The 121,193-nt window shown below is 38.7% G+C and overlaps 4 protein-coding genes across 7 annotated transcripts; 3 read left to right on the plus strand and 1 right to left on the minus strand.

Moving 5' to 3' along the window:
- The first annotated feature begins 5,837 nt into the window (after window positions 1-5,837).
- On the plus strand, window positions 5,838-9,545 carry LOC128521217 (tripartite motif-containing protein 16-like). The gene is made up of 6 exons (XM_053495541.1): window positions 5,838-6,203; window positions 6,282-6,377; window positions 6,510-6,752; window positions 8,485-8,644; window positions 8,739-8,798; window positions 9,004-9,545. Exons 1-6 carry the CDS (start codon window positions 5,871-5,873, stop codon window positions 9,543-9,545), a joined length of 1,434 nt encoding a protein of 477 aa, XP_053351516.1. The 5' UTR covers window positions 5,838-5,870.
- A 4,555-nt stretch (window positions 9,546-14,100) lies between these two features.
- Window positions 14,101-16,654, plus strand: LOC128528187 (tripartite motif-containing protein 16). The gene is made up of 6 exons (XM_053500946.1): window positions 14,101-14,557; window positions 14,632-14,727; window positions 14,820-15,062; window positions 15,670-15,832; window positions 15,922-15,981; window positions 16,072-16,654. Exons 1-6 carry the CDS (start codon window positions 14,207-14,209, stop codon window positions 16,623-16,625), a joined length of 1,467 nt encoding a protein of 488 aa, XP_053356921.1. The 5' UTR covers window positions 14,101-14,206; the 3' UTR covers window positions 16,626-16,654.
- A 1,820-nt stretch (window positions 16,655-18,474) lies between these two features.
- c1h22orf39 (chromosome 1 C22orf39 homolog) lies at window positions 18,475-21,930 on the minus strand. The gene is given in 4 exon segments (XM_053501011.1): window positions 18,475-18,948; window positions 19,067-19,234; window positions 21,830-21,898; window positions 21,901-21,930. Coding segments are annotated over 4 exon segments (399 nt in total). The 3' UTR covers window positions 18,475-18,816.
- Window positions 21,931-34,444: 12,514 nt separating this feature from the next.
- carmil3 (capping protein regulator and myosin 1 linker 3) lies at window positions 34,445-98,434 on the plus strand. Of its 4 annotated transcripts, none has more exons than XM_053503675.1 (39): window positions 34,445-34,679; window positions 36,628-36,722; window positions 53,127-53,177; window positions 53,262-53,321; window positions 53,482-53,603; window positions 55,025-55,119; window positions 55,397-55,467; window positions 55,575-55,648; window positions 65,994-66,069; window positions 68,661-68,749; window positions 68,946-69,040; window positions 69,483-69,569; window positions 71,245-71,354; window positions 71,578-71,655; window positions 71,852-71,928; window positions 73,996-74,100; window positions 75,826-75,895; window positions 76,823-76,904; window positions 78,027-78,123; window positions 78,817-78,871; window positions 79,181-79,353; window positions 81,690-81,758; window positions 82,084-82,177; window positions 84,773-84,871; window positions 86,641-86,760; window positions 86,843-86,956; window positions 87,144-87,319; window positions 87,428-87,515; window positions 88,541-88,651; window positions 88,943-89,009; window positions 89,330-89,517; window positions 92,242-92,321; window positions 92,426-92,584; window positions 93,844-94,030; window positions 94,219-94,447; window positions 94,668-94,771; window positions 94,936-95,032; window positions 96,716-96,853; window positions 97,019-98,434. In XM_053503675.1, exons 1-39 carry the CDS (start codon window positions 34,514-34,516, stop codon window positions 97,057-97,059), a joined length of 4,089 nt encoding a protein of 1,362 aa, XP_053359650.1. In that variant the 5' UTR covers window positions 34,445-34,513; the 3' UTR covers window positions 97,060-98,434. The 4 variants fall into 4 exon arrangements, with proteins under 4 accessions (XP_053359650.1, XP_053359659.1, XP_053359665.1 ...); XM_053503684.1 differs by having other exon boundaries at window positions 94,671-94,771; XM_053503690.1 differs by lacking the exon at window positions 97,019-98,434 and having other exon boundaries at window positions 94,940-95,032; window positions 96,716-96,852.
- The last annotated feature ends 22,759 nt before the right edge of the window (window positions 98,435-121,193 follow it).

Raw genomic sequence — 121,193 nt, forward strand, 5'->3', positions numbered from 1 at the left:
ACCTGTTTCAATCAAGAAATCACTTAAATAGGAGCTACCTGACACAGAGAAGTAGACCAAAAACACCTCAAAAGCTAGACATCATGCCAAGATCCAAAGAAATTCAGGAACAAATGAGAACTAAAGTAATTGAGATCTATCAGTCTGGTAAAGGTTATAAAGCCATTTCTAAAGCTTTGGGACTCCAGCGAACCACAGTGAGAGCCATTATCCACAAATGGCAAAAACATGGAACAGTGGTGAACCTTCCCAGGAGTGGCCGGCCGACCAAAATTACCCCAAGAGCGCAGAGACAACTCATCCGAGAGGCCACAAAAGACCCCAGGACAACATCTAAAGAACTGCAGGCCTCACTTGCCCCAATTAAGGTCAGTGTTCACGACTCCACCATAAGAAAGAGACTGGGCAAAAACGGCCTGCATGGCAGATTTCCAAGGCGCTAACCACTTTTAAGCGAAAAGAACATTAAGGCTCGTCTCAATTTTGCTACAAAACATCTCAATGATTGCCAAGACTTTTGGGAAAATACCTTGTGGACCGACGAGACAAAAGTTGAACTTTTTGGAAGGTGCGTGTCCCGTTACATCTGGTGTAAAAATAATACAGCATTTCAGAAAAAGAACATCATACCAACAGTAAAATATGGTGGTGGTAGTGTGATGGTCTGGGGTTGTTTTGTTGCTTCAGGACCTGGAAAACTTGCTGTGATACAGTAGATGGAACCACAAATTCTACTGTCTACCAAAAAATCCTGAAGGAGAATGTCCGGCCATCTGTTCGTCAACTCAAGCTGAAGCGATCTTGGGTGCTGCAGCAGGACAATGACCCAAAACACACCAGCAAATCCACGAAGACAAAACGAAGACTTTGGAGTGGCCTAGTCAAAGTCCTGACCTGAATCCTATTGAGATGTTGTGGCATGACCTTAAAAAGGCGGTTCATGCTAGAAAACCCTCAAATAAAGCTGAATTACAACAATTCTGCAAAGATGAGTGGGCCAAAATTCCTCCAGAGCACTGTAAAAGACTCGTTGCAAGTTATCGCAAACGCTTGATTGCAGTTATTGCTGCTATATATATATATATATATATATATACTCAGCAAAAAAAGCGTCGTGTTGCTGCTCAGTTTGTCGCCAAGCTGCTGACCCAGGAGCAGAAGGAACATAGCATCAAAGTCTTCCAAGAACTCGCTTGAGAGAACAAGAACTCTGCCATGTCCTTCATGTCAAGCATTATTACCAAAGATGACCCTGGATTTATGGGTACAAACCTGAGACATAGCAACGATCTGCACAGTGGAAGAGCCTGTCGTCTCACAACCGAAAAAGGTCAGGCAGGTCCGCAGCTAGACGATGTGCATGCTCATCATTTTTTTGTCAACCATGACTGTTACAACCACAAAATTAAAGCCTCCGGGAAAAGTATGCTGCTATAATGATGTTATTTTTTTTGAACATGTTAAGCTAACTCTATTCATTGCAAATGTTAGCACAGTTATTTCCCCAGCCCAACTGATTTAATGCTCAGATTTAATTGGGCAAGAGTTTTTTTTTATTTTTTTTATTAATGTTTTAAGATGCATCAGCCTACATTTAACACATATCTCTTGGTTGTTGTACAGAAAGTGATCACACACTACTTAATTGTTGTATTATTAGTAAAATAATGCATGCTTGAAAGTCATAAAAGCAGAATAAGTGTGGCTCTGCTGCAAGCAATCGTATCATCGTCGTCCCTTGTGATGAGTCACAGCTCTGCCTGGTTAACACAAACTATATTAATAGAGTGAAGGGGAGAAAGACACAGCTAAATACATTTTTTACAGGTGACATTCACATTATACAGTAGGCTTGGGGCACTTCCACATTATTAAGGAAAGAATTATCATCGAGAATCATATGCTTGAGAGTGTGCAAGAAAGAACGAAATTATTTGTACATGTGGGGCGAACAACCTGACCTAACACAAGGTTGGTATACTGCTGTCTGGCAGTTGTCTATTCTGCCAATACCAACCCTTTTGTGATGCCCTGGGGCACAACATCAGGAGAAAGCATCCATCACTGTAGATGACTAGAGCTGAAAAACAAACATGGTGGCTGGTAAATGTGCACAAGCAGCACTTTAAAGGACCGCACAGTGAGTTTTGGTAATATGAATTTTTCAAACTAATTTGTTTTTGCTTCGTCTATATTTATTGTAATGTAATGAACAATGCTTGGGGGGGAAAGCATGAATGTGTGGGATAAAGTAATATCATAAGTATTTTATAATACGACATAGTCAGTAATTATTATATTAAGGCTATGAATTAATATTTAAAAACTACACACTATACAGAAGTTGTATTTGGGGCAGGAACAGGTTGAAATGTCTTATATATTTTTTTTTTTAAGAATTTGCTTAAGGTGAGACGCCTAATAGCCTATGCATTTTACAACACCTGTCATTCCAATATGTCCTCTGGCCTCACTCGAAGATTGAAATAAAGTCTAATGTTATCAGTCATACCCATGCGTTTGTTCCTGTGGCCACAATGGGATAAATCAGGCATCTGAAAATATGATCAAATTTGTTATTTCTTTGTCAGCTCAAACCAGATCTAAAAAAAACTAAACCTTATTAAAATACAAATATGCAATGGTGTCACCCTAATGGCTCCAAGAGAAAGACGAAATACTTTGTAAATGCCTTTGGCAGTCCGTTAACAATCATTCACAGTCAGAAATTTGCAAACACACACTGTATATCTTATACACTAAGGTTAGGCAAGAAACAATCTTAAATCAGAGTCAAGGTAAAGAGTCCAATGTGTGTTATAATAGAAAATGTGCTTCAGGACTGAAGGAGTGTTGACATTCTTCCGTCAGAACAAATAATGCTAAAGAGAGGTGCTTGTATAATCGGAGTTTGCTGGGAGACAGGAGGAACATTGCCCCCCCAAGTGGCTTAAATATTTCACGACACTTAAATCTCCGTACTTTAGGTCAAATTAAAACATTTCTTGTACATGTAATAGGGGTGAAATTACTGTGTTAACAGTTCCAATAAGCATGGATTGCTTAATATGATAAAAAAAAAAAAAAAATTGGGTCTTTAAAGCTGCATCCTTTTTTCCTTTCCTGAGCCTTTGCTGCTGTTTTTATACCACTAATGGTTGTGGTTAAGTGTTCTTCTGTGTAGTAGTAGTAGTAGTACCACTTTTGGATGCTATTCAGAACGGCAGTGGCCCTAGAATCTGTTCAGCATTTCTGCCATTTCTGTGTCTGTAACTTTTTATAACATTTTGACTTTTGTTTAATAGTGTCACATAAGCTGAGCGCTTAACAATGAATTTATTACAAAACCAAACAGCTGTTTTTTTTAAATAAAACAAAAACAGCACAAATCTGTGTCTAAAACTCCTGATTTTAAGCAATGACTCCAAATATTGACTGTTTATTTTATTATTCTTTATTTCTCTTTATTGGTCTTTATAGAAGTTTCTTTTATGTAGAAATGTTTTAAAAGGCATCTTTTGCTTATGCCATATTTTTGTATGTGTCCAAGACTTTTGCACAGTACTATAAGTAAAACAGTTGTTGTTGAGCTTGCTGGAGAATATGAGTTCTTCTGGTAACTTTGTCACACTCGCTCCTTTCTAATTTTATGAAAATCCCAGAAGCATACATAAGGTTTTTGTTTCCATCTGAAAACTGGTCTGTCTTGTACTATTTTTTTTTTTTTACAGCCATGCATATATTCTCCTGTAATGTTATTAATTTATTCATTTTTAAATTATATATGGAAATACTGAATGTAATTTGTATTTCATTAATAAATAAATAAATTAATAAATGTATTTATAAATAAATAAAAATAAATGTATTTCAGTAATAAATAAATTAATAAATAAAAGATGAAACTAATGAATGAAATAGACTCATAACATGCAAAGCAAGATAGTTCAAGCCGTAATTTGTCATTATTGATATGATTATGGCTTACAGCTTATTAAAACCCCAAATCCACCATCTCAGAAAATTTGAATATTACATGCCATCAATAAAACAAGGATTGTACATAGAACATATCGGACCTCTGAAAAGTATAAGTATGCATATGTACTCAGTACTTGGTTTGGGCCCCTTTTGCAGCAATTAGTGCCTCAATGCAGCGTGGCATGGAAGCTATCAGCCTGTGGCATTGCTGATGTGTTATAGAAGACCAGGATGCTTCAACAGCAGCCTTCAGCTCTTCTGCATTGTTGGTCTCATGTCTCTCATGTTTCTCTTGGCAATGCCCCATAGATTCTCTTTAGGGTTCAGGTCAGACGAGTTTGCTGGCCAATCAAGTACAGTAAACCCACGGTCATTGAACCAAGTGCCAAGTCCTACTGGAAAATGTCAGCATCCCCATAAAGTTAATCTGCGGAAGGAAGCATGAAGTGCTCCAAAATCTCCTGGTAGACGGCTGCGTTGACCCTGGACTTACAGTGGACCAACACCAGCAGATGACATGGCTCCCCAAATCAACACAGACTGTGGAAATAAATATATACAGTATGAGAGACTATATAATTAAAGAATTTCTCTCGGGATAAATAAAGTTTCTCTTATCTTATCTTTTATATACATATATAAATCTGGTCAGCAGGGGGAACCATTGAGTGTTCTAACATTTTCTAGTAGATGGCTGTTCTGATCTCGGACCTGATAAAACACAGGTGAACAACACCAGCAGGTGACATGGCTCCCCAAACCACCACTGACTCTGCAAACTTTAAACTCTACCTTAAGCAGCTTGGATTCTGTGCCTCTCCTCTTGTGCTTCAGACTTTAGGACCTTGAATTCCAAATAAATGCAAAATTTACCTTCATCTGAAAATATTTGCAATAGCCCAGTTCTTTTTCTCCTTAGCCCAGGTAAGACGCCTCTGACGTTGTCTCTGGTTCAACGGTGGCTTGACACAAGGAATGCGACAGTTTCAGCCCATGTCCTGGATACGTGTGTGCGTGGTGGCTCTTGAAGAACTGACTCCAGTTGCAGTCCTTGTGAATCTCTCTTTTTGAAATTTTGAATGGCCTTTGATTCACTATCCATTTAAGGCTGCTGGACAACTGTCAAATCAGCAGTCTTTCCCAAGATTGTGTAGCCTACTGAACCAGAGTGTAACACCATGAGTCTTCCATAATCATCAAAATGAAAGGAAATAAACAGTTAGAATGTATCAGTCTGTGTAAATCTATATAATATATGAATTTCACTTTAAGAATTAAACTACTGAAATAAATCAACTTTTTGATTATATTCGATTGCAATTTATTTACATTAACCTGTATATATTTACAAGCCTACTTCAATGGTCACTATTCCTGAGGATTTTTTAAATTGTTTGCTTGTGTTTGTTTTTAAGTAGTTAAGGTGTTGGACTGCTGAATAAATGATCCCTGAATCCCATTTTTGGGCACCTGAGCAAGGTCCTCCAGCCTCAACTGCTCGGGTACAATCAAGCAACAAGCTGGCAACCTTACCCTGTAAATGCTGTAACAATGGATATTTCTAACCCTTCATGCCTTGTTGGACCCTTACACTTACAAGGAAATTAAAAACCTAACAATACAATATAAACCAACAGATATTTCACTTTTAAGAAATTAACCTTTTGCCCCATTTTGCAGCCATATGGGTAAAACAAAAGTTCTGAAATAGTCAAGTACATGGATGAAGACTAAATTAGAACAGGGTGTACGTGTGGTTAAATAAATAACACTCCACTGAGTCAGAGTGTAAAATCCAGGCCTCAGTCCAAATCCACACCCACACCGGGCAAGCCACAATAGGAGAAGCGAAATTAGCCAGGCTGGCATTAGCAATTTCTTCTACCAAAATGGATAAAAAGACCACAGATCTCAACAACACTGAGAATTCAGATGTGGAGTGTGATGTGTCCACAAGAAGAAAGCGTAAAGCAGAGCAGTCTTGTCTGGAGCACATGACTTCGTTCAACCATAATGAGCTGCATAACATCCTGCATGTGAGGGAGGAACGCAAGCTGGTACGAGATGTGGGACGCTTCAAAGACGGCATCTGTCCTGCGCATAACAAATCCATGGAGATTTTCTGCCGCAAAGATCAGCAGTGCATATGTAACCTGTGCCTTACGAATAAACACAAAAATCATGATGTCGTCTTAATTGAGAAAGAAGTACCTGAGAAGAAGGTATTTGTTTTCTTCCACTATGACATGTTATTATGGATAATTTTTTTTTACATTATATTTTTCTTCCTCGCTTTTTAGATTAAACTAGGGAAAATGCAAAGACAGACAACCAAGATGATTCTGACCAGAGTGAAAAAGGAACAAGATTTAAAACAAGCTACGTATTCATTCAAGGTGAATTTATCTATACATATTATATATACATTAGCTTTGTTTTTGTTTTTTATAAGTGACTGATCTTTTTTATGTGGAAAGGTACTGTATACCGTATTTATTATTTTATAATTTTAATTTTTTCTTTTTAAGGCATCAGCACTACAAGCAGTGGGACAGAATGATAAGGGTTTTACAGAGCTGACTCACTTCATTAAGATGAAACAGTGCGCACTGAATGAGCTGATCTTGGCTCAGGCGGAGACTGCCATGAGGCAAGTTAAAGCACTTTTAGAGAGACTGGAACATGAGGTCACTGATCTGAAAAGCAGGGATGCTGAACTACGGCAACTGGAGCAGCTCTCGAAAGCAGATAATGGCATCTGTTTTCTACAAGTAAGGACACTTTAGAATGCAAATATTTTGAAAAGGTAGACTATGAAGCCAGGAAGGAACTGCATTAAAATGCGAGCCAACCATACTGTTAAATCAAAAGCTCTGATGAAACAAAGGTTATTAGGCAGATAGCACTGAATGTAGAAAGTCTCCATCCACTTAAACACAAGTGAGTCACTGAGTAAGTGAGGTAAAGAGATAGGAAGTGAATAATCGAGTTCCATGGAGGGGTAAATGGATGTATGAGTGAATATATGAATAGTATTTGTTGCATGGTGATGGGTTAGTGGTTAGCAAGTAGCCCCGTACCTCCACGGTAGAGGGTTAAATTCTAGGATTGAGTTGTTTGTGTGGAGTTTGTATGTTCTACCCCATGCTTGGTGGATTTCCTCCAGATACTCCGGTTTCCTCCGGCAGTCCAAAGACATGCAGATTAGGCTAATTGATGTTGGATGGTGTACCCCATCTTGTGCCCAGAGTTCCCTGGAATAGGATCCAGGCACCAACAACCCTGTACAGGACAAGCCATATATTGTAGAGAGTGTCTGGATGGATGGGTGGATGGTGTTATTTCCATGGATGGATGGATAAATGGGTACTGTTGTTATCCCAAGGATGGACATTGTTTGTTGCATGGATTAGTGGTGTCACATTCAACATGGATGGATACAGTAGTTATAGTAGAAACTGTTATTCTTCAACTGTTAAAGAATACTGTTGAAGAAACTGTCTTTCCATAAATGGATGAATACTGTTTGTTGCATGTACTGTATGTATATGTGTATGTATATGTGTATGTATGTTTGTTTGGATAGATGGATGGATGGATGGATGGATGGATTTTTTCACATGGACTGATGGATTATGTTTAATTTATGGATTGCTAGATGGATGGATAATATTTCTATCCCTTAAATGATGAATGAATGGATTAACTGTTGCCATTCCAGAGAGGGGTCGATATTGTTCATTCCATGAATCGATGAATGGGTGCTGTTTGTTGCATGCATGGATGGATGGTTGCATGGATCTATGGATGAATGAATGAATATGGTGATTCCATAGACAGTTGAATAAAATAATATTGGATGGATGGATGGATGGATGGATGGATGGATCTTGTTCATTCCATGGATGAATGGCTGGATTAATGGTTTGATGGATGCCATTGTGATTAAACAAACAGATTAATGATGTGCTAAGGGCAGTAAAACTTAACAAAAAAACTTGTTAAAGTAAATCTAAGGCCTAGTTTTATCCATAAATTCTAAACTTATATTTAATCATATGATATTAGAATGTCACTTTTTTACATCATAATAAAATAAATACATATTACATAAATTATGTACAGCAAGTGAACAAAACTCCAGGATCAAAATATATGCTGCATAAAAAAAATCTTGGTATCAGTCATTACTTTTTTATGTGGGTCAGTTTATGATCATGGGAGCATGTTGCAGTATATGTTTCTAATTTTTTAATTGAATCTGCATAAATTCATTTCATTTAATATAAAGAAACGAGGGGGACTCAAAACTTTTGCACACTACTGCATATATGTTTTGTACTGCATATTCTATACATTGTATTCTAACTTATTATACTGCATTCATAACAGTTTAGATTCACATTCTCTAGAGTTTTAAACCTTAAGAAGATGTACAGTAAGTTGACATATGCCAGTTAATAATCCTTTTCAAGAGTCTATCTAAAACAATTTTTTTTTCAGAGTCCTTCCTCTTTACCCCACCTCACAAATTTCACCCAGATCCCAGCTTTATCAGTCCATCCATCCTGTCCATTCCAGCTTGCCAGAGATGCTGTCTCAAATCTAATCAAACAACTGCACGTAATCTGCCAGTGGCGATTCATGACAATCTCTGAAAGAGGTACTGTATTTTCTAAAAAAAAAAAATTCTACTTTGAATTTCGTATTTCATACTGAAACATGCATATTTCTTACTTCGACTTATTTTTTAATAGTAAAAAATACTGGGATTGTATCCGCACCACTACCACAGACATACCAGGAGCTCTTAAAATGTGAGTACTTACCTTTTGTTCTGTGTAAGTAGAGTTGGCTCTTCCCTATTCTCATCATTACTAGTTAAGTCATTAGGAGTAACTTAAGTTCTGTTGTTAAAAATGCTATATATATATATATATATATATATATATAAATTATTACTCCAGCATACCATACTACTTTACAAACAACTAAATTTTCCTTCAAATTCTTCCACAACAGATGCAATCAGACTTACTCTGGACACAAATACGGTGCATGACAACCTCCAGCTGAGTAACCTGGGCAAGGAACTGACTGCGGTTCAAATGTCCGAACGCTATCCCGTCCATCCTGACAGATTTGAAAGACGGCACCAGGTCTTATGCAGAGAAGGTCTGCGCGGGTCACCACGTTACTGGGAGGTGGAGTGCGGTACAAAAGGTTCATGGGTTACTATTGCAGTCTCATACAAAGCAATAAAGAGGAAAGGGAAAAATGCCCCACTTTTTGGTAGATGCAAAAGCTCATGGGCCTTGCGCAACTACGGAGGCATATACCAATTCTGGCATGACAATAAGTACCAGAAATCCTACACTGACAAATCTTTGAATTGTTCAAGGATAGGAATTTACCTGGATCATGGAGCAGGGATTTTGGCATTTTACAACGTCTCAGGTGACTTAAGCCTCATATGCAAGTTCCAGACAATATTTACAGAGCCTGTATATGCTGGTTTTGGACTGGTAGGGATTGGATCTCATATCCGCCTTTGTGATTTATAAGATTTGAAAGATGACCCACTGTATCAAGGAGCCTGCCCTTACACCTGTCGTAGTTCCGATTTACATGTTACTTTTTACAAAACATATTATTATTATTGTGACTCCATCTTCCATTTCCTGTTTTCTTTACTTGTATCCACCGGGTTTCTGGCTGAGGAAGGGGCACTGATTGCTTTGCATTTCACATGTAGTAAAGCATCTAACTGATCATAGAAGAGACTGAATTCTTGTAACCAATAATAATGCAGAAGGCGTGATTTATCAGAAAAGACAGGAAGCCTACTGTATCTAACCTCAAAGATGGAGAAAAATACTTATTTTTCTTTTAGAATTTTTTTTTTTTTTTACAGATTAACCACTTCACAATAGGCAGAACTACTCTGAGCATGTAAAAAAAAAGTTTAAAATCTGATAAACTTTGTAAACTGTGTAAATTCACATTTTATTGAATCACATGTCTAAACACCAAGGTTTGAATCTCTATTTGGAATAATCAGGTTGGAAGAATATGAAATTGTTCATGTAAACATACTGTAGCTATGGTGTCAAATGGGCTATTGAGAAGTAAAGATCAGTTGAAAATAAACTTTGAAGTCCATTTTAATGTTCCATCTTAAAATATTGTCAAGGTTTTCTAAGGATAAATGTTATTAATTGCAGTGATGGCCGCCATTAGTTATTCTAATAAATGACAATGTTTAATACATAACCTTCCAACATACTGCACATTCATTTGTTACATATTGAGCATATCTCAAAGATCTAATTTAGTTTGTGAAGTCGTGCCATGAAGTTTTTATAACAGAAAATTGCTGCTTTCCTCATAAGAGATTATCATGGGAATATGAAGGGGAAAGAAAAATCCTGATAAAAAAATAATGCATAAGAATAAAGGCTGTATGTTACCTCCATTCTAAGTTGTATTGGTTTTAAACCCTTTCCCTGCTGTCTGTTCAATAAAAAAACACTATAGTGGCATTTTGTTGTGATGGAAATAAAATAAACCCTAAGCAGATTTATACATTACTTCCTTCAGATGCATAATCATTGATTTCATAATATACATAATAAAATTCATTTATATTTTTTTATTAATTATGCTGATTAATAACTCAAAAGGTTGTATTAATTAATAAACAGTTTGGATAAGGTGGAAAAGAATGACTGATGATTTAACAAGGTTCACATTGCAGCATGATTTACACCCAGTTTACACCAACATTTGAAAATTATTATTATTATTATCATTATTATTATTATTACATCCATGAACACTATGGACAATTACACGCTCACCTTCCCTCATATCTACACTACATTTTGTACATCTACATCCTGGACCATTGCACAAAGACACTTTAATAACTTTGCACACCTACCTTCACAACTACACTACATGTTTACGTTTACATCCTGGACCAGTGCACAAAGACACTTTAATAACCTCTGCACAAAGACACTTTCTTCTATGCATATTTGCACACCAGTACAGTATATTTCAATTTGTACAGTATATTTCTATTTTAATGCACATCATATTTCTATGTACAGTATATTTCTATTTTTATGCATATCATATTTCTATTTTTATTTTTAGTTCCATTTTTTTCTAGCACATTTCTATTTTTATTTTTTAGTTCCATTTTTTTCTAGCACATTTCTATTTTTATTTTTAGTTCTATTTTTTCCTAGTTTAATTTAATTTTTTTTATTTAATTTTTTATCGTATTCTTTTATTTATATTTATTTCTTATTTGTAAACTTTAATACTCTTTTAGGGTCAATAGCAGTCGTATAATACATTTCACTACATTTCGTACTGTGTATGTTTGTGTATGTGACAAATAAAATTTGAATTTGAATTTGAAATTATTATTATTATTATAAAGATTATAATAGATTATAATAAAGACCTAGATTTCTTTTTATTTGCAATGCTTATTACTTCTTCTGCTAGCTGTAGGGTGGCAGGACAGAGTATAGATTTGAGGTGACATCCCACATGCTACAGTGGGTTACTCAGTATACACCCACTGGCCAATTTAATAGGAACACCTCTGCCAACATTCTGTAAATATTTTCATATATTCATATTTTATCAAGTGTTATTGAACCCGAAATACTTATTTTTGAAGAATTTGTTGAATTTACATTTATGTAGGACTTAACTATAATTATTGATTCATACAGTAGACAGACCAGGATATTCCTGTACACTATCTTATTCATTGTTAATGTCAAGATTTCTGTCTTATAACAGAATTGTATAAATGCCAATCAAGACACAACGTGCACACTTTAATATCCCTATTATTATGTTCAGCTGAACATGATTAGTGTACACAATGATACGGAATGACTATAAATGGTGAAACATTGTTTATCATGTCTTTTGAGACTGAGACAGGTCTATTAAAAAAAAAAAAGTCACATGATAGGCAAAGATGAACAATCACATGATATTATGGTGCACAATGTGGTGGCCAGTTCATGTGTGAAAATGATTCATCCTGCTCCGAGATCCGCTTTTTCACAGTCAGAATCCTGGAATACTGTACCAGTCAAAAGTTTGGACACACCTTCTAAGTCTATGTTTTTGGTTAGTGATTTCTTTTCTACATTCTAGAACAATACTGGAGATTTCAAAACTATTAAATAAAACATATGGAATAAGGTAATTAATTACCCTGACAACAAGAACAGTTGATTCTGGAACAGTTCTTGCAAGAACAGTATTGTGTCGAGTGCATTTGCAAAACCCATCAAGCCCCATGATGAAACTGGCTCTAATGAAGACCTTCCCTGGAAAGCAAGACCAAAACCTGAAAAGTTCATTTAAAGTCAAATTAACAAACAGCATCTGGGATTAGAGCCGTTATGAAGGCTTACATCTTACTATCTTACTGTTCAAAGGGAATTATTGTGTAGTATTGTTTTACAGTGTATAAAGAAATAAAAATCTAGGAAGATCATGAAATTAGAAGGTGTGTCCAAACTTTTAATTGGTACTGTGTATGTCTGTGCCATCAGGGAAGGAAAACTCCATAGATAATGTGATAATCTGGTCTTTCAGTACATTTAGGTCGTCAGCTGACTTAAGTTTTTGTTCACATAACGTTACTAAACCTAGACCAGATCTACTGAAGCAACCATAGATCATAACCCTGCCTCCAAAGGCTTGTACTGTACAGTGGCCATGCATAGCTTCATGCGTTTCCCTTCTTACCCTGACGCACCTGTTGCTCTGGAATAGGGTCAATCTCGACTTACCTACCACATGACCTTTGTCCTTTTCTCCAAAGTTTAATTATTACACTCCCTAGCAAACTAAAGCCCTTACAATTGTTTTTTTTTTCTTATGGCCACACATCTGTTTTAGTCCCGATCCTGTAACTTCTTATACAGTATGATGCAACATCACCAAGTGGTTAAATGATCTCTGATCATAGTTATCCTGATAAATTTCTGACCAATGTTTTTTCTGATTATAATCGACTCTTCAGTGGAATGGCAATTTTTCATTTCAACATTATAAACAGACCTATAATGAATGTACAGTACGTGTTTTTTTCACATAATTTCTGTTTAACTTTCCATACAATTTCTCTCATTTGATATTTTTTACGTTATTATTTTAAAACTATTCTGTCAGGGGCATTTGAGTCAAACTGGGACTTATGATTGTTTAGAATAAAATCAGAATCAGAAAGAGTTTTATTGCCAAGTACACTTGCACGTACAAGGAATTTGTTTTAGGGACAGAGCTTCCAGAACAAAAAACAAATGACAAGACAAAACAGCACGACAAAAAAAAATAAAAAAAGGTTGACATCAAATGGAGTAGGGTGTGAGATACTTTTAAATAAGTTACATAAATATCTGAAATCTGTGGTATTATACAGTATATGGCATTGTGGTACTGTACACAATATTGCACATATAATGCTGACCTCCCAGGAACTCCTTTAATACAATTAAAACATGTGGAAGTGTTCTGGAGCGAGGTCAGGATTGTAAGCGGGCTCCCAGCTGAGTTCCTGTAATGTTCAAGTGGTGTTGGACAGATGGGTTTCTTCCGCAAGTTGGTAACAAGTTATTAATGGATTTTCAAGAATCAGTTGTTAAATATTCACAGAAATGACTGCAATGTGCCCCAAGCAACCTCTGCTAGGATCGTCATTCATGACCTTCTTTAAAACATTTGCACCAAATTTTTTAATGCTACTAAGAGTCTCATCAGCGTACTGTGCTGGAAATGTCATCCGCTTTTACACCCAGATGGCCTGAGTTGAACGTCACTTATATTTTCTCTTTCTTTTTCTACAGCATGATTGCTTTGACATCTAAAACACAATCTTTATTATACAATAGTATGACTCTGTAATGACCACAAACTGCATCGCGGCCTAAGCTTAACCTTTTTCATACACGTTGGAATTGGTGCATTTACAGATGATGATCATGTGTCATGTGCAGAATATTTTGCTCACATTGCGGTTAAGTGAAGTGAGTCAGAGTCTTAACCTTCCAAATCCACGCCCTCCTCTACAAACAACACACGAGAGCTTCTTCTTGGTGGTGCCTCAGGCATACTTCTGGTGAAACGAAACTACCCAGTGCCAGCCTGGTTTGGGTGCCCGTGTTCATTTCTTTCGAGCAGTATGGATGAAGAAACAGACACGTCTCCAGATCTCAGCTCGGTTGCTCCGTCCGCTGTAGTGTGTGATGTGTGCACAGGAAGGAAGCGTAAAGCAGAGCAGTCCTGTTTGCAGTGTTTGGCTTCCTACTGCGAGGATCATTTGGACACGCACAACATTCTGTACGCAAACGCGAAGAGGCACAAGATGGTCGTGGCTACGGGGAGACTGGAAGACTGCGTCTGTCCTGAGCACGACAAACTCATGGAGGTTTTCTGTCGCACAGATCAGCAGTGCATATGTCACTTGTGCATTACGAGTAAACATAGAGCTCATGACGTTGTCTCGATTGAATATGAGGTGGCAGATGTAAAAGTAGGATTTTTTTTTATCGAATTATACTGTGCTTTCAACTTGCAAGGGTTTGATTTTGCTTGTCTGTTTCGCAGTCTAAGCTCGGGGCCACGAAGAAGGAGATTACTGGCAGGATTGAAACCAGACAGAGAGAAATGCAAGAATTACAACAAGCAATCGATTCTTTCATGGTTTACAACATTCCTCCATTAATTTATAAAGCAGTAGCATTTTCAACCATAGTCTTAAACATACAGAATTCTGCATCCATTTTTTTTTAAAGGCTTCATCAAAGCAAGCAGTGGAGGAGAATGACAAAAGCTTTACAGAGCTCATCGACTACATTGAGAAGAGACAGCGTGAAGCCAAGGAGATGATCTCGGCTCGGAAGGAAGACGCCGTCAGGACGGCTGAGGAACTTTTGGAGAGGCTGCCATCAGAGATCAAAGATCTGAAGAAGCGAGAGTTCGAGCTACAGCACCTGGAGCATCTCTCGGAATTAGAGAACGGTGTCCATTTCCTAAAGGTAGGCCGTTGCTTATTGATGTTCAGACATTGAGGGGTGTTCAAGTCAAAGTGAAGAGTCGCAGTAAAACAGTTGAAATTCTGAAAACCTTTTAAAGAAGGCCGTACATCCACGAATGACGATCCCGGTCAAGGTGGCTCAGAGCCCACTGCAGTCGTTCCTGTGGACATTCAGCCCTAAAATATGCTATACAGTACAGTACTTAGCATATTTTGAAAATTAAAAATTGATGCATAATTTATCGCCAACTTGTGGAAAAGATGCATCTCACAATCATTCTGCAATCATTCACAATCGCCACTCGCACATTACAAGACCTCAGCTAGGAGTTCCTGGGAGGCCAGCATTTCAGACTTTCTACCTTATTGGTACCCGAGCGCTAGTAAAACGTTGGGATACATGCATTAGTGTAACATGAGATTATATAAGGAAATAAAGGGAGTTTTTTACTCTCGTGTTATTCTGCACAATCAAAGTCCCAGTTTGACTTGAACACCCCTGAATAAACCACAAAATGGCCCACTAGATTAGCGCATAAGATGTTTAAAACCCTTGGCTGTTTGTCTCTTCACTGTTTGAATATGTTCTGATTTTATCTCGTCTACAGGGGATTTTGTCCACTCCGCCCCTTTCTTCATCCTCATCTTCCTCCCCTGTGCTCTTCGTCCATCCATACATCTCGTTCACGCTCGCCACTGAAGCTGTCTCGGACCTTCTAAGGGAGATTAAAGATCTTTGCACTTTGCACTTCACTAACATCTCTAAACATGGTTAGCAAGACTACACTGAAAATAAAAGAAACATATATAAAGTGTATCCGTAACTTTCTCAAGCTTATCAGAGAAAATCTTTTTTGCAGTGAAGATGGCAGATATTCTGAAATCACCCGTTTTGAAACTTCGGGAAGTTTTCCTGCAGAGTGAGTTTTGTGTTCCATTTCGGTTCTAATGCTTATGATACTGTCCTTCATCTGTTTCTTTCACCTTGTCCTTCATGCTTTACAATCTAGATGCCTCCAAGCTCACGCTGAACCCTGACACAGCACACACCTCCATCCGTTTGTCCAAAGAAAACGGGCAGTTGACTACCATGCATGAAGCACAGGATTACCCCGAGCATCGGGCCAGATTCGACAGCAGAGCGCAAATCCTTTGCAACGAGCGCCTTCAGGGTGCCCCAAAGTATTGGGAAGTGGAGATCGGAGGCCCCAACTGGGTGTGTCTCGCTGTGTCCTACATCGGAATCACCAGGAAAGGAAAACGAGGTTGTCTCTTTGGAAGAAATCCTTGTTCCTGGTGTTTACGCTGTTATCCCTTTTCCTATGAATTCTGGCACAATAATAAGAGCATATCCGTTAAATATGACAAGCGTTGCTCAAGGATCGGGGTGTACCTGGATCACGGATTAGGTATTCTAGAGTTTTACAACGTCTCAGATGATATGAGTCTCATCTATAAGGCGCAAACCAAGTTCACAGAGCCTGTGTATGCTGGGTTTGGACTGGCAGGGAAGGGCACTCATATTAAGCTCTGTGATTTGGAAGAAGATAAGGTCATGTGTTAGGGGAAAAAAGGATGAAGAAAATGGAACAGATGTTGGTGCAATGTCATCTGATAAGCAAACAGCAGAGGTCAGAGCAGACTTTAAATTTAAAACCATCTCTCTCTCTCTCTCTCTCTTTTTTTAAGCATAACTCATGAGAAGACAAAAATACAACTAACAATAAGCAGAAATGTGTTACAATTACCTTTTATGTTTTTTGTATAGCATATTTTATATTGTAGAACATCATTTCGAAGGTTTTCATCTTCTTTATCCTTTCTATATTTTTATTCTAATTTTTTTTTATAACAAGAAACTCTTACAATAAGAACACAAAAGGATAAAAGGTTGTTTAGAGCGCATTTTTCTCCATAGTGGTGATAAGCTTTGTCTTTTTCATCTTCAAAACGGACAAAAATAAGGCCGGCACGGTAACTTTAAAAGCTGCGGTAGTTTAAGAAATAACAGGAACTGGTTAAAGATTTCGTTCTACTGCCATCTCAGGGAGTTTTTACGCCTTCGGCTTTCTCATGAGGGACAATCTGATCATTTTGATTCATACACATTTTTCACATTTCCATAATTTTCTTTTGATTGTGAAAAGCTGCTTTGCGACAATGACAATTGTTAAATAAAATAAATACAAATAAAATTGTATTAAATTGGAACTAAATTGTCCTGTCTGGTATTTCACAAGGTTGCTTAAGATATTAAAGCATCCTCAGACCGGTCATGTGTGGGGTCGCTTCTCAGCCAAGGGAGTTGTGTCACTCACAGTTTTGCCTAAGAACACAGCCCTGAATAAACGTTACAAAAACATTCTCAGAGAGCAACTTTTCCGAACCATCCAAGAACAGTTTGGTGATGAACAATGTCTTTTCCAGCATGATGAAGCAGCTTGCCATAAGAACAAAGTGATAACCCAAGGAACAAAACATCAAAATCTTGGGTCCATGGACAGGAAACTCTCCAGACCTTAATCCCATTGAGAACTTGTGGTCAATCCTCAAGAAACAGGTGGATAAACAAAAACACACAAATTTTGACAAATTAGTCAGGATGTGACCCAGAAGTTGACGGACAACATGCCAGGGTGAATTACAGAGGTCTTGAAAAAGGGGGGTCAACACTGCAAATATTGGCTCTTAATGTAATTCTCAATAAAAGCATGTCACTAATGAAATGCTTGGAATAGTTCGATATACCATAGGAACATCTGAAAAAAAGGCCTAAAAACACTGAAGTTGTCGACTTTGTGAAAATGTGTAGCCAGAATATGGCACACCTGGAGCAGATAGGGTTAGAAGCTTGCATGAGAAGCTTGGTAATGGTGGGGGTTTAAACTTTGGACCTTCCAAACAGTAGTCCAATGCCAACCACCTTTTTATTGTTCTAAAATAAAATAGGACTCTAATCAAATAACACAACATTAAATTAAAAACTAAAATCCATCACTAATTTATTTAGTGTTGCGACCACATGTGCTTCAAAATACATCTCTAGGAACATCATAAAACAAGATTTGACCCAAATTTCTACTTGCACAGGAACTCTGTTTGGAGTTATTGCCACATACCTATTATAGTTCTGAACTCAATTTCCATGTTTGCGCCTTTAACGGAGTTCATGGGAGGCCAGCGTGATGATACCTTGATGAAATCCTAGCACTAGTGGATAGCCCAGAGAAAAGTGCATTGGTGTAGCAGGGGATTATATAGAGAAATAATAAGAGGTTTAACTTTCAAAACTGTCTTTTGTTATTTTGTTTTTATCAAAAGTCTTAGTTTGACTTGAGCGGCCCTAGTGCAAATAAGCTAAAATTTATTTACCCAACTGCTTTGATCAGTATGAATCAAAATGTATTGATGTCTCTTTTAAATAAAGGTCTTTATTTGAACCAAATGGCACACACTTCACAGTTTCAGGTTACAAACTAACAATACTAATCAACCTCAAGTGTTTAAACCATTCATATAAAACTACATCTTGAAGCATCTGTGACAGTAATTATACAGAAGCCATGACCATCATACAAGTGATGATTTTGAAAAAATTCCACATAAAAACAATAAAGCATACATATGGGTCGACAGGGCAGTTCTTGGATGTTCGAAGGCTACCCAGAGTACTGATGGAAGATGGAAGAAACTGAATAAATAAAAAGACAAGCAAAAAGGACAAATATTTGATATGATAACACTTTACAGTCCCTTTACGAATCTTTTATTTTGTCCTCGTTCAGGGGTAAATGCCAGTCAGATGGTGGTTTTTGTCTCATCTCCCAGTATGGAGAGAACTTCTTCTGTTCAGACACTCGATTTCTCTCACTTTCCTGAAGATTCTCCTGAACCAAAGAAAGAAAGAAAGAAAGAAAGAAAGAAAGAAAGAAAGAAAGAACAGCATTAAAAAGCCTTGGTATGACTGCATCATAATCGTGTAATGATTTTGGAACAGACGTTAACCTTGGCGTGTAGACTGCGAGTCCTCTCCCACTCTCTGCACGCTTCGTGGTCATCTTTCCACTGCTGGCAGACGGGTGACGTCCCGTACGTATAGTAGTGATGGAAACGGTTGCTTAAACTCTTGCAGTGTTTAAATTCGTCCAGGTAGACATCACAAACCCGTGGTGGCTGAGATTTGGGGGGGAAAACAAACAAAAAAAAACAGCAGAGATTAGCAGTGGTGAAGCGGTAGACAGGAAGACGAACTGCTTCTTTACTGCATAAATGTCGGAGTTGTTGTTTCTCAGTCTAGCGAGTGTGAGAATGTGCAAACAAAGAACACTGCTGCTTGATGTTTATCTTCACTGTGGTTTGCATGAAACCAACAGATGGGGGTGTAAACTTATCTACAAACCTGAAACCCACCCAGGTGCTTGCTAGAATGTAGCTTGTTGTTGCTGTGATATTCTAGTTGGTTGCTAGGTTGTGGTTATGATATTCCAGTCGATTCCTAGGTTGTTGCTTAAATATTCCAGTTAGTTTTTAGGGTGTTACTCAGTAGTTACTATACTGTTCTAGTCTACGTTGCTAGGCTGTTGCCAAGACATTCTAGTTGGTTGCTAAGGTGTGGATATTTCATTCAGTTGCTAAAGTGTTATGATATCCATACAATGTTGCTTAGTGGTTGCTATAATATTCCAGTTGGCTAGTTTAGGGTGTTGCTAAATGGTTGCTATTATGGTGCAGTTGGTAGGGTTGTTAGGTTGTTCCTATAATATTCCAGTTGGTTGCTATGATATTCCAGTTGGTTGCTAGTGCCGGGACTATGATATTCCAGTTGCTTGCTAGGGTGGTCCTATAATATTCCAGTTGGTTGCTAGGGCCGGGACTATGATATTCCAGTTGGTTGCTAGGGTGTTCCTATAATATTCCAGTTGGTTGCTAGGGTCGGGACTATGATATTTCAGTTGGTTGCTAGGGTGTTCCTATGATATTCCAGTTGGTTGCTAGGGCCGGGACTATGATATTCCAGTTGGTTGCTAGGGTGTTCCTATAATATTCCAGTTGGTTGCTAGGGTCGGGACTATGATATTCCAGTTGGTTGCTAGTGTCGGGACTATGATATTCCAGTTGGCTGCTAGGGCCGGGACTATGATATTCTAGTTGGTTGCTAGGGCCGGGACTATTATATTTCAGGTAGATGCTATGGCGTGACTATGATATTCCAGTTGGTTGCTAGGGTCGGGACTATGATATTTCAGTTGGTTGCTAGGGTGTTCCTATGATATTCCAGTTGGTTGCTAGGGCCAGGACTATTATATTTCAGTCAGATGCTAGTATGTTGTATATGTTAGAGCTATGGCGGGACTATGATATTCCAGTTGGTTGCTAGGGTCGGGACTATGATATTCCAGTTGGTTGCTAGTGTCGGGACTATGATATTCCAGTTGGCTGCTAGGGCCGGGACTATGATATTCTAGTTGGTTGCTAGGGTGTTCCTTTAATATTCCAGTTGGTTGCTAGGGCCGGGACTATTATATTTCAGGTAGATGCTAGTATGTTGTATATGTTGGATGCTATGGCGTGACTCTGATATTCCAGTTGGTTGCTAGGGCCGGGACTATTATATTTCAGGTAGATGCTAGTATGTTGTATATGTTGGATGCTATGGCGTGACTCTGATATTCCAGTTGGTTGCTAGGGTGTTCCTATAATATTCCAGTTGGTTGCTAGGGTGTTCCTTTAATATTCCAGCTGGTTGCTAGGGCCGGGACTATGATATTCCAGTTGGTTGCTAGGGTGTTCCTATAATATTCCAGTTGGTTGCTAGGGTCGGGACTATGATATTTCAGTTGGTTGCTAGGGTGTTCCTATGATATTCCAGTTGGTTGCTAGGGCCGGGACTATTATATTTCAGGTAGATGCTAGTATGTTGAATATGTTGGATGCTATGGCGTGACTCTGATATTCCAGTTGGTTGCTAGGGTGTTCCTTTAATATTCCAGCTGGTTGCTAGGGCCGGGACTATGATATTCTAGTTGGTTGCTAGGGTGTTCCTTTAATATTCCAGTTGGTTGCTAGGGCCGGGACTAGTATATTTCAGTTAGATGCTAATATGTTGTGCTTTGTAGTTTCTATGACATTTTAGTTGGTTGTTATGTGGTTGCTACGACATGCTAACTGGTTTGCTATGTATTTTCTGACATGGTTGCTAATCTAATTGCTAATGTAGTGCTCCTAATGTAGTGACATTCTAGTTGCTATGTAGTTCTATGACATCCAATGTGGTTACGGTATAGTTGCTATGACATAAGGAATGGTTACCGTGTAGTCGCTTTAAATTCCCAATTGGTTGCTAATGTCATTGCTAATGTAGTACTGCTATGTAGTTGCTAGGTTATTGCAGTTTCCGGGTTGTTGTTATGTAGCTGCTATGACGACCCACGTGACTGCCATGACATTGCAGATGTAAGATATTTTACCACGAATTATAACAATAAAGCTAATACAAGCTCACTACTTCTAATACTACACCTGAAGTGACTCGAGTGTTTTGTACTTTTTACCTCGCGCTAAGTTTCATCAGTACTTTAAACGCGGTTTAACTTTAGCGCGTGTCCGTGCGAAGGACGCAGAAGCGTGCAAAAGTCAACTAGGTGCACGTGAGCGACAGCTTCAAGCAGATATGGCAAGCAGTATGAGCAATTATGTTACACACAAAAATACACCAAAATCATTAAATACTTAATTAAATTAAAAGGAAAATAAAAGGAAAAAACATACTCGCCAGGGTAACTCTGTTTCTCCCATTTCGCTCACTTCCTCTTGGGCCGAATTTAGTTTTGCGGGACTCTGTACTGCCACCTAGGGTCTACCTCCGTCATTACAACTATAACTACTGTTGGAGTACAGCACAGTATTACTGTATTTAGGGGTAAAAAACAAAACAAGAGTAAGGTCAACACAGAGACATCATTCAAGCATTCTAACTGACAATGTGCCATGACACCAATCATTACCAATGAACACATTTACAGAACAGAATTAGTGGTTTGCACTGTGGCCTCGCACCTCCAGGGTCCAGGTTACTGTTCATTCCTGCCTTATGTCTGTGTGCATGTGCTTGGTGGGTTTCCTCCCACAGTTATAAGACATACAGATTAGGCTAAATGGTGTTTCCAAATTGCCCGTAGTGTGTGTGTGTGTGTGTGTGTGTGTGTGTGTGTGTGTGTGTGCGCGCATGCACTGTAATGGACTGTGGTCAGGGTGTACCCCGCCTCGTGCCATAACAGGCACTCTGGGATAGGTTCCATGCCCCTCATGCCCCTGTACACAGGATGTAGATGATGAATGAGAGTGAGTAAATATATGTACAAGACAAGACAATAGATCTAATTCTACTTTAAAATCAAAGCAAAAAAGCACAGAACTACATGTGAGTGCAAGATAGTCTGAAACAGAGAGAGAGAGAGAGAGAGAGAGAGAGAGAGAGAGATATTCACGATTATGAATACAGTAATAACATTAGGAGAAACAGATCCTTCCAGTTGCATTCCACGCATTGCATCATTTTTGAAAAATGTGTTAAACTTTTCAACCAGCAGTGCAAGTCTTTCTAAAAATAACTCTGAGTAGGAGCCTGTGTATTAAAAAAAAGTAAATAAATTCATCTATTATCTGTGTGTAGGGTCACAAGGGGGCCCTGGCGCATAACAAAAACTAACAAAGCAGGATGGAAATTGCTGAACTGAGAAGACAAAATATGGTTAAGGGTTTAATAGCTTCTTTACGGAATACGCAAGCATGATCATTCAATCCGAATCAGTTGCTCAAAAGGTTCAATGCTGAAGATTTTGGAAAATAACAGAGTATCTATATGAAACCTTTGAATATTGATTGATATTTTAATAATAAGTGTCTCATTGAATCTAATAATCAAAAGATTGGAAAGAGAAATCATGAATGAGTATAATCTTTGATTAAAAAGCTGTGGATTATTTCAATTCAGATTTTAAAGCAAAGCTATGACGCCTATTACAATCACAGCTGTTGGAATTGACTTGCGATCCTTATCACAGTATATTGCTGTATTATATCACATGACATGTAGAACAAACCATTTTTCATTTTGCAAACTGTAATAAATCTTCATGAATAAATTGTGTGATATTTCTAAAAGTGATGAGCCTGTTAGCGTTTCTAGTTTTTTTTTTGGGGGGGGGGGGCGAGGGGGGGTGCACGATTTATTACCTTGTGAACTTTAAGACAACCTACTGTAATAAACACGTTTTGTTTAACCGGTACGGCTGAGACGACATAAAGGAAGATTACTGACCGGATTAAAACCAGAAAGAGAGAAACGCAACAAGCAGTCAGGGCTTTCTAGATTATTAAATTTATTTATTATTAAGTGGGAGCATTTCCTAAATCATATATTTTACCATATATTTCAAGAAAAGATTTCATCAAGGCAGGCAGTGAAGGAGGGTGAGAAGAGCTTTTACAGAGCTAATCCACTCCATTGAGACAAGAGTGTGTGCAGTGAAGGAGCTGATCTGGGCTCAAGAGGAAGCTGCCATGGAGAAGGCGAGGGGAGATAAGAGAGCGGCTCTCTTGAGAAGATAAAGGTGTCCATTTTATAAAAAATCAGGCTACAAAGAATAAAAACATAAACGGTAAATATACAGTTATACAAAGTACAGAAATAAATGTGTAATAATAATTGCTAGAATTAAGCACAAAACTGACCTAATAAGCTGTGTCTAAGGATAAAGGTGCGATGGACAGGGAATGGCTGTAGCTCATTTCTGGAAAACTTAGGCTAATTTTACCTTCACCTTGGAATGTGTTTAAACAGATCATGCTTAACAGGCACTCTCTTTTGACCAAGCCATACAGAGGAATTGAGTCTGTTCCCATTCCTTGCTTAAGTAGAAATATGGCAGTAAAAGATATAGCATTTTAAAAAAAGTCTAATAGCAAAGTTGCTTTTTTGAATTTGTTATTTGAACTGCATTGATCAGGTGAACTGAATAACATTGATCACAACTATACTGTAGACTGGTGACAGGATCATGGACATACAAGGCTCACTCATGCCCAGGAACACCAAAGGTCAGCCCATCCATTCTAATCCCACAAAAAGGCAAATGCAGCACGGATCACTGAAAAAAGTTAAATCTGGCTACAATATAAAGGCACTGAAACTCCCAGTACACCTCGGTTCGCCACACATGGTGTCCAGCAGGAAAAGAGCCCAGGCCCAGGCCTCCAAAGGCCACCATGCAACCCACAGCACTCAAAGAACCCGCTGCTAGCACACTCCCAGAGGTCCTCTACAGGAGACACATCACAGGGGTCAAGAGCCACCTCAGTGGGACAAGAGGAACCCAAAACCTGAATGTTATGGCTGCTCAGTTTCCAAGGTTCCTCCAGGACCATGGTGCTGCATAAAGCAATACAGACATACCCAAGACTGCACATATCTAAAATTATAGTAAAAGAACCCTAAGGCTACATAAAGTACATGAGCGCAGACATACACACGTCTACACATATCTGAAATACTAAAAGATCCCTAAGGCTATATAAAGTGCATGAGCACAGACCTACACAAGTCTAAAATTATACTAAATGAAGCCCAAGGCTACACAAAGTGCGTGAGTGCACATGTGTGCAAACATTGCAAGACAACAAGCACAGTTGAGGACAGTGCAGCACCATCCAGTACAAAAGGTCTAACGTTGAGTAAAACTACAGAAAAGATCTTGCAATATAATAAGAATAAAAGTCCTGAATGTAATGTAAACACGACTTTCTGCCTAAAGGCAGATCAAGTGTTTTAGCAGTCAGTTCAAGAAGCATTAAATGGAACGGTGTCCAGTTTAGGGTATGTGTACAGTATGTGTGTCAGTCTAGTCCCTGGATAATGAGAAGTCGGATGTTACACAGTCTGCTTGTACGAGCCAGAATGCTTCGGGATCTTTTTGCAGAAAGCAGAAGTGTGTGTTTGTGTGTGAGTGTGTGAGTGTGTGAGAGAGAAAGAGAATGAGAGAGGGAGGGGTGTGTGTGATCATCCACAATGCTGGTGGCTTTGCAGATGCTTCATTATGGTATAAATGTCTATAATAGAGAGAAGAGAGACCCCATCAAGCTTCTCACATGTCCTCTCTTATTCGACATTGGGTCTTGCCAAGTAGCTTCTCAGGATCCTCTCTATACGCCTTTTGCAGACACGTGACTATCGTAATATCAGTGGATATCAGAAGCAATGTTATCCCACATTGGGCTACTATGCGTTTTCATTGATAATTTTGTTTAAGGTGTATTATAACAGAAAGATTATCTGATGATTACCTATCAGATTACCTGATGCCTGTTCACACAGATAAACGAGTAGCCTAGCAACTGCTCCTTCTGTCTTACTGATTATTTCGCATGCAGTATGTTGAGGTGGACTTACTAAAACGAGAAAATGGATGAAAAAAGTAATAATATGATATTAATTTGCAAAAGTTTTATTTGTTATCATTAGGTTATTATTTCGGACAGTAAACAAATATGTGATAGATTTGGTGGCGTTTGCTAGCGATAGCATTAACTCATTCAGTACGTCTGTCGCAAGTGAGATGATGCTACAGAATATCCTGTGCTTTATGCTTCATAAAATAATGCATAAAGCAGGAAACGCTTACTAATACTGATAATTTAAGCTTTCTAATTAATAGCTAACTAAATGAGTTGGATGCTAAATAGAGTTAAATGAAGAAAAAAAAAACCCAGTGCGCTATGTGGTGTACAATCACTTGTTTCACCCACCAAGTAGTTGATCTTGATCAGAGGGTAACATGGACGGTAGCATGACATGATATTATGAGATATGCTTTAGTGCTTCTGTGACTGGTTGTAAATGTGGCTTTTGGTACCGGCATCCTGAAAGTATCCTACCTTTTGCTGGGCAGGATAATGGAGGACAAATGCTTTGATGTGCAAAAGATCTATAGTTCATCTGGAGAACATGGTGAAGATGGGAGGTAGAATATTTCTCTTCATAATACTTTTAAATATATTATTGTTTATGGATCCAGACTCTTGGGACACCTTTTAGATTCAGGGCTATTTATGATTTCCATGCTGCCAACACCATGTTTCAGGATGAGCATAGTGGCATTCTTTGGGTGTCTTTCTTGGTGGCACCAAACCTATCACATGGTTGTGAGTGGTTTTTTATTTGTCTAGGCCCCTACACCGTATAGGGCTAAGCAGATGTGAAGGATTCACGAAAGATTGTTAATAATCCTGCAGTTTCCTATGGGCCCCATGGGGTTTATCATACCGTATGTTGGCTCTCGAAATGTCCTGCGCCTAATAGCAAGGCATTAATAACAAGAAATTTAGTCATCAGAACAGAACCCAAGTGAATGATTCAGCAAATATTTCCCCGCAGAGAGCGTGAACAGCTTGTTAACACGCACGAGGTAAACAGTCGAGTGAAGAGATGACGATGAGACTTTTGAATGTTGTGAATGAGTTTTACCTCAGGTGACACTGCCACAGAGACTGTCAAAGGTGCTGATAATTACACTGAGAACTCATTTCCATTTTTACAATTTGGAAGCGATGTATTTTCTCACAAATAGGTTAGGTTATGAACGTACTGTAGAAGTAAGAACAGCATATTTCAGTGGAACTGGAGTGAAACCCCTGGGAGAGATTTTTTTTCATAGACACTTTACTTGTGATTGGTGACCATCGGTGAAATGTAAAATGATTTCCCGTAAAGCTGCTTTGCAATAAATAAACAGTATATTAAAAAAATATATGAGCGCTATGTAAATAATAATAATTTCAATTAATTAAATAATTTAATTTTATTGAATTAAAAGAAAAAGATTTAAAAAACCAGCAGATACTGCGAACAGCCAAAATCACTTCATCAAAATCTTAAACTCTTAATCGCAAATACTTTCAACATCTTAAACACACAAAATTGTACTAGTATATACTTTTTACTGCACATTCTATAGATGAATTTCCATATATGCAGGTATGATTAAAAAATGTTGACCAAAAAACAAGGAGATTGCAAATATAAATCTCATAACAATGCAATCTTATTAATCTTACGACGTTATTGTCATTATACAAAGTACAACAAAATGGAACAAAATAGACAAAATACAACAAAATAGGAGTGCAAATTCTAATTCTAAAATAATGCAGTTAAAAGGATTATACAGTAAGCTTATCTATTTATTGCAAAACAGTAGACAGGGAAAAACCTTTATAGCATTTGGCGGATGCCCTTATCCAGAGCGACTTACGTACATTTTTATCTCATTATACTGTACATCTGAGCACTTTAGGCTTAAGGGCCTTGCTTAGGGACCTAAAAGTGCAACTTAGTGGTTTTGTTGTTTAAACCTGAAAAACCTTCCAAACCAATGGAGACCTGGGACCCTCCAAGTCCAATGCCTTAAACACTGAGCTACCCAGCCCATGGGAATGTGTCATTATAATGTGATATATAATGCTTTTAACAATGATCACTGCCACAATACAGCTTTACAGAATAAAAAATAAATAAATAAATAAATAGAGTAATAGAGATTGGTACACAGTTTGGCATCAGGGAGGAAAAAGTTCAAAGATGTGATAACCTGGTTATTCACCATATTCAGGTCATCAGCTGACTGCGGTTTATTGCACTTGATGTTGATGAGTCTAAACCTGAGCAACTGAAACAACCCCAGATCATAACCCTGCCTCCAGAGGTTTGTACAATCGCATATAATGCAGAGGTGGGGAGAGTACAAAAATTGTACTCAAGTAAGATTAGCTGTACTTTAAAAAAATATTACTCAAGTAAAAGTAAAAAAAGGATTCAGTGAAAAGATACCCAAATACTGAGTAACTGTTTCATCGTAATTATTTATAAATTAATAGCAAATTAAGGAACAAGTCTCAGCAGATAGAAAATAACATTAGAACATGTACAAGAGTCTCACTTTACCATAAACTGTGTCCAATAGAACAAATTTAAAAAACGTATATTTTGAGCCTCTAGCTTATTTGCTAATTATATATGTTAACATTGCAACATTAAATAAAACAGCTAAACTAACCGCGTCATGTTTCCTTTACTGTCTACCACGGCTGGGAATACAAGGTGCTGTGAGCTTTTCAGTTTTATTCCTCATAAATGCATTATTATTGTTCAAATAGGCCTCCCTTGAAACCAGCATGGATGGGAGAGACCGCACGGGAATACCAGGTCACTACATGCACACACACACACACACACACACACACACACACACACACACACACTTATATCAAATTGTTAACACTCACACACTTACACAGAAGCACACACAAGTAAACACATCCACACGTCATACACACACACACACACACACATTTATTTCTCTCACGGCCATTCCAGTCTGTGAGCACACAATCTCATCTGATCTTGGAAAGTTAAGCAGACTCGGGCCTGGCTAGTAGTTCAATTCAATTCAATGAATATTTTATTTATTTATATAATGCTTTTAACAATTGTCCCTGTCGCAAAGCAGCTTTACACAATCAAAAGAATTATGGAAGTTTGTATGAAATGTGAATGTGTGTGAATCAAAATGATAAGATTGTCCCTGATGAGCAAGCCGAGGGCGACAAGGCAAGGAAAAACTCCCTGAGATGGTAATAGGAAGAAACATTGAGAGGGACCAGACTCAACAAGTGTGTCTCTTTAGGATGCGTCTGGGGACGGTTTCACTCCATGAAGACGGTTCTGGCCTTGACTGGTGTTGACAGCTGTTTCTCTGAGGACTTGACTTGACTGCAGTTGCTTGATAGTTCAGGACTGGAATTTCCTACGAGTCCACCAGAGCCTCCAATAACTACCTGGACTCCATATTAACATCAATTAACATCAACTGTTATAGCTGAACTGGCTGCCACCTAACACACTGTATGAATGCAGATCAAATCCATTTTACCCAGATGTGGATGGGTTCCCTGTTGAGTCTGGTTCCTCTCAAGGTTTCTTCCTATTACCATCTCAGGGAGTTTGTCCTTGCCACTGTCGCCCTCGGCTTGCTCATCAGGGACGATCTGATCATTTGGTTTTATGGTCAGAATTTTAAACAGAACCCATTCTATATATATATATATATATAGTTACTGTTCAAAGAGGCCTCCCTTTAATTTGGTTTTGTAGTGTTTAGTGTCAGGATGTTAACTGATCCCTATGCTGATAGTTTCAGGACCTGTAGACTGATTCACCTCCTTCTGTGATGAGTCCTAGTACTGTGGTATCTTGAGCAATTTTAATGATGGTGTTGGAGGGATGAGTCAGAATGCATTCATACTGTAGGTCTATTTGGCATAAAGTAGCAGACTCAGTTCACAGCCTTGAGGAGAGCATGAGGGAAGAGCGGAGTTGTGAGCCCAGCCTAACAGCTTTGTGGGAAAGTCCTTTATCCAGTCTCTCAAAGCACTTTATGATCTCTGCCGTGCCACCAGTCGGTAGTCACTTAAACTGACAATGGCTGTCTTTAAGCTACAGGGACAATGGGGGCTGACTTCAAGCAGGGCGGGAGAATAGTATGGTGCAGGGAAAGGTTTCAGAAAGCTGATCCGCAATTGCTTTGACTACTAACCTCAGGCCTCCACTCAGACCGGCAGCCTTTCTAGGGTTTACTGATTTAAACACTCCTCTTACACTCCTCGCTGACAGAGTCAGTGTGTCAGTGATGGATGCAGGCTGAGGCAGCGTATCCATGGTGGATTTATTAACCTCAAAGCAGGCGAAGAAACACTTCAACTCCTCTGCAAGTTGAGCACTGGTACCAACAGTCAGGTAGCTGTTGCTTTTGTAGTTAGTGATGCGATGTATACCAGTTCACACCTGCTGAAAGGTGTTGTCATGCTCAATAGTCCTCCTTAGGTCGGATCTGGCTGAACTGTACCGGGCCTGATCCCCTGATCAGGACTGGACTTAGGAAAGAGTTATGTTACTTGAATGAGTTCCAGTTTGTTTGTGCAAAGCAGTCCTGTAACTGAGAAAGTGTACCCACAGGCCAGGTTTTTGTAACTGGTTTTATTTTCTTCCTTAGACATACATATGCTGGATGCCCAGATGTGGGAACGGTGCATCTTTAATATTGTAGTAAACACGATCAAGTGTGTTACTCCTCCTTATTGAGCATTTCACGTGTTTTACAAAATCCCCAACACTGATAATGACTCCATCTGGATGAGCTTTTTGTGTTTTCTTCGTTTGATGAAATGTGAATAGCTAATGTGAATAATTACCGATGTTAGCTCTCTGATATAATCTCTCTGCATAAAACTGAAATAAATTCAATGACTGTCTGTGATTTTACATCAAGTGCACCTTTCAGTAAGCACATGATTGCAAATGTGAGCACTGCATGAACAGTTTTGGTGTTTTTTTTTTTCCCTTTACAACAGTAGGGGGCAGAATAGATTTAGCACAGTCCAAGAAAGGAAAAGAAAAACATACCAGCAATAGATAAGAATTTGTTAACTGACATTATGAAACCCTATCATGACATATTATGTACTGTACATATTATCTATAAAAATAATTCTACTGGATAGCTCAGAAAATGTTCTCATATGTTATGAGTTATATACAAATAATTTACAGGTTATTATATGTTCGATGCTTCATGTAATAATATTGTTGTTACTGTAACTTTTTTTTATTATTAAAGAATTTAGATTTTCATTCCATAATGTATTGTTCCACCCCATACATACAGTATGTACATGACTGCAAAATGCTGATGCTTGTCCCCCTTCATTTTCTACATTTGCTGCACATCCTTGTTCTCACCACCTTAGCGCTTTTTTTTCTTAATGCCTTCCTCTGGGAAAAGCTCTTTGTAGGCATAACGTCTGTGCAACACAGCCACAAAGGACTTTGTCACAATAACACACATTCACATTTTCAATAACTGCCACCAGAGACCATGGAGGGCAGACGTAAAGGATGGCACTTGATACACAAACACTTTAACGCTGCCTACGGGTATAAAGAGAGCATGATGATAATAATAATCATTTAAAAATAATAATAATATATACTGCTTAAAAGGAGAAAAGTATGCATAAAAAGGAATAAGAATAGAGAGTTAAGAAATCAAGGATTAAATGGTAAGGGTACATAATAAGAAGATATAGTATGCAGGGGATGACGTGACCTTTAACCAGAGCACATGCATCACATGTAGTAGTCAGTATACAGTAAGTAGTCTAATGGACATGAGCAGTTGACTAGCATTGTCAGTCCGACGTGACACAATGCTCCTGGGAAGATGATGCAATTAAATAAAGGTTGCTCAATTACAGTCCAGACTACCTTCAAAAAAAGGAACAAGCTATTATTAAAACCTACTGAGTGTCATTAACTTTTCAGCTTCAATCAGTGTGCTCGAGAAAATGGTGTTAAAGTATTATAATTATGTTACCAAACCAAAGTGGACATGATATAAAAAAATTAAATGGTTGTGTTTATTAATTCTACAAAAAAGTGGGCATGACATTTTTATTACCAGACACATGTTGTTCATATGTAGAGTAACTCTTCCTCTATAAGCTGCTACTCAAAATAGCCTCCATCAAAACGCTGCATTTGCACCATCGTTGACCCCAACTCTCGAATCCTCTTTTTAAAAAATCTGCTTTCTCACATTTGACCTTCTCCAACTGCGTGGTCTGTCTTCTATGCTGCTTTGCATCCATGCACATTGCTCTTGTCGCTGGTGTCGTGTCTGTAAACGTTCCGTAGCGCAGTGAGAGACCATCAACCGCGACAATTTCACATCCCTTTCCAGCACTCATACTTAGTTATACTACGAATATCTTCTGACCAACAGCACCCCAGTCATAGAATAAAACCCAATATTAGGACCACAAACAAAACCAGAAACTCTGGGGAAGTAAATTAGAACGTCAACGATGTTCATGAATACTGTGGGGACCCACAAAACCAAGTTTAACCTATTTAAAGCAACCGTGGATTTAGATTCCTTTGGACTTTAAGCTTGCTGACAAATCATAAAAAAAAGTCAGCATATTACAATATTTCAAAATTCATAATTGGTTGTCTGGATGTGTGTCAGCCTTCTAAATGTTGACGTGCCTAAAGTTGTGTGTATAAAATGCTAACGCAGCAACTCCAGCTGAGGCTAAATGTATGTATTTATATATAAACCTACCAATTCCTTCTTAGGAATCTTCTGTTGGACAATTTTGGTTCCTTTGTGTCTCCTATAGTGTTAAATCATCTGTACCTTCTATTTATGTGTAGCATTCTTGCCGAAACACCATTCATCTAGTGATAGCTTTACTATGGACTAGTCAAATTGCAAAGGATAGTTTAGCTTTAGCTTTAACTATGTAGCAACAGGACATGATATCCAGTAATATCTCACGTTGTATAAACACCTGACTGTGGTTTCCATACAGTAAAGTTTTTTTTTTTTAATATCACACAAAGTAAAAACAAAATGCAGTTTTTAAATGACACTTTAATTCATTAAGGGAAAACACTGTCCAAACCTGCCTGGATTTGGAATTTACTCAGGTTATTCTTATTGCTAACCCTTATTGCAATAATGATGCACAAACTTTTTTTAAAAAGCAGCATTTTTATTTTGCACAGTTAAAGTTTATCCCTGATTATGTCAATGCATGAACTATGAGCCAGTTTCATTGCAACAAGACTTTAAAACCTTTTTTTTTTTTTTTTAATGTTGTGACTAATTTAGATTTATCTTCCTGGCTAGTTGTCAAAAAAGTTGTGCATGAAAAAAGATGAAACTATTTAACTTTAAGTATAAACATTTACAGAGGAAATAGTACAAAAAAATTCACCAAACTAAAATACACCAAAGAGGACTAAAAGCATTAGAACTCATTTTATCGATTTGACTCTTTCGAATAAATCAATGGCTCAGATTCAGATTCATTTGATTCGATCAGTCAGGAAATATATAATACTAAACTTTTGCTTTGGTTGTGGGTGGAACGGTCGCATAGTGACTGTAGTCTTGCACCTCCAGGGTCAAGGGTCAATGTGTGCATGGAGTTTGCATGTTCTGTCTGTGCTTTGTGGGTTTTCTCAGGGTACTCGTTTTTTTTCTACAATCCAAAGACATGCAGATTAGGCTAATAGGCGTTCCCAAATGGCCAGTAGTGTGTGTGTGTGTGTGTGTGTGTGTGTGTGTGTGTGTGTGTGTGTGTGGCCCTGGAACGGATTGGCACCCAGTCCAGGGTGTAGGCCTCAGCAACCTTGTATACAGAATAAAGCAGTATAGAAGATAAGTGAGTGAGGAAAATTTTATGGTTTAAAATGGATTAAGGGCCAGACTAGAATTTCAAAACTTTGGCCTTGCACCTCCAGGAATCCCGCCTCGGGTCTGTGTGCATGGAGTTCCTGTTTCTGTGGATTGCATATTCTCCCTGTGCTTGGTGGGTTTCTTCTGAGTGATTCGGTTTCCCCTCACATTCCAAAGGCTACAGTAACTGGCATTCCCAAATTGCCCGTAATGTGTGAAAGAGTGTGTGAGTGTGTGCATGATGAGATTGGCACCTCATCCAGCGTGTACCCCACCTCTAGCCCCCTCTATTTGTATTGGCTCCAGGCCCCTGACACCCTGTATATGATGAGTATTTGAGTGAGTGTGAGTTTTCTTTGTCTCTGCTGTGGTATCATTTAAGAGTTTCTTTAATGTGCATGGTTTACCCAGGATCTTAGATACAGTGTGCATTAAAATGAGTCACACTTTTTAAAAAAGCTTCGAAAGAAAAAAAAACATTTAAATAAAAGGTACAGTTAGAAAGTAATGCATGCGAAAGATATGGAAATGTCATTGATTTATACAATTTTCTGGGATTCTCCAGGGGTCGCCTTGTGCCCTAAGTCTATTGATATAGGCTCCAGGGCTCTGGCAACCCTGTATACAGTATAAGGCGGTGTAGACGTTGAGTGAGTGAGTGTGAGCTCTTTTTGTCTTTGGTGTCGTATCAATTAGGGGTACAAACTTTAATGTTTATTTAATGTGCATGCTTTATGCATAATTTTGAATACAGTTTGCAATAAAAGGAGTTTTCTATTAATTGTTGAAAAGCTTCAAAAGAAAACGACATGCACCTTTTAAGATCAAAGGCACAGTTAGAAAGTTACAAGATATGATCTGGTCAGGTCCAGATAATAACAGGATGTTTGTACCCCTTTCCCCCTCCCCTGAGAGTGCATGCATGCATGCATGTATGATGTTTCTGCCTCCTGCCCTGAGTGGGTAAATGAAACGAATCTAAACAGGCACCGATTCGATTCGCATCTAAAGGAGTCGACTCGGTAAAGTGAGTCGTGGGCAATGCCTGTACCCTTCTTCGTCTGCGCATCCGCTTCCTCTGCCTTTGATATGATATATGATCACAGGCAGCGGACGCTCTGACTCGCAGCTGTCGGTTCTCGCCGCACGTTCGCGCAAGGACGAGGAGACGCGCGCGGGACCTCCGGCGCAGCACGCGCGCAACATGGCCGCGAAAGACGGCGCACCGGCGAGCTTCCTGAGCGTGAGCCGCGAGATGACAGGTAATTATTTACCGCACGCGCGCAGGCAGGGCAGGCAGGCAGGCAGGCGCGCACGCACGCTCGCTCGCTCGCGCCGGACGCGCTGAAAAATTCATGATGCGCTCCTTTTGATCTTGTCGCCATGGCGGCGCCGGGGCAGTGATTTCCGAGTCGCGCTCGTGCTTCTGGAACTTTGGCAGCTTTTATGGACCAAGTAGTTTATTCCGGCGGACGAACTGAGCACCGCGTTATGCTGCGCGCTGCACTTGTGGATTAAACTGCACTGCACTGCATTAAAATGGGCATTAAACTCTGCAATCCACTTATGCATTTAAAATGTGCAGTGAATTTGCCTTGCACCTGTGCATTAACATGTGCATCGCACCTGTGCGTTAAAATGTAAATTGTGTAACTGTGCAATCCACTTATGCATCAAAATGTACAAAATGAGATCAAATGCATCACACCGATGAAGGTCTTGCTATCTACAGTAACATGACCAAATATCCTAAATTAAAATTTTATATTTGGCAGACACCCTTATACATCCAGAGCAAATTCCATTTTTATCTCATTATACATCTGAGCAGTTGAGGGTTAAGGGCTCCTGCTCAAGGGGCAACTTGCTAGTCGTGGGGTTTGATTCAATGCATTAACCACTGAGCTACCCAAATTAGCAATGATAATGTCTTATTATGAATGTGAAGTGAATGTGCCAGCCTTTCTTGTGTGTGTGTGTGTGTAAGCGTGGTGGATGGGCGAGATGGCGCACTCCTTTGAAGTGTCTGGAATTGGAGTGTGTGTGTGTGTGTACATCTAATGTCTGAGGAAGCAGGTCATCCTCTGATAGCTTTAGGGTGTGCGCTTCCCATACACAAGTGCATCGCGTGCAAGCCCACAGTATGACTCAGACACACACACACACTCTTTAAAGAGCGAACACATCTTTGGCACATGGAGTGTGTGGTGGCAGTGTGGAGACCTCTCCAGTTTTAATCACTCAGACAGGCTTACTGTGATAATTAATCTGCACCAACAACCCTGTTATCACGCTGCACCATGATCTTAACGCGTTATCTCTCTCTCTCTCTCTCTTTTTCTCTTGTATCTGTTTATGTTTCACGTGACACTGTGCCATTCAGACATCTCGAGAAAGCGCTTTGTTATTGTCAGTGGATCTTAAATCTTTTTTTTTCAGGAACAGAGGCAGGGTACGAGACAGAGGAATCAAGCTTGGACAGTGTCTCATTGGGTTATTCAAACCAAGGTGGGGGGGGGGGGTAGTTTAGTGCACTTAAGGTGGTTTGGGGAGGTGGGAGGAAACCTGAGAACGCCGAGGAAACCCACACACTCAGAGAGAGAGAGAGATGTGCAACTCATTGGAGACAGTAACCAGAGCTCAAGGGAATTTGAAACTCTTCCTGAATCAGTCTCTCTGTCTCTCTCTCTGTACACACACGGGGGTCCAGGCCTCGATGTCCTAACTGTCCACGACGGCATCAAGCGTTAATTAGTGATTCAGTTTTAAAGTTGATTATGAATAAAGGATCTGTTTATCTGTTTGTCCTGGTTATCCCCTCATCCGTCTGATCCGTCTACGCATCACTGACTCCGAAGACGAGCGCTCGGTGTATTAAATGTGACATGAATTCAACAAACGCTGTTTTTTTTACTTCCTCCCTTCCCCTGCCTCAACTTTTTAAAGATATATTTGCAGCCTGATCTCAAGCGGTGTGTGTGTGTGTGTGTGTGTGTGTGTGTGAATCATCCTACTGCAGTTAGGTCTTTATTTCAGAGGAGTAATAGAGCCTGCACGTGGTGTGTGAAGTGTGTGGGAGTGTGTCTCTGTGGATGGAATTCAGCGCGTAGCACAAAAAAAAAAAAGAATATTCTGAAAGAGACATGGAGCGGTTCTTAAGCATGGTTTCTTTTTTCCAGCCTTTTAACGCGAGGCTTCTCTCGTTCACAGAATGCATCAAAAGAGTGATTGACAAGCCGTCCGTCAAGTTCGCGCAAGCCGTCAAAGTGGAAGGCAAGAACGGGAAATCAGAAGACAGGGTGCTGGTAGGTTGTCATATTGATTACGGTGTTTAATCAATGTCTTAATTTGTATTATGTGACTGTGATGCAGCCTGCTTTACTATGATGGGAGTTTAATCTGTTAATGTTAAATTGTCTAAATTATGGCAAATGTAAGAAATGAAACAACTCTGAGTCGTGTCAGCGTCACTCTTTACAACCGTGCCGAGCAGGAAAGCATCTCAGAATGTATCACGTGCCAAGATGTTCTTCCAACCATTTCCCTCTGCCCTACACCTTTCTCTCTATTACTCATTCTTTTCATCACCGATCACGTCAAAGGCGTCTTCTGTCTTCCTCTCCACACTTTGCACTTCTTCTTCCTTGTTCTCTGTTTTCTTTTACCGATTCAGGTTTGCGTTCTTAGTAATTATATGTTTTTGCTGTTTAATGCGAAGTGAAATATTGGCCTGGTGCTTTTCTTTAGCACACACACACACACACACACACACACACACCGACATTGGCGTTCCACCCTGTCCGCCACCCTTTCTCCTCGTCCCCGAGGGGAAATCTTTGTGAAAGACACACATGTTATTGAGGCATCAAAACAGCGCCTCAGGACACACACTCATGCCTTTACCTTCCACTGACATAATTATTAATATAGAAAAAAATCGAACCCTAACCTCAGTTGGTCAAAACAATCAAATATTCCTACCCCGGACACTCCAGTGCCAGCACTCGGGATGCTGCCAGGAAGGAAGTGCATGAGGACAGAGGATTTTTAGCCAACTGGCACACCTCTGAGAATAGTAGAGAGGAAAAAGGAAACCGAGAAGAGACAGATATATTGCATGAACCGATTGGGGGAATTAGAGGTGATGATTGCTGAATTGTCTCCTTCCCCCTGTCGATTATTTATCGCGTCCCGTCTTTTCCTCTTTTCCTCCGGTGTCTCATCCCACACATCGTTCAACATCGTATAACAGCTCAATTAGAGGCTGGGATTGCTGTGGCGAGTGGTGTGACAGCCCAAATGTGCTAGCATTTCCTCTGCTTCGTTGCACAGAGATTGCTGTGAAAAAAATGATTTCAGCCAAGGTCAAGTTCAGCCTTAACAATAAACCCAGTCAGGTTTTATGTTCCCCTTGTGCCACTGGGGGCCTCAAGGAGTGTGCTGTGGAGTCTGGCATGGGGACATGGACAATGGATGGCTGTAGGTTGCAATGTGGGACTTCCGTGGATCTTGAGGTCTTGATTGGAAGGGAGCTGGCGAGTTAGGAGGCCAGTGGATTGCACAGCATTTGGCTTGTCTGTGGGATCGGACCGGACGGGCCTGGGTGAGCCTTGGGTGCCCATGATCCTTTCACCTGTTTCTCGGTATATAGTTGGTGATCAAAGTCGTCTAGGTGACCTAACAGTGGTCATAATATTGTTGCTGATCTGTATATACTGTTAGTTAATGTAGTTATCATGGTATAGATGTTTATTCTAGCAGAAAACTATACAATATAGAGCTAATTGTATTGGGTAAAAACACCTAATGGTTAGGAATATTGACATCTTAGAATTTCTTTTTTTCTTTACCATGGTTTATTCTCATTTTGCACCCTAGGCTCTTCTTTTGCATAAGTATTCTCCTCCTGGAACCTTTTCACATTTTGTAGTGTTACAACTTGAAGGTTTCTTAGTGCTGAAGAGAGTTGGAGGGTTTACAGGACAATAATAGCACGGAGACTCCATAGCACATTATGGGTAAAGTTTTCCAAAAGGTCTGGTTTTGTGAGAATAAAAACATCTGACAACTTCTGACCTTTGTTGAAAAGTTTGGCAAACTACCGATCACCTTGAGAGCAACAGTGAAGCATGGTGGTGGTAGTATCACGTTGGAAACTATAAAACTTGTTAGTGTTAAGACGAAGAAGAAGAATGAAGCCTTGAAGTGTGAAATAGACTTACTGTAAGACTTGAGAACGACCGTAAGCATACAGTCAAAGCTCCAGTGGAGTGTTTCAAACTAAAAATTGGGATTTATTGGAATTTCCCAGTCAAAGCACAGACCTCAAATGCAATTTATAATGCTTGGTCAGACTATTCATGTTATTGTTTCGCAGTGACAGTTAGACCAATGGGCAAAAAAAATAAAAAAATAAAAAAATCAGGATTCAGATCTTCAAAGCTAAACATATCCCAAAAGGCTTGCAACACCCATAGGTGGTTCTGACCCAGGAGTGAATACTTATACAACCAACCAATGTCTGCTTTTCTTCTTTATAGTAAACAAAATATTTTGCACATATCATGCAAATGAAATGCTTAAAAAAAATTTAATTACTATTTTTTAAAAACTTTGTTTTAGCACTACCCAGGTCAGCGGGGTGATACTTGTGCACTGAAGTTGAATAGGAGCTAAAGATTTATTAGCACAGTTATCATACTGCACAGTATGTTAAACTATTTCGGATTAGCACTGATTGAGAAGCTGGGTTGTTTGGGCATTCGAAGAAAGCACCAGTTCCAAACGTTTTACTTGAATGTAACGGTAGATTTTAGGATTTGATCAGGATTGGAATGGAAGCAGCGGCCCGGGGGTGGAAATTGAATTCTGCTCGTGACAGATCTGATGCAGCAGCTGTGACCCCCGGAGTGAATAGGAGACAGAAAGAGAAAGAGCGAAAGCATGGGAGCAGAAAGGTTATGGGGACACAGTGGGATGTGACGTGTCCCTCTCGGCTCTGTGTCACCTCGATGTCCCGTCAGCATCCTCATCCCAGAGGCTCGGTGGCATCTGTGAACAGTCTGATTTTGAGTTTTTATTTTTAAAATTTTTTTTCCTTCTGCGTCCTGTCTTAGCCGTTTTCTTTTACTCGGTTCAGGTCATTTGGATTCAGGTCATTGTGGTTTAAGTCAAAATGACAAGGCAGATCTAATCTCCTTATGTGGACATTAAATCTGTTAGCCTTATTAGAGTAACATTATGCTGTAATAAAGCATGCGCTCCGTGACCAGAACAAACAAACCCAGTGAAGTTTAATGTGCCACTAAATACAGTACAGAATTAATATCAGACAAGCTGGACAATGGATACCAAATTCACATGATCTTTAATATTGTGAAACTGTATAAGATAACACAAGCCCAACTCTTTTCTGATTTTTTTTTTTTTTTTTGGCGTTTGTACTTGGCACAGGTCTCGGACTTGGGCATTGATCCTGATTAATATGTTGTTGTCTTGACCACGTTTCTGCAAAAATAATATTTGAGTTGATTTTTCTTTTTGCTTGCATAAAGTTTGACAAAAACTTTTTTTTTCTTCTTGAGTAATAATTGGTGCAATGCACAATGCTGAATCTAATGGCTGAAGTAAAGGCTTGGCCTTAAAAATGATTTGATCATGAATCATCATCGGTTTTGTCTTTGCGCCACTTTATCATCGTGAGTGTTGGTTTATATCGATATTATTTTGATCAGAATAAGGGTAACGTCTCGCACGCATGCCCACAAACACAAAAAGCAGAAATATATACTACCACCGGGTCAGAGACGCCCATGCACAGCTCTAATTGGGATATAACTTACTCTATTAGTTAATTAAACCTGACGCATTGATTCTAGCTGTTACACTGAGACTCAGATCGAAAGCTACAGAGAATTAGACTAGAACTATGTTAAGATTGAGCAATAAAAGATCCTTTAGTTAAATGTAAAATCTATTTAATTTCAAACTGAATTTTTTTTTTTTTGCATTTATCTTATGTTGATAAAAATAATGATGCAAAGTAACTCGAGGTACACCTTGGATGGGGCACCGGTACATTGCAGGGTGCTATTTTTTTTTTTTATTCTAAATTATGATGTTCATATTCATAAGCTTATTCACTTACAGGTTGTTAATTCATTCTTATATTTATTCATTATTATTTTTATTACAAGAGACTTGAAACTCTTGTGTAGACAGCACGCAATCTTTTATTGAATTTTTTATTGTGCCACAAATGTTTTGGTTGAAAAACAAAAAGAGAATCATGTGAGAGAATCGTGATCTCATTTCCCGTGGAGAAAAACCGTGATTCAGATTTTTGCAAGAATCGTGCGGCCCTAATGCAAAGCGGTTCTGCTCACTGGGAAGTGTTCGATCTGATGCAAATGTGACGAGAGTATGAACGTGAATATGACGAGAAATAAGTCTTTTCTTCAACTTTCTCCAAGGTTACATTAGGATTTTCAGATATATCCCGCAGTCTGCATTATCTCTTCCAAGAATTCTCGTCTATGATTGGTTAGATGCTTTACTGCGGATGAAATGTGAGCCAATAGGCGCTCCATCTTCTGCCAGAGACCCAGTGGGTTAAATTCCGAATTAAAGACTAAAAGTGACACTAGTAACTACTGTAGTAGTAAGTTGTTCTCACTCAGGTAACTGATCAGGAAAAGAAGCAAAATCTATTTCCTGAAGACTTGTTAAGTCACCTAAGTTGATTAGGGCGTCCACTTCCTCCGTCAGACCGTTCCGATTGAGAAGATGCAATTTTTTTTTAACACAGATCATGTCAAAATAAATAATAATGATAATAAAAATAAATAACCTGGAGGATGATATGTAAGGCAACAAAAATATCTGGTTCAGGAGCCAGGGTTGACACGAAGATGAAAAGTTAATAAGGTAGTATCGTAAAATTCTGCCTAGTACCAGAATATTTATGCCCAATGCCTGAATTGCCTCTGGCAAGAGGATAAGATCTGCCTGTAGAAAGGTAATTGCCCCCATATCTATAACATGCATCCAAAGGCACATCGACCACAAAATCGATGTCTCGGAATTCCGACCACGTTGAAAACTTGTGGTCTGATTTAAAGATGGAGTGAAAGAATATGAAGCTGCTTGAAATACTGTGCAGGGAGTACTGGACCAAGATCCAGTGACCCAGACCAAGTGTCTCCAACCACCATTCATCCTCAGTTAACTCTTCATCCTGGTCAGGGTTACAGTGGATCTATGTGACAGCCTTATTTCAAAATAAATTCAGTTCATTATCTTTTTTTGAAATCTTTGCAAATTTATTAAAAAAATTAAAGAATGATATAAAAAAAATCACATGTACAGACGTATTCACAGCCACTGCCTTCGAGCTCAGGTTTATCCAGGATCCACTGATCATACTTGAGATGTTTCTACAACTAGATTGGGGTCCACTTGTGGTAAATTCAGTTGATTGGACATGATTTGGAAAGACACACTTGTCTATAATGTCCCACAGTTAACAGTACAAGTCAGCACAAGCCAAGCCATCAAGTCCAAGGAATTATTTGTAGATCTCTCAGACAGGATTGTATCAATGTACAGATCTGGGGAAGTGTACAGAAAAATGTCTGCAGCATTGAACCCCAGATGAGCACAGTGGCCTCCATCCATAAGAATTTTTTCTTATGGATGAAAGTTTCTTATGGATGAAAAGTCTTTTTTTTTTATTATGATGCTACAAGATGGTTGTTCTTCTGGAAGGTTCTCCTCTCTCTACAGACAAACACTGGATCTCTTTCAAAGTGGCCATCAGGTTCTTGGTCACCTCCCTGACTAAGGTCACTCAGTGACCCCCTGATCACTTAGTTTGGCCAGGCGGCTTGCTCTAGGAAGAGCCCTAGTGATTCCAAACCTTTTCCATTTATAGATGATGAAGGCCACTGTGCTCATCTAGATCTTCAGTGCCGCAGACATTTTTCTGTACCCTTCCCCCGATCTGTGCTTCGATACGATCCTGTCTGAGATGTCTAAAGACAATTAAAAACATAAACTCCAGTAGCTCCAAGGTTTACTATCCATATGGGATTAGGTATGTTCTTCAGTTTCTTACAACATCTAACAAAAGTGGCAAGATCAATTTGTTGTCCTAAGATAACGATCCTAAGTGCTTACTGAAGGCGATTAAACAAATTGAACTATATTTTACGGCCAAATGTTTGTGGACGTCTGATCATCCCGCCACCTTCACTCCCCCAGGTAGACGTTCCTCTAGGTTTGTAGTATTGCTGTGGGAATTTGCCCAGTTGCCCCGGAGCATCGACACTAAAAAAGGCCTGAATGTCTGGTGAGGAGTCGTTGTTCCAATATATCTCAAGCGTGTTCAGTGGAGTTGAGGTCAGGGTTCTGTCACGGATACTTAAGTTCTTCCACCTTCATCAGCCCCGGTGAATCATGTTTTCATGGACTTTGCTTTGTTCACTTTGGCATTCAGGTCTCATCATTGTCTTTGTTTTCAGGTGGTTCTGTACTAAATTGCAAGCTGAATTGAGACAGGTCGATGGAAACCTTGGTGCTATTTGGAAGGCCAGCTTGGCTGAGGTCCAAACAGAGATAACAAGAGAACAAGGAAAGAGATTTCTGTTCTGCCCAGGTCGCGCCGTCTCATGTGAAGGTCTCTTTTTTGGCATCATTTGAATTCTTTCTTTGAAGTGTAGACAGCTAATGAACTCGTGTCTCACCCTGCTCCGCACTTGCCCCTTCTGTCCAAAGCTGCCCCGTGCTTCCTCTCACTCATTATTTCTTTCTGTCTGTCTCTGAATCTTCCTTTGAAGTCAGCAGTTCGTCATGGTGCAGTGATTTACAGGTCAATACTGAAAGCTCTTTGCCCATGATACGGGGCATTAAGCCCTATCACCGGAGTCATCTATTGCTCTCTCTCTCTCTCTCTCTCTCTCTCTCTCTCTCTCTTCATTTTCGATGGATTCAGTGAGTGAACCCTTTTGGGATCTTGTCTAAAAGAAAGAATTAACAAACTGCATGCTGCTTAGTTCTAAGCAAGTACAAGTACCATTAATATCAGGAAATTCAGGCGAGAAAAAATCCCCTAACACAAGATGAGGAAGAAACTTTGAGAGGAACCAGTCTTTTTTTAGGTGATACCTGATAGCGGAATTAAAAATCATTTTAATTTTACAGATATGTCGGTGTAGTGGTTAGCACTTTTCGCCTTGTGCCTCCAGGGTCCTGGTTCGATTCCCGGCCAGGCTCGATGCCCGTTTCTGTGTGCATGTTTGCATGTTCTCCCCGTGCTTGGTGGGTTTCCTCTGGGTGTTCCGGTTTCCTCCCACAGTCCAAAGATATGCAGGTTAGGCTAATTGGCGTTCCCAAATTGCCCGTAGTGTGTATGTCCTGTGATGGATTGGCACCCTGTCCAGGGTGTACCCTGCCTTGTGCCCTAAGCCTCCTGGGATGGACTCCAGGTCCCCGCGACCCTGAATACAGAATAAAGCGGTATAGAAGATGGGTGAGAGTGAGTGAGATACGTAAATCAGTACCAAGTGTGTGGACAGAATAAGGGATGAGAACAGGAAAGGCTTAAATCTTAGGGTTAAATTTATAGTATCCATATTCAGTAAGTTATAAGCCTAAACAGGTGGTTTTATATATATATATATATGCATACAATTGTGCTTATTTCATGAACTTTGTTCACATTTTCAAGCGTAAAGTAAGAACAGTGCCAGAATTAATCTGATCAATCTTCTGTTTGTTATGTAACTATGATATAATGAGAAGTTCAATTAGAGAAATGTAACTATCTTCAAAATATCCTTATGATGTCCTTCACATCACATGACAGCAACTTGAGGCATTTTGGCATGTAGACCTGGTCAGGACGATCTGCTGAAGTTTAAACCGAGTATCAGAATGGAGAAGTGACTTTGAACATGGCATGGTTGTTGGTGCCAGACGTGCTGGTCTGAGTACTTCCCAAATTGCTGAGCTTCTGCGATTTTCATGTACGACCATCTCTAGGGTTTACAGAGAATTCTGTAAAAAAGTAAAGAGAAAATATCCAGCGAGCGCTAGTTCTCTGGGTGAATGATGCCAGAGGTCAGAGGAGAATGACCAGACTGGGTCGAGCTAATGGAGAGGAAGCAGTAACTCAAATAACATCCTGTTACAACTGAAGTATGCCGAAGGGCATCTTTGAACGCACAACATGTCAAGAAGATAAAGTACATGCTACAGTAGCGTGAGACCACACCGGGTGCCGCTCCTCCAAGCTAAAAACAGGAAACTGAGGCTGCAATTCGCATGAACTCAACAAATTTGAATTTTTGACAATAGAAAGTTGGAAAAATGTTGCTTGGTGTGACGAGTCTTGATTTCTGATGCAAAATTCAGACGGTGGGTTTAGGGCTGGGCGATATGGCTGAAAACTGTATCACGATATCAGTGTTTCATATCGGTCGATATCGATAATTATTGACCTTCCTCTGATCATAGTCCTCTCAGTTATTAAGACAGAAATGTCAATAAGCATGGAAAACTCAAATAATTAAAATGTAACCATAAGTCTAAAGTCACAATAAACACTTAACAATTATCTCAGAACATTTACGTTAGAAAAGCATAAGAAATGCTTAATAAAGTGTAAAAAATAAGTGCATTGACAACGCAGGAAATTAAAGAATGGACATGCATCGACTCGTTTGTCTTTCTCATCACTGCATGGGCATGAATTAACGGACTGTTGCGCTGCTGCGAGAAACGACAAAATAAAGCGGAGAAGCTAACACCGCGTTTTAGCAACACACGACCCAAAATCACATAAGATCCAGCGAAGCCATCTTGTCTCCTTTTTATACTTCCCGAATCGCGACCGTACTACTTTAGGGTCCTAGTGCCGGTCGCGGGGTGAGTGCGCATGACAGCAACCAAACTAGCTCCGCAACCTCTGTTTTCTTCCGACAGAATAAAAATTATCGAACGTTTTATCGAACACATTTTTTAATTGATATCGATCACGTGTCAATCGCGATACTTATCGTTATTGTTTTATCGCCCAGCCCTAGTGCAAACAACATTAAGCATTGATCCATCCTGTTCCGGCTGGTGTTTGTGTATTTGCGTTGGGCAGATTTGGCACATTTTTGGCACACATTAATACCAATTGAGCATGGTTTAAAAGCCACAGCCTACTTGATTTAGGGATAGCATGACATGTCACATATGATAAAATCATCACAAACTGGTTTTATTGAATCCGACAATGAAGTCAGATTCAGATCTCAATCCAGTAAAAAAAAAACGTTGGGATCAGACAGTGGAGGAAAGAGAGTGTGTGAGATCAGACAGGGAGTGGAGGAGAGAGAGTGTGTGAGATCAGACAGTGGAGGAGAGAGAGTGGGTAAGATCAGACAACGGAGGAGAGAGAGTGTGTGATTTCAGACAGTGGAGGAGAGAGAGTGTGTGAGATCAGACAGTTGAGGTGAGCGAGTGTGTGAGATCAGACAGTTGAGGTGAGCGAGTGTGTGAGATCAGACAATGGAGGAGAGAGAGTGTGTGAGATCAGACAATGGAGGAGAAAGAGTGTGTAAGATCAGACAATGAAGGAGAGAGAGTGTGTGAGATAGACAATTTAGGAGAGAGAGTGTGTGAGATCAGACAGGGAGTAGGGGAGAAAGTGTGTGAGATCAGACAGTTGAGGTGAGCGAGTGTGTGAGATCAGACAATGGAGGAGAGAGAGTGTGTGAGATCAGACAATGGAGGAGAAAGAGTGTGTAAGATCAGACAATGAAGGAGAGAGAGTGTGTGAGATCAGACAGGGAGTAGGATAGAGAGTGTGTGAGATCAGACTGGGAGTGGAGGAGAGAGAGTGTGTGAGATCAGACAATGAAGGAGAGAGAGTGTGTGAGATCAGACAGGGAGTAGGGGAGAAAGTGTGTGAGATCAGACTGGGAGTGGAGGAGAGAGAGTGGGTGAGATCAGACAGTGGAGGAGGGAGAGTGGGTGAGATCAGACAGGGAGTAGGGGAGAGAGAGTGGGTGAGATCAGACAGGGAGTGGAGGAGAAAGTGTGTGAGATCAGACAGTGGAGGAGAGTGTGTGAGATCAGACAATGGAGGAGAGAGAGTGTGTGAGATCAGACAGTGGAGGAAAGAGTGTGTGAGATCAGACAGTTGAGGAGAGCGAGTGTGTGAGATCAGACAATATAGGAGAGAGAGTGTGTGAGATCAGACAATGGAGGAGAGAGAGTGTGTGAGATCAGACAATGGAGGAGAGAGAGTGTGTGAGATCAGACAATGGAGGAGAGAGAGTGTGTGAGATCAGACAATGGAGGAGAGAGAGTGTGTGAGATCAGACAATGGAGGAGAGAGAGTGTGTGAGATCAGACAGTTGAGGAGAGAGAGTGTGTGAGATCAGACAATATAGGAGAGAGAGTGTGTGAGATCAGACAATGGAGGAGAGAGAGTGTGTGAGATCAAACAATGGAGGAGAGAGAGTGTGTGAGATCAGACAATGGAGGAGTGTGTGATATCAGACAATGGAGGAGAGAGAGTGTGTGAGATCAGACAGTGGAGGAGTGTGTGAGATCAGACAATGGAGGAGAGAGAGTGTGTGAGATCAGACAGTGGAGGGGAGAGTGTGTGAGATCAGACAGTTGAGGAGAGCGAGTGTGTGAAATCATACAATGGAGGAGAGAGAGTGTGTGAGATCAGACAGTGGAGGAAAGAGTGTGTGAGATCAGACAGTTGAGGAGAGCGAGTGTGTGAGATCAGACAATATAGGAGAGAGAGTGTGTGAGATCAGACAATGGAGGAGAGAGAGTGTGTGAGATCAGACAATATAGGAGAGAGAGTGTGTGCAATGGAGGAAAGAGAGTGTGTAAGATCAAAAAATGGAGGAGAGAGAGTGTGTGAGATCAAACAATGGAGGAGAGAGAGTGTGTGAGATCAGACAGTTGAGGAGAGAGAGTGTGTGAGATCAGACAATGTAGGAGAGAGAGTGTGTGAGATCAAACAATGGAGGAGAGAGAGTGTGTGAGATCAAACAATGGAGGAGAGAGAGTGTGTGAGATCAGACAATGGAGGAGAGAGTGTGTGAGATCAGACAGTTGAGGAGAGTGTGTGAGATCAGACAATGAAGGAGAGAGAGTGTGTGAGATCAGACAATAGAGCTGAGAGAGTGTGTGAGATCAAACAATGGAAGAGAGAGAGTGTGTGAGATCAGACAGTTGAGGAGAGAGAGTGTGTGAGATCAGACAATGAAGGAAAGAGTGTGTGAGATCAGACAATGGAGGAGAGAGATTTGCATCACGGATGTGAAGACGAGAAATCCGCTGCAATCGCATGATGCAATCATGTCAATATGGACCAAAACCTCCAGCACAGTGTTGAATCTAGGCCACAGGCAGTTTAAAAGGTGAACCTAATGAACTGGCCTAATGCAAATTCACTCGATTCGAATTCTAAATTCTAATTCATTCAATTAGAAAATTATGACATTTTGTCCTGCACACGTTTCTAACCGCAGTTGCATCAGTTTCGCCCTTGTTTTGTGCCGCGGTGTAAAGATCTGCTATACATCACTGCAAGCACAACATGGGACATTAATAATGAATGTATCTGTTCAGATTTTCTCAGGCAGCTTTCTTTTATCTCTTTGAATCTTGTCCTTTTTTTTTTCTTTTCTTTTCATAGCCCTGTCAAAGTCTTGAAAATTTCAATAACAGGTTTGAGGTTTTTGAAGTGTTTTAGCGTGCTCCCTGACACGATGCGTCTGGCTTAAGCGGCGAGTCTAACACACTCGATTTTACATCCTACAGTCATGCTACAGCAAGCAGCTAAAAAGACGGAAGAAGTAAAAGAAAGAGAAGGAGGAGGATGAAGATTTTATTAACAGGAGTCCTCGTGTCTCCACGATACGGCTTCTGTTCCTGCCAGGGAGCCATTACTTAATCGCTAGATGGAGGACCTAAGGAGCTGGATATGACAGGGAAGAACACAAAATGGCAGGATGAAATGAATGAGACAGAGATAAAGGGGGAAGAGAGAAGGGATAGGTTAGAGAAGAGAGGAGGCGATGGATGGATGGATGGTTGAAAATAAATTCATATTGCATTGATTTTGCGTGATGAGGTGATTAAAAAAAAAAAAAAAATTATGGCATCTGCGAACTCATAGCACTTTTTCTTTTTTTTCTTTTTTTTCCAAAAAAGCCTTTGTGTGATCGGACAGAGCAGGAACTCGGGAGTTATTGCCACATCTAAGCCATTTCCACATGGTTAGGGCCATTAAAGGAGTTCCTGGGAGGCCAGGGTTTCAGCTGACAATCTGATCATGGCTTTGACATACTGAGAAAACGTTCTACCTTAATGGTCGCCAAGTGCGAATGAAACCCTGGGATAAGTGCACTAGAGTAGCTGACATGTTATATAGAGAAATAAAGGGGGTTTACATACAGTAGGTTTTGGGGTCTGATTTAACACTTGCATCATAACGGTACATTTGTGGCAGACGTGGCCTCATTTTAACTGATGTTCTGCGCTTATTGAGCGTTATGAGCTTTCTGCTTCAAAGACTACAGAAACCCACTTGCAGGTGACTCAGTGGCTTAGCGGTTAGCACTGCTGCCTCACATCTTCGAAGGTGGCGCTTTGACTCTCGTCTCCGCTCTGCGCGCGTGTGTGTGTGTGTGTGTTTGCATGTTGTGCTTGGTGGGTTTCTTCCTCCAATTTAAAGACTTGCTAGTCTAGTTTGGTCAGTGTTTACAAAATGGCTGTAGTGTGTGATGTAATAAAGGATACAGATGAAGAATGGAGTTAAAGTAGTGTTGTTTATCTACTGAAAGCAACTTTTTAGTTCGTTTCAATAAGTAAATTTTACTTAATAGCATACGCTATTGAAACGCTATTCAAAATTATTGCTCTGCGTGTAAGTAAAAAGTTCTAGAAATAATTCGAAGGTTAAAGCTAAAAATAATCTGATTAGTATCTGGAACATAATTGCTCATAACTTCCCCTCTACTCAACATTTTGATTTAATTTATGGAGCAAAAAAAAAAAAAGGTTTCATAGTGTACGTACCATTTTTTTTGAGTAAGCCATGCAGTGTTGTTCTGTCATGTGTGTGTAATGAGGATTTTGTCGACTTGTACAGTACTTTCACATATTCTTTACAACGTAAACTATCACGTTGATTGACTCTGTTGAGTGGCACGTAGAGCCACGCCCACCTCGAGGGAAAAAGTGTCCAAAAAAGCGCTAGATGCTGTGATGTAATCTGGAACATATCTGCACATAACTTCACTTCTACTCAATATTTCAATTTCATTTTTGGTGCAGATTTAACTGCGGTAAATACTTAACTACTGGTAAAATTTCATTAAATTCTGTCCAGCCAGTTTTGCGTGATGCTGTGACTAAATCTGGCTGGACAGACATACAGACATACAGATTTTTTTTAAACTGGTTTCTGGTCTTCCAATGTATGAAATGTAAAGATATGATTAAAAGAGCTGGTTCTGACCGATGTGCAGACAAAACCTTCCTTTTATTTATATAGATTGTAAATTGTGTATGTAAAGTATAGACACTACCGCATAAAAGTTTGGGATCACTTTCTAACTCCATGGTTGTTCCTGAGTTTTATTTCTTTCTACACTGTAAAACTATACTGAAGGCGGCAAAAACAGTTGATATTGAAATGTATCTGCTACTTCTGCTCTGTAAAGCCTCATAACAGCTCTAACCTGAGGTGCTGGTTGTTAACTGGTGATTTTTGAGGCTGGAGACTCTAAATGAATGTCTCCTCTGCAGTTTTGGTCTTGCTCTCCTGGGAAGGTCTTCATGAGAGCCAGTTTCATCATCATGGGGCTTGATGGGTTTTGCAAATGCACTCGACACAATACTGTTCTTGCAAGAACGATTCCAGAACAGCTGACCTTCAAGTCTTACAATAACAACTGACTGTATTTGTTGATACTTGTTGATAATTATCTCATGCCATGTGATCTTTTATAGTTTTGAAATCCCCAGTATTGTACCCCAAACGTTTAAGCAGTAGTGTAAAACACAAAGCAATACCGTTAAAGACTGAATGTCTTCCAGAGCTGAGCGTTTCAACTGATTGTGTAATTTAATCGATCTTTTGTTGGTTGAATCAAGTAACTGAATCGGAATCGTTTTAGAAGTGATGTAGGTAAACTTACAAATGTTAGATGATCAAAAGTTGACTGCTTTTGTTAAAAAAAAAAGCATAGAAATCACTTCCTTCTTCCACAAATACTCGCATTTTGTGAGAATATCTTTTCTTCTTTTTTTAAGTTAATGGACAGTTGGTGCAATACTGGACCGGAGCGTGAAGCAGAATATCTGAAGGGAAAAAAAAAAAGCTTTCGCTTTGTGCAAACACAAGTTGCACAGAAGTTTAATGGTTATTAAATGCTTTTTGTTTTTTTTTATATTTGTAATATATCTTACTGCTTGAGACAAATCAGACAATAAACAATAGTGTTGTGAAACCGCGTAGGATTTACAACTCTAATATATTGTAATAATTCAATTTTATTGCTATAGTTGACATTTTCATAGCAGAAATATATATATCTTCTTGATCTAATGATGGTTTCAAATTCAGGTTTGTGTCGAGCTCCGTTCGAACATTTCGGGGGTTTTCATGAAGAGACTCAGAGATAAGAAATATTTTTCACTTGTAAAGATAAAGTGTGATGGGGATCAAAAAGGAAAGAAGAGGATCAGGTGTAGGAACAGTGTGATGCTGCAGAGGGAAGATCAGAGGAAGAATATCATAAAAAAGAAAAAAGAAAAAACATCTTTCAGAGTTAATAGATGCTTGCGTGGGGAAAGTAAAAGAAAAACCCAGGGAGGTTGAGTGCCGAAGTTTGGACTTATGCTAATCAGTGTATGATTTGACAGCGTGAATAAAATCTTTTTTTTTTTCCCATAAACCCTTGTCATGGTCATGGTGGATCAAACCAGAGTCTGTCCAGGGATAACTATCTGGGAATAATGTTTATTTTTATATATATATATATATATATATATATATATAGATTTTTTTTACTATTTTTTTAAAGAACATTATCATGGCATGTTTTTATTTAGTATAATCATTTTTCATTTTTTCATCAGTATGATGATGCATTGTAATTCTTTATCAATACTGCTCACTCCAGTGCCCCGACCGTTTAATACGGCTTTCTGTTGGAGATGGATTTGGAGTGCAAATCGATTTCGGAATTGGCGCTGCATAAATAATTCATGATAATAGACAGCGTTATTTTTTTTTTTTTTTGGATTTCTCCTGACATTTTAACCATCATGACAGATTAAAAAGCAATCAGTATTGTTGTAACCATAAATAATTGCTCATAAACACGCCGTATGAATCCGAGTATAGTGAGTGCAGAATATGATCCAGAAAAAAACTAAAAGAAAAGCATTTGGCTTAAAGTGTTTCTCCTGTAGATCTTCCCATCATAAATCCAAAGCATAAGCAGTTCTTTTGGCCGGTGTTCAGGATGTTAATTAAGCCTAGTTAATTAAAACCTCTTATTTAATAGACACCTTGCACTGACAGGGTGCTCGAGATTAATCTTAATTTATGTGATTGCTCATTAAAAATGCATGCAGAGACTTTGAAATTGAATAAACTCCTTATTTGACATGATATACACTATTGAATTCTCGAATGTGATTGGTTAAAAAGTGTTTACCTACAAGACGTTACAGTATACGTATAGCAACGCACTCGTTCAAACCCGTTTTTGATGCTGAATAACGAACTCATTTGATATGCTGATCTTGTGAAGGGTTCCCTTAAGGAGATGTTTATTTCACATTTAATGGAAAGTCTGCAGGACAGAGAACTTTGTAGTGGCAGTTTGTCGGTAACATGAAAAGCTGAATATTTGTGTCTTTCCAAGAAAAAAAGGCGGAAAATGAGAAGCTCGTGAGAAGGACTTTTTTTTTTAATCTAGTTGCATCAACATAACAGGAAGAGAAAACAGGATGTAGGTAGATATAAATATAGTATATAAAATAAAAGGGGTGTTCAAGTCAAAACAGGACTCATGCCTGAAGGTGTTGGCATTTAGAGAAGACTTCAAGTACACTACAGTAATGAGGCCACAATAAAACAAATAAACGGTGCAAATGTTTTAAAGAAGGCTGTACGTCCGTGAATGACAGTCATGGCTGAGGTGGGCCGTATCCCACCGCAGTCATTCCCGTGAACATTCAGCAGGTGGAACGCCTAATCCTTGAAAATTGACGGATAACCTGTTTTGCCATCTTGTAGATGAGACACATCTGTCTGTGGAGACTATACGCACAATCATTCACCAACACCACTTGCACATTATTGTCACATCCCTCGTACACTCCTGATCTTACCTGGAGAATTCCGCAAGTTTTGGCCATTAAAGGAGTTTTTCTGGAAGGCCGGCGTTTCAGATGTGAAGCGGGTTGAGAAAACTTTGTATCTTTATGGTATCCAAGGACTAGTGATAACTGTCTTGTTATTCAGCACCTGTTATTCAAAAGTCCTGGTTTGACTTGAACACCGATTTAGTGTTAACATTTACAATGACTAGCATCATTCCATATAAGCAAAGTTACCATGTTGCATGATTATCGAAGTAACAGTAACAAATGGGATTCGCTCCAAACTGTTTCAGGTTCTGGCTACATGGCGGCTTTACCTCATGGCTCCAAAATTACCAACCAAGGTGCAGTATGGTGCATAACACTCTATACATTCCTGACTGGTTCGTGTTCCACATGGTTGGCATTCACGTTTATTGTACTTTCAGGTGGAGCAAACGTTTAACTACCTGGAGATCCGTGCGATAAGCCCTCACACAGAGAACCAGGTACGGATCTCACTGCGCACCTAACCTTTAATGAGCCAAAAATCGACCCAAGATTCACAGCTCTAATGTCTGACACTTTATTTATGTTGTTGTCTTTATCCAGGAGTTTCCCTTTATAACATCCCCTTTCTGGCTTTGTGTGCGTTTCGCTTTCTCTTAGGTCGTCATAGAGACAGAGAAGTCCACCTACGTGATCAGGCTACAGTCGGGCGACCACATGGACCAGCTGCTCGGCCACATCAACTTCACTCTCTCGCGCATCTTCAACAATTCCACCTGCGTGTGAGTTTTTTTCTGAAAAATAAATCGTGTCTGTGTGTTATTTATTTATTTACCATCTGCATGTGGGAGTTTTACTAATTGAAACTCTTGGACCAACACAGCAGAACTGCACTGAGTTGTCATGACATCATGACATCATTCACGTAATACTTACGTTTGATTCATTCTTAGGAAAGTTTAACTCAGAGAGAGGTGTGTCGTAGCTACTTCCCCACTTTTGTTGCATGATAACGGCTCCAGCAAATAATACAGCGCCACCGTTCAATCAAGTTTAGCAGACTCTTTTGTTTTATGGCGCATCATTAAAGTACATTTTTGGTCTGCATTTTCTACCCAATTTTTAAAAAAGCTATTTTTAAAATTGAATTAGAGTAGCTCCCTTTTTTTTTCTTGCTGCTGTACTTGCTAACATTTTTAGGACCCATGGTGTTTTATCTTCACTAAAAAAACACAAAAAGCTTTATTTGCTTCACTTGGTTTATCCACTGACACAAACATGTTTTGAACAAATCCTGGACGTACATGCAACTTAGTTTGGTTCGGCTTGGTTTGTTTGTCCGTATACAAAAATGCTTAAAAAAAAATTCTTGCAATATTTCAGTTCCTAAGGGCGAAAAATTCCTAAAATGGGGCGTTCATATGTCGGGGTATCACTGTACATTTAAAAGTTATGTACATTTGTTTTTCTAAAAAAAATTTAATCATGGAGTTTTGCTGAAAACATACCCTTTGCACCTTTCCAAAAAACTGCAAAATACTCATAAATATAAATTCTTTTTCTTCTTCTTTTGAATTTATGAGCAGTTGAGGCAATACCACCACCTACTGGACTGGAGAGTTTTGATCGAACAAAAGAATGATTTTTGCTTTGTGCACAATATGACAAAACAGCATTTTAATGTTTATTAAACCATTTTAGTAGATTTTAGTACTTTAAAACCTGCAAGAAATATTAAAAGTAAATAAATTTATGTGCCGTTGAATGAAATTGAATTGAAAATAACAACAATAACCAAAACTAATATCGAATCAACACACTACATGTACCATCGATTTACAGCTCTATTAACCAATTCGACTTAAATCCAGCATCCTCAGCGGTGGGACCTTCACACAAAATAGTTTGAAGAATTTCATCTCAGAAAGCAGTTGCATAGCCTATATGATAAAAAAAAAAACTGCGGATATTAGACGCTCGGGCTTTTAGAAAGAGACACTTTTGGAAAAGGTTTAGCGCTTTTTAGTGAAGGGTAATTGATTTCAGTTTGACACATTAAGCCATCATTTCTCAAGTGCCTTCTTCATGTTCACAGCACCGGGCATATATATATATATATATATATATTTTACACCTTTGGGGCTGAATTGGTATGTTGATGCATGTAAAATAACACCCAGATTCTCTTACTTCTCTTTTTCAGTCCTTCTATCTTTCAAGCAGATGGTGAGGTTTCTGATGGGGGGCACAAATATTCGCCAAGCTCTGAAACATCAGTGGAGGCCCAGAGAGCGTGTGGTGAGGAAAACCCCTGCCCACTGGCAGAAATAATGCCTAGTTAATGTGCTTTTCTTCATCACGGCTAATTTGTTCCACATACGTTATTAGTTCTACAGTAATTCGTTGTTGGCGAAGTCGGTATAACGATGTCACATTTGTTATTTCCTTAGTGATATATTTGTTGTTCTATGTCCTTCTGAGTGCTGGTGTGAAATTCGGTACCTTCGACATCAGTCTATATTGAGAGTTAATTTCACACCACTGACTTTGTCACACACTCTGGACACTGTTTCAGGAGGCTTTTCAGAAACCTACGCCTGCCTCTGTGACTACAACGGCATCAGCTGCAAAGAGGAAGTGCAGTGGGTAAGACGTGAAGGTCATGCACCACCTCGGTGTTCACTTCAAACCATACTTTTATATGTTTATACCCAAAATAAATCGAAATCTCTTTGTGTTTTTCTCACTTTAAGGATGTGGACACTATATATCACTCCCAGGACAATAGAGAGTTTAATCTGCTGGACTTCTCCCACCTAGAGAGCAGGTAATGGGGGGGTGGGGGTGGGGGGAGGGGGGTGTAGTGGAAGGGCGGAAAAAAAAAAGTCCCCTGTGCTTTTTATAGTAAACCACACAAACAACACGATCCCTCAATTTAATACTGCACGTCAGTGACAAACAACTACTTTCTGTGTATTTTCTAAAGGGACAAAAAAAAAACCTCTCCGTTAGAAATCTTAAAATAAACTTAAAAACATGAGTTTAATCTCGGCTTTATGCTTTAGGTTTCTAACTAATCACAGGCTGGACCGAGTTCTCGAAACCAATCATAACGCAAAAGATGATTTTTAATATTGTTTTTCAATAGTCATCATATTAGACTGAAACTAAGATTTGATATTTACACGTATTAGATAGTTAGATGGGTAGATAGATAGCTCCTAAAGGTATAGTGGATAGTAATACAATAGACAATAAACATGTACAAGTTTAAATGATTCTTTTGATTTTGTAAAGCTGCTTAGTGACAATAGATACAAATAATATTTCATTAAAATGAATAGGAGCAATAACAGATCTACAGTCATGTAGTTTAGTCTAAAAGAAAAAACAAAAGATAATGGTACACGACGTTGCTACAACAGAGTATAAAAAGAGTATATATATATATATATATATATATATATATATATATATATATATATATATATATCTATGTCAGCTACTAGTTTGTTGATCGCGGCTGACTTTTTTGAAAAGAAGCTGCAAATATACTTATACGTATATATATATATATTTACCCGGTCTTATGCTGTAGCTTTCTATTCAGTCACAGACAAGACTTTTTTATGTGCTTCTTGAAACCAAAACGCAGAAGGCAGGATCTTGTTAACAGTAGACGCTTGCCAGTTTTTATCATAATTATATATAAATCAATTAATAAGTAGGGATGTGAACCACCAGGGATCTCATACAATATTATCACGATACATACTGTAGGTGCGATTCAGTTTGTGTTGCGATTCTATAAGTATTATTATTTAATAAGTACTTTCCACTTCGATATTTTTTTACTTTTTTTTTTTTTTAGATTTTGTTACAATCCCAAACATACTTAGCAAATAATTTGCTTCTACCACACGGGATGCTGTGGTTAAAATGATTTTATATACAGTGTGGTGATACATGAATTGTCAGACAAAAGAATCATAGCCAAAAGAATCGATTTTTACCCCATCTCTATTAATTTGGCAAATTTTAAAGTGACTTAACCAATCATGGACGACACTGAATCCTTGTAACTTATCATAACACAGTAGGCGGGATTTCTTTAACCTCACACAGGGTCTTTCTAACAGTTATAATCGTTTTCTTTCGTGTATTTTTTATGTCTCTTATTGACAGTTATTTTTTTTTAATAGCTCATACAATACAATATTAACAATATTAATACTATTTAATCTCACTCTATCTCAAGATAAGGACGCTATTGATAGCTCAATCAGCCTAACATTTTATCCTTATGATAATAAGTGTATTGCTTTAAGAGAGATGCGATGATAAATAAAAGGGTGTGGTTGAAGATGACTTTCTTGACGGTTTGGGACTTGACCGTTCTTTATCTGAGTCACGTCTTGTTCTGCTGTAAACCGTAACCTGCTACTCAGCAGGGACTTTTTACAACTAGCAAACCCACATGGTCCAATAAAGCGATGGTATAAACCTAGACAGTCAGCTATATTTCATAGCTATTTATTGACTGTTGGACCTTAATGAACACTTGGTAGCTTCGTCAAGGACAGCCAGACACTCTTTTAAAAAAAATAATAATTATGCACTATACTGAAGTGAGCAGAGCATGAAAGAGAACATCTCCGTTTAGATGAATAACTGCATGCAGGTGTCTGAGATAGATGCAAATCATAGACAGTCATGGCAGCTCATCTTATTGTTCATTAATATTTTGATATTTCATTTCAAAGTAAATGATGATCATGCCTAAATTTGATAAATGCCACCGCAAATGAGAACCGTGCTCTGGGTCAGAGTTATACAGTATTTACAAGTTTTAACTTTAGATTTATTAACTTAGAGACATATTTGTTTGTAAAATGTAAAACTATGACTATACAGTTCTCTGCTTGACAAAGAAAATATGCATCAATCACCAAAATTAGAAGAAGAAAAAAACACTTTGGGGCCAGCAGTTTCCAAATTTGTTTGTTGAACGTTCCAAAGTCAAAAGTGACATAATTCCAAATAGGATGGATGGAATGCAGAATTATATTTTGCATAAACTACAAACCTGTACAAATTCCAGATCTTTGAAATTCATCAATATGCTGCCGGTTTATTTTGGTGGGGTTTTTTTTTGCAGTGTTTTGGAGCAGTGCAGGGTGTAGGAGGCATTTACTCTATCAGGTTAAGAAAGATGTATTTTTCCTTAATATTGGATTATCCTTTTACTTTTTGAATAGACTGTTAAAGCATTAAGAAAGCATTAATCGTGTCACCACGTGCACTGAACCAAACTTCTTGTATGGAATGGTACAGTATAGTACAAGTATGCATTCCGCTATAAGACAAGATTTGATCAAATATACCTTTATTCGTCTTACAGTGAAGCAATTTCTAATTTATATATTTCTAATATATAAAGTAGGGACAGTACAGAGTATAAGTACACAAAGAAAAGAAACAAGCAATACAATAGTTACACTTTTAAATAATTTATACCCCAATACATCAAAATCCTGGTCCCAGGAATGGATGGTCACATTGTATTCAAATACACTACAAATACATTTACTTTAATATGGAGTCGGTCAGCTATAACAGCTTTCACTGTTCTTCGAAGGCTGTACACAAGATTTTAAAGTGTTTTTGTGGGAATTCCTTCTGTTGAGTGTCTGATGTTGGACGAGAAGGCCTGGCTCGCAATCTTTGTTCCAGTTCATCTCAGAGGTGTTTAATGGGGTTTAGTTCACAGGGCTCAGTGTTAGGGCCAGTCAAGTTCTTCCACTCATCAAACCATGTCTTTATAGTCCTTGCTGTGTGCACTCGGGCTCAGTCATGTTGGAATAGAAAAGGGCCTTAAACAAACTGTTGTCACAAATTTGGAAGCATAGCCCTGTCCAAGATGTCTTGGTATGATGAAGCATTAAGATTGCCCCTCACTGGAACCTGATTGATTGAAACACCTGAATTCAATCCATTTAGCCAAAAACTTTTGCCCCTATATAGTCAATTTGTGTACCAACTGCTCGTGCTTTGTAGAAACTTTCGCTAAAATCTTTTACTGTTGATCTGCTGCCCAAATTGTTCGGCCACGTCTGCTCTGCCTGGTACGGGAGACCAAACAGTGCTTTTAATCACTTTTAAATGATATTTACTGTCACAGTTATTAATTATGTATTAGATCTGGTACTTTATTTAATCTTTTTTTTTTTTTGGCCCGAAAAGCAAAAGCGCCTCTTCTGATCATTTTTCTTAATTGATATCTCTCTGCTTCTCTAATAATCTGTATATATCATAACTTCATTCACTAACACTGCGTTCTTTAGTGGACGCTCTATACTGCTTAGAATTTCCATGACGCTGGAGGGAAAGAATGCGCTCTGGATGGGACGCTGGTCCATTATACAACCCTTTTGAACCACACACTCATTTAGGGCAAGGGTAGTTTAGAGTCAGTCTAGCACAAATGTTTTTGTTTTTTTTGTCAGCTGGAAGTAAACCAGAGAACCCATAGGAAATGCACTAAGTCGAATGAAAAAAACATGCACTGTTACAAATGTGTGAAACATAGTGTAACCAATAACACACAACACTGAAACTGTAAAGGGCATTCGAGTCTAACTGGGACTTGTAATGGAATTACCCCGTAAATGAAGTCGTAAAAGTGATTGATGTTTACTGAAGGTGATGAGATTTTTAGCTGCAGTAAAACATTTGAATGGTGCAAAATTTTTAAAGGACGCCGTACGTGTATGAATGAAGATCCCAGGTGAGGTAGGCTTGGAGACGACTGCAGTCGTTCCCTTGAACATTCAGAATAAACATAACTTGTTGCCAACTTACAGAAGAGACCTACTGTACCTGTCTCATTCACCAACACCATTTGCACATTACAGGAACTTGGCTGGGATTCCATACCAAACTGTCTTCGGTGCATTAAAGGAGTTCCTGGGAGGCCAGCATTTAAAAAGTGTTGCAAAATGTCCGATTACGGCTTTGGCATATTGAGAAAACTTTCTACCTTGATTGTGTCCAAGCACTAGTGAAAAGCTGAGAAAAGTGCATTAGTAAGGCGGGGGATTATATGGAGGACTAAATGAAGTTTATATGCTCATAACTGTGTTCTATAATTTTGCACAAAAGTCCTGGTTTGACTCGAACGCCCCTTGTCTGTTTATCAACTGTAGGCCTAATTTGAATTCAAATGCGATCGTGCGTAAAGAGCGGAAATTATCTATAGATGGCCACAACAAATGATGTGAGCTTTATATAGTTCTGCGTACTAGAGTGGGTTTTCTGAGAGGTTGTGAAGGTACTGAAACTCCTATTACAGCCAATAAGCCCTCTCTGCTGACTTCCTGTCTGGCACACGTGATGGCGTGTCAGTCTCAACACCACCCTCACTCAAAGAGTGTCAACGTTTTTTGCCGTCTGTTTTGGGCTTACAGTTTATGTCAGACAGAATCTTCAGTTTCACTTCCTGTGTGATTTGCACACGCCTCCGTCTGCGTAGAAATAGCCCCTGGTTCTAAGACCTTGGTCTCAGCGGCTGACAGCTATTGCATTTTTTTTGGAGGAAAAAAAAAATAAATAACAGGAAGTACCACCTATTTGGAGGCTGCCTTATGTGGGATAAGTTATGATGACTTTGTGGTTTGCGCTGTGTACGACGAAGAAGAGGAACGCGGGTAAAGAAAGACGGGGGCTAAATTTTATTAGAGAGTTTCCATATACAGTAAACGTTTGGTGGGAAGATCAAACAGTTAGTTTGTCATTTTGTTGAAAGTGAAATGCCAAATACTGTAAATGTGAGAAGAAGTACAATTTTTTTTTTTTTACCATGACAAAGTTTGAGTGGTCTTAAAGGGCACGTTTTAAACAAAATTCACTTTTTGGACAATTAAATGTGAGTTTACAAGCATTGCAAGTCTTGTATTGGCCCGGACACAAACAGGCCCACATGTGACCTCATATAAGCAAACCAACTTCCCCCGGTTCAGCTCCACTCAGCTCTGCGGGTATCTCCTTTACTCTGACCCTGAAACGGAACATTCGAAGGACATTTGAGACCTGTGTCCACTTGGTAAAGAATAATAAAATATGGGACCTTTAAATCAAAAAGTAGCCACGTCTTTTAAATGCATACGTATAGTCAATGCACAAAGAAAAAGACGAGTGTGATGAAAAGGAAATGGAACAAGGATTAAATATAGACCAGGTGAATTCAGTCACGTAATAGTGCAGAAAAAAAAAGCACATGATCTGAGGCCGATACAAAAGAATAGAAGAGCAGGACGTCTTTTCTTGCTGCATGCTGAGACTACATGGTTGTTGTGAGAAGGAACGGAGTAATTAAATGTGTTGACAACTCGGTGAGGTTGGTATTACACCATGTGGCATTGATGGCTGCATTTTGTGCTGTTAATGGACGCACTGGTCGATATGTTGATTGACAGCTTAGCAACAATATTAATAACTTATAAGTTTACACTTTTCTTTTTTTTTAAACACATCTCACGTCATGCGTTTCGCAAAAAGTCCTGTCTGCAGTTTTGCTTATAAGCATCGGCCGTTTTTGGGATCAATATTCTTGCTGTCAGATTCGTTTAGGTGATATTTCTTTGCCCAGAACTAAAGTTTTTTTTTTCTTTTTTTTTCTATTCATCTCTGCCTTGATATGATTTATTCTATCTGTTTTGTTTTCTTCCAAGAAACAATCTTGTGGAGCCTTGCCAAGAGCCTCGTTTGTGAGAACTGAAGCTCCAACGCTCTATCGTCAGAGATGTGTGACGAGCATTTTAAATATCACTACAAGAAACAAGGACACAAATCAGGCAGCTTTTCAGGTTGCACACAGTTCTCGGAACCAGACTCCAATCACATCTCCGCACACCCAGTCAGCTTTGCATGCAGTAATTATACAGTACATATATGCTGAAATTATTTGTATCTTTTCCCTCCCACTTCAGTATTACAGGTTAGTGTAGATTTGTGACAGGTGCATAAGTATTTGGACAGCGGCACAATTTTTGACATTGTACACCACCACAATGGACCTGAAATAAAGCAATCAAGATGTGAGCGAAGACTTTTAGCTTCAGTCTTAAGTATGCTGTATGCCTTGCAAAATTATTCATACCCTTTGAACATTATTGCAATTTTATGTGACAGACCAACACAAAGACCAAAGCAAATAATTGTGAAGTGAAAGAAAAAATGATAAATGGTTTAAAAGAATTTTTACAAATAGAAATCTGAAATGTAAGAGATATGATGTCCTGTTTGCAGTTCCACATGCCGTGTCTCAAACTGCAAACGGGACGTCTTATGGCTTTTTTTCGACAATGTCTTTCTTCTTGCCACTCTTCCATAAAGGCCAGATTTGTGGAGTGCATGACTAATACTGTAGTTGTCCTGTGGACAGATTCTCCCACCTGAGCTGTGGATCTCTGCAGCTTCTCCAGAGTTACCATGAACCTCTTGGCTGCTTCTCTGATTAATGCTCTTCTTGCCCGGCCTGTCAGCCATGTCTTGGTTTGCAGTTGTGCCGTATGCTTTCCATTTTCAGATGATGGATTGAACAATGCTCTGTGAGATGTTCAAAGCTTGGGGTATTTTTTTCTTTTTATAACCTAACCCTGCTTTAAACTTCTCCATAACTTTATATATATACACTGTGTATATATATATATATATATATATATATATATATATATATACTTCAATATACACCTATATACAGATGTTACTCATGCGGTATTCTGGTTTTACCGCCACACCTCGCGGTGGCAGCATTTGGGTTTGTGCGTTTGCTGGCTTTTACCGCTGAGTGGCGCTATATAACTATAGACTGATTTCTCGGCCATCAGTTTATTCTCTCAAGGATTAATTTGCCGCAGCTTCTTTAAAAAGAAGAATGATATATATATAATATATCATTGCTGTGGTGTAGAGTAAAAATACAGTTGAAGTGCAAATACTTATGAACCCGACGGTATAACACTTGAGATCATAACACTACAGATTGTTGCAAGTTTAAAAAGGTGCAAATACTTATGCAAACAAACAAACAACAAACAAAAAAGTCAGTTTTAAGGTCAGTTCTTTGAGTTTTTGGAATACTTCCAATAAAGCCCATGTTCATAAATAATTTTAATTGTTATAATACGTAATAAACTTCATGCTTATAATTCTTTGTAATTTAAGGTATTGATTGTTTATATGATAATCTCATTAAGATAATGCAATTTTAATCCAAATGTTATTAAACTTTAAAGTCAGCACCCTAAAAAAAAGGGAAAACCCTTACCCTTACTTTAAGTGCATGGGCATAAAACTTGTTCATTTCCGTAATACTCATTTACTGAAAGCCTTCGTCCAGCGGTGAGAAATGGAAATGATTTGTTTAAAGGGTGCGAGGTGTTTAAAATGGAACTACCTTATCTGTTATAACTGATTTGAATACAAGAACGATGGATGAAGATGTGGTTCATCGATCAGCTGATTTTAACAATTTCTAGGAATTTCTGTCTATCAACGATGTGCGAACAAAGCATACCACCAAAGAAAAAGACAAGACTCCATGAAAGCATAATCAAACATGGCCTTGATTGATGTGAAAATAGGACAGTTTCTTAAATAGTACAAGCGTTGATTAGCCTTTTTTTACACACCGCTTCACAGTTTGCTTCAAAGTTCAGTTTTGAATCAATAATGGTCCGGAAGTATTTTTTAAGATTGGACCTTTAGTTCAAGTAGCTTTATTAGTGTGTGGTTTCCTCCTAAGGTCAGTCAGCATATCTTCAGTTTTTTATTATGGTTAGCTGGAGGAAAGACTCCTCATACCACGGTATAGAATCATCAGTGACTGCGCCATGGCTTGTCTCATCTTGAGTTCTGATACCCTGGTCATTTCGTACAGTACATTCAGGTCGTCAGCTGACTTTATTTTATTGCCACATAATGTTGATCAGATCATAACACTGCCTCCAGAGGCTTGTACGGTGGCCTCTATGCAGGATGGGTGCATCAGTTTATGAGCTTCTCTTCTTACACTGGCGTGGTCATCGCTCTAGTATAGGATCAACCTGAACTCATCATGACATGTATTTATGCTCCCTGGCAAATTCAAGCCATTTTTTCTGATTTTTTTCTACCACATTTCTTCCATAAAGTTCAGACTACATTTCCAAGTTTTAATAATGTATTAGACAGTTGTTTACCCAAGCCCAGTCATTTCAGATCTCTTTAGTTTTTGTTTGCGTTATGTCGGCTGACCCTCCTGGAAGGACGTTTTGGGGTGGGGGGGGGGTTTCCTATTTGATGTTCTCCTTATTGCCTTTTGAGTGTAGAGGAACAGAAGAATTACTACTTAGGGCACATCATTAGAGCTTAATACTGCATGAGAATGTTTTTTGTTGATACATTTTTATAAAATTGCTCTCAAGAAATCTTTAGAAAGACTTCTAAGTCAAATCAGAATGACTTGTGAATATGGGCTTCATATTTTTGTTGTTTTACTGCATTAAATCTGTTGTACACTTTTAGAGCTTTATTAGGCTTTACTCAAGCTTAAAAAAAAGCTGACAAGAAATCCTTACCAACTTAGAAATAATAACCACAGTTATATTGTTTTCCTTGCTACTGAATTTAAATAGAACATAACATCAAAGAGATTATAAGTCTTTGTTAAAGGTTATAACAAAAGCTATATCCAGTACTGAGATAAAAAGAAATGTAACAGAATTATGATTAATTTTATTTAGAATTTTGAAATGATCAAACAAATAATGTATGATGAAATTATGACAAATAACTAAAGCAATCAGAAATCAAGCATAAAGAAATTGGTATGTAGCTATGACATATAATTTGTGATTATAGGCTTCATTAAGTTTGTAATGTTTTTGTTTTTACACATTGCACAATATGGGCACTTTAAAAGGCATTATAAGAGTTATTAGAGAAGCTTTATCCAGCTGAAGAAATACGAAGTAAACTTAATTGGATATGAATACTGCTTTGTGCACTTAAAAATACTTTTTATGTATTATTGTACATATTAAATATTGCACATATGTACATATTAAACATTTTTTAGATAATGCTAAAATTGGTATGCTTAGGTTAATTTGTAATTTATTTTAATAAACCAGACCTAATATCAGTAATTGTTTGGATGGATGAAATTACAGGCCTTAGTTTATTATTAAAGCTTTAGGAATTGTTATTTGATCTTGCCAGAAATTATAAAGCAGATAATATGTGCCTTATCAGGTTTTTGTTTTCTTTTTATTTATCTTGCTAATAAGTTTGGATTTTATTAAAATAAATAATTTTTTTATGTTATTAAAGCGTTCTGAAACATTATGCTTTCATAAGCATGCTTACAAAGCTTTCTAAATTTATGAATATGGGCTGCATAAAGAGATTTTTTTTCCTGTTATATATTATAATAAAAACTGTATTACAATGGAATTGCTGTTATAATAGAGCTTAATGAGGAATTATTAAAGTTTATAAAATGCCTACAAGGAATTGTTGCCAACTTAGAAAGTATTAAACATATTTACAATGATTAATGATGATAGTAGAAAGTGTTAAATTTTGTTGTTGAGTTTGGATTGCAGTGGAAGGCTGATCTTCTATTTCTACGGCTTTAGATATAATATGTGCATGAGAATGAGCATGAATTAATAAGCCACTTCCTCCCGGTTATATAAAGACGTCCCATATGAGAACACAGTCACAAGCCTTGCTTTAATAAAAGACATGGATTCTCTTTCTCTCTCTCTTTGCAGCTCTGTAACTGTCTTGATGGAGGAATAGGAAGTGAGTGGGCTACGGCTTGTTCCTTTTTTTCCCCCCTAGGATAACATGGTTTTAGGCCCAAAGCCAGGATTAAAAGCCATATCAGAGGCACGTGGTGTTGAGTAGTGTGCAGCCCTGGCTTCAGTTTTCCCATCGATCTTCTCTCCCTCTCTTAGTCTCACGGAGCAAGCATTTCCTGCTGAATGTGTCATTTTGTACTATTTCTGTCTTTGGGAGTTTGTGTCAGGATTCACTTGTGAAAAAAAAGATTGCCTCTTTTTTGAGAAGAGTGCTTATTTTTTCCTCCTCTGTCTCATTTTCTTTCTATTTTGTGTGTTTTGCAGAGACCTTGCAGTCATCGTGGCATCTATGGCGTACAATACATGGTTCACCAAGCTGTACTGCAAAGACATGCGCTTAGTAAATATCTTTGTGTTCATACTTGAGAATTTGTTGGAAATATAATAATAAGGGAATATTTATGCATTCTGTTTTTTTTTAATTACCAGTATCCTGACTATCACATAAATCTGAGATAATAGGGCTAATTTATCAGGTCCAGCTTGAAATTTTTATGTTGAAGGTTTGTATTATCTACTCATAATACAACTGTATTATGAGATGCATTTAAAATGACAGGTACTAGCACAAACAAAACCACAAATACAAGTAAATCGGAAAACAATTAACATGTTAATGTAGTAAATTTATTTAAAAATAGTTTATAGCTTGGTCTAGAACTATTGTGCATCACTAGTGTAGAGAACTATCTGTTTGATTTAAAACCCATAAGAGCATTTAATATTAATATTATTTGAATTATATGTTTTTAAAGAGATATCCTTTGTCTAGTAAGTTTACAACAAATAAAAACGTATAGATAGGTAAGATACATTTTAGTTAATAAAATTTTAAGTTTAAAGTGACGTGAGTACAATCAATTTGATATAATTTATGTTCTGCAATTTTGACAGGCTTTTAAGCTTCTTGGCTTTTTTTTAATGTGCTTGGGGACATGTCATATTTACCTAAAATATATAATTACAGACGATGCAGGTGAAGTAATCAAAAATTTTCCCTAAAGGACTACTTTTCCTAAAGTAGTACCCAAACTTTCACCGATCAGCCATAACATCATGACCACCTGCCTAATATTCAATAGATCCCACCTTTTAGCACCAAAACTGAAATGACCTGTGTGTTCTGACACCTTTAAATAAAAAACTGATCATTAACCTTTTTAAGCATTTAAAGCTAAATCTTATATTGGATCAGACTACATGGGCTAGGCTGTGCTTCACCCTTACTCTGTTGCCAGTTCACAGGCTTTCCTTCCTTGGACCACTTTTAGTATGTCCTAACCACTGCAGCCTGGGAACATTCCACAAGAGCTGCAGTTTTGGAGTTGCGCTGACCCAGTTGTCTAGCTGACACAATTTGGCCCTTGTTACAGTAACTACAGTTACTACTGTAATGGTGCACTGATGCACGTGGGGAGTGAAGGCTGGTTTGTGTAGTCTGACCCTACTGTGGCTCCAATTGCTGAAAAGGTTAATGCTGGTTTCCAAAAAAAAAGTGACAGAACACACACGTCATTGCTGTTTTGGAGGAACAAACTGACCTACTCAGTATTAAACTGGTGGTCATAATGTTCTGGCTGATTGGTGAACACTCATCAGGGTTGGAATTTATTAACATAAGTACAGTAATATTGTGGTGCGTTTTCAATTTCACCAGGGTTAAATATATACATATACTTTACTTACACTTTTCACTCCTTAAATGTTTTTAAACAGACTATAGTTACAACATTTCTTCTTTCATCTAACTAATTATGAAGGACATTCAGGTCAAACCAGAACTTAGGATGAAATTGCTCTTGAACAAAGGTGACATTCATTTACAGAGAATTCCAAGCACAGTACGTGATGAAACTCTCAGCCGCAGTAAAAAAAGAATTTTAATGGTGCAAGCCGTCCACATTTGTTCATATGAACATTCAGCAAGTGGAATGACAGAAAAACTTGATGCCAACTTGCACATCTGTCCATGGGAACTATAGACACAGTCAATCATGAACACCACTTGCATGTTACAGGAACTTACAGTAGGTTGGAGTTGTTGCCACATCCATTTGTGCCAAGCCATTTCCACATGTTTGGGCCATTAAAGGAGTTCCTGGGAGGCCAGCATTTCAGACGTGAAGCAAGCAGTCAGATCATGGCTTCGGTTCTGAGAAAATGTCAGACCTTGACGGCATCCAAGCACTAGTGAAACACTGGGATAAACGCATTAGTGTAGCAGTGGATTAAAAAGTGAAATGTAACTGTGTTCTGGTATTCCACTCAATCAGAAGTCTCAGTTTGACTTGAACGCCCCATATCCGTGTTTTACCCTAGACAAAATATTAATCTCATGGTCTCAGTTTAGCATCTACTGTAATCAAGCTAATTGGTAGCTACCAGTTTAGCATTAGTTTTGATCTTTTACATGCTACACAAAGTAGCATTGTAGTCAGCAAAATGCTGAAGTACTTTTTAATTTATTTAATTTACTTTTGTTAAAAAAAAACATAAGTTTGGTGAATTTGCTTACATTTACCTTGTATATTTACCAAAATGTGCCTGCTGTCTTTGCTAATTCCTGGGTAGACTAGCATCAGTTCTGGGAGCTAGCATAATCTCTGTAGCTAGGCAGCTAGTCACATTCTACAGTAGCTCATGCTAACTGTTTGTTATTTACATGATAGGATTAAAATATTTTACATGAAAACCTGGCTAACTTTACTTCATCAGGTTAAAAACATTTGAACCTTTCTGTGCTAGATCACTTGATCACATCAACATTATTTATTTAACTTTAGTTTGTCACCTGTTGGTAGTTTTTTACAGTTATAAAGGGGAGGAAGATTGAATTTTGTGAATTCAGGTCAAGCTTAATGTAATGCATGTGCCAGATAGTAAAATCATATGTGTGTGTGTGTGTGTGTGTGTGTGTGTGTGTGTTGACAGAGCTCGGAGGTAGTGGACCAGGTCCTTCACACCATCAGTAAGTCCAGCAGTCTGGAAGAGCTCACTCTGGAGAACGCCGGCCTTAAAGCGTGAGATGTCATCACTCTCTCTTTCTCTGTCTCTCTCTCTCTCTCTTTTCTCTGTTTTATTTTTCCCTGTCTCAGTCTTTCTGTCTCCCTGCCTGTCTGTTTATTTTTTACATTTAATCCTGTACACTTCAATTTTTCTGACAGCTTTTTCTTCTTTTTTTTCCCCCCTTTTGTTTTCTCTTGTTATTGCCAGCAGGGATTTTCCTCAGAAAATGGCCGTCGCTCTGTCGGAAAACCCGGCGTCTGTGCTCCACTCCATCAACCTGTCCTACAACACGTTCGACAATCAAGGTGTGATGCCATGACTGTCACCACGCCCTTTTATTTTTCAGTCTCTCCTCGTTCTGTTAGCTTTCTTTATCTAGTAAATGCTAGACGTTATCACGTTCGTTTCACCATTTTGACTCTTCTGCCAACGTGCATGGTGTGTGTGTGTGTGTGTGTGTGTCTGTGTGTGTGTGTGCACTGCACTCTTGTCTGTGTCAAAATCCCAGTGTCTGCCAGATTCATTCATGTCACAAACATCAGATGCTATCCATGTGCCTGACATGTTAACAAATGTGTGTGTGTGTGTGTGTGTGTGTGTGTGTGTGTGTGTTTGTGAGTGTGTTATGTGGTTATTTTTATTCCAGTGACGTCAGCAAACCCACTGCTGTGTCATTCCCCCAAACTCATAAATTCTGTGTCTGTGTGTGTGTGTGTGTGTGTGTGTTATGCATGGGTGGTTTTGCAGGAGTGTCAATGCTCATCCAGCAGGTGTGTCAGCTCAGCAAAGGCCTCCGTCTGCTCAACCTTTCCAAGACCTCGTTTTCCTCTAAAGGTGTGTGTGTGTTTTGCACACGCAGGAGCCAGTGCCCCCTGCTGGAACCCTACCACACCCTCACACATGGTTTAAACACAGAATCAACTCAGATCGGTTCATCTAAACCACAATCAGCTCATTCAATTCCATGCGATTTTGTTAAATCATGTACATACTGTACAGTAGTCTCTCAGGAAACAATAGTGTATCAGGGATAAAGCATAAGGAATAAAACACTTTCATGGTGTTTTGGGGGAAATAATCTACAGATCCTTTATTTTGTAGTGTGACCTTGAATCCATTATTAAGTATCCAATTATTAAATCTACCAGAAGCGTTCAAGTCAAACTAGGACTTGTGATGAAATTTCCAGTGAACAAAGGTGTAGAGTCATTTACAGAAGACTTCAAGCACAGTACGATGATGAGACTCTTAGCTGTAGTAAAACATTTGAATTGTGCAAATGTCTTAAAGGAGGCCATCCATCAGCGAATGACGATCCCGGCCAAGGTGGCTCGGAGCCTACCGCAGTCGGTCATTTAAACGTTCAGCAAGGAACGCCTGATACTTGAAAATTGACGAATAACTTATCGCCAACTTACGGAAGAGACCCATCTGTCTATGGGAACGGTACACACAATCACTTGCACATTACAGGAACTCGACTGGGAGTTATTGCCACGTCCCCCCGCACAGTCCTGACCTTACTGCAAGAGATTTCCACATTAAAGGAGTTTCTGAAAAGCCACTGTTTTAGACTTTCTGGGATAAGTCCATTAGTGTAGCAGGGGATTTTATAAAAGAAACAAAGTGAGTTTTTACTCTCATAACACAATCAAAAGTCCCAGGTTGACTTGAACAAAAACATTTCAGAAGAAATGTAGTGGTCGAGGAATTGTACTTACCTTTTATATATATATATATATATATATATATATATATACTTGATTTATCGATATTTCTTCTGTACTCCATCGCACAACAGATCAATTTGCGTTTCATTCGGCACACTCTTCTCCTTTAAACCCAACATTACGGCCTGTAACCTGACCCAATGATTCAATTAGTCCTTACATTATTGAGAAAATGACTCAGTTGATTAAAGGCTAGGATCCTCTGACAGAGCATAAACAATGACGTCTAGCATACTGTACATACAGTACAATGCTAAAAGCACACCTTTAAGCCTTTTCTGGTGCCGGGGAGAAACATCTCCTAGCTGGATCTGAATCAGATAAGACGATGGACTGAATGGTCTTGTTGGCATTGATAAGGCACGCTCTTTCAGAACCTGTCTCCCCACTATTGCCTCCATGGCAATGATCCATGATTTTTGTGGAACGTTAAAAAAGTGGGAAAAAAAGTTAATTATGTAAAAGTTAAAGGTGTTAATTTCCAGTATTTAATTTGGGAATATGTAATGCAGACACTGATGACACTCCAGTTTCGAAGGCATTAAAACGTTAAATTTAGCAGGGCTTAATTGTTGCTTTCATCATTAGCGCTCCGGAGGGTTCCGGAGAACATTAAGAAAACAAACTCCGTAACTTGAGTCTTTAATCTGAATATGATGCTCCTGGTCTGTTCGTAATGTCTTATACGGTGTCTTGTTAAATAAAATTGGCACGCATAAATTCATATCAGTGACTCCAATCTCTGATATACTATTACTTTTCTTCCCCTCTCTCCTCAGGTGTGAGCTGTTTGTCTCAGGCTCTGTCTTCCAGTGATGATTACTCCAGCTCTCTTCTGCATCTCGACCTGAGCAAGAACCCGGGAATTCTTTCTGGCGAGGACGCTACGGTTAGAGCACACTCGGAGACACATTCACACACCCACACATGAGCACAGCCTTCCAAGCTTAGGGCAACAGTACATGCAACAAGAGGGAATAAGAACTAAGAATCATTAAGAACCAGGAAGTGATTCTGTTTTTAATCTGTAGCTCAGGCCCACACACTGAACATCTTCTTTCTCACCTACCGTATACATATCCATATAACAGCATCTCCGCTCTCCTGTGTAGAATCTGTACCTGTTCCTGGCTCAGCCCAACTGCCTGGTGCATTTGGATCTCTCCGGCACAGACTGCGCTGTGGAATCAGTAAGTGATCCTTATAAAAAGCCTCAGACAATTACTACTTAAGAATTGTCATCAAATTCAGCTTACTTTCCAGAATTATATAAGGAATATGAAGATCAGTAAGACTGGGCATACTGTAACAGGAAAATAATCAACATTGCGGTTTTAAATGCAACACCACTGAAGAGTTAATGCACTTTTATCTCCTTTCCTCCAGCTGTTCGGGGCTTTACTGCGAGGCTGCTGCACCGATCTCTCCTACCTGAACCTCTCAAAGAACTCCTTCTCTCAGAGGTGAGATGGCTATCAGGAACCGTTTCAGCGGACTTTGGGTTTGCCGATAAATCTCTGTCTGTATGCTGGCGTGGGCTCGTCTCAGAAACAGACCGTAAAAGCACTCTGTGTAATAATATCTCTCTAACAATGTTGGTTAAGACAGAGTGGCCTCCATTAGTCAGCTTTGTGTGTATGTGTATGCGTGTGTATGTGTATGTGTGTAAGACAGAGAAAAAAGAGCTGCAGGGTGCACCCATACATCAATGCGATGATGTATATCTGCCTGCCGGTACCTCCTCCTGAAACCCAGGACTGCAACAGCATCTTAGTCCTGTAACTGCATTATGAGAAATCCTATGAAAAATGAGAAAGATTTAACCCTTCGATTCCTGAGTTGTTCTGGGTTCTCCATTTCTGTCTCGATTATTCTGTTAATGATTTAGAAAATGCCTCCTAAGAGAGCTTGTAAAGAATTTTCAATTTTCTGGTGGATTTACCAATTTTTCAAAGACTCCCATTAAACACGTACACATAATATTACGGTGCTTTACATAACTGTTCTTCCTGGGAAACCACTAAATTAGTAAGTCTCAATAGGAATTCGCCTGTTCCTGAAAGACCTCAGTTATTGTTAGAGAATATAACTAAAGCGAACAGCATCACTAAAGCCAATGATCCATGAAAACAAGTCTGGGATGAAGGTAACAACCATTACTCTAAGAAGTAGAAGGCTACAGAAGGCTAGGTTTGCCAACTGCTTCCTGATAGCCCGGCCCTTATTTATAAGCGCTCTTAAAACTGGCACTCAAAGAAGGAAGAGCTATCCTGGACTTGTTCTGAAGTTAATCAGAAGCATTGAGTCAGGTCAGGGACTTGATAGTATATGAGGTCACAAACTGGAGACACATCTGGATGTCAAAAATAGACTGAACAGTGATTTTTTATAAGACATGCCAATATAAAGTAATTTATATAATATAGCTTGTGTCAAAACTTATCCGTACTCCTATATCAAAACGTCTCCCTGTGCAACTGCTGTGCGAGTCTGAATGAGTTATATCAGTTCACTGCGGTGTGAGCAAAAATGGATTCCCCACTTGTGATGTGTGCAGAAACATCACACACAGAAAAGCATAAGTCTTTGGATATCTGCAAGCAAAATTTGGACCGATACAATTTCTTAAAGAGAATCATTCTGGTGACGAGACCAGGATTCACCACTACAGTACGAGCCTGAGAGTAAACAACAGAGTCTGGAACGAAAATATCCTCAATCGCTGCCAAAGAAAAAGTTGAAAACTCAAACCATCAGCTGAAAAATTCATCAATGCTTACAGTTTACTGGGATTCTCAAGGGCCGGGATTGGAACATTATCAGGCAAAAGGTTCAACAATCAACAGTTCTCGCTTATTAAAGTGCTGAGGACTTCAGCCTAAAAAACTTCAGATTAAGCGCAGAGGACTGATATCCGAGGGTGTCGTGATCTAACATGACGATGCAAGTCCTTACAATTCTGCCCACACTGTCGACACTCTGCAAAACCTTTTTGAGGTCTTCCCTGAAAGCGGGATTAAGGACGAGGACGAAGAATCACTTCTGATGAAGAAATGAAGACAGCGGTGCGTTCGTTGCTCGCACCGCATTTTTTTAATGAAGGAATATGAACACTTGTCGACAAATGGACAAAATGTTTTGAAAAGCAAGAAGATTATGTTATAAACTGATGTAATAGTCTTTTCTAAAAGTTAGTTAAAATGAAACTGTTTCTACAGTATGAAACTAATTCTTCCACTGCAGTGAAAGAAGGAAAAGTATAAAAATTCATGATGGTATTAAAAAAACACTCTAGAGTCATAGGAACTATTAGGGCAATTCTGTTTTATATCGTGTCATAAGAGAACACATGAATATACATTTTTGTATCTTTCTATGGTTTCATCCATTATAGAGCATTTTAGCGTGTGCTTAAAGGTAGAACGAGAAGCTGTTGGAGTTCTGAGGAAAGGCATTAATATGAAAACATTTCATATTTCCCATCTCTCTCTCTCTCTCTCTCTCTCTCTTTTCCTCTCTCTCTCCATCAGGAAAGTCAAAGAAACGCTGCCCACCGTCCGTCAGTTCTTCTCCTCAGTCTTCAACCTCAGCCATTTCAGCATGGCCTCAGTGAAGATGCCCCCAGATGTGCTCAGGTGACTCGGCACCACTTACACCATCTTGCAGCTTCACACCAGATGTGATTCGGTTCCTTATGAATTAAATAATAATAACTATGCAAATCCGAGCTGAACAAAGCGTTACAGATCACAGTGCGAATAAAAATCCGAAAGGAAACGTCACATCACTCCATCCTGTCCTAAATTCCCTGCGACTCCTCGCCCACGCCTAATTACCATACGTAACCGAATCATGCTAGCTCATTTCCATTCTTGCGCTTGCTTACATGTGCTAAAGTATTCTTTTAACTCGGAGAACTCTTGCCTTCTCAGGCTTTGTAACACTATAATTGGTGAAGCACACATGTGTGATGTTTGTTCTCCCCCGGGGATAAGATTACTAGATTACTTGTGTATGCCGTGGTTTGTTATGAAACTGCTATATTTCATATCATTCATGCTTCGGCGCAATGCAGATGCAAGTCACGAGCTTCATGATCACCTGGGATTTTCACACACAACATTTTCTAGAGTTGGTTAAAAATAAATAAATAAAATCTAGTTAGAGGTTTCAAGGTGACCAGAAATCTATGTCATCCTAAATAACCAGTCTTTACAACCGTGTTGATCAGAAAAGCATTTGGAAATACATGAAACCTTGTGGGTGGGGGGATGGGCTACCAAAGCGGACCAGCATGCCTTCCAAATAAACTCTTTTAAATAAATCACATCCAGGATTTATTTTCTCTTTCCTTTTTTTTTGTGCTGGTGTAAATTTGTTCTCGCATAACTATAAGGATCTTGTGGGTGAGTTCAGCAGCTCGCATCGATTTAAGAAAAACAAAACCTAGGTTTGATTTATTTCCTGCAGTTGTGTTTACAACTTGGAAACGAACCAAGGGCGTCTTTTTTTAAGTTCTGGAAATTTCAACCAAGCTTCAATTCAGTTGTCTATTTAAAAATGAAAGTTTTTACAAAAGCAGGTCTTTTAGAAAATTCAAACGCTTTATTGCTCCTTCATCTATTTACATACAGTATAATAAAACTGTAAAGTTGGCATGTCTGTACATTGAGGATATTTGCGAAAAAGTAATTTATGGGGACGGAAAATCCTGTAAGTAATAGGACACATCCAGATGATTTTTGGAAATCTGTTTGTCTGTTTGTTTGTGCACACATCATGTAAAAACTACTGGATGAATTTTAAAGGAGCTTTCGCAGGTGTATTTGGCCAGGCTTTAGGTAACATATAGGCTTTGTTTTATCGCAATCAGCCAACGAGAAGAGGAGATATGTTACTTTGAAATTTAAATGGAAAACACCCTTATATCATAAAAAAAATGATGAAAAATTAATTCGTTCAACTTAAAATTTAACAGATGGCGCTGTACAATTTTTTAATACATGATTATGAGTGTGCAATTGAAATCTGTTCACGATCTCATGCCTTTATTCCGCGCATTTCTCTTTAACAAGCAAAAATCTTTGTTCAAAGTTTAGTCCTGTACATTTTTAAAAATGCGCTCATGAGTGTGCAATTGCGTTTTAAAATGTACTAGTCAGTTAAAGTATGTTTGATGAATTAGCGATAAATAAACGATTCCAAAATTCCAAGCGAATAAAATTGCTAGTAAGCTCGTCTCTTATACAATACGTTCATGCTGTCGAAAAGAGGAGCTTGTTTAACGAAAGTCGGTCACAACAGTCAGCTTTTTAACATCGTGATTTTAATACATCTTCATGCGTGTTCTTTCTCCTTAGGGCTCTCCTTTTGGGACTGTCCTCGAACCCGCACATCGCTGACCTGCACCTGGACATCAGTGGTTGTGAGGTACTTGTGCATACCGACCTTCCCCACTAAAGCTATGGATGTTCAAATACGTCAAGTCTAATGGATCTATTGCTGTCTGGGTGGGAAGAATGCCAGCTTTTCCACCAGTGCTGCCCCGTAGTGTTGCATAAGCAGCAATTTGAGGGGAGATGTCTTGGGTAATGTGCTTGAGAGGAAGCATAACGCCGGTTACTGTTGTTATTTCGGGCGGCTCGGATGAGACGTGGGAGGGAGAGATATAAAAACAGTGGGAGTATAATAACACAGCAATGCCAATGCATGAAAAAAATGCCTTTTTTTTTATTTACTTTGATATACAACCAAATGTTTTCTTTCTTTTTTCTAATTACAGAGAAGCAATTACACATGAGTTATATTTAATTAAAGTTGTATTTAAATAGCAGGGTTTTTTTTTTACAATAGACATTGTCGCTTAGCAGCTCACAAAAATCCTGGTGTAGATTTAGACTTCTCATAAGACCTCAAAAGCCAAAAACCTCAAACAGTGCCAATTTACAAAAGCAGTATACATTTTTAGCTAAGGATAATGAAGCGTTGTTAATTGGGATTGCATCTGTCCACCGTGTGTATGTGTGTGTCCATGTACTGTAGCACAGTGATTCAAAAAATAATGATAAATTCCACCATTTGTTCCACCAGGTTGAAGTCATTCTTAGTGTGATGCACTTTGAATCCCCTTCTAAAAATTTTTTGACATTTGCTCTTTCTTTCCTATTCATCCCTTTCAACCTTTTTTTCTTCGTCATGAGTCATATGAAGCCATTCACAGACTTCCTTTGAAATCGAGCGCAGCAAATTAATTCTTTACGAGCTCGAGCTAACATTCATCCGATGGTTTAATATGTATTAATCTTGTTATAGCGTAATATTTTGTTGCATTTTCCTGTCTCTCTCTCTTTCTCTCAGCTCAGATCAGCAGGAGCAGCAGTGATGAAGGACTTATTTCCCCAAGTCTCGTCTGTCAGTACCCTGGATATCTCAGACAATGGTAATTAAGTAACATAGTGTCTTCCCAATAAATACACCAGCAGTCAGCGTTATGGTGTTTGACGGGGTTTTACCAGGGTTTAGAAGTTTGAGTCAGAGCGCCGGGTCAGCCTTGATTTAGCTTTCTTGGAACAGATGGGCGTAAGGGGCTTTGCTCAAGCAACCCCGGACCTTTATACTGGCTTTTACTGGTGCGATTTTGAAAATGTAAGCATACAGGGTGATTAAGCTCACAGAACTAGGAAAAGTCATGAAAGGAGGGTCCTGGAATTTGATCTAGTGTAAAGTATTATTTTTTTTTTACCCCCTTGCGGTCAAATGACCGCTGCTCGGCGCTTCTAGTGTTAATTATTATGCATCAAGTGCTATTTTTAAAGCTTCTGAATTCAATTTAGTTCAATTCAATTTTATTTGTATTGCACTTTTATCAAAGGTCATTGTCGCAAAGCAGCTTCACAGAATCAAATAAATATTCGGTATAAATCAGTATAAAATGTGTGGGAAAATATATATGAGTCAGGAAGGAACCTTGAGCGGAATCAGACTCAACAGGGAACCCATCCTGATTTGGCTGATAACAGATAGTGGGAATTGTTATTCCAGTCAAAAATACTTGTCAATAATTCATACCGTGTCCAGTTTTGTTTGTTGGAATCTTAGGTACAAAGCTGTAGGGAATTCCAGTCTTCCAGCACTGAATAACGATCATGGAAGCAGCGATCATGTGAACGTTCTCAGTGATTAATGTGATAATTAGAACAAGGACTATTCACGCAGCAATGTTGCCAGTATACTGGACTTCAAAATCAAATTAAATTCAAATTTTATTTGTCACATACACAGTCATACACAGGACGGTATGCAGTGAAATGCTTATACGACCGCCAGTGACCTTAAAAATATTAAAATAAAAACTTATATTGCTTGTTATACCATATTACATAAGCTAGGTGCTAATAAAAACTCTGTCTTAGATGCTTAAGAAAACTCTTAGATGTGTAAAATACACTCTAGTGATTTGCGTGAGCTGAATGCCCCTGCATACTGTAACTATTGACATAACTCTCGAGGCTCTTTGTGTATTAACACTGATTCTGATTCTGTGTGTGGTGACTCCTTACAGGCTTAGATGCTGATCTTTACTCGATTATCCCAGTCTTTTCTCGCCACCCCTCCCTCAAGCATCTGCTACTGGGCAAGAATTTCAATGTCAAGGGCAGGTATGGAGCAGATGGCCTAAATGTGCACTAATTGTCTTTGTCTATCGATGCAGAGCTTGGTTTGAGAAACAGTTCCCTTTTGCAGAGTCTGATAAGTAATCAGAACCTACAGATACTAATAGACACTTAAATCCATTTATTAGGCTACAAGCATTACTACCTTGCAAATTGCCCCAAATGAGTATAATTATTTTCCGCAACCCCAAACTTTGGCCATTATGCACTTTTTTTATGTGTTTTAATTCCAGCTTTATAATAGAAAAATACTGCTAAAATTAAGTTTTATGAGATTAGGGGCGTTAAAGTCAAACCAGGACTTTTAATTGTGCAGAATAACAGAACACAGTTTTATTTCTGTATATAATCTAATGCACACTAATAATTCCAGCGATTGAAGTTTTCATAGTACACTGGATCCATGATCAGACTTCCTGCATCACGTCTGAAGTTCTGGCCTCCCAGGAACTCCTTTAATGCCCCAAACATGTGGAAATGGCTTGGATATGGCGCGTTTTAGACATTTAAAAGCCTTGTGGGCAAAACTTTCACTCCAGTATTTGAAGACTACAGTTAATCTTCCTGAGACTGTGTTTAAGTGTATTTAAGAGTGTACAGTATATAGTTCACTCATGCAACATCCCTTACATACAGTAGGCACATCATCTCTTCATCTCTATCTCCTTTTCTCTGCAGGTTGCTGGATGAAATCCTACAAAAACTAGTGCAGTTAGTGCAAGAAGAAGAGTGTGTGAGTGCTCAGAGATACATACACACATTTACAAATGTTTCCCATGACACACAAAAACAGACTCGTTCATTACACTGCAGCTGAATAATTTATCCTGTTGTCTCTCTCTCTCGCTCTCTCTCTCTCTCTGACTCCCCTCTCAATATGTCATTTCATTTTGTCTTATTTAACTTTCTCACTGCAGAGAGCACCGAACTCATTCAGTTTATGCTGTAATCCGTATGCTGATCACACTCTGTGCGCACACACCACATATTTCTAGTGCCCTTTCTCTTACAGTAAATCTTATCCCTCTGTCTGTGTCTCCAGGGTCTGCATACTCTGTCCCTAGCGGACTCCAGACTGCGGTCCCGAGGAACAGTGCTAGTGAACGCACTTGGCAGCAACACATGTCTCAGGAAAGTGGATTTAAGTGGCAATGGTCTGGAGGACACAGGGGCCAGGATGCTGAGCAAAGCCCTGCAGATCAACTCCTCTCTCAGGTACAGTAAAGCTTAAATCTCCACTACGAAGTGATTTATATTTTATTATTCAGCAAAAACATGTTTGCTTAATTTGCGCATTTAAAAATTTTCAGTGAATGTCGTTTTTATTATTTGTTCTTTGATGAGTACCTGGATCCTTTGTTCAGTTAGAGGACCTTTTCAACATTCTCAAACTGGTCGAGAGAGCGTGCCGAATCGTCCCAAATTGAAAATCTTGCCCGTACTTGGTCGCTCGACTCTGAGACATGGCATGCCTTAAGGGGTTTTCCCACATTCCTGAACTTTTCGCTAATGTGCTCTGAACTATCCTGAATCAATCTTCTTGATGTCTCTTATGCACTCTACAAACTAACTGAAACGAAATAAATAAAAGTTTAGTTCACATGGTTTATATTTAGGCATTCAAATGCTTTAGATTCTTTAGTACTGCTATTTAGAGTGTACTGCTTTGGGTAGTTTTGGCCCAACCCTCGTATGACACTATTTTACAAGTGCACCAGTTGTGACAGCTCAAAACTGTCCACATGTTTGTCCACAAAACTGTCAACAAGACATGTGGAATTTGTATAATATATACAAAGTCAACCAAATTTATACACACTTCAGGAGAAGTAAAATAGTGTGATGTATATTATTTTAATATATATATATATATATATATATATATATATATATTATTCTTTTATATAAATATATATATATATATATATATATATAGTTCTTTGTTTGTTTGTTTGTTTGTTTGTTTGTTTTTTAGAGGTAGCACTCTTTTACTGTTTACAGCCTTTGCTTTCAAATATGTATGCTACAGGCAAAATGTTTTGAATATCAAAAAGTCTTCTGATACGATTGATAAAGATTTGTCTTAAGATCATTTAAGCCGAATTTAGTCTAGATTAAACAAAAAAGTTTTGTTTTAAATTTAATAAATAATCTAAAAATGGCAGGAAATCCAGTGTCAGGTAATGACTTGAAAAATTTGTGGAAAAAAAAGTTTTGTGGAAAAAAAAGTTTCTTTCCACATAAACATACATTATTAAATATTATTAAAGTTATAAAATTTTAGCAATTAGACAATCGTTTTTTTATTAAGAAATGATCGTATGTGTTCTTAGAGAAAAAAAATCAATAATAAAGTATTGTGGTATTGAGTTTAATGTTAAAATAGTGTCCCTAAAATCAAAGTTGAGTCATGTCTCAGTAATTTTCTATAGTATAGACATGTATATGTTCCGTTCCCCATATGTCACAGCAATGTGCCAATGTTTATGAATCGTCATGCTTTTTCTCTAATTAAAATTCTATACAATGCTGTGGAAAGTCCATGAATAAAATGTTAATTGCAGTTATTATTGCATTAATGATGCTACAGTACTGTATAAACTGTTATCGTCTTACCAGGTTCTTTTTTCTTTATTGTTGTTAACCAAGCAGAATAATGGATCGTGTCATGTAACTGAGGAGCCACAAAGTACAAACTGCAAAGTACAAAATGATCCTCTGTTTCTTAAATTGTATTAAATGGGATTGATTTGAAATCAGAACCCAGTGGACGAGATATCAGGTAACACAGCGTAGAGCTGCAGTATAAATGCATGCAAGAGTTCACAAAGGACAAACTAAGGGGTGCTTATAGTCCAGCTAATGCGGCATTGAGTAATTAGACCAAAGGAGCTGAAGCAGCAGGAGAGACCGGCTAGCAGACGGAACACGAAACATATCCTGGAACACAAAGCAAAATAAAGCTGTTTAATGAGTGTCAGAAGGAGGAGTGTTGGGGAATTTCTCGACTGCAAGACTGGCCTTGGAGCAGAGGAAGACATCATATCCTAAACTCAACTACTGTATAAATGCACTATTGATTTATTATTTTGACTGGTATTAGTAAGTAATAATAGTAAGTGTGAGGTGACATTTATTTAGCTCTAGTTTGTACTGTAATCTCAGGACTTTTTTTTTTTTTTTCTCAGGGGAACGTTACCTCCACTTGGACTTCAATATGAACCAAGCTGTTTTTTAGCTTGTTTAATTAAAAGCAAGAGAAATAAATAAAGGTTTATAGCCGGTTAAACATAAACCTAACTTGTTTTGGTATTCCACACCCAGAAATGTAACTGTAAATGGATTTAAAAAAAAAAAACTAGGCCAAAAAAACATGCTGCGATCTAAAAGGGTCAAAACAACAGGATGTTAAAATAATCGACAGCAATTAAACTTTGTCAGGTCATTGATTATTTTCTTATAACGGAATATCATCCAAGTGTTTCTTTTTTTGTTTGTTTCTTACCTAACAGATGTAATTGCACCATTATTTTATTCTTATTTGTTTTTAGGAGCGTGACATGGGATCGCAACAATACCACAGCTGTCGGGTTTCAGGATGTAGCACGCGCTATGGAGCAGTAAGCCGCTCACCTATACAGTACACACACACACACACACACACACTTCCACTCTTCAGTACACTCGATGACTCAGTTATTTGTTCCCTCTTTTAAATGGAACTTTCTAATACCAGTCACTTGACCTTGGATCCTCATTTAGCGCTGTGTAGTCTCTGTATCTGGGCAAGTTCTTCCAATTGAAGAGGGAGCGTGCAAAAAAAAAAAAGCGAGCTGTCGAAGATCCAAAGGGTCTTTTTTAATGGCGCATTGGGAATATGTTCATCTGTTTCTGCTGCTTTACAGATACATGTTTATCTCTCTCTCTTTTTCTCGCATCCCTCAGTAATTTCACTCTGCAGTGCATGCCCCTACCACTGAGCGATGTTACACAGGCGTATCGCAGTTCCCCCGAGAAGACGGAACAGGCAATGACAAAGGTGAGCAAGCGGAAAATGAACAAAAACAGATTTACAGGAACAGGCATGAAACCCTCGGATGCTCACCTCCAGTCCTACAGTCGGATGGAAATGTAAATCATGATGGCAGGGTGTTGCTGAAAATTAAGATATTATACAGTTTCCCAATAGAGAAATGATTATGTTTCAAGTGTGTATAAACATTTCTGCAGCACCACACACACACACACACACTCAAAAATTCCAAACACAGCAGGGTTGTTATGCAATCTCTCTTCGACACACTGCGATCCAATCCACTAACTCAGCACCCTGTGTCTCTGCCGCTTCCTGCTGTATACAGTGTCATGGCTCCGCCCACTCTCGCAGACCTCTCTCAGTCCTCACAGCAGATTGATGCCAACAGTATGAGAGAATTAGAGAAATACACACATACGAGAGCATATTAAAAACAGTTCGGGTGTCTTATTATTCCTGTACATTTAGCCGATTCAAATATTTAAAAATAGTTTTAAAAATTAGATTCTGTTTGTGACACATTCGTCATGTTTTTTACTAAAACTGTGTGTGATGTCCAAATTCCCAGCGCTGGGTGGAATGATCGAAGACTGAGAGAGAGAGATAGTGTTGTAATAAGCGTGAACAGATTACGAATGCACATTAATCTACTGGCTTCTTCTTTTCCTTCATTTCATTCCCTGGGGGTTTCCTTCCTTTTCTTCTTCCTTTTTTTTTCTCCATGTCTTTCTCTCTTTTCATTCCTTTCCTTATTATCTTTATTTGTTTTCTTGTTTCCTTTTTCTTCCTTTTGTTAATTTCATTCCTTTTTTACTTTTTTCACTTCCTCACTTTATTCTCATACTATTTCAGCCTTTCTTTCTGCCATTATTTCCTTCTTCCGTGTTTCCTCCTTGTATCCCCTTTCCTTCCATCCTTCTGCCCTTCCTTCTTCCTTTCATTATTTAATCCATTCTCTTCTCCTTCCTTACTCCCTTCTTTTTCTTTTTTAATCCTTAATTCTCTCCACTCTTTTCTTCCTTTCAGTAAGTTCTTCCCTTGCTTCCTTCTTCGGTTATTTATTTCAGTTTTTTTCTTTTTTCTTACTTTCGCTATTCTTCTTTCCTTCCTTCTGTCTCACTTTTTCTTCCACTCACTTTTTTCGTTTTCTTTATTTGTCTTCCTCTATTCCTTTCCTTACCTAAACATTCCATTGTTTACTTGTTTCTTAACGCTTATTTCCTTTATGTTTCCTTTCAGCTTCCCATCCTGCCCTCTGTTTCCTTTTCCCATGTTTCTTCCTTGTATCCCTTTCTTTCCATCTTTTTCAATCTGCGCTTCCTTCCTTCATTTATTTTTCCTTTCGCCCTTTTTTCCTTCTTCCTTTATTTATTTGTTAATTCCTTCATTTAATCTGTCTTTTTCTCCTTTCTTCCTTCCGTTCTTTCTTAATTCTCTCACTCTTTCTTTTCTTTCATTCCCTTCAATAAGTCCTTCTCTTCCTTACTATCTTCCTTTGTTTACTTGTTTCTTTATTATTTCTTTCCTTTTTTATCATTTCTTTACTATGTTTCCTTTCAGCTTCTCTTCATGCCCTTTGTTTCCTTTTCCCATGTTTCTTCCTTGTATCCCCTTCCTTTCTTTCACACTTCCTTGCTTTCTTTCTTTTTTTTTCTTCATTCTTCTCCCCTTCATTCCTTCCTTTCTTCATTTATTTTTCCTTTCTTTTTTTTTTCCTTCTTCCTTTATTTATTTGTTAATTCCCTCATTCATTTAATCCTTTTCTTTCTCATTTGCATCCTTCTTCTCTACCATCCTTCCTTAATTCTCTTCACTCTTTCTTTCCTTTCATTCCTTTCAGTAAGTTGCTACATTTGTTTGCTTATTTGTTTCTTTTTTTCTGCTTTTACTTCACCATTCTTCTCGCCCTTTGACTCTTTTTTTATGTTTTCTCTCATTGTTTCTTTACTCTAATCTTCCCTTGCTCACCTTCTGCTCATCTTCCTCAACTTTCCTTCCAGCATATTTTAAGGTTTTATATATTTTATATATATAATATATATTTCATTATTTTTCGTGTTATGCTAATAGAGGTGAAGGGATGCAGGAGATTGTAACACAGGTAACATGTGTAGAGAGAAGCAAGAAACCACCAAGAAACAAATGTCAGAATAATAAAATAGGGGTCCATAGCACTCAGAGAACCCAAACAAAGTCTCCTTCACCCTTCAGTCAGTGGCTCTGAGGCTGAGATACAGGCCCTGCGTGCCAGGATAGCCTTGGGGCTTGTGACGGGGCCAGGCATATTGACTGGGCTGATTGAGCCTGGGAGCTGGGACCGGACCCGGGCTTGGCAGGGTGACTGGGTCAGAACTGGGCCGAGACTTTGCAAGCGAGACATAGTTCTCATTATTAAATACAGTACAAGCTCTACTTTTAAAGGTGACTTTGAAAAGTTGTAAAAGATACTTATCTTGATTGTCCTAGCATTAAATTAGGCTCATTTCCATACGACTGCAACGCTTATCTGAACATCATTGTCAGTGTTGAACGTGCGGTTTATAACTCCCATTCTCTCTGTGTCTCCCCGTGTCTTCCTCTTCTTTTTCCATCTGTCAGATCCAGCGGGCATTGTTAAGAAACAACCAGACTCAGCGTTTCTCTCAGAAACAGGCTCTCCGGCTGCATCAGGGTCTGGTGACTAGCACTGCGGAGCAGGTACTCTCACCACGCTGACAGTCAGCTGATGCAATCAGCAGGAAAAGGTTGCAGAGAATTGAGCTTATTAGCAAATATAACCATGACTGGAAGACAGGCACGACTGTTAGTGTCTGATAAGCTGTGAATACAGAGTTGGAAAGGCAGTGCTTGCTCGTAGGCATGCGTAGCTGTTGTTTGTCAGTGCAGAAGAGAAAAACTGATGTCCATGTGTATGATTTATCACTAAATGTTGGTTGTGATTTTGTGTAGGACATCAGGCTAAATGACTAACGATGGGGCAAAAAACTGCAGTGTACTATATTTTTAGTCTATTTAAGGGTCCAAGCATCAACAGTCCATATCTACCCGTTAGTGATTGTACTGTACATTTTCATCATCATCATCATCATCATTATTATAATTATTATTATTATACGTTGCCTGACCAAAAAAAAAAAAAAAAAAAAGCTGCACGCTCTAAGATTTCATTAACTGCCCTGGGCCTTTCATTATATTGCACAGTATAGGTGGCGAATTCATGTATGAAAATCATTCCTTATACTTCTTTTATAACTGGATGAATCCTGGATAATATGGATCCAGGCAAGAAAAAGCTTCATAGATGTGATAAAATGGTCATTCAGTACATTCACAATGTCAGCTATTGCTATATAACGTTGCTGAGTCTAGACCTGAGCAACTGAAGTGACTGGGCACTGGTGTCTCAGTGGTAGGTGTTTCACCTGCCATGTCTGGGTTCAATTCCCAGCCACTGGATTCAGTGCCGGTCCCAAACCCGGATAAATCGGAAGGGGTGGCGTCAGGAAGGAAATCCGGCATAAAAACAGATGGTCCGCTGTGGCGACCCCTTGCAGTTAAAAGACCAACAACAACAACCAAAAAGTCTCAATAACAAATGGCTTTCTTTTGGCTATACAGCTGTATAATGATCCTCACATTGTACCTTTTTTTTTTTTTTTACTATTAAACATCGCCTTCAGTGCTATTGTCAGTTTTTTTAAACTATTCATCGTTATTATTAAGAATTTAAGTGATTTCTAGTCCTGATTTTTATTTTTTTCTGACCACATTTTTGTGGTTAGGCAGCTCTTAACCCAATTCCCGTAATTTAAAATCTCCTTCATGCTCTTCGATACGTGATGCAGGACAATAATTTTATCTTTCTTAAGTGGCGACTTCTTTTTTGGCTGGGCAGTATACTTCCACAACAGGACTTTATGAGAACACTTTGAACACACAAAATTCTGCACATCAATAGAGGACTTTTACAGCAACCTTGATTGATGTACACTTGAACTTCTTAGTGCTACCAATAGGGCATAAAAAAGAAAAAAAAAACATCTGGAACACGATATCCTGGAAGCACGTATGCACTTTAAACTAATTCATCAGGTCAAACTACTGTACATTAGTTCATTAGATTAGACACCATGATGTTTACAGTATATTCGCCACCACCACCATGTCAACATTTAATCTATAATTTTACGTATTCTTTCTGGCTTACATGGTGCACATTTTACACAACACGGGTAAGCTATAGAACAACATGCTGTTGTTTAAAACAAGATATACTGTACTGTAAGGAGAAGTATGTTTTGCATTCATGGAAGGAGTCTCCAGTATCAGTACTCTGGAAATTCAATTCCATAATATTAATGCTAACTATAAACGATAAATGATCTGTTTATTGATAAATAAGAAGGTATGATCATTGGCATTAAGGAATAATTTATCGATTTATCGACATGTTCCGTCTGTTGTAGGTGATGGACCGCTTGTCCGTGCGTGTCCAGCAGCAGGTATGCGTATTAAGAGCAGCAGGTGAGGGAGAGGACCTACAAGCTGCCAGACAAGTTCTGAAGGAGGCCAGGAGCTCTCGCGCTGTGAGTCTTGTGAGATGATAAATGCATCAGTCTGCAGTTTGTGGCTGGTTTTCTAACACCCGCCGTCTCTCTTTTCTCCTAGCTGTACCCTTCTCTGTGCGAGCTGGCTCACGTGCTCTCCGTAGACGGACCAGTTCGACAGAAATTGGAGTCTCTGACTGGAGAACTGGCTAAAGCTGCTGACAAAGAGCTACAAGTGAGCTTCCCTTTGACAAAACACTTTGACAGTTTTCACTGTTACAAAATCATCCGCATTAGATATTCTGATGTGGTTTTTAACAGGCGTTTAACCTGAAAAAAATCCTCGAACCTTGGACTTCATGTGTTAATTATAATGATTAATATGCTGGGTGGTTTTTCTTCGTCCCTTCGTGTTGTTTCAGGTGATCGTGGACTCCATGGTTTCTCTGTGTCGGGAATTGTGTCCCCTGTCCTCGGCCGCAGCGGAGCACGGTTCTCCTCCCCTCTCTTCGATCTCGGAGCGCGTGTCCATCCCTCGCTCTGCAATCCGCACTGCGCTGATAGAGAGAGCAGCCCAGGACATCAACCAAGCCCTGGAGTAAGAGACGCGGCATCCGTCCTATTCTGCGTTATTAAATTAATCCATTAGCGTGGACATTAAAACATGTTGTGTCACGTTACCAACCGGCAACTCTTTCTCTCTCAGAGAAGTCAAGATGTCTGTGATTTCCTATCTCACCAACTCCGTAGTGGACCAGATCCTTCAAGAGCTCTATGCCACTCACAAGACACTGGTGAGATAAAGATAAGATAAGGAGACTTGTAGTGATACAACGAGACTTGTTTGCTAGATCCAGCAGCAATAATAAAGGAATAAACTCAAGATAATTGCACTAAATATAACAAATATAACACTAGATACACTGGAATGTGGTACTACATGAAGCAGTAACTATTCTCATTAGGGTTGCCAGGTTTTAGTGCAAACAGGTACATCCACAAACAAAAAAATAATGATAAAAACAACAACACAAAAGTTGTAATAAAAATAATGAGCACTGGAAAATAGAAACCAAGTTCACCATGGTGCGTGCACATTGCTAATATTGCAGTATGACATCAGCTTGTTTGGCTATAATTCAGTTTTCCTTTTTCGTTAAATTTTTTTGGGTCTGGTAAAAAAAATAAAATCACAAATCACTGTTGATTTGCTGACACACGTGATAATGAAACTTGCGATAAATCAGGTAATGGACAATAATTGTTACAGTATATACTGTACAGTGCTGTGAAAAAGTATTTGCACCCAAGTAATTTAGTCCCACTCTTCTATGCAGAATTGTTTTACCTCTCTGGTTAACTGAACCTTAATTGAGGCAACTGAAGCCCGCAGTTCTTTAGATGTTGGTAATTTTGGTAGGATGTTCGCTCCTGGGAAGGTTTAACACTGTTCCAAGTTATCCCCATTTCCCCGGAGGCCTAAAGCCTTAGACTTGAAACCTTTTCCAGAGTGATATGTCATGACATGATGTGTTGCCTTTTGTGAGACCTTTTAGCATTTACTTTTTTCATTTTTAATAAATTACATCATCATTTAAAAGCTGTTTTGTATTTATGTTTGATTTGGTTGATATTACACTTTGTGTGATGATCTGAATCATTTGTTACTGTAAATAATACTTAAATGCATTCAAGTATGTGCACCATGTCAATCATAATATTTCCTTAGCGCCTTGCCAAATCAGGTTTCTATGCTCATGAAATGCCGACAGATCCTAGCCTTTACAACGCTCCACCATTCATTCCTATGTGACTTTAGCTTCAGCAAGTGGCTCGCGTGCGGCGACCGGACGACAGCGCCATGTTCCGTCACACGCTGCGACTCGCTGACCCCATCGACATCCCCGAGGACGACTTCAGCATCAGCATAGTAAGGGAACGTTTCCACATTCCATAGGCTGAGAGACGGATGCTCTGTTAAACCAGGAGAAATACGATTCCTATGTACTTCCAGTAGAAGTGCTTTCATATTTTAGTTTATTGTTAGAAACAGATTTAATATCCATTACAGAAAATGAGCCCTGCCTAAATCATAAAAAAAAAAAAAAGCCACATGGTTGTGCCATCTGCTTTGAGGGTTTCGATACGTTTGACGTGTGTAAAGTGTTGTGTTTTTCTTTTTTTTTCTCTCTCTCTCTCATCCACTCCGTTCTGTGCTCAGGATACGATCGCCATAAAGAAGCGCAGCTCCAGGACACGACGCATCCGGCCCGTCTCCACCAGGCTGAGTAAGTCACGCTTGCCAGCTGCCTCCAGCACATTTAGACACATTTGAGTCAGTAGCTATACAGTTCACAGAGGAGGAAAAAAAAAAGTGTAAAAGAATATGAAGGATCTCAGCAGTGACTCAGCGTTCTGCCCTGATTCTGCTCTTTCACACATACAGTAGCTCTCTGTAAGTCACACAGCGCTATGCATTCTGGGATGCTTTTCTGATCACCCTGGGTTGACGTACTGTACAAGGTGTTTAATTATGGACCAGATGAAAAGATGATAAAGGTATTGAAGGGCTCATTACTCTCATCTTTGTTTTTTTTCTTTTATCCAGGTCAAGCCGATGAACCCACCTTGTCCCCTTCACTCTCGGGACCTCGTTCGTCTGCTACGCTCTCTCGCATGGCCTCCTGGGACAATCTGTTCAGCTTGCCTACCCAAGGTGCACCTCTGCGCCACATAACCCACATCAGACCGCGCCCACCGAGGAGGCATAGACCTGGACACACCCCTCCAGATACGGTGAAGAATAGTATATCTTTTTTTTTCAGTCTGATTTTTTTTTGTTATATAATAACAAATTAAGTTATGAGCTCATACTGGAAAATACAAAATCACAAGATTTGCTTAATCTAGTGCTAAAAAAGAGGATAAAGTCAAATTAATTGACATTGTGATCTGTAGTGGTTTCTGTGTAATCCGCAAATTAATGAGAAATACAGTTATACAGCTACTGTATGGCAGTATATAGCAAATTCATTAAATGATTAAATTATTGAAGATGGGAACACATGTTTTACTGCAAAGTGCCCAAAGATACACTTTAAAAACTGGTTGTTTATGTAACAGTCTCATCAGCGACCTCATTTCCCCTCTCGTCTGCTCCACCCACTCAGCATCCAGCATCAGCGGTATACAGTACTAATCACCGGCCTGATCATCTGTCATCGTCTGCACCTGTCTCTCACTGCCTTAAATTAGATGTTTTCTTAGGATTTAATTGTTTATAGGTCTATGTGTGGCTTAGCAAACAAAAAGAAACCTTCCTGGACTGAAAATAAGAAGCAAAAAAGGCCTTCAGGAAGCCTGGAGAACTTTCCCTTAAGACTACATAAAAAAATATAAGGAAGTCTGTCTCTTGGGAGGCACAATGTAAAGAAATGAGGGGGGACTCACAGGGACTGTATCTTGCATGCAAATCTGTATTTATTTTCGCTCGCTCAAACTTTCCCTTTCTCTAGGGTTGCCAGATCATACAGTGAAAATCTCCTTTAGAAGTACTAAGAACCTTCCCAAGGCATCTTTTATAACCTAAGATAATTCCTGGAAAACTGGAACAATGTTCACTCTGATTAGCCGTCTCAGACTGGAAATGAAACAGTTAGACAAATCTATCACACCTCTGATTGACTGATTTTGCCAAATATTTTTTCAATCACTATAGTTTAGTGGAAGTTTTCAGAGTTTTGTGAGCTGCTGAAACTCTATTTAAGACTATTAGCTTTGCCAATCAGATACACTGCCCAGCCCAAAGATGTTCACCCGAAGATGTTACTCTGTTTCAGAAGGGTCAAATTATTGTTCCGCATCAAGCAAAGAAAACAACTAAGGAGATTGCTGAAACTACTAAAACCAGGAAGGATAGTGGTGGACCATCATCTTCGAGGAAGAAATGCGGTCTGAAAAACATCCTGAATGAGCATGATGGGAGATATCTTAAATGTTTTTAATGGAAAAACCAAACAAAAACAATAGGAGAAATAACGACTTGTTTAATACTGAAAGTAAGAACTCATGGGATTGGGACTAAACAGCTGTGTGGCCTTAAACTTATGAGTGTGGCTACTTTCCTAGAAAGCACAAGTAACAGACTGTGGAGTATTGGAAAAAGGTCATGATGTCTCCAGATTCCATAGTGCTACCGTGCAAGCGTGTTGGACCGGTGGGATGGCCCGGGGTCGGTCAGGTCTGGCCTCAGCACAACAACCTAAATATATACTGAATGACCAGGTTTTTCCATCAATGGATTTTACCTTCCCTGATGGCATATTACTGTTTAAGATGTCGGGCTCAAACTGTAAAAGAGTGTGACGTGATATCGATCTCACACACAGAGTCCAGACCTTAACCACATTGAGAATCTTTGGGTTGTGCTGAAAAAGTGCTTACACAGCGGTCTGACTCTCCACTCATCAATACAAGATCTTGGAGAGAAATGAAGGTGATTGGTGACAGACAGAAATAAATGTGCCATTAAATAATCTTAAGAAAACGATGCTCCTGCAATAAAATATATATTTAGTTTTTTGGCCGGGCAGTGTACAGTATATTGCTGCATTCATTTAGTTTTTATTCTTGACTTGTCACCAAGATAACTAAAATGTACATTAAAGTATCTATCTATCTATCTATCTATCTATCTATCTATCTATCTATCTATCTATCTATTAACACAAGATACCTCAAATAACTTCAAAGTTTTGATACTGCTTTCTGAATTACATTCTTATGCAAAAGTTTGTGCACCCCTTGATAAATAAGATTTTGGTGATCATTTTAATTGAAAAGAAGTTAACACAGTCTCTCTTGGAAGAAATTCACAATACAGTATTTTCAGCAAACACTAATGCATAGTTACTTCGTATGCCATAAATTGCCAAAAAATAAAAAATAAATTGAAACATGATTAAGGCACTGTGCAAAAGTTTGGGCGCCCTAAGAGTCTCAGATTCTTTTTACAAGGTTTCAGACCTTAATCAGCTCGTTAGATCTGATGCATGGCAACAGCTGTCATTAGTAAATGCCAATTTCAAAGCTTTACAAATACTTTGTCTCTTCAAACCTCAACAACCAGGGTTTCCTCTAAGCAGCTGCTGTGTAGATCTCTGAAAATGAAGGTTATTGATGCCCACAATGCAGGATAAGGCTACAAGAAGATAGTCTGTTATTTATCAAGGGGTGCCCAAACTTTTGCATAAGACTATATTTGATTTATCTACAACTTAAAAGGCTGTAGGATGCATTTCCTCTGTTTCCTTTGCCAGATCTGGTTTCCTTTGCTAATCAAATTAATCTATAAACTAAACAAAGGCCCTTCTTTGCCTTGACAAGATGCAGGATTCTTCAAACATCATCTCATCCACAATTATCTGCAGGATCACACGTAGAACATCCACAGGGCTAAAATTGAAACTAAGCAGACGCGCGCGTTGTTGCGATTCTGACCGGTTTCCTCCTGTCTTGCAGCACTCCACTGAGAACGGCGGCGTGACCCTGTTGGATGATGGACTCCCTGATTTCTACACCAAGAGGGTCTTACCGGACAGGTCCTTCATACGTCTGCATTAACACTTACGAGATAATATTGAGAACCTCTGTGAAGTCGAAAACCAATTTCCGAACCCCTCTGATGTCTTTGTCTGTGTTACAGTCAGGTGTCCTCTCACCACGCCCAGTCTCTGAGGGCGAAGAAGAGGCGCAACGTGCTGTCTATCTTTACGGGATTCAGGAAGAACCGTCTCTCCGCGTCCTATCAAGAGGCCGAGCCTGCGGCCCAAGGGGAAGTCTGCGGGGATGAATGTCGCACCAAGTATGTTTTTTATTTCCTTCCCTCTCAAATCATCTAGACAAGCATCTCGTCGTTTTGTACATACAATATGTGGTATGTGGGTTGTCTCCTCTTATTTTTCATACCGCTGCGTCCTCGTCTCGTCTGTCATTTCTGAGAAATATCATCCAGTCGTGCTACTTATATCAGATCAATAGCTGCTGAGAGGATATGAAAGAAGCTAGAGGCAAGCCATAAAGGCAGGACTTTATTATTCTACTGTATATAAATCATTCAGGCACATTTAGAGAAACGTTCATAAAGCGATATCGAACAGAAGAGGCCACTTTACAGAAATCAAGGTCTATTTTTATGCGCCTCGTGAACGAGCCAGAGGTTCAAGTGGCAAGGAAAAACTCCCTGAAAGCACAAGAGGACAGTTGAGTGCCGGCACACACAGACACTTTACAGGTGAAGCGAGAGAGAGAGGTGCAGATGATGCAGATTCTGGTGATCCTACCGTGGTTTAAATAGGTGTAGAGTGTAGAGAGCAGGGTGCTGGCAGGACGAGCTATAACAACATAACCAGGAGAGAGAGAGAGGCAGAAGGTAACACAGGCATGGTGCCACCCTGGGACACCAGGATCCAGCAGATCCACCATCAACATGATACTGTAGAGTGGTAATTGTTTCACTATAAATAGCTGAAGATGTTTAGACTATTTTTTCTTGCTCGTGAGGATGAAGGAGCATCTGTCAAACCGAACAAAATGTTTCCCTTTGTCTTCTTCATTCACGCTCCGAGAGAAAAAAACAAAACAGATAGATATAGAACAGGATGTTGCTATTCACTCCTACAAAGCTGTGTGCCTCATTTTACTCCGGGAACCTCTCTTTTTATTTCATTATTATTATTGGTTACCTTGGCTTTATGACAGCCCATGTAAGAACCCCTACCACTATTAAGCATTATCACGACAGTTCTGTTTCTTTTTTTTTTTTTAAAGTTTCTCATTCATTATTATTATTAATATTATTATAGTAATCACCAGGGACCACCCGATACAATATCATCACGATACCCAGGCTTTGATTGACCCTATTTGATTTTCTAAATATCCAGATTTAATATTTATTGTTTTTCTCCCACAAAGTTGACGGTTCATCAATCAGTACAGTTCTTGATACTGTGTTAAACGCAAAAATAAAAAATAATAATACATTTATTCATGTGATAAATATTTTAATGTTTTGTGTGTTCTTTGTTCAGTTGTTTTTTGTTTTTTTGCTGGCTTTCCCAGCACTGGTATAGAGAACCTGTACTCTGTGATTCAGCGCCCTAAGGATTACCGGAGGGCAAAGTCACAGAGAGAGGAAGTCAGTAGCAGCCCGGGAGAGGAAAAACCGCCACAGATCTCAGGTCGAATGTGTCACGGCATACCCCTGCCGGGGATGAGGGCGGTGAGCCCTTCTGTCCCACGAAGACAAGTATGCTCCAGCTGATAAAAAGCTTCATTTCTTTATACATTATATTATAGCACAGCTTTCTTAATTAGTACTATTTGCTGGTACTGTTTACAATTCTTTTACCATAGTATTGTACAATCTTATATGTACATGAGTTTTTTGTTGTTGTTCATAACCTGATGGCCACCTTCTTCTCTCTTCCTCATCAGTCATCCGAATACAGCGAAGTGTTCGTCTCTTCAAATGTCCCCGCACTCACAAACCGAGACAATAAAGAAGAGAACGCTCCTCAAGACGAGTCACGTGTCCCGGGTTCAAACTCATCCTGGGCTCAACTGGACGAGGAAGCGACGGCGAAGTCGCAGCAGAGACCCGAGCCGCCTCCTCAGAGCAGCAAGCCGAAACTGGGGAACGTGAGACACCTGGAGGTTAACTCTGGTACTGCTGGTGGATTAATAATAATAATAACAATAACAATAATGACAAATGGTAGTTTTACCCACACCTTAAGACATGTCCATGTTAGAAAAACAATCATTGATGATCAGAATAAGAATTCAAGCCAAGTATATAATAGTATAAGACTTAAGGTGTAACAATGATTTATGTTCTTACTCCTTTAGTCCATTGGTGCCTCTTTAACTTTATGATATTTTAGCAGAGGATGGTGAAGAAGAAAGAAATGCGGTCGACGATAAAGGGGACTTTCAGACTGAGGAGACGCAAAAAGCAGAAGGACCAACTTCCCCTATCTCGGAAAAGGTGTATAGCATGCGTTAAAGAGTTTATGTCCATGTTAGTGCAGAAATAATCTATAGTACATACTCATTGTGTCTGTGTTTGTGCATTAATCTTGTTCGGATGTCTTATAACTGGTTCGTAAATGATCGATTTATGTTATTTATGTTATAAATGTCATTTCATAGCTAGATCATTCGCCTGAGAGCTCTTCAGCTGAGACTCAAGCTCCGCGTCCCCTCGCCAAGCCGAGAAACCAACTGGTAGATTTCCCCTTCAGTCAAGGTAACTTTAAATCAGATGGTTTCTATCTGTGTCCAGAGTTCGTGTTGAAGCTATCTATGATTTTTAATATGAAAAAATGTATTTATGTTTTCTCGTTTCATTTATAATGTTACAAAAGTCTTTTTTTTTTCAGTTTTAATGATCATCATTATTGATATAGATAGGCACTTTATTATAGACTAGATGTGCCCGCGACTTTTTACACACTCATAAGCGCATATTAAAAATGCACAGCGCATACTATTTTTTCAAGGTCATTTTTTATTTTTTTTTATATATACAGTAAGGGTGTTTTTCATTTAAATTTAAATTTAGCATATCTCCTCTTCCCGTGGGCAGATTGTGATGAATAAAAGCCCATATGTTACATCAAGCTCATCCAAATCCACGTGTAAAAACCCCTTTAAAATTCCTTCAGTAGTTTTTACGTGATGCGTGCACAAACAAACAGACAGACAAAAATTTCAAAAACCATCTTGATGTGCTCTATTACTTATCTCACGTCCCCTGAATTATTTTTTTGCAAATATCTTCAATGTTCATCCACGGCAGTTTTACAGTTTTATTATACTGTATGTATAGAAGATGAAAATGTTTCAGGCTGAAACTGAGCTGTATCACTCACTCGCACATTATCTATACCGCCGTATCCTGGCGGTGTACTCCCTAGATGTGGTGCCAGTCCAAGTTGTCCACGCTACGGACAACTTAAGAACACTAATTAGCCTGATCTGCATGTCTTTGGACTGTGGGAGGAAACCGGAGTTCTCGGAGGAAACCCACCAAGCACGGGAAGATCATGCAAACTCCATGCACACACTGAGCTTTAACAATTAAAAAAAATATTGTTCTAAACTGCTATTTAAAAAAATTAAAAACGCACAATTCAAGTCCCACTTTTCCGCCACACTCAAGGTTTCTAATTAATCATAAGGAAGAAGGTGGGATTTCTTAACCTCACACAAAGGTTTTTAATTTAAAAATAATAAATAAAGAACAAAGACTACTTGTCTAGCATTTTTTTTATGCTGACCCAGAGAGACAATCACCCGTTTTGAAAAAAAAAGAAACTAATATTTTAGAAAGTAATATATCTAAAAGGCTCCCCCGTGGTGTAGTGGTTAGCACTGTCGGCTTACCTCCAGGGTCCGGGTTTGATTCCCGGCCAGGCTCGATTCCCGCCTCTCTCTGTGCTTGATGGGTTTCCTCCGGGTCCTCTGGTTTCCTTCCAAAGATGTGCAGATTAGGCTAATTGGTGTTCCCAAATTACCTGTAGTGTGTGAATAAGCGTGTGTGTGCACTGCGATAGATTGGCACCCTGTCCAGAGTGTACCCTGCCTCGTGCCCTAAGTCTCCAGGGATAGGCTTCAGGTCCTCGCGACACTTGCGGTACAGGATGAAGCGGTATAGAAGATGACTGAGTAAATGAGTTAATATATCTAAATGAAGTTAAAAATGATCCAACTGCTTTTTTTTATCCATCCTGCAATTTTTTTAATTGATCTTTCTACTTTTAATATCCACTATTTATATTTATATAAAGTTTTGTCCGGTATTTCATGTTGATATTACAATTAATGATATGATATTGAGGAAGACTCGACCTCAAATGAAGTAATGATCCATTATTTTTTTATAGTATAGTATATCAGTATTATTTTTCTTGTTTGTATGCATGTTTAGACTTAAATACATCTATGGAAGAGGAGGAGAAGGAGGAGGAGGACAACCCCGGAGACGTAGAGAAGTCCTCAGACCCTAAACCGCCTATGAAAAAGCCTCGATTTCGCCCAAGAATGAACAAATCTTTTGATTCCCCTGGTAAATACTGTACAAATATATTATTGAATTAACAAACTCTTATGTGTTTGTGTGTACAGTACGTGCAGGAGATGACCTTTAGATAATCCAGATGAGTTAATAAGGTGACATAAGGTTGTGTCTCTCTCTTTCTTTCTTCTTTTCTTTCTTTCTCTCTTTCTGTAGGTAAAGATAATCCAGAGCAAAGCGACAGCGACGCCTCGTGATCGAAACACTTTTTTTTACAAAAGATGGACGGGGGATCAAGCAAGAGAGTGACGGGATTGCAAGGGGTTAAATATCTTCCACCTGCTGGATTGATATTGCATTCCCAAGACTTCGTCAATCACGTTTCTACACGCATACACACACTCAAACACCTATACACAGCTATATACTGTACACACCCTAAACACACACTGCTTGATTGGTGTTTTTTATATTCTTAAAAAAAATCTCTCCTTTGATTTGTCTGATTTGTTTCTTTCCTTTTCTTATGTCTATCCGTTCTCCATCCTTCTTTTGGTCACTTTGGTTTTTCCACTCTTTGCCTTTCATTAAGCAGTATCGCTGTGCCTCTTTTAAAAGGTACCATGAGCAATATTTCCCTCTTTGCACCTCATAAGCTGTGCATGGTGTTATTAACTTGCCTGGCTTCTTGCTATGACCTCAGAATATCATCCCCCGTCCAGCGTCGCCCCAATTTCTATTCCGTGCCAGCTGGAAAAGCAATCACACTGGTGGAGAAAAAAAAAAGGGTTTGAGTGGGGAAAAGGTTCCTTGGAAAATAATCAGCAGTGTTTTTTTTTTTTTGTTTTTTTTCGATTCATACTTGGCTTGGGGTGATTTCACTTTCATCGATGTGGTGCAGACATACAAAACTGAAATGCAATCAGTGTCCAATCACAGCATTTGAAAAAAATAAAAAAAAACTCTTTAATCAGTCTTGCTCCTGTATACGCCCCGCTAAGATATGCTGCAATTACTGGTTTTAATATTAACGCTGGAAAAAAATGATCATGAGGCAATAAAACATAATTAAAGGGCTGTGATTGGACGATGTTTGCTTTTCTGTGTGGCACAATTGCAGCACGTGATGTAAGTGAAATGCAGAGCAGCAAAACAGCAATATTCTCATTTTTTTATAATTTTTTTTTTTTATCAAAGATTAAGATGTAACGCAGTGAAGGTTTTACTTTTCAGAGTGCCGTGTTGTCTTCAAGTGATGTAAAAGATGCAATGCGGTTAAGGTTTCACTTTTCAGTGTCTCTGTCACAATTTATCATTTTTTTATGTGTGTGATTACGTTTCATAGATCTCTATATTTTATGTTTGTTAAACCCTACAGGATGTCTCTGTATAACATCTCTATCGCACTGAACATTGATTCGGAAAGCTTTTCATGGCATCTTTAGGCTTGCTGGTTTTTTTTTTTTTGTATTGAAGCGGGAGAAAGAGAGAATATTAACGTCATTGACATGTATTTTTTCTGCTGTTCCGTACAGAGCAGAATTTTGCTGTATTTAAATAAGCTCTATTTTTTACTGGTGTTGTGAATGTGACAAAGTCAATAAAAAGGAGAATATCAATGCTTCTGAGAAACAGGTCTGATGATTTTTTTTAAAGCAGTAATTCAAGGATACCTTTGAAACACTTTGGGAACTCTGTGAAACACTTCAAAGGAATTACTGAACTCAGAAACAGGAATATTTTCTGTGTTTAAAGTGCAAATAGGCGGCACGGTGGTGTAGTGGTTAGCACTGTCACCTTGCACATCCAGGGTCCGGGTTCGATTCCCAGCCAGACTCGATTCCCGGCTCTGTGTGCATGGAGTTTGCATGTTCTCCCTGTGTTTGGTGGGTTTCCTCTGGGTACTCTGGTTTCCTCCCACAGTCCAAAGATATGCAGGTTAGGTAGATTGGCATTCCCAAATTGCTCGTAGTGTGTAAATGAGTGTGTTTTTGTGTGTGTGCCTTGCAATGGATTGGCACCCTGTCTAGGGTGTCTCGTGCCTTAAGGTTCCTGGGATAGGCTCCAGGTCCCCGCGACCCTGAATAAAGGATAAAGTGAAAGTGCAAATACATAAAGGCCTGTATTGAGTGATGGAGATTACTTACAGTGCATACGGGAAAAGATTCACAGCACTTCACATTTTCCACATTTTGTGATGTTACAGCATTATTTCAAAATGGATTACATTAAATTAAATTTATTATTTTCCTCAAATTTCTACAAACAATATCCCATAATGACAAAATAAAAGGAGTTCGTTTAAAAAAAATCATATGACATAAGTATATACAGCCTTTGCCATGACACTCAAAATTGAGCTTAGGTCTATCCTGTTTCCACTGATCATCCTTGAGAAGTTTCTAAGTTTACTTATGAAGTTTTTGAGTAATAGATTGGTTGTAAATTCAGTTGGTTGGACATGATTTGGAAAGGCACACACATCTATATAAGGTCCCACAGTTAACAGTGCATGTCAGAGCACAAGCCAAGCCATAAGGAATTGTTTGTATATCTCTTAGACAGGATTGTATTGAGGCACAGATCTGGGGAAGTGGACAGAAAAATTTCAGATTTCAGCATTGAAGATCCAGATGAGCACAGTGGCCTCCATCATCTACAAATGGAAGAAGTTAGAAACCACCAGGACTCTTCCTAGAGCGGGCCACCTGGACAAGGTGAGCGATTTTTTTGGGGAGAAGGTCCTTAGTCAGGGAGGTGACGAAGAACCTGATGGGCACTTTGAAAGAGCTCCAGTGTTTCTCTGTGGAGAGAGAGGAGAGCCTTCCGGAAGAACAACCATCTTGTAGCATCATACCCAAAAGGACACTGTCAGAGTGACCAAACTTCTTCTGTTTACTGTACAAGTGATTGAGGCCACTGAGATGGAGACTGATCAGAAAAAAGACTTACATATAGATTGGACTTTGATGAGTTCTGATTGAGCATATTCCAGATGGATGTGTAAGAAGGGAAGCGCATTAGGCGATGCACCCATCATACATGGTGCTCAATGAATGACTGGATTATGAGGTCTATGGAAATCTTCTTCCCTGATAGAACAGACATATTCTAGCACTCAGATGGTGAAAGAGTGGTCCTGGGAGCATGAGGAACTAATTTTGACACATGAACTGGACACCACATTGTGTGCTGTAATCAAAGCTAAAGCTGATTGACTGAAATGTTGGAGCAGGGGTGTCCTGTCTTGTCCAGAATGGACCGGCGTGTGCGCAGGTTTTCATTTAAAACAAAGCAGAAGCCACGTCTGATTCCACCTGTTTAATTAGTCATTCTTGGCTTTCAATAGACTATCAGGTGTCACTTCTGCTTGGTTGGAATGAAAGCCAGCACACACACCTGCCCTTTCTGGAGAAGATTGGACACCACTGTCATAGAGTGTGCAACTTTTTTTTAGATAGATAGATAGATAGATAGATAGATAGATAGATAGATAGATAGATTGCAAACCCATGAAAAAAATTTCAACACATCACTTTTCTTTTTGTTTTTTGCATATATGTCACACTTAAATAAATCAAATCATCAAACAAATTTTGATGATGCATTTTTAAAATTATTCTTATTTATGAAAAAAGGCTATCGAAACCTTCCTGGTCCTCTGTGAAAAAGTAATTGCCCCCGAAACCTACAGTTATAACTGGTTGTGCTACACTAGTCCGCACCAGCTGCAATCAAGTGTTTGTGATAACTGGCAATGAGTCTTTCACATCGCTGTGAAGGAATTTAGCCCCACTCTTCTATGCAGAATTATTTTAACCATTGTCCTGCTACATAACCCAGGTGCTCTTGAGCTTGCTCTCTCTGGTAGAGCACAGAATTCATGATTGTCCAGGTCCATCACACCAGACCATCACACTGCATCTACACTTCTTTTTAATGAAATGCTGTGTTAGATTTACACCAGATGTAATGGGACACAAACCTTGCAAAAAGGCTCAACCATTGTCTCATCAAACCACAAAGAATGTTTGCCCAAAAGTCTTGGGAATAATATTTATTTATTTTATTTTTTATTTTTTTGGCAAAAGTAAAATAAGCCTTTGTGTTCTTTTTTGTTTTGCTCCAGTCTGTTTCTTATTGTTGCATCATGAACACTGACCTTAACTGAGGCAAGTGAGGTCTGCAGTTCTTTAGATGGTGTTCTGGGCTCTTTTATGAGCTCCTGGATGAGTCGTCGTTGTGCTCTTGGCATAATTTTGGCAGGATGTTCACTCCTGGGAAGGTTCACCACTGTTCCAAGTTGTGGATAATAACTCTCGCTGTGGTCAGCTGGAGTCCCAAAGCTTTAGAAGTAGCTTTGTAACCCTTTCCAGATTGATCTATGCTAATTACTTACTCTCATGTGTTTTGATCTCATCTTTAGATCGTTTAGCCTTTTAAGATCTTTTAGTGTGCTTCACTTCATCAGACAGATTCTCTTCAAGTGATTTCTTGAAACAAAAGGTCATTCATGATTTAACAAGAGACCAATTACTTTTTCACATAGGACCAGACAGATTTGGACAGGTCCAGCATGATCAATATGCCAAAAAAAATCATTAGGGGGCAAATACTTTTTCACTACTACTGTAGATAAATAGGTAGATCAATTATCTATTAGAGTGCTTGTAGATGAAAGAAAGAAAGAAAGAAAGAAAGAAAGATAGAAAGAAAGAAAGAAAGAAAGAAAGAAAGAAAGAAAGAAAGAAAGAAAGGAAGGAAGGAAGGAAGGAAGGAAGAAAGAAAGAAAGAAAGAAAGAAAGAAAGAAAATGACAGACTGAAAGACTTGGGTATATAAGATATAAGATGGGATAACAGATAACATGGTATAACATGGAAAAAATAGCATGGGAGTCAGATGGACAGACAGACAGATAGATTTCCAGACATACAGATGAATGGACATTTGTATATCTGTCATGATTTACTGTATATTCTGATATTTAGTATTTTTGGTGCTCAGGATGTAGTTCCTTATCTAGTCAAAAGAGGGCACTATAGGCCAACAGGACAAGGTCAGGCAGGTACAATCCGTGAGTAAGGGGTAGGTGGGGTGAAAGCCTGTCTTTGGTACTGATGTGCTCCCAGACATGCAGGGTTAGTAATGTGCCAAAGAGGACTAACTGGCACTCAAGACTCAAGATGTATTGACCTAAATAACAATAGTAATATGATTTTTGTTTTCAGGTCATAATGAAAGAACAAAGAATACATGCTGTTAAATATAAAAAATCTACTCAAATGCAATAAATAATCATTTACAGTGCATCACTGTGGATTAGTGTAGAAGTGAGGAACCTACACTATATGGACAAAAGTTTTTGGCCAAACCTTTTAATCACTGAATTCACGTGTTCCATCAATCAGACACGTTCTCACCAGTGAAGGACACTTTTAATGCCTCAACATAACCAGACATCTTGGATAATCCAATACTTCCAGCTTTGTGACAACAGTTTGGGGAAGTCCCTTTGTCCCCTGTGCACAAAGCAAGGACTATAAAGACATGGTTTGATGAGTACAGAGAGGAAGAACTTGACTGGCCCTAACACAGAGCCCTGATCTCAACCCCATCAAACACCTTTGGGATGAACTGGAACGGAGATCGTGAGCCAGGCCTTCTCGTCCAACATCAGTGACTGACCTCATAAATGCTCTACAGAATGGATGGGCATCAATTCCCACAGAAAAACTGCAAAATCTTGTAGACAACAGAAGAGTGGAAGCTGACCAACTCCATACTGAGGTACAGTATATCTATTCAGATACAATGTCATTGAAGGTTTGGCCAAATACTTATTCCAAATAGTGTAGCCGTCCCTTTCCTGCTATGGAACACATCAACCTAGATAAAAGGTGTTTCCCAGTAACACACCCTAAAGAGCCTGTTTAAATCATTCATAAATCATTTCATTAATAACGTCTCATTTAATGGCATGCCGTGATGCACACTGTGCAAGCCCAATGAGGCATAGAACTTCTGCTGCTGTTTACATAGGGCTACTGAACAACTATGAAATCTGCCTGGTTAAAGAAAAGACAGCATGTGCAGTTGTCTTCTTGGCGCACTCCCTGTCTTAAATACCAAAACACTATAAAATACATGTTATAATATCGTTCTGAAGAATTTTTTGGATTAGTATTCCATTCGAGTCCTGTAAATCTGTTTAGTCAGTAAAGGAAGCGTTCTCACTGGCATTTTTTTTTTTTTTTTTACTTTTGTGATATTTCTCAGGCTAATCCTTGGTAATGTTACTCATTAAGTATTTATAGATAATTCACACTTCCTTTCTCACCTTCTCAGCCTCCCAACAGTGCTCACAATGGGCTTTTCCAGGTTACACAAAATAACAGTAAATAATATTTTAGACATATGTAGAAATATGTGTGTGTGTGTGTGGTTATAGTGGTGTGATGATTTTTTTTTTTATCAGATAGACATGTGAATTCATTTTGGTGCAATTACTCCTTTACTGTGCTATTAAGATATTTGTCATACAGTACCTGCACCCAAAGCAGATCTGTAGGGCACTAACAGCCTAACCAATCCATTTTCACCTCATTAACCATCATAGAAAAATGTCTTCATCTTCAAAGCATCTTGCTGGCTCATCACCTGCAAGATGAAGAGTGGGGCACAAATGCAGTGGCAGTTAGGCAGCAGGTATGGGATGATTAATCCTGCATAGATCCTGGAAATAGGAACTGGATTTGGGGTTGTGGGATCCCTAGGGGGCGGGACAATGTTAGTGTGTAAGACTGAAAGGTGTGAGGCACTGTAGGTATAGTCCAGTACCAAACATCTTAATTGCCTAGATGGTCTCTTTCCTACTTTACATTTTCTAAAGCTGGTGGATGGACCAGTCCCAAGCAACATATTCTTAAATTTGGAGCTTGGAGTGTATCCCATTGGACAAGTGGGTTGGCTTCATAAGATCTTTTTGTGGCACTGGTTTTAGATTAGATGCCACAACCCTTGTAACTTATTAAGCCTATTAAGCCTAGGCAAGATCACCACATTCTAGTCCATAGTCCACCAAAAACCTTTCATTCATTAGATTTTCTGTAGGTTGGTGTTTTTTTTTCCACGTTTGAGCAAGTGGTTGAGAGTTTACCTCCTACTGACACTGTAGTGCTACTAAGGAACCTGCATGCTCAAGTTGGGAATTATAAAGATTCTTCAATTACCATTTCGAGTACTTTTGGCCAAAGGTTGATGATTGGCTTAGCATCATCATACTTGAGACCATTTGTTCTAGATTTTTGAGAATAGACACAGACAGGGCTGTCATCTCTTCACCATTTAGTTGAGCTGGATCCACAGAGGGCCAGGACAAATTTGCCTTTTCAAATTAAAGGCATCGGGGAACTAGTAAGTTGTTGCTGGTGGTCTTTCGAATATTCATGTCAAGGGGTTGCCACAGTGGGCCATCTGATCTGCACACAACTTTGGCACAGGTTTTATGCCCTTCCTGATCCAACTCTCTAATTCTGTCCGGGCATGAGACTGGCACTGCATCTAGTGGCTGTGGTTTGGGCATTGGCGGGAATGTTAAATCGGCGGGGGTAGATGGGGGAAAGATGGCATTCCGTCACCCAGAGCTTTAAAAGTACTTTAAAATTTCTGGTGATTTAAGGTCAACACACCTTTCCTGTGGCTCAGGTTATTGTTTAGTCTTGCATAGTAGTGTTAGTGGTTTGGGGACAAATTAATGTTAATCCAGTCCACACATGTTTTATGCACCTATCGAGGAATTAGTAGCCAGTCTCTGACTTTCTTAAGGTTGTCAAGACAAACCAAGGTAGGACAGGTGTATAATATGGGGGTTATAAGTTACATCCTCGACATTTGGGGGTGGTATCGTTCTGACATTGAACTGTCTGGCAGCAAAGTCTGATGACTCTGTTATATCCCAGCATAGAATGGGTGTCTCCCTTTAGCTTAGAGGAAACACCTTGGTTTTGGTGGAGTGAGAACAGAACTGAAGTACAGAATTGATGTTTCTCTGCAGGGTGGTTTGGCCTACTTCCTGTAATAAATAAAGTATGGTTTTAGAGTAGCTGCTCCTCTAAAAAAAATGACGCCTGTTCAGGTAGTATGACCATCTTGCAAGGATGCTTCCTGGTTGGTTTCCTCTATCAGCCATGTTATAGTGGACTGAGTGGGGAGGAGGGAGCAATCGTGCCTAATGTGAAAATGCCCAATATCAAACACGGGTGAATTGGGTAGGCATGCCCTACTTAAAAATCTGTGACTAGGAATAGGGAATTTTTATTTCCTTCACCAGAAAAGTAAAAGGAACATAAAGATGTAATTAATTAAAAGTTTAAACAAATGTCAAAGTAGTTAATTATGCCCAAAGCAATTCATAAAGGATTTAATGATGATCTACAATCCGCAGCTTTTCCCATCTTTTCCTTAAAAATGTCTCTTTAGAAATACAGAATAATTATAGATCCTGTCATATACTGTATGCAGGCTGGGCTTTTTGGCAGTCCTGAGTGCAGCAGTGAGGATTCTGTTATGTGTGAAAGAGAGGCATGATAGGGTAGAGATTCAAAACAAATCAGGGCATCTGATTCCACAGCTGTGATATTTCACCAGAGGATATGGCCATATGTAGAGTTATCAGATGTTCCAGTATTGCACACTTGGCACCAAGGATGTGGGATGTTTTTATGTGGACTTTGTAAGATAGCCTGTGCAATGTGGTTGAAGCTACAGTACAGTATAATTCTCTCAGCGGTTTGTAAATCGTATTCCTGTGACATTTTGAGACTTTCAGTGGCTTTGCACTAGTATTTTCTTAGTTGAGGAATGACAGGGACAGTGACAGGTATTGGTTCAGGAAGTCACCTTGGTGTCTACACACAATTGTCCTGATTTGGAGTGATGCTGACCCATTACTTAAGAATTAAAGAGTCATAATTTATCTTGTTTTTTGGTGTAATAACAGAATGCAAAATACTGTATTTCTTCCAGGTAATATAAATAATTAAGAATTATTAGAAAATGGAAACCTGATCTGTAACGGAATTATCTACTTAGCCACTAAATAAGTTGTCATTCCTTTTTTATTATAAAACAGCAGATTGCTGAACAGATTGCAGCGATGATTCAGAGCCAGGATAATGCATGCATTGCTTTGCTGGCTCATAATGATCAGAATGAATAAAGACCTACACGTACAATTGCATAGAATGGTATGTTATTAGATTTATACCACAATCTTATTGAATTCTCAAAGATATATTATTTTTATAGCTGCATTTTTGTGCTTAATCACAGTTTTTTACTGTTCTAAAACGTTACCACTGCTATTGTTAAAGAATGCAGAACAGAATATACAGTATATATTAGCCAAATAACATAGGGCGCTGGTGGTAGGTGTTTCGCCTGCCATGCGGAAGGCCCGGGTTCGGTTCCCAGTCAGTGCCCAAACCCCAGCCACTGGATGCAGTGCCGGTCCCAAGCCCGGAAAAAATGGGAGGGTTGCGTCAGGAAGGGCATCCGGCGTAAAACCTGTGCAAAGTTGTAGTGCGGACTGGGTATTCCGCTGTGGCAACCCCTTGCCGGGAGCAGCCGAAAGACCAACACAACAATAGCCAAATAACATCCAATACACTGCATGTAGGCTTTTATAATAGCAGGGCTGGAGTCAGCATTGCCTTTTTGTTTGTAATCATTTGAGCTAAAGTTGTAACTGACCCTTAATAATCATAGTTGGGTGTCATGGCAGCTACAGTACGTTCATTTTGTTGATGGTCCATAGTTCAGTTACAGCTGAAGTTTGAACAAACCCCCAGGGCAAGACAAGATGACCACTGATTGAACAAAAAGGATGTTAAGGTCCATGCGATTTGGGTCAATTATGGGCGTAAATTCATTCTCCAGCATTGTTCAATCCAGTTATGATTAGTGATGATGACCACAGTGCTTCAGGACTTGCTTGCTTTTTTCAGTGAAATCTATTGAACAGATGTTTCTTATCTGATTTATTTGCTGTTACGTTGCTCAGTTGCATGTAGAGCGTAAAAGCATTATTCTGAGGTCAAAGCTCTGGCTGAGAGCCTTATCTGCCTTATCAAACTGTATAACAGCAAACCAGTCTACTATATTACCATCAACAACGATGTTGGAGAAGGTACCATTGGATCCCATGTTAAAAGCTTAACTGTTACCAAGACACCTAAACAGCAGGTTTTTTACTTAAACTCAGTTTAACGTCCACTTTTTCTGTTTTTGTAGATAGTCCTGGGATATCAGTATTTTACAATGAAAGTCGTTGTAATATCTAATCCATAACGTTATGACCAGCCACCTAATATCAAGGAGGTCCCCCACCATTAACACCAAAACAGTAATGACCTGTGTGTTTTGACACCGCTCTATTAGAACCAGCCTTAATATTTTCATCAATTTAAGCCACATCAATTTGTAGCTCTTCTATTGGATCACACTACAGTACATGGGCCTTTACATTTCACATGCATCAGTGAGCCTTGTCCACCCATTAACTAGTTGCCAGTTTACTGTTTTTTTCCCTCCTTGGATCACTTTTTGTATGTCCTGACCACTGCAGACTGGGAACATCCCGCAAGAACTGCAGTTTTGGAGTTGCTCTGATCCAGTTGTCTAGCCATTACATGAGAAAAAGGAAAGCTGGTGAAGGCTGGCCCGTGTAGGGCGATCCAATAAAATAAGTGCTAGTATAGTTTAAATTGATGAAAAGGTTAATGCTGGTTGTGATACACTGTGCATCAAGGTTATGGTAGCACATGGGGAGACCTGCTCAGTTTTAGGCAGGTAGCCATAATGTTTTGGCTGACTGTTGTTTTATACATTGGTCCATCCATGTTCGCTTTCACATACCACATCCTTGGTATGGTCACAGGGGCCTGGAATCTATCCAAAGGAACTCAAAGGGATTAGTTCATCCTGTTGCATGGCACAAACACTCTCACACTCTGTGGGCACTTTGGAAATCCACCAAAGCACCAGGTGGTTTTGACCCCTTAACCCTGAACAGTGCTAAACACTAAGCCACTGTACCTTTCACTCATATGGTTTACTCCATATATAGCTCATTTAAATCACAGTCTTTGGATTTGACAGTATGACATTTGTGCATTAATAATAACTGGCACTAAAATATACAGTAGTGCATGTATAATTTATGCAAAAGTGCATGACTGGTACCTTTAGATAAATAATAAATTGCTGTCATAGCTTGTTATATACAATGACACCACATGCTTGCAGTGCATTGGGCCTATAAATACTATTAGGGATAATACAATAAAGAAGTGTCAAGATATACTGCTTGTGAGAGCAATTTTCCTGCATGCCTTGTTTACAGGAATGTTTAACCTGAGCTACTGTAAGTTAAATCATATTGTTAAAAAATATATCAACAATTTAAGACAGTTTTAATGACAACTGTTAAGTGATGCACTGAACAGTATGTGTGAATTTGGTTTGTCTGTGTGAATTTGGTCATTACACACAGAATCATTGCAAAAATCCGTTCAGGCCAGGTGAAAGGTTTATAATTCTTGTGAGCAATGATCAACAGCAGAGTGGTTTGAGACGGCATGATGTTTTAATCCACTTATTATTCCACTTATACTCTAGCACTATTCACCAATGATGGTTAACAAATTACCTTTACTTATTCAGCGATGTAAGAGCTAAGGACAAAAGCTGTAAACTGATGTTTACTTAAATTCTTCTGATGTAAATTAACACGGTAAACACAGATAGTAAACGGGAAACAAATAAATATAGATTCAAATATACTGAAATTATTATAATTAAATAGATTTTTTGCATATTTGTCACACTGAAATGATTCAGATTACCAAAAAAAATTATATTACACAACACAGGTATGGATAAATGAAGCTTTTAAATGATGATTTTATTAATTAGAACAAAAAAGATGAGCTAGAGATGAGCTGATAACTGCCAGACTTGCTGAATCAAGAAATCACTTAAATAGAATCTGACACTGTGAAGCACGCTTAAAGTTTTAAAAAGCTACACAATCTAAAGAAATTAGAATACAGATGAGAAATTAAGTAATTCTACATAGAATAGTGGCCCAATATTCCTCCACAGCGATGTAGAAGACGCATTGCCAGTTATCGCAAATGCTCGATTGTAGTAAGATTAAAATTAGTTTGATGATCTGACAAATATGCAATAAATAAAAAAATTAAAAACATAAAAGGAGCAATAATTTTTTAATGGCACTGAAATATATCCACGCTTTCTTATACCAAGATTACAACAAAGCGCATATGAGATTATTGAGTTTAAAATTATATTTAATAATTTCACATTTTTGCTAGGAATTTATTCATTAAAAGCAGCAAAATTATCAACAAGAAATTACAGCTCATAATCTTAAAAGCTTTTGATTTAATCTTATATTTGTTTTTTCGTTAACTTATTTTAAGAAATTATATATACTGTAGGTTTGGCTAGATTCAAACATAATTACTTGCTTAGATATTATTTTTGCAGTGTAGGTCATGTGTGTTGAAAAACCCAGGAGGCTATCAGTTTCAGAAATACAGAAAACCAGTCAGTCTGCCACAAACACCCATCCTACTGTATACTTTTATGTTTTTGATCTGTATCTTTATGGTTTTGTACTGTAAATTTCTATAGTAGATGTTTTCTGCATACACGTTTCTGTAACACAGCTACCGCCACAGACTCCCGGCTGCTTCATGATTCAATCAGGCTTCCATTAGAAACCTCAACTAGTCACAGCCATCAGCTGCATAGACCTTGTATTTATGTCACAACTGTTGCCAAACAGAGCACGCATTTAATTACTCTATTTACAGACTGGATCTTACGTAGTTACCTAAGCTTACTTGCTGAGAAACAACCCTTCTCTGAGTGTCGTGTATATTACTGTATTAGCAACAGATACACTCTGCAAATGTCACCGGGGCCTTCATCATGATGCACAAGGCACCTAATGATAGGTGTATGTTGGTTTGTTTTTTTCTCTCTTATCATGCTGTGGCCTAGGAGTTGCTTAGTAACAATATCAAAAAGATTAAAAACCATAGACCCTGCTTTTAGGATCACATTTCATTCCGGTAACACACCAGCTGTTCTCCGTGTCTCTTTTTCACACACACACATAAACACACACATTCACAAACCCTAATCGGTTAGTCATTTTTTAATCTGTCGAAAGATTTTGTCTGAAACAATGACGACAGTGTATCATTGTTGGAAGACAAATAATGTTAGAAATGATGCGATCCAACGCAAATCAGCCCGAAACTGATTCTTTTTCTATAACTTACATGCAGACTTACTGCAGACACTGACACTGGAGACTCCTTACATCTCATATACTGAAAAATATGGACTTTATTGTACTAATCAGAAAGAGAGAGAGAATTGATTCAGACAAACAAAAGCACACATTCAAGCTGAGCTTTCACAGATTTGAGTAATTTGCATGACTCTCAGTATGAAAACAATGCCTCTAATCACCCACTTCAATCAATCTGTAACATATACAGAATCTGAGAATGGAAGCATAATGCTCAATATTGCACAATGATAATACTTTTTCAAACAAATTATTCCATGTAAATGTTTATTGTATGAACTATGTCATATCTTTTTTTCGCCCGAAAAACTTATGATGAAATATTATGCAATGTAATATGCTACCATGGCAACACCATGTCACAGAGTGAATGTCACAGAAAGTCTATTCATTCATTCTTTTATTTAATCATTTGTTCACTCATTCAGTGAGTATAGGCTAAAGACGCTGGTTTAATATCACAAAATATATTTACAAATGAAATCACATTTTCTTATGCTCTTCATCATACTTCCTGATTTTGGCTCTTTATAAAAAATATAATTTGCAAAGCTTAATGAATAACATTTCTCTTAGTACCAAGCACAGTGGTCGACTGTATAATCTTTCCCAACATTACAAATTTGATTCAAGTTACCTGGTGGACTAGTTGCTAGCATGTAATGCTTTCCACGCCATGTCTGGATTCGATTCCTGTTCAGGGAACCAACTCCAGCCACAAGGTGTTTGCATGAGCCAGTGCACCCTATAGCTGGGCCATGCCTTGGATATAACAGAGAGAGTTGAGCATCAGGAGGAAAACCTGTGCAAGGGACAGTAGGTGATTTCACTAATTATAGTTCTAGCCTTTCTGTCTAAAAAGCTTTACTAATAAACTGGAAAAAAAAAATTTTGAAAAAAAAAAAAGAAAAACTGTGTTCAGCCTTTGCAGCCATGATCTGGGTCATCTCCAGACCTAAACCTGATAGCAAACTGTTGGAAAATGGTTATCAATAAACCATCTTCTGTACATGATCTTCAGGAAGCAATGAAACAGGCATGGATTAAGGAAGTACTATACCAGAGTACTGAAGACGAATTTTGACCCAGCCAGATTCATCTAGGTTATTTAGACTTCACACTTAATATTGATCGTCGTATAGAAATTTAATTGCATAAACAAACACGTTATCTTTATTACCTTAATTGTCATTGTTTTAAGAAAAAATGTAAATGTTATTAAAACATTGAATTTACTTTTGCCTCAATACTTTTAATCATCATCGTAGATGATGTGCTCAACATTTTCAGTATCAGCAATCATTACATCACTGTACCCCTAAAAAAGTTTGAATGCACAGCAATGCACAAAAAAGCTATTCCCAGCTACAAGCATGTAAGTAGTTTAAAGGCTTAGGGCTTTGAGCCACCAGGGGACGATGAAAGAAATAAAACGTCTAAATAAAAATTAAGCAGTTGTTGGAAGCGGGATGGTATTCATAGATTGGATGCTTACTCAGGCGGAACTGTGCTTTAGTTTCTCAGATGAGGAAGTAACAGGTAAATAACTGAAAAAAATATTAACACTGGAACAAGACTATACAAGATACTAGCTAACTCTAGCTACAGTATGTTGTACTTATAACTATAGTTAGTGGCTAAATAGCAAGCTTTATCTACTCAGCTACAACTAACCAACCAAGCTCAATTACATCAACCAACAGACATGAAAAAAATACATGTCTGGTGCTCATAGTTATGTTTTTCACATCATAAATAGCTTGGTACACTACACCTTTTTACCAAATTATGCACTTAGTGCACTTCTTATTGTATATCTATTTAAACATTCATGAGGCCCCCTAGTGGTCAAGTGTCTTTATACAGTATTTTATATCAAGAAGCCACGTGGCAGGTGATTTATCAGTAATTCAATTTCTATCCCGGTGGCTTTGTGGCCTATTGGTCAGCAGGGTCATGGGTTCAATTCTTGCCTCGGGTCTGTGTGCGTGAAATTTTGCATGTTGTCTCCCTGTGCTTGCTGGGTTTCCTCCGGGTTCTCTGGTTTCCTCCAACAGTCCAAAGACATGCAGATTAGGCTAATTAGTGTTCTTAAATTGCCTGTAGTGTGTGAATGAGTGTGTGAGTGTACAGTATGTGTGCTTGTGTGCCATATGTGGATTGGCACCCTGTCCAGAGTGTACCGTGCCTTGTGGCCAAAGTTTCCTGGAATAGCCTCCAGGCCCCATACAACCCTGTATAGGAAACGCAGGATAAAAGTACAGTATGAATGAATTTCTATCTATTAAAAGAGATCCAGTGCTAATAATATGTAATTTGGGAATGCGTCAGCTATTTACGATTTTTTTTATTTCTTTTTTTAAAAATAGATGTAAGCGATACCAGTACTCCTGCACCACAATCGAATAAAATGCTTTAATGGAGCCTTCTCTCTTCAGCATCTGGGCTGTTCATTGGCATGAAAGGTGAGCTGTGGCAGTGACTGATTCTTGGCTGAGGCAGCATGAACACTGCCTCTCGTATGTAGTCAAGTGGATGAGGAGAGTTGATTATTATCAGTCTAAATGAAAATGAATCTTCTTAATGGAGCACAGACACAGCAGGCACAGCAACACTGTAGCGTCACGCTGATTTAACAATTATTTAAATAGACTTTGTAAAATGGCACGCCAAGTGATATTTGTTAGAGAGGAAGATTTCATTAAATAATTTCAGTTATTGTTAGATCAAGCAGAACAGCCGGTGGAGACTGACTCTATGCAGAGCTGACTTTGCATGAAGAAGTTCTTGACTAACATGGACACACTTCTACAAGTGTGAGGATTCTCATTCGCCTTCTGGAAAGGCACAGTGCCATCACGCACCATCTTGCTTTCACCCTAGGTGGTTCCCTAGTAGTCCACCTTGCAATATGTCCTTGGACTATTTTAGACTATGTTACATTAAGCTAACCCACACACACACACACATAAAATTGTTAATGAAATCAAACCTGGAGGAATAGAAAAGATGCACGCATGTGGTCCTCATTTAATAATAAAAATAATGATTCGATTACTTGTCAAATGTACCTTACAGTACGGTGAAATGATTTTTTTTCACATATTCCAGTTAAGAAGCTTGGATCAGAGCACAGGGTCAGAACACAGGCTACAGCACCCCTGGAGCAGATAGGGTTAAGGGCCTTGCTCAAGAGCTGAACAATGGCAACTTTGCTGGGCCGGTGCTCAAAGCTCTGACTTTTCAATCAATAAGCCTTAAACGGCTGAGCCACAAAGTCAAGTCAAGTCAATTCAAGTAGGCTTTTATTGTCACTTTAACCATATACAGTTCAGTACACAGTGAAACGAAACAACGTTCCTCCAGGACCAAGGTGCTACAGTACATGCAACATAAATTAACAACATACTGTAAGTTAACAGAAACTAACGAGCTAACTAAGAAATTAAATTAGCTGGCTAGCTGAGACAAGACATTTGAAGTTAACAGAGAACTATCCACGTTTTTATACGAAAGAGACAACATAAAGTGCATGTGTAACTGTGCAAACAAGAGCGACAAAGTGACAATGCGACAACATGACATTACAATACTTTGTGGTAATGAGCAGTGTTGGGGGACGTTACTTTTTAAAGTAACTAATTACATTACAAAATTACTGTCTTTTAAAAGTAATCAGTTACATTATAGCGTTATTTTCTGATGTAAGGAACTAGTTAGAGTACTTTGCAGAAAATGAAAACTCAACTCAGGAGAAACAGTAAACAGTAAACGTTCCTTGTATTTAGCAGCAAAGATAAAAAATAGCTTGTGCAAATTAGCAATTGATGAATATTGTGGAAAATAGTATTTTGTGCACCACTGCCCATTTGTAAATTTAGTCTACTTTATGCCAAACAATGCATTTGTAAATGGTTTTGAAAAGTGGTGTTCAGATAAATCCAATTAGTTAGAGGGAGAAAACAGCGTTTGTATCCTACAGTACAAGAGCTCGTGAGATTTAGAAGTACTGTATAAGGAAACTTAATATCATGAACCTTAACTGATGGATCTTAAGGTTTAAAAAGTATATTTATTTCTTTATTATTTTTGATAGGTGCAAATAAATAAAAAGTATTGTGTATTAAATTCAATCTTACTGATTTATAACCAAAAAAATCTTTACACTTGTTTAACCAGTGAGGCTGCCAGGTTTGTGGCGCTGGTGTCAAGTCCACACTTCCTTCCATCCTAAGTTCTTATCGCTAAACTATAAATCAGTCTTGCACTGGCTTCCTGTATTGACAGACGACACTTGACACTCCTTGTTATTCTCCCTGTGGGCCATATAGCATTATGCATCTGCAAACTTTCCAGACAGAGCAATTACTTCTTTGCTTTGGTGTCAAAACATAAAGCTTTCACACTGGGTGATGGAGGTCATCTCAAGCCCATAAGTCTACCCAGGAGGAAACACTTGAGTTAATGTCTTTGCCAATTGAACTGGACTATATACAGTATGTGATGTGATTCATGTGTTCTTGGATACTGCTGTCATCTTTTTTTTTCTGTCACCATTTTTGCCATCTGATGTAAACTGACAATCTCTAGATGCTCTTCTTCTTCTTCTTCTTCTTCTTCTTCTTCTACCAGTTCACAATACTTCTGAAAAATTAGATTCATGGGTTTAAAAAAAAAAGGATCTTGATTTGTATTCCAGTTAAATAATTCCTCATACCTCCTGTAATAAATTTGGCCATAGTATACATAACCTGGTAATTCAATATTACATGTACCATGGTATTTTTTGCAGTACCATGGTACTTATTTGCTGATACAGTATAGTACATGTACCACACTATGGTACAAGATTTTACCATGGTGCATAATGTTAGGTACAGTGGTACTTCTACTCCTTCTTTATGTACGTCTACTATAATATACATGGTTTTATCATATGCTGCAGTATAATTCTATGTAGCAAATATGAGGATACTGTCAAAAATATGTTATACATTCTTATGTACCATAATAGTAATAGTTAAATAGTATGGTACCATACAGTATACACTACTGTATATTGCCAATATAGGCCGGTCTGCCTTTAAATGCATATGAACTTGAGTAACATCCAATTTTAAATCCATAGGGTTTGATATGATGTTGTATCCCCCTTTGCAGCTATAAGGTTTAGGAGTGTGTTTATGGGAATTTTAGACCATTTGTCCAGAAGCGCGTTTGTTAGGTCAGACACTGATGTTGAATGAGAAGACCTGGCTCTAATTTATCCTAAAGGTGTTCTATCGGGATGAGGTCAGGATTCTGTGCAGGCCAGTCAAATAGCTCGTTCCACATCAAACTTGCTCATCCATTTCTTTTTGGACCTTGCTTTGTGCACTGGTGCGCAGTCATGTTGGAACAGGAAAGGGCTGTCCCCAAACTGTTCCCACAAAGTTGGGAACATGAAATTGTCCAAAATGTCTTGGTATGCTGAAGCATTAGGAGTTCCTGAGCCCAACTCCTAAAAAAAACAACCCCACATAATAATCCTTTACAAGTACTTTAAAGTACTGTTTTACTGGTAACCGCCAAACCCAGACTCATCTCCACTGCTCCACTGGTGGCGTGCTTTAACCTGAATGGAACACCTGAATTCAATGATTTGGATGGCTGAGTGAATACTTTTGGAAATATAGTCTATGTATTTATGCAACATTAATTTAATACCATTGTGTGAAGTGAAACTAAAAATATTCCATACAATAATATGGTGCTGCCTGTACTATACCATATCAGTAGTATGTACCCACATATTTAATGTAGTACATTACAGTATGTACAAACATTCTGCCGAACTTTGTTAGCCACTGTGAAACCCAATAAGTACCATGGTATTCACTAAAATATTGTTGTACACAGTAAGTACTACCACTGTACCAACTGAGGTGCCATGGTACCTATCGTGGGTCTTTATAAAGTACTGTGGCGCCTACCAACGTGATGGTTAAAGTACCTTGGTAATACGAAGGTTTATAATGGTATAGTAAAATTTCTTGTGATCTGCATGCTTGTTATTTTTATTAAGGCCTGACAGTCACCAACAATCAGATGAAAATGAGAATTACATTTTGTTCCCCTATTCCCCAAATATTTAATGAGAACATTAACTGGCTTGTATCTTCATGTTTTTTAATGCATCCTGCTGGTTGATTAAAAGAGCAGGCGTACAGATGTCCACTCCATGCACAACAGTTCCGCCCCATTATAACACTTCAGTTCAAGAAGTACATTCCATAATTACAGCGGTAAAATTTTTGAGGATTTGGAGAATAATTAGAGTCTTTGTCATTCTGATCAAGCCCCATTCAGGCTCACACAGAGCTGCTGAGGCTTGATGAGGCATGATTAAAACACCGCGGATCAACGAGCTCGTCGTGCAGACTAATCATCCGCCTCTATAGAAATGTGTGACATGACAACTGAGCAGCGGACACAAACTAGGCCTTGTCATCTGCACTGAATGTGCAAATGCATTGTTTTAAATTCCAAAGCATTACTGGTCAAAATTAAACTGGGGAAATTGTAACAATCCTGCAAGTCCAATAGTAGTAACAGTAAAGTGAATTAAAAACACCAGATGTTGAGAACTGTACTGTAAAATATATTCTTTGATTTGATCATATTTATCACTCAAAAATATGCAACTATATTTTTATATAAAAACATAACTATAACAATAGTAAGTGTCTTGAAAGGCTGTTTACTGTAGTTGAATTATGTTCTAAAAAGGTCCTACAGTAGGATGATTTATGATTATAGCAGCAGGTCCCAAGGTCCGAATCTCCAGTATCCTGGAGATTATCCATGGTTCAAACTTGGGCAAATACCACCCACAACACAGAAACTCACAGAGTCAGAAGTGAAAGTTTCTGAACGTCTGAACATAACTACCATCAGCGAGTCTGAATTGTAGAAAAGAAGAAATGTTCAGGCCAGTGGCTTGAAAGTGTAGATTGTACGTCCAAGCATGGACTTCAATAGGTCTAGATAGAGAGATAAACAAGAGAGAGAAAAAATAAAAGGAAACATAGGTTTGATTGCACATCAAATCCTGGTCTACTATAATGTCCATAAACTGCTTGAGAACTTGAGAACTGCTTCTTTACTCTAAGAGTAAACTAGACACCGCTCTGTAACATGATCCCCATTCACGCAGCTAGAGAACGCTGAGGAAATTTTCCAAAGTATTCTCAAGGTTGATACTGTAATTCCATGTTAAATTATGTATGTTGAGCAAAAGGTTGGGAAGCATAACGTCGCGGCGGGTAGCATCTTCACAGCTTCAGCATTTAAGCCTGGGCTCAGGTTACTGTCTGTGTGATACAACATGGGTATCTAGCTCACATATTGCTCTAAGGTGATGAAGGCATGTGTCCTTATGAATGCTTGGTTTCACATCCACCCTACTTCACACCTAGTGTTCCTGTGATTCAGGTTCTACTAATAAAGCTCTTCCTAATGATGAATGAATAAGTAGCATGATGTTTTCCTCAAATGGTTTGGAACAGTGTTTATGGAATGGCAGGTTAATTAATTACAAAAAAATCATTAACTATAATTGGGTGGCTCAGTGGTTAAGGGTCTAAGCTACTGCCCTGATGCAAGGACTAAGGACTGGTCCGAGGACTACGGTCCTGCCAAATGGAGGTATTTTATCAACCCACTAAATGTACTGTACAAAACGAACCTGCTTTTTATTTCCCAAAAATAATCGCCTCCAGAAACTGATGCTATTTTCTGATAAAAAAAAAAGGAACATTTGCAAACCAAAAAAGACACTGTTCATCTCTCAGCCTTATGGATCCTACATGACTATGTTTTGTTTCTATTTTTACTTTGTGCTGAGAGAAGCTGCCAAAAAAAAAAAAAAAGATTTCTATTAAATAGTGTTCCTCATCAGGATGCTTTTAGGGTGTAATAAAGTATATCAGCTAGATTATTACGAATGCAATAGGCTCATGATTTACACCTTTGAATCTAATTAAAGAGCCATTAAAGCCTGCTCACCTGCTACAGTAAATCATTAGGACCTATTACACTGCAATATCAACATCCACAAATATACCAAATGCCATTACAAACCATTACAGAACCTATCAGGAATAGACAGGAGCCTGTTAAGGAATGTTACGCATAGCTTTCTTTCACCAGGTAGGTTTTTACTGGTCCATTGCTTATTTATTATGTTATAAACAGTATTATATCATATCATATCCTGTATATTCAGATATATATTACAGATGTATTGGACTCTAATGAATACATTATTTAATGAGTAAGTATGTTTTGTGAGTAAGTGCTTTGATATGAAGCTTGTGGATTTGATTGAGTGAATATTTATAAACCTCTTAAGACAAATAAAGGCAGCATTCATTATTGTGAACATGAGCCACTATGTGATGCATTTTGTATTTAGTCATCCTTAGTTACTGCCTGGTCAGGATAGCAATGGTTTATGTTGCATGTTCTTTCTGTGGTGGGGTTCCTCTGGGTTCTCCAGTTTCTTCCCACAGTCCAAGGCTAAGAATAATAATATAATAAGATAAGCAGCTAAATGTGTTAAACTAAGATAAAACTTAGATATATCAGATAATAGAAACTTACTGGGAATGGTTCCACTTTACCATAAAGATGAGAACTTGTGACTGCGGTCTTTGAGAACTTGTGACTGCGGTCGCTTAAGAGTTCAGGACTGGAGTTTCCTACAGACATCAACTGTTATATTGAACTTCTAGCCTCCTAACACACGGTATGACTGCAGATCAATCCCTGCTATACGTTATCACCCAAATGAGCATGGGTTCCCTGTTGAGTCTGGTTCGTCTCAGGGTTTCTTTCTAGTGCTGTCTCAGGGAGTTTTTCCTTGCCACTGTCGCTGTTGTCCTCGGCTTGCTCATCAGGGACAATCTTATCATTTTGATTCATGCACATTTACATTAATACAAACTTTCATAATTTCTTTTTATTGTGTAAAACTGCTTTGCGAAAATGACAATTGTTAAAATATTAATTGAATTGAATTAAATGAATATAGTATTAGTAATTATTAGAAAACTGTTAAATAAATAACAAACAAAAAAAACATACAGGGGCAAGATCATTGTGACTCAGGAATGACTCAGTTTAGTTCAGTGACCAGGAGTCTGACATTAGCAGATGAGTTATAGAGCCCGATGACCCTGGGCAGGAACGATCTCCTATATCGTTCCCTTAAGCAGCGGAGACGGATGAGTCTCCTGCTAAAACTACTCCTGAATTTATCAGTTGTTTTATTGAGAGGGTGACAGCATTGTCCATAATTTCCAGGCGTTTTGTCAGTATTCTGTCCCTAACCACATCCTCCAAGGTAACAAGCCTGTGCCCAACAACAGCCTCTGCCTATTTTATGAATTTGTTTAGTAACTCAGGGCGTCCTTTATTTAGATGCCTGAACACACCACAAAAAAATCAAAATAGTAACTGTGTGAGCAAGATCTCTCTAAACCTTAGTCTGTAGTTGTAGCTGAGTCTGAGGATTGGTCTGAGCTTAATTTAGCAAATTGTGCAGACTAAATACAGATAAAAAGATACATTTACAGGGTTGTTACACCCCCTATTTATTTATTTTGTTTTATTTATTTTATTTTAGTTATTGCATCCTCATCACTGATCTAGAACCATATAATGATAATAAGATTTATCTTATTTATTAATTGAGGAATTAGGACATTTTCCCTTGTTTGGAGTTTCTGCAGGTATCAGTACGAAGAGTATATCTGATTAAGTTATAACCCAGACCCTGAAGAAATAATTATTATTTGATATAGATCAAAGAGAGCAAAGAAGAAAATGAATTATTCACGAAGGTGTCAAGGGTGTTATAGACTAGTGCGAGATCAGAGATGACTTAGCGGCACACTTAGTGGCATCGGAAAACTTAATGCCTTGTAAGCAAGTCTTCGAGGAGCATGAATTAAAAATGGACAAAGCTTCCCATGCAGTCCATTACAATATATACAGCCAATGTCATTCAGTGACAAATCCCTTTTTTTTTGTGTTGCAAAGATTGCCTAAAGCGGATGAATCAATTTAACATGGCTGCAAAAATGCCTCATCCGCTTAATGGTTAAATTGTTAGCATATAGTAGTGTATTTTCTATACATGGTAATTGTCATGGTTGGATCAATTTATTGGTTAGGTGACAGTAAAAAAGCTAGTAGATTAAATTTATACATAGTCTAAATACCAAAGAAATGTGCAGTGGAGAAAGTAGAACTTTTTTATTTTAGTTAAAAAACTGAAACATTTTGTGGTTATTATTTCAGCCGTAACATAAAAGTACATGGTAATCTGTCAAGTCAAGTGAGGAAGAAGTTTTGCTCCAAAAAAATAGTGCAAATAATATTTAACTAATCAGATGGCACTAGAGTGGCTTACACTGACTTGCATGTATAAAAAGTTATTGATTGTTTTCTGCTATATCTTTAAAATGTTTAATAAAGTAAATATCCAATTCAATTCATTTGTATTCATACTGTATATAGCCCTTTTAACAGTAGTCAGTGTTACAAAGCAGCTTTACAGAATGAAAAAGAAATATGGAAATTAGTTTGAAAAATGTGAGGAAAAATGTATAAATCAAAATGATCAGTTTGTTTCTGATGAGCAAGCGCGAGGGTGACAGTGGAGAGGAAAACCCCCCTGAGATGAGATGGCAATGTGAAGAAACCTTGAGAGAAACCCACCAATCACAAGGAGAACATGCAAACTTTGCGCACTCAGGGGAAAGAATCGAACCCAGACCCTGGAGGTGCGAGGCGACAGCGCTAACCACTTATCACTATAATCATTTCATTCATTTTCTTTTAAATCTGTAAAGCTGTTTTTTTTTTTATAATTGCTCATAATTGCTATATAAGTGCTACTGTATACAAATCAAATTAAATTTTAAATAAAAAAATAATA

Source organism: Clarias gariepinus, chromosome 1 (genome assembly GCF_024256425.1).
Source record: "Clarias gariepinus isolate MV-2021 ecotype Netherlands chromosome 1, CGAR_prim_01v2, whole genome shotgun sequence".
NCBI lineage: Eukaryota > Metazoa > Chordata > Actinopteri > Siluriformes > Clariidae > Clarias > Clarias gariepinus.

What these genes read in the sequence shown, in the direction of transcription:
- LOC128521217 (XM_053495541.1), top strand. Translation starts at nt 5,871, where the DNA reads ATGGATAAAAAGACCACAGATCTCAACAACACTGAGAATTCAGATGTG. An exon ending in AAGCTACGTATTCATTCAAG is followed by an intron (nt 6,378 to 6,509) that starts GTGAATTTATCT and finishes TTTCTTTTTAAG; the next exon opens with GCATCAGCACTACAAGCAGT. An exon ending in ATGGCATCTGTTTTCTACAA is followed by an intron (nt 6,753 to 8,484) that starts GTAAGGACACTT and finishes TTTTTTTTTCAG; the next exon opens with AGTCCTTCCTCTTTACCCCA.
- LOC128528187 (XM_053500946.1), top strand. Translation starts at nt 14,207, where the DNA reads ATGGATGAAGAAACAGACACGTCTCCAGATCTCAGCTCGGTTGCTCCG. An exon ending in ATGAGGTGGCAGATGTAAAA is followed by an intron (nt 14,558 to 14,631) that starts GTAGGATTTTTT and finishes TCTGTTTCGCAG; the next exon opens with TCTAAGCTCGGGGCCACGAA. An exon ending in AAGCAATCGATTCTTTCATG is followed by an intron (nt 14,728 to 14,819) that starts GTTTACAACATT and finishes TTTTTTTTAAAG; the next exon opens with GCTTCATCAAAGCAAGCAGT.
- carmil3 (XM_053503675.1), top strand. Translation starts at nt 34,514, where the DNA reads ATGATCACAGGCAGCGGACGCTCTGACTCGCAGCTGTCGGTTCTCGCC. An exon ending in AATCAGAAGACAGGGTGCTG is followed by an intron (nt 36,723 to 53,126) that starts GTAGGTTGTCAT and finishes AAACTGTTTCAG; the next exon opens with GTTCTGGCTACATGGCGGCT. An exon ending in CTGCTGACAAAGAGCTACAA is followed by an intron (nt 86,957 to 87,143) that starts GTGAGCTTCCCT and finishes GTGTTGTTTCAG; the next exon opens with GTGATCGTGGACTCCATGGT.